General features: G+C 37.3%; 6 protein-coding genes across 9 annotated transcripts; 3 read left to right on the forward strand and 3 right to left on the reverse strand.

Moving 5' to 3' along the window:
* The first annotated feature begins 24,796 nt into the window (after positions 1–24,796).
* On the forward strand, positions 24,797–77,037 carry LOC125237950 (RNA-binding protein fusilli). Of its 3 annotated transcripts, none has more exons than XM_048145194.1 (14): positions 24,797–24,873; positions 33,438–33,589; positions 35,745–35,834; positions 36,512–36,566; positions 59,510–59,620; positions 61,753–61,885; positions 62,286–62,423; positions 63,211–63,426; positions 67,284–67,445; positions 67,998–68,078; positions 68,506–68,622; positions 68,928–69,012; positions 76,362–76,502; positions 76,797–77,037. In XM_048145194.1, exons 2-14 carry the CDS (start codon positions 33,523–33,525, stop codon positions 76,958–76,960), a joined length of 1,560 nt encoding a protein of 519 aa, XP_048001151.1. In that variant the 5' UTR covers positions 24,797–24,873; positions 33,438–33,522; the 3' UTR covers positions 76,961–77,037. The 3 variants fall into 3 exon arrangements, with proteins under 3 accessions (XP_048001151.1, XP_048001152.1, XP_048001150.1); XM_048145195.1 differs by having other exon boundaries at positions 76,362–76,489; XM_048145193.1 differs by lacking the exons at positions 76,362–76,502; positions 76,797–77,037 and adding an exon at positions 63,889–63,913 and having other exon boundaries at positions 63,211–63,401; positions 68,928–73,479.
* A 9,312-nt stretch (positions 77,038–86,349) lies between these two features.
* LOC125237690 (zinc finger protein ubi-d4) lies at positions 86,350–112,811 on the reverse strand. 2 transcript variants are annotated; one of them, XM_048144841.1, is made up of 12 exons: positions 112,749–112,811; positions 112,224–112,333; positions 112,026–112,119; positions 111,554–111,734; positions 110,943–111,146; positions 110,428–110,509; positions 99,776–99,946; positions 98,529–98,683; positions 97,811–97,916; positions 91,255–91,367; positions 90,164–90,296; positions 86,350–89,116 (listed from the first exon to the last, which is right to left on the reverse strand). In XM_048144841.1, exons 1-11 carry the CDS (start codon positions 112,802–112,804, stop codon positions 90,168–90,170), a joined length of 1,401 nt encoding a protein of 466 aa, XP_048000798.1. In that variant the 5' UTR covers positions 112,805–112,811; the 3' UTR covers positions 86,350–89,116; positions 90,164–90,167. The 2 variants fall into 2 exon arrangements, with proteins under 2 accessions (XP_048000798.1, XP_048000797.1); XM_048144840.1 differs by having other exon boundaries at positions 99,734–99,946.
* A 1,329-nt stretch (positions 112,812–114,140) lies between these two features.
* LOC125237864 (nuclear transcription factor Y subunit gamma-like) lies at positions 114,141–124,022 on the forward strand. The gene is made up of 8 exons (XM_048145093.1): positions 114,141–114,309; positions 114,747–114,882; positions 115,690–115,875; positions 117,762–117,890; positions 119,207–119,284; positions 120,466–120,561; positions 121,219–121,326; positions 123,882–124,022. The coding sequence occupies exons 1-8, from the start codon at positions 114,284–114,286 to the stop codon at positions 123,951–123,953; spliced, it is 831 nt and encodes a 276-aa protein (XP_048001050.1). The 5' UTR covers positions 114,141–114,283; the 3' UTR covers positions 123,954–124,022.
* Positions 124,023–124,132: 110 nt separating this feature from the next.
* Positions 124,133–129,419, reverse strand: LOC125237865. The gene is made up of 4 exons (XM_048145094.1): positions 128,880–129,419; positions 127,654–127,744; positions 126,180–126,221; positions 124,133–125,171 (listed from the first exon to the last, which is right to left on the reverse strand). The coding sequence occupies exons 1-4, from the start codon at positions 129,022–129,024 to the stop codon at positions 125,039–125,041; spliced, it is 411 nt and encodes a 136-aa protein (XP_048001051.1). The 5' UTR covers positions 129,025–129,419; the 3' UTR covers positions 124,133–125,038.
* A 15-nt stretch (positions 129,420–129,434) lies between these two features.
* On the reverse strand, positions 129,435–141,009 carry LOC125237863. The gene is made up of 5 exons (XM_048145092.1): positions 140,632–141,009; positions 139,789–139,891; positions 138,493–138,535; positions 135,533–135,609; positions 129,435–132,401 (listed from the first exon to the last, which is right to left on the reverse strand). Coding segments are annotated over exons 1-5 (3,192 nt in total). The 5' UTR covers positions 140,634–141,009.
* Positions 141,010–141,214: 205 nt separating this feature from the next.
* Positions 141,215–142,808, forward strand: LOC125237753 (ceramide glucosyltransferase). The gene has a single exon (XM_048144926.1). The coding sequence runs from the start codon at positions 141,530–141,532 to the stop codon at positions 142,721–142,723; it is 1,194 nt and encodes a 397-aa protein (XP_048000883.1). The 5' UTR covers positions 141,215–141,529; the 3' UTR covers positions 142,724–142,808.
* The last annotated feature ends 1,371 nt before the right edge of the window (positions 142,809–144,179 follow it).

The following is a 144,179-nucleotide window of genomic DNA, read 5'->3' on the forward strand; positions in this document are numbered from 1 at the left end:
GTAAAAGTGAAATGGGAATTTGTAAAATACAAAACGAACCACTAACGTGTCAGGTTATTTTATAATAATTTTTTTAAGTGCTCACTCAGTCCACACGTTTTGAGAAAGTTAAAAATGTAAATATCTTAAGATTTGTAACACCCCAGACACTCAAAAGTACTTCAACATTTAGTAAATTTTTTTACTAAATATCCACCATCTAATATTTTATATTCGTTGTCTGGTTTTAAAGATATTCAGACATAACTTTTCTCATACAAATGTATCATGTAGGGTGACCACACTATGTCGGCTATGTAGGAGACCACACTATGTAGGAGCCGACATAGTGTGGTCACCCTACATGATAAATTTGTACGAGAAAAGTTATGTCTGAATATCTTTAAAACCAGACAACGAATATAAAATATTAGATGGTGGATATTTATTAAAAATTTTTACTAAATGTTGAAGTACTTTCGAGTGTCTGTGGTGCTACAAATCTTAAGATATTTACATTTTTAACTTTCTCAAGACGTGTGGACTGAGTGAGCACTTACAAAAATTTATTATAAAAAAACCTGACACGTTAGTGGTTCGTTTTGTATTTTACAAATTCCCATTTCACTTTTACTAAACTATACACATATAATAGCGGTCTAAATCTTATGTTTTTCATCAAAATTCGGCTTTTCAAAAGTGTGAGGATTAAGTGAGCATATGAAACTATTTGTAAAAAATTAAATACGTCACTAGGTGATCTAAAATTTATAGAGGTAAGTTGGCATATTTTTTACTAAATGTTAGTATATAAATATTATATGTTAAATGAATACATTCACTGTTTTCGTTGGTAGTTTGTGAGAACTGAGTGAGCACATGTTAATGACTGTATCTTTTGATAATTTTGATTTATCTTTTTACAAATTCAGAGATTCGTTTTACAATTGTTTTAGAACTTTTACTAAATGATCAGCATATTTTTTCTTTATTTTCGAATGGTGCTCACTCAATCCACACGCACACAAGCTTTGCTTAGTTTGGGGCTAGGTTGATCTGTGTAAGGTGTCCCCCAATATATATATTTTTTTATTTATTTATACGTGAGAGCAAGAAGATAATATGCTTTTTCCTCTCTCTCACATATGAATGACAGTGCCATGCCTAGACACTTGCACAGGCGCCGCCTGGCGGGATAAAATGTCAGTGTGCCTCCTCACTCGATTCTCTTTGGTAGCGAAATTTCAATTTCCTAAGTAGAATTTTAACCATGAATCTTTTCAAATAAGCAAGGAAAATAATTCTATGGATGCCTTGTCACTATCTACAAGTATTTGTATAAAAAATATTCTTCTACCACTGCACAGAGGCTAGAGGTTGAATGTTACCACACCCGGTAGTGTCATAAAGCTTTGTTTTTACTGCGGCAACATTGTAATATTTAATTACATGGCAACCTTGACTCTTGCGCAGGCGCCTGCGTGAAAACTGACGCTTTTTACTCAGCGTTTTATGCGTTTCTAAGGAGATTGTATGGAGCCTTCCGCAATTTTCTAGCGAAGCGAAGCCGCGGGAAAACGCTAGTTTGATATATTTTACATGTACCTATACATACATACATACATACATACATACAATCACGCCTGTATCCCATGAAGGGGTAGGCAGAGCACATGAAACTACTCAAGTTTCAGTGCCACTCTTGGCAAATAAGGGTAAGTGTAGGTTTAAACGTGTATACCTAACCGAAAAACCCTCCACAACACCCCGTCGTTTTTGCGTCGGGGGTAAGGTAGTTACACTAGGTACACTAGGTACATTTTGAGTATTTGGATAAAAACCACGTCTTTGCCTTTGGCTAGACTGTGGCCAAGAGTAAGCCCATTTATAATAAAAAAAAGGTTTTCGGGTCCATTTATAAATCTTCTAAAACATATTTTTGGTTTTAATCATTATTAAACCAAGATCTACAGTTACTTATTATGTGAAGCTCCTGTATCCACTATTATTTTTTTATATTATTGATTAATCTACTAAAATCTATTCATGGTAATCAAAGAGAGATCTTCTTATAAATTATAATAATAAACCGGTTTGGGGGACAAGTTACTGTCAAGATATCGTGATTAAACTGATTTATTTTATATATTATAAATGTAAGTTTATGCAAAATTAAAATTGCTTCTCATACCTGTTTCGCTAGTTTTTTTTTTTAAACGTGATGTTTGTTTTGCTAATGATAGTTGCCATATAAAAAAAAATCTGAAAAAACCTCAGCTGTCATTCTAAAAACCTGACATTTTCAGAATCTGAAAAAATTTAATAGCGTTCTGGTTGTACTGATGGTGTTATTCGGCCAAAATACTGACATAGTGTTATCAGGGGTCTCTTATCGGCTTTATAAAATAAAATAGGAGAGAGATTTTAATCATAATATTAGTAAAATAAGTTCTCAAAAGAAATAAATGCCCTTTCACACCGTAGCAAACCGTACAAACATTACCAAATGCTACCGAAACCGTGTTAAGTATGGCATTTACATTCGCTCGGATTAGTGGTTGCCCAACTAACTCATATGCTCAACGTGACTGGCAACGTTACGGCTATCAATGCTATCATAATATGGAGTAAAAATACCAGATCACCACTTAATTGTAGAGTTTAATGTATGAAAACCTAAAATACAAAAGTACATACACTTATTACACATCCAAAGGTAAAACCAAAACACGATCGATGTGTGCGTGGACGCTCGTGTTTTACGCTCGCCCCACGCACACATCGAAAATGTTGCCAGAGTTAATTTATTTTCCTCAAAGTTGTGTTATTAATATAAGCAATAGTAAATCTCAAGACAAGCGGTACGCGCGATGCGACGCGCTTCTGAGAGACGCCACGCCATATTTGAAGCTTCTAATATCATGACTCAAAAAAAAAAGATGAACGTTGCCAACAGAGCTAGCAAATTTTCTTTCTTTAATATTGTAAAGAAAATCAGTATATAAGTATTTAAAAAATCAGTGGTGGGCAACCTTTTTTCATTCAGAGACAAAATATGAAGGAATTTTAGAGGCGGGCCAGATTTACCTCCTGCATTGCTGGCCATATCACACACTATTCTGAAGGACCGGTGGCGGGCCGAACATGGCCCGAGGAGCGTACTTTGACTACTTTGCCCCACACTGAATCGTAGGTTCAAATTTTACTTGTATGGATAGGAAAACTTAGTCAAAAATATGATTATATATTTTTTTATATTCTTTTTCTTAGAATTTACACATTGTCCTACACTCAGTTCAACCATACTTGTCCAATCATGTAAACAAACACTGCTGGAAAACATTATCTCACTTTTCTCTGGAATTGCACATTAACCATCACTAAAAATGATATCTTATACTTTTAAACAAGCAATTCTTGTATATTTATTTATTTATATATTTATTTATACTCACGATCTCGGAAAGCGCTCTAACGATTTCGCTGAAATTTGTTATGTGGGGGTTTTTGGGGGTGAAAAATCGGTCTAACTTATCCTTAGGTCCCGGAAAACGCGAATTTTCGAGTTTTCATGCGTTTTTCTTCGCGCGCCATCTCGTGTGCAGTAGTTGTACTGTTAAGACAGAATTCTTTCGGTCGATGTAAGTACTATTTATTGCAAACACTAGATGGCGACACAGGTCAAGGCTAAAACGAATAGAAAAATACACTATTTGAGTTTTTGTGGCGAAACGCGCGCCATCTCGTGCGGAGTAGTTGTGTTGTTAAGGCTGAGAATTCTTTCGCTCGATGTAGGTACTATTCATTTTTGAACTAGATGGCGACACATGTCAAGGATACGAAACAGAACCGAGCGAAGCTCGGTCGCCCAGATATTTATACACTTAAATAAACTCACAAAGTATTGAAATCAATCAAAAAACCACGGAAAAATATCATTTCTAAAAGGATTTTCATCAATAATTGTAATTACGAACGGATGACATCAAAAACTCCTGACATTACGAAGTCTAGATTGTCTATGACTCTTAATGTTGAGATGACACAAAAAAAGGGCGGGAATCCGAAACAGCAAGGCGGCTTTTTTGAAAATTTTTCATTAATTGGGTTTTAAGTCCTTTTTTACTAGCAAAACCTACATAATTTTGTCATCTTTTTCATTAAAACTAACTACAAATTGAAATTCTTGAAATAAACCTTTGATGAGCCCGGGAAACGGGGGTGCGGGCGGCGGCCCCTCCCCCATGGAAACAGACACCGCCAAAGTTTCTTCAAAAAGAAAGAAAAACAGAGAAACACCGGATTCTGATGATACGTGCACATCACGTAAACAAAAAATGACCCACATACGAAGCAGGCGTGGTCTTTTCAAAGATCACAATCCTATATACGAAGACCTGACCAAAAAGGAATATGCCATTCTATTACAGTCCGATGCCAATGAGGCCACGCATAAAATTCCCATGGACATCCTCAAAGTTAATAGGATACTAAAAGAAGTCACTGGAGTTCAGTATGTTAAAGCAGCGGGTAACTTTTATGTAAAAGTTTATTTTGGTTGTGCCAAAGATGCTAATGCATTTTTATTGAACAATGCTCTATTACAAGCCAACAACTGGAAGGCAACAATCCCCTACGATAGTATTGAATGCCAAGGAATAATTCGTGCTCCCGTTGATCTCAGTGAGGAGACATTACTTGACGAACTAAAAGCAGACTGCATGGTTCTCGGTGTGAAGCGATTTGCCAAAAAACAAGAAAATGGTCAATATAAACCGCTTCCGACTGTTCTGGTGACATTTATGGCTGCAACTAGACCCGACCACGTCATCTATGATCACATCTGGATGCCTGTACAGGAGTACATCAGGCCACTGCTGCAGTGCTTCAGATGCTACAAATTTAATCACGGTAGTGGAGCTTGCAAAAGTTCACAAGTTTGTTCCATTTGTTCGGCAGGACATTTTTACAAGGAATGTCCCACACCTTCTGACTTCAAGTGCTCAAACTGTAGTGGACCCCATTCGGCAGTTTCATATTCTTGTACGGTAAAGGCGGAAAAAATTGCTCAAATTAAGAACAAGATCAGTGGCAAATTCTCTTATGCTACGGCAGCTGCAGTAGCTGTTACACCTAAAAACAATACCAATAATACCTCAAATAGTAAGATGCAAAAACCACCTGCTAAGACTCCTCAAGGACGTGCTGTGATTGCTGATATCCTGAACTCTGATATTGTTCTTAATGCAATTACCAAAACAATTGTAGAGTTATTGAAGAAAAAAGAAATCAATAATACTTCCTCTGGTCCTATCCCTATAACCTCCCAAATGGTAAAAGAACAGCTTTTAACAAGTTTCACAACTTAAATTATGGATAGGTTAGGTTTTAAAGAATTAAAAATACTTCATTGGAACTCCAGAAGTCTATTTCCTAAATTAGGTCAGTTAATACATTTTTTACATAACTGTGATGAGAGTGTTGACATCATACTAATTAATGAAACTTGGCTGTCACCTAGCAAAGTTATAAAATTGCCTGGGTTTACTGTCATTAGAAGAGACTCTAACCATCCCCACAGTGGCATTGCAATTGCTATCCGTTCCAAACTCAGGTTTAGTGTTGTCAACACTTCATCACAGTACCATTTCCAAAATATTCTAGTTACTGTTGACATTAATAATTTTTTTCTAGATTTGTTGTGTGTATATGCACCTCCACCTCCAAATGGTAAGTTTAGTATAGATTTATTAAAAGATTCGTGTTCAAAATTTGTAAGCAATAACCGTCTCATAATAGGTGACTTCAACGCACATCACTCCTCCTGGAGTTCAAGAGTAAATGATGGAAGAGGTAAGGCTCTTCATGCTTTTATAGAAAATTCAGATTTTGTTTGTTTAAATGACGGCACGATCACGACTTTTGCTCCGTTTGGCCAACAAGGTAATGTTTTGGATTTAGTATTCGCATCCCGAGCTCTTAGCTCTAGTTGTTCGGTATCTGTTCTTGATGATCTTCTTAGTAGTAATCACTTCCCTCTGCTCATTGGTGTAGTTTTTGACTCGCCTACTCCAATATCTAAGAGTCCGGGTATTAATCTTCGTCAAGATAATTCACTAGCTAATGTAAATTTCAAAAAGATTGACTGGGCCAAGTTTAAAAAGTTATGTGATGTTGAATATGAAGCTTTTCAGTTTGTAGATAACCCTCTAGAAAATTATACGAAGTATTTGAGTATTTTACATGACATATTAATGACGTTTTCTAAAAAATGTTACCAGTTTAATAAAAATTTAAAAGCTACTCCTTGGTGGAATGAAGAATGTGAATGTGTAGTTTTACGAGCCAAAATAGCCTTACAATCATACAAAAAATATCCATCTGTAGAAAACTACATTTTATATAAAAAATTAGATGCCTTTAAGAAAAGAAAACTATTTGAAATTAAACGAGAGTGTTGGTCTAATCTTTGTTCTTCCTTTAATCGCATGACATCGAGTAAAATTATTTGGGATCACATACGCCGATTCAAGCATGCAAAACTTAATTTAGTTTCATCATCTTCAAATCTTTTTCAAAATCCAGATAATTCGACACTGTTTTTAGACAGGATTGCTTCAGACGATAATCATATATCAAATGGTGACCTTAATGAGTACTTTGAGAATTGTGGCCTCCCGGAGGCTCAATGGATGGTTAACAACTTTTCTTTTAATGAGTTTTTAGCTGCACTAGAAAATAAAAAAGATACTTCACCTGGGCCTGATTTCATTTCTTACAGTGTCATCAAAAACTTACCTAATCACGCCAAAGAAGTGTTATTGCAAATATTGAATGATTTATGGCAAAATAATTGTATTCCTCCAACTTGGAAAACACAACACGTTGTTCCAATTCTCAAACCTTATAAGGATCCTAATTGCGTTGAGTCATATAGACCTATTTCCTTAACATCCTGTTTCGCGAAAGTTTTTGAAACAATGTTAAAAAATAGACTAGAGTGGTTTACGGAAAACAGCAAACTTATTCCAAGTACTCAATACGGTTTTCGGAAAGGTAAAAGTACAATAGATAACTTAAGTTGTTTAATTGGCGATGTTAAGAATAACTTTCGATCTAATCAGTATACATTAGCTGTTTTTTTAGATATTAAAGGGGCATTTGACAACATTGATCACGCATATCTTATTAAAAGTTTATCTATATTGGGGTTTCCTGGGCATATTTTACGTTGGTTATTTAATTTTCTTAATAAAAGATCTCTTACTTTAAAAATTCGATCTACTTTAATAGGTTCTAAAGTTTCTACAAAGGGTACTCCTCAAGGCTCTGTATTATCTCCTCTTACATTTATACTAAGTTTGGTTTGTTTTATGAAAGAAATTCCGCATTCTGTTAAGCACTTATTTTATGCAGATGATTTGGTTTTATATGTAAACTGTAATGATATAAAAGTTGGTGAATCTATTATGAACGACTGTCTGCGTAGTATTCATAACATATTAACAAATTCACTAAAACTTGAAGTTAATGTTTCCAAAAGTTCTGTAATTCTCTTTTCTCAAAATGGCTTGCATTACCCTCAAGTTTTATATAATTCTAGCGTTATTCCTGCTCAGTCTTCTGTCAAATACGTTGGCCTATTTCTTGATTATGATCTTTCGTGGAAAACTCATATTGATACTATTTCTAAAAGAGCCGAACTAGGTTTAAATATATTGAAGTCGTTAACAGGAGTAAAATGGGGAGCAGACCCTAAGGTTCTTAAGACTATATATATCGCAGCTATTAGAAGTAATTTTGATTATGGTTGTATGTTTTTTGCTGATGCGAATATCCACCTTTTAAGGAAATTAGATATTATTCAAAATAGGGCGCTACGAATTATTACTGGAGCTATGATGTCATCTCCAATTAATTCTCTGGAGATAGAGGCTGGCATTGTGCCTCTATTTATACGTAGATCTTATATTACTGATAAATATGGCCTTAAGTTAGTTAGTCGTGATAATGAAGTAGCTTATAGATACTTGACATATGTCAACATACCAAATTATAATTTAGCACCGCTTACTAATTCTTCTTCCATAAGTGAAGTTATAACGTATTTAAATTTTGAATTCCAAGATATAGTGTATTGGTCGCATTTGCTTCCCTGTTTTGAACATGAATACTATGATAGCATGCGAGACGTGGTTGTTGAACTCATCAAATTTGAATCAAAATATGACTTCTTGGAGTTTCTTGATATGAAGACTGATTTTATTAAACTATATACAGATGGATCAAAGACTAAAGATAGGACCAGTTTTGCGTTTTATGATTCTTTTTTGAACTTAGGAAAAGTGTTTGAATGTAGTAGTTACTTTTCTGTATTTTCGGCTGAAGTATTAGGCATAATTTACGCTTTAGAGCATATTAACGATAATTATTTAAATAAAACCAAATTTTTAATTCTATCTGATTCCATGAGCGCTTTACAAGCTCTTAAAAATAAATGTCTAAGTGCAACTGTTAACTATTTAATTTATAAGTTAAGAAGCTGTTTAAGTTCTTTAATAGATAGAAATATAATTGTTGAATTTTGCTGGGTTCCTGGACATTCAGGAATTTTTGGTAACGAGCTTGTAGACACGCTAGCCAAATCTTCTGAAAATATTCAAGTTTGTAATTTAAAAGTACCTTATACCGATTTAGTTCCTTTTGTTAGAGAACTTATGATTAGACGTTGGAATAACTCGTGGTCTAAATCCAAAGAAGTTAAAGGCAAATGGCTAGCCGAAATAGTCCAGGCTCCCAGCACCAAGTCGTGGTTTGAATATCAAAGAAAATATATAGAAAGGAGATTTATTACAACTATATGTAGATTGCGAATTGGTCATGCTCGTTTTCCAGCACATCTTTTCCGATTAAAATTAAGTGATTCCGCTGCTTGTCCATATTGTAATTTTAATTTTTGTAATCTTGACCACATTTTCTTTAACTGTTCTTCATTTAATTTGCAGAGGTTGTTATTTGTTGCCATGTGCATGGATACGGGTTTTCAAGTTCTACCAAACTCTGTACAGGCTCTTTTAAAATATCCACAATTGTACCCTGTAATTTGTGAATTTGTTATGCACACTATTGGCGCTCTGTAAATAATTTTTAATTGATCAAAACTACTTCTTATTGATAAAACATTGTATTGTGTAGTTACTAAATAGTCATAAGTTTATCATTTAAATATGTGCAATTATTTACTTTTATGTTTAACATAGTAATTGTTATACCTGTACTTAATTGTTTCTTCTGTTTTATTAAATATTGTATGTTTGAGCTGATGGCCAAGTTGCCAATGCTCCCAATAAATTAAAAAAAAAAAAAATGTTGAGATGACAACTTATCGACGTTTGAGTTTGTATAGCTTGGAAAAAATGCGTTGATATTAATTACAATAATTTATCAGATTTATTAACCGACTTCTTTACGTTTTATTTCCTACCTCTTTACAATAAATATTTTACTATCAGTATATTTTTTGTTGTACTAATGTTTGTCTTTAATCAATTTGACGTTTCGTTTGTTTACTGATAGAAAGTAAAGATGAACCGCTCATTAAACCTAGTTGGACTGAAAATAAGTAGCTCATTAAAAGTTACCAAAGACATCCAACGAATGTAAACAAAACAAACACGTAAAAACTACAATTAAATGTACCATAAACAGTCAAAGTAAGCTTCTTTTTTGGGCCGGACTGATGAAAAGGTTGCAAGCCGACTTTCTTCTTAATATCGGTTGACTGTATTACCTCATTTCGTTGTAAAACTCGATGGCTAAACGAGAAACATGTCTCTTCTTCGATGGTTCCGTACACGGGCCATTTTTTTCAAAGTTGTCCACCCCACTTTTTTTTGGATTTGGAAATTTTTATGTGGATTCCACTCCGAATCGCGAGCTCTTTGCTTGTAGTTAATATTATGACGGATAAACACGGTAAGGACGACATGACAGAACAATAAGGGTAGCATTTTAGTTTCATTAAAATACGACTGCAGCAGGGTTAGCACATGTTTGCCGCGGGAGTATGTCGCCGCGAGATAGACTACCCGTCCTTATATCATTTATACAGCTAGATGAAGACGTGTGATCTATACATGTGCGTCAGAACCGATAGCATGTCCATCTATACCGTCAGGCCGTCCATCTCGCACTATTTGTAAGTGCGATAGGGCCTGACGATCTATCGTTTATCGATAAAGACATATGTCAGTCTCACACTGACATACTTGCCAAAGCGTGACAGATGTCTTATCCACTTAGATAAGTGATGAAACTTGGAAGCATGATACGCCGGCAGAACCCTAAACCTCGTTCATGAAGCCAGTTCGAAGCCCTTAATTATGGGATACGCCCGGCCGAATAACTGTAAAGCGAAAACGAAAAAAACACGGTTTCGGGTTCGCGATCTGATAACTGGCTTCACACGATCCGTGGACAGTCGCCACATCGTCGGACATATCGGGGCGTACGAGGTGCTCAAATATATCTGAACACGCCTCTGTTAGCCGCCTTTACACGGACGCTCTATCGCACGTGATACAGCAATCGCGTGTGAAAGAATGCGCGTTTAAAGATGGCGGGAGGGGAAGGGAAAGAACGCGCGATTGCGTCTGCCAGCACTTGTATCGTACTATTCATTATTAGATTCAATTGCTATAGCCTGAGAAAATAGCCCTTTAAGATACGAGCTGAGAGCTGATACGATCGTGAGGGTTGTTAATAATGTTAATAAATGTCAATTTTTAACACATGTCATTAAAAGGTTCCCATGAAACAACGCCGGGATTAAGTTAGCACAAATACGAGCTGATCGATTTTGTTAACGTTTTTTAACACATGAAAGGGATAGTGCAAAAATGTGTTTTAACGTTTATGGGGCTCCTACACATTTATAAGTTATAACAGTCAGTGTGGAAGCACCATAATATCAATAGATAAAGGTTTTAGGGTCTCATTCACATGGCATCCTCTCCGGTGTGTGTAACTGGAAAATAATATCGACAGTCGTTAAATCGAATATCGTCAGTGTTGTGTGTCGACAGAGTAACATCCCTAGTGCGCAAACAGTTCAAGTTGATAATCAAAACCAAGTGCGGGTAGTTCGAAAAACTCGCGCGGCTGTCAGAAGGTGTTGATGTCGTTTCAAGCCAGTCTTCTCCGAGACGACGGGGACAATGCCGTCCTTGAGTCGTTGGAGGTCAGTTTAATATGTAGTCATACGCGATTATTTTATTAGTAATTATTAGGATAGATTGTCGATCAAATCAACTTTTTATCCATATTTTGCCTGCTTCCTGATTCTATAAGCTTTGCTATTAGCATAGACTAAACTAAATAAAGGAAGACGTGTAACTCAGTACATCGTTTTATATGTTTGACTCGTAAAACAATAGATGGCATTACTATACTCTCGCGACAAATGGTATTGTTCAATTCACGAAATAATTTCATTTAAATGACCTAAGTCGTATTATTTCAAAATTTGGAACATGATCGTACAACATTATCACTATATAACACCGAAATTAACAAAAACAATTAAGTCATTTTTTACCAATCGGGTATTTGAATCAGATTCAATTCATGGGAAGTGTTTTGTACGTTTGATGACTAATAGCAAACATTATAATCCGGTAGATGGCGCGTATGCAAGATGCACAAAACTGCATACTAACCAAAATTGCCATATTGAAGATAACAGTTTTAGTATTTGTTTTGAGTTTTTAGTAATATATTATTCCAAGATAGTTCTAAATTACCTTGGACGTACATTCCAGAATAGGCAAAATATGCTACGTAAAATATTACAACACTAAGTGCGTTTTCACATTATTCGATCAGATATCGGATGTAGGAAGGATTTCAAAGGCGAAAATCGAAAAAAGGCGGCTTAAATATATGGGATATCGGTCCTACATCTGATATCGGATCGGATAATGTGAAAACGCACTAAGATGGAAGTATTATTTTCTGATTATTTAATTTTTATTGCATTACATTACAAACAAGCATACGGCCCGCCTGATGTAAAGCGGTCACCGTAACCTATGGACGCCTGCAACTCAAACAGTGTCAAAAGCGCGTTGCCACCCTATTAGAAACATGTACACTCCCTTTTGCTGTAAAAAGGAATGTACAAGTTCTAAGGAGGGTTCGGGTAGCCGACGACTCAAAGGACAATAGACGGAACAAGTTAGTTCCGTAAGTGCTCCCGTCATCAACACACCGCACCCTCGTTGAGCTCTGGCACCCTTACTCACCGGCAGGAACACAACACTATGAGTAGGGTCTAGTGCTATTATTTATTTGGGGTATTTTTTACATATCGAATATTAATGGGGAATAAAACAATATATTTGTGGGATATTGTTATGCCTCGAATGAAAACCCAGCAATAAACAATGAGTAACTTTTAATTAAGCAGCAAATAAGAAATTAACAGATTTTACTAAATTCTTTCACGTTCGAACGCTCATCGTTCAAAACTATTCTCCCATCGCCTTTCACACCTACTGTCATTCTACTATAATACAACGTTCTGTTTCACGCCATCACCTTACGTTCCGATCCCACATTCTCGGCTGTCCTGCTCTCATATCTGCCCTCAGATGGGCATTTCTCAGTGTTTAAATTTTTTTGTTTTCGATGGCAACAGTTTTACATGAATCCTGTAAGAGTCACATGAAATCCTGTCAATTTAAATAGAAGTCGCGGATTTGTACCAGAAACAAAGAAAACTCATGGTTCGGGTACTAATGCTGCCACCGAAATCAAAAAAGTTGAAACACTCTGAGAAATGCCCAGATATACTTCAACGTTCATTCATCTAACTACATCTCATTCATTCAACATTACATTTCAACATAAATTGAAAAACATCCGACAATATAAGCATTAGATATAAAAACAATAACTGTAACAACTTTTAGCATTTTACAACACAACAACATTTTAAATATTCACCAAACTTACTAAACTTAATAAAGTAACAAATCAAGTTAACTTTTAGGCACCAAGAATTTCTTACACGAGATAAAGTTTCATCTTCACAGTACTTCTGAAAGCTCTTTTCTTTAATGCTTTACCTCGGGCAAAGGTAATATGTATAGGGTCACCAAACGTCTGCCGCTGCAACTGCCACTTGCTAATCACCTCTGCTCTAGATGTCGACTTCATCGGGTAGGGCCACACACACTTGGTGAACGCATCAACAACTGTAATTGTGTGATCGTAGGGCTTCTTCGTCTCAGTGAATGCCCTTTTCCTCATTCTCATAGCAAAATGACCATTACTATGCACCTTATATGCAACTTCCTTCCCCATTACCTTAGGCACCACCGTTTGCTGTTGGTCTCCTTTGTTTGGCATGCCATTTTCCAAACACAAGTCATTATAGTCACCATCTTTCAAAACTTAATTATTAATTAAGTAATTTATCTATGCCTATATTTGACATCTTAGCTGTGTAATTTATAAAATGTAATAAATTGACTCAATCCTTGTGTATATTTGTAATGAATTATTGTGTAACAAATTATATTGACATTTTATTGTACATACTTTAAATAATTGTTAAATATTGCATGCCTTGCTTGGTAGAACATAAGAACTGCTTTTCAATGTTATCATCTTATGTAATCTCACTATGTTCTTGCAATAAACGATTGACTATTGGCTATAAAATCAGCTGTTTAGTCGCATTGAGCTCTTCATTTCGCCACAGGGATAATTATCATCTTTCAGAGTGATCTTGAGCTCGATCGGCGCTTCCTTAGTCTGCATACTCGACAACCAAATGCTCGACGTTTTCCTAACAGTACCATCGCGATCAGAAACAGTGAAGTTCTCACTCACGCAATCCACTTTAAATTCGTCGAAAGAGTTTTTGTTGATTAGGTTATATCCACTGCCAGAGTCTATTAACGCCTGCGTTTCTACGTCACATAAACTTTAAAGGTTTTTTTTAGTAGTTTTCGTCTTCATATCATCTACATTATCGTATTAAGTATTTTGTTGCAATGTTTACATCGTGCCGACAACTGTTTCCGCCATGTTGACAGCTGTCTCGTCATTGGCCAATATTCCAATCATGACCGCTTGTCGACGAATATCTGTCGCCGCGGACTGCTTTACCGATGGAGCCGCTTGCTAATTCGCCTTTTCTCCCGAGCCATAGGTGCAACACTGCTTTACCGACGGATCTGCGCAACCAGGCAGGCAATTATGGTCGCGCGATAAATGATAAAACATCTGGCCGTCCCTATCGCACTTACTAATAGTGCGATAGGGACGGCCTGATATTTTATCGTCTATCGCGCGACCATGCTACCCGTGCAGCATGGTCGCGCGATAGACGATAAAATATCAGGCCGTCCCTATCGCACTTACATATAGTGCGATTGGGACGGCCTGCTATTTTATCACTTATCGAGCGACCATAATTGCTTGCCAGGTCTTCGAAGGACACTCGCTGAGTCGCTGCTTAAGCTAAGTTCACATTTGTCTGTCGTGTCGTGTTGTGATGCTCTCTGTCGTGATGGCTACTGTTCACATTAATATGACGTGTTATGACGCATTCTGACGCAATTTTTTATCAGTTCGTTCTTAGCACTCGGATAGCTCACACGTTCACAATGTTTTTTCAAGAATCATCCGATTCAGATTCCGATTTTGAAGATGAATTGCAATTGTTGGCGCTGGCTACGCTTCTTACAAAAGAAAAATAGAGAAGGAGGTATTGGATTCATCCAGTAAATAGAAAAAGAGAGAGTAAAGGCGAGTTTCATAGTCTCGTTAAAGAGCTTGAGAGTGATCCTGAAAAATTTCATCAGTATTTTAGAACGTCGATAAATGGTTTCGTATTGCCGTACGTATTCAACGAGCAGTTCGCCATCCATACTTGCAGCTCTGACGCGTAACAACACAAGACTGGCGCGTTCACACTAGCCAAAGGAGCTGTGTCGTGTCGCTGCCCCGCCCCCCGTACCTCACCCGGTCTGACGCGGACCGGGATCGCTTGTGACGCGACACAACACAAGCCGTCACAACACAGTGCATCAGATAAATGTGAATGCAACGATATTAAATGGTTGAAACCGATACCGTTCTGATGCGTCACGACACAACACAACAGACAAATATAAACGCGGCTTTATATGGTCATAATAGACGGAGAGCTGGCAGAGTTTTGGAGTAGGTCCTTGAGGCAACCTGGAAAGGTGCTCAGAACATCAGGTCTGCAAGTCTGGCTTTATCGAGCTATAAATTTTTAAAGATTTAATTTTTTGAGGCCCAAAAAAGGTGTTTGAGGCAACCTGGAATTATTAAAAAGTGAAATTAGAGTTCCTCAGAATAGTCATACTTGTTATGGAGAATTTTTGGCCAAAAGCTGCACTTTTGGAAGGAAGCAAGCCGCTTTGCATGGTGATAGTAGACATCATAGTAAACGATTTTTTCCGAGGATATCGAAATTTCATCCCTTAGGAAGCCGAGCGTAGCGAGGTGTTTTATGAAAATGAAAAAAATTCTATCTTTTTATTGTATCGTCCGATTTTGACAAAACGTATCTCAAATGAAAGGTATTGATTTGTGTAATTTAAAAAAAATACAAGAAAAAAAAATTGAAAGAAAAGTAAGAAAAAAATAAAAACAGTAAATTTACGTCTCGCACTGAATAACTTCAAAGAATGACAGACAAAATGTACAATGTCGATATACGAGTTTTTTCTAATCGAAGATGGATAAATTTTTAGTTGAAAACTGAAGACCGCATCGAAATCAGATTAGCATTTTTTATGATACAAGTTGCCAAAGTTGGGAAAGATCGTTTTATATGGCCACTTTGAAATTCCTTTGCCAGAAAGTCAGAAATAATATGTTTTTCTGACACAGAAAAATACATAGTAACAGTACACATCAAAATAAAATTAAAAATTCCGAGGATATTATAATTTCATCCCTTAGAACGACGAGCGTAGCGAGGTCGGTTACGAAAACCGAAAAAAAAATCTAATTTTTTTGTACGTCGTCCGATTTTGACAAAACATGTTTCATTTGAAAGGTATTGCTTTATGTAACTTAAAAAAAATATTGAAAAAAATTGGAAAAAAAAATGTAAGATTTAAAAAAAAAACCTTAATTTTCGTATCACACTGAATAACCGCAAAAAACGGTAGACACGGTGTATAATTTCGATATATGATTTTTTTAAATTAAAGACAAATAAATGCATGATTATAAACTAAAAACCGAATCGAAATCGAATCAGTAGTTTTTAAGATGCAAGTTGTCAAAGTTGGCTTAGTTTGTTTATATGGTCGCTTATAAATTCCTTAGCCAGAAAGTCAGAAACATTATATTTTTCTTACAGTTAAAAGTGTGCATAGGTAATAGACATCATTATAAACATTTTTTACAAGGATATAAAAATTTCATTTCATTTTTTTCCCAATTTTTTTCAATATTTTTTTTTAAGTTAGGTACATAAAGCAATACCTTTCAAATGAAACATGTTTTGTCAAAATCGGACGACGTAAAAAAAAAGAGATTTTTTTCGACCTCGCTGCGCTCGTCGTTCTAAGGGATGAAATTATAATATCCTTGGAATTTTTAATTCTATTTTGATGTGTACTGTTACTATGTATTTTTCTGTGTCAGAAAAACATATTATTTCTGACTTTCTGGCATAGGAATTTCAAAGTGGCCATATAAAGCGATCTTTCCCAACTTTGGCAACTTGTATCTTAAAAAATGCTACTCCGATTTCAATGTGGTCTTCAGTTTTCAACTACAAATTTATCTGTCTTTGATTTAAAAAACTCGCATATCGACATTGTACATTTTGTCTGTCATTCTTTGAAGTTATTCAGTGCGAGACGTAAATTTACTTTTTTTAATTTTTTTCTTACTTTTCTTTCAAAAATTTTTTCTTTGTATTTTTTTTTAATTACACAAATTAATACCTTTCATTTGAGATACGTTTTGTCAAAATCGGACTACACAATAAAAAGATAGAATTTTTTAATTTTCATAAAACACTCGCTACGCTCGGCTTCCTAAGGGATGAAATTTCAATATCCTCGGAAAAAATCGTTTACTATGATGTCTACTATCACCATGCAAAGCGGCTTGCTTCCATCCAAAAGTGCAGCTTTTTTTTCATAACTTAGTATGACTAGAAGTCGCATGGTATTTATGCCAGATCATTTGGCCGGGTCCTTCACCGTGCCAGAACAGTGCAAAGTGGTAAAAAAAGAACCAAAAATGGTTCTAGAGGCAATCTGTCATTTTTACCAGTAAAAGATGAGGGTCTAAATAGCCATGGAAAAATAATGCCATGACATGAGGTGGGTTCCGTACCCTACCATTCGATCTTGAAAGTAATTTTTTTAGTTTTTCGTAAATAACTCGTAAACGGTGGCCCACAGCAAAAAATATATATGTTTAACAGAAAATATCTACATAAAATATCCTACAAGAAAGGTTATGTACGTTTTTTCGATATGATCAATATACATATAGAATAGAATAGAATAGAAATATTTTTTCCCCTCACTAGCTCGGAAACACGTGTTTTGTCCTTTAATACCAGCGGGTAAAAACGCATTTTATCCACTAGTGGGTAAAGTAATTTGACCTTGAATAAAGTCAAATAAACTGCTTTAAAATTGATAAAAGCAGGTGAATCTGGTAATAAGATGATTTACCACCTGTGGAACTACTGGAAGCAGTGATAAACGCATTTTTTTGCCTTGTAGTTTCCTCGCTATAGTGAGGGGAAAAGTTTTGTGTTACACTCGGGTGCAAATGTATTTTACTTCTCGTGTGTTAAAAAACTCGCAAGTTCAGGATTCTACTCTCGAACCACTCGCTTCGCTCGTGGTTCACCTATAGAATCCTTACACTCGCTCGTTTTTCAACTCCACACTCGGCGTTAAACTCGGTGTTGGTCATGATTAGAGAAGCATCTGAGCACCTTTCCAGGTTGCCTCATGGACCTACTCCAAAATCCTGCCAGCTCTTGGACCATAATCATTGCAAAAAAACACTTCAGTCCTTTAGTACATGATCCTCTTGACACGGCGGCAAGTGATTGGAGAGTCGAGTAGGTAGATAAGATAGGTACTTCCCTATGGGCCTATCGGTTTCATAAACACACATACAACAAGTAGGCGCGAAAAATTTATACTTACTTTTCTATGATTCAAATTCACATCATATTTTATTTTTCTAATATTCAACTAGGTAGATAAAAAAAGTGAAAAACAACAACATAATTATTTTTAAACAAATTTAAAAAAAAAACGGAGCTGGGTCTCGAACCTGAGATCTCAAAAATGCAAGTCAAATACTCTAACCCCTGAGCCAAAAAATATTGAATCATATTCAGTTATGGTTACTCGGCAATGTAATTAATTATTATCTCACTAGACGGCACTTTTAAACATTGAAAATAGCGCCATCTGTAAATAACTCGAAAACTAAGAGGTACCAGCGACGATAACTCGCGTTTAAGTAGGCCATGTAGCGATGTACTGAGTTACCAATCTTTCTTGATTTATCTATGCTATTAGCGACAATAACTACATATTTTACAATGAGAATCGATTATTTCTATTGTATTACAGTCGTAATTGTCGTTATTGTTGTTGTTGATTGTTCTTGGCTAATAAATAAACACTTGAAGTGTTAAGAGTTAAGCAAGACCAAGGATTATTTATATACTTAAGACTAGCTTTTGCTCGCGGCTTCGCTCGCGTTAGAAAGAGACAAAAAGTAGCCTATGTCACTCTCCATCCCTTCGACTATCTCCACTTAAAAAATCATGTCAATTCGTCACTCCGTTTTGCCGTGAAAGACGGACAAACAAACAGACACACACTTTCCCATTTATTAGTATGGATTTACAATCTTCATTCTGAGAATCGTACCTCCATTTTTTAGCGCCATCTATTAAATAACTATCATAACTACACTGATGATGCCTACAAATTTATTTATTTCAAAATGTGTATTGACGTGAGTTCATGATTTTAAAATAAAGAATTATGTCATTTGTTGTTACAAAACATAAAACACGCAATAGTTATATGTTATCCAAGGGAGCAAAGTTGTATTTTAACCGAGTGTGAAATTGCAACACGAACTAGCGAATGGATTCTAGGGTTGAACTACAAGCGAGCGAATGGATTATATTTTTGGCACTTTATCCGCACCTATATTTAATACTTTAAACCAACTTTAAAAAGTTGCGACCATGGACCTTTAATAGGGACTGAGCTCACACTTTTTTGCCATACTAAATTGAACCTTATCACCGGGCTAAAAGGCCTTCGTGTCAGACTAGCTAAAACGTGTCCACGTGAGAGGGTCAAAGTTGGGGCTGGTGTCCCTCTCGCACGTGTGACCAGTGTTAAAGAGATTGCTATACTTAGTAGCAGCACAGTATAATAAAGAGTACTATCGTACAGTATGGCCACTCCCGCTCCCCGCTGAAGGTGTCACCCACCCCCTCTCGGTTACCTCACAAGTCAAAAACGCGAACAGTCGTCCTGTCATATCTCACTCATACAAGCACGGTACGCGTTCACCTACACGAGCTTAGGATTTGTGCTAGGAACGCGCTTCTTTCATATATTTGATCGCCAGTGTCCGAGGTGTGGTAGCAGTATTTTTACTTGTATGATAACTAAGTTTATAAACTTCATAAATTATTTTTGTATTATATCGAGGAAAGTAGATTTTTTAGAGAGTAGATTTTTTAATGCACGCTGTGTTCACCTGTAATTGGTGGCGCAATCACAATTAAGCTGTAAAATTTTTGTTTCTTTATATTAAGTTATTGTTGCCACTGTTGGTGAACCCTAATAAAAAAAAAAAAAAAAAAGTATTAATACCTTGTAACGAATTGGTAAGTCATTATTATGAAGCTATAAAATCAAAGACTTGCGCAATAAAAAAAAATCTTCAATTGGGTATTAGGAGATTGGGTAGTAACTTTTAATGTTGACTGGTATGCCCAAATTATGACAGTGATGATGTCATAAAATGATTTTGACAGTGGTAATAAGTGCGAGAGGGACACCAGCCCCAACTTTACCCTCTCATGTGGACACACTTTTTGGTCAATCAACTCAATCAAGGTTATCTATATATCTATGGTTGCGACACGCCATTCCGACAATTTATCCATAAGAAAAACACCTCAAGCCTTCAATGAATTCCCAACCTTAGTCCCACAGTGACAAGGTTGTTTTCCCTCTTACCTCTTTGGCTGAAAAAGAACCTGTTCTTAATAACTGTACATGGTTATTTTTGACTGACTGTATTAAAACCTTGTTGTAAAGAGTTAAGGTCGATTATTAATTTATTAGGCAGTGTGGTACAGTCAAGGTAATAAATATATATGCGGACAAACTGCCAAAAACATGTATACATAACCTTAAGGGACCGGCCACATCTAAGCTACCATCCACATCCACACTCATAAGACGCACGTCTCGGGGGGCGCAACGGGCGTCTCCGCCACGCCGCCTGAATGTAATTCAAAAAACGTCTCCTCAGTACATTTTGTATAGGAAGGACGTAAGACGCGCCGCCAAGCGGCGCGGCGCGCGCCACGCCGCCGTACTGAGGAGACGTTTTTTGAATTACATTCAGGCGGCGTGCCGCGGACGTCCGTTCCGCACCTCAGGACATGCGTCTCTTAAGTGTGGCCGGTCCCTAACGTGTGTGCCATAAAGTCGTGTATAGGTATTTTTGAGAGTTTGTCCGCATCTATTATATTGAAGACCTTGACAGTTGACAGGTCCCGTAGCCGAATGGCATTTCTGCGACGCCAAACGCCGCAGAAATGTAGTCTGGCTCTGTCGCGCCAATGCGCAAGAGTGATAGAGATGAGAGAGATGGCTACGAAAGAGATATTATCGTGAGCGTTTCGTGAGCGGTTGTGCATTTGGCTACGTACCCAGGGGGCGTAGCCGAATGGCATTTCTGCGACGCCAAACGCCACAGAATTTAAATAGTCTGGCTCTCTCTGTCGCGCCAATAAACAAGAGCGATAGAGATAGATAGCTACGAAACAGATATTATCGTGAGCGTTTCGTGCGCGTTCGTGCATTCGGCTAACGTGCCCAGTTTACGCAAGGGTTCAGCGTCCGCCATGCCATTACTGTTTTTCAACTGTTAATGGATAAACGCGTGCACAGTGTTGCCATATGATCAAGATTTAGCGTGATTCTCCTAACTTTATACAAGTTTTCCTGATCCTGACTCCCTGACAAATACAGACTATAGGAAGCTTCAAATATTTTTACGCACGATACAGCGACATCTATCGAATAAATCGATAAATGTCAATGAAAAACTAGAAAATTCAAATTAGATGTGCGTGACTGCTGACAGTGTGAAAAACGATCAATTCCTTAATTAATATCACTATACAATAATATTAGCATATAAATTCCTATTAATTGCTTATTAAATGATTGTTTACGTTTCTTGGTGGTTATTTTTTGTATCAATAATTCTTACAGTCCACGCACAAGATATTAAGTACAGTTAAATTATTATATACGGTACTTTAACTCGATTTCTAACGTTTAACAAAACCTCTTCCAATATAACTAAGCGGATTTTGACGATTTAAAATGAAATTCATTGTATATAGAAAGAAAACAGCGCTCCCAAACACAAAGACAAAAAAATATATATATATTGTTCGTGACGTCCTCCGATTTATTTATTTAATCGTATGGCTATAAACTGGTCGCTTACTAACAATCTATTATCAACTTAAGGACTACAATTTTATATCATTTGCATCCATAGTAGTATATATTCACTTTCGAATTAGTAGCGACTCGGTTTCGTGCTGTGAGGTTGATCAATGACAACAGGTACAGCAGCCGAAAGGTTTAAGTACTCGTTTAGCGCCACCCAGGGGATACGTGCAGGGTAATAGTGGCAATTCCTGCGGACGCGAGTAACATCATCCCCCACAAAGACAAAAAAATATATATATTGTTCGTGACGTCCTCCGATAATAAATATGTATTTAACGACTTGACCAACAAATTGGCAGTGTAACCTCGAGCTTTACGAATTTGATTGAACTTTGAAGTAGCTGCCATATAAGGCAATAGGTAATGTACAGTAAGTACTAGGTATTGAACTTAAGTTGGGTTAGGACTTATAGGAGGTTTTACTGGAACAAGAAGCTACTTAAGTGTCAGCAACACTGTTAGCTGTACATGCATAACATCTAAAATAGCCGTCAATAGAAATTGTCAACAATGTAAACAAACTACTATATAAAATATCAATATTTTAGCACAATTTTATTATTTTAAAGGTTGAGGATCATAATGTGAGATGAATTGATTAAATAACACATGGATTTAGCCAGTATCTGATGAGTTAGAATAGAAATTAAATACATTTTGACTACAAGGTTTTTTTACATTGTTTACAAATTTTATTGACGGTGACTTTACCGATGGTTAGTTAAGGCACACCTCGGACACAGGCGATCAAATAATATGAAAGAAGCGCGTTCCTACCACACAGTATAAGCTCGTGTAAGTGAACACGTGCTACGCTTGTATGAGTGAAATATGACAGGTCGACTGTTTGCGTTTTTGACAGGCGGTAACTGTGAGGTAACCGAGAGGGGGTGGGCGGCACTTTCAGCGGGGAGCGTGAGTGGCCATACTGTACGATAGTACGATTTATTATACTGTATTTAAGGTGCGTAGTTGTGTACAGTCATTATACTGGTATTTATGATTTAACTATAGTTTTTGCCATGGTAACAGGATGGCGCCATTGAGCATTGAACATTACGTAAGACTGCCTTGGCGTACGGTAAAAATAGTTTTTAGGCGCGATTGTATGAAGTCTTCTTTTAGTAAATTAAAATATTATTGTTATCAACAAACCGGAATCGTGGTTCGAATCTAACCTCCTATTCTTAACACGAGAAGATGGTTGTATTTGTTTGGCAGTTTTGGCACATATAGGTACTATCAGCTGTAAAAGTGCGTGGAGAAATTATGAATGAATTTATTGATAAATTCGCCATGCACTTTTGCAGCTGATAGTACATTAGGTACTTACATATAGTACAAGTACTTAGTAGACGTAGTAGTAGTAAACAAATTAGATAAAGCACGGAGAATACAATAAATAAATAAATAAATAAATATTATAGGACATTCTTACACAGATTGACTGAGGCCCACGGTAAGCTCAAGAAGGCTTGTGTTGTGGGTACTCGGCAACGATATATATAATATATAAATACTTATATACATAGAAAACATCCATGACTCAGGAACAAATATCAGTGCTCATCTCATCACACAAATAAATGCCCTTACCGGGATATATGTGTGTACAACGGCGAACTTATCTCTTTAAGGGATCTCTTCCAGCTAACCTTTGAGCAACTGAGAGAGACAAATACTAGGCACCCAAACCTTGCATTAAACTGTTGGCAAGTTACCTTTGATTTTCCGTTTAACCCCATTCATTTATTTCTAAGTTTCACTAAAATAATTTTTCGACTGATCAACTTATATGCTTTAATAGTACATTACATCAGAGGCCGGGAAAATGAGGATTTCCGGCCAAGTGGGTATATACGAGGCCGGATAGGGATACAGGCCGGGAATCCGTTTTCACGCCGAGGCATGTATAGTGCTTTTCTCAAACATTATAAAAAAAAATGCTCTAAAGGACAATATTTTATAAAAAAAAGTTTAGTTTGCAGGCCTAGGCCTAAAAAATAATATGAAATCCCTTTACAGTCCTCTCGAGTTGTTGCGCCCAAAAAGCGATACTTCCCAGCCCATTTTAAGGAACGTAAAGACAATATTTCATTGCATGTTTGAGAAAAAAAACTTATTACATTGTACCTAATTTGTTTTGTTACGAATAACAACTATTTATCATGGAATTTATGGAAATAACATGTTAATAATTAGAATTTGTAATTAATTTATACCATAACTTACATGATTTGTATAATCTCATTATAAATGCGTGCGAGTGGACGGTTAGCAATGATAATTAAAGTAACTTAAAAAGTGTACAACTTTGCCCAGCAAATAAAAACTTTACCAGAGAAAAACATTTTCCATTTCAAATAATGCTTTTTAACATTATACTTGGTTTTGTGTATAATTTATATAAGTATATGGTTTAGTTTAAATATTTTTCTCAAACATGCAATGAAATATTGTCTTTACGTTCCTTAAAATGGGCTGGGAAGTATCGCTTTTTGGGCGCAACAACTCGAGAGAACTGTAAAGGGATTTCATATTATTTTTCAGGCCTAGGCCGGCAAAGTAACTTTTTTTTTATAAAATATTGTCCTTTAGAGCATTTTTTATTTATTTCATTGTATGTTTGAGAAAAGCACTATACATGCCTCGGCGTGAAAACGGATTCCCGGCCTCGTATCCCTATCCGTATATACCCACTTGGCCGGAAATCCTCATTTTCCCGGCCTCTGATGTAATGTACTATTACAGACGTTAGGATTAACCTAACATATTACTTAATACCTACCTTTTTCTTTTATTTGAGAGCGTCAGGTATAAATTGTATAAAACCTGGCATTAAGTCTGCGATTTGTGCTTTTTTATATATTGTTCAATAAGTTTAAATAAATAAATAAATAAAATATTTGTGTAGGTACTTATACGTTATTGTATAACTTTGCCCATCATTATTTATGTATTACAACTTTGCCCGCATTCTGTTTCAGTTCGACGAGTTCGCGCGCTCGCTGCAAGTGGACCCGCACTCCCCCCTCTTCAGGCTAGTCACAGATGGACAACCCCCACTTAGGTCTGTATCACTATTTTATTACCTATCATCATCATTTTCTTCACCATCATCTCAGCGCTAAAGGCGTGGCTTGCCCGGACGACGGGCACACGGTGTTTTCAGTCAAAGGAAATAGTAAATCCGATGTACTTATTAGGATATGTTTAAGAAACTTTTATGGCAAATAAGTCCGTGTAGAAATAGTTATTTATGTGACTGGTTGATGAATGATTACATTGATTACATCAAACCTATTTAAAAATCCCGCCATAAATATGTGGCGTTCCATGTTTAAAGGGTCCACATGCTTTATGTGCTGCAAGTGCATGGAAAATCACATGAAAAGTTGTCATAACTTAATAATAGATGGGGCTGCATTCGAAAATTGTTGCGTCTAGTGCCTAGTTCGTGTGTTAGGTATGCTTGAATCCAGGATATCTAGACTGCTGAATGAAAACGATAGCGGACTGTAAACACTATTTTAATTACTGGTTCTTCAATACAAAAATATTATAATAATTAACAATTATTTTTGACGCGGCGCGACATGGGTAGCGCGTTAAGCGAGCGGATTTTTGTTCTGCCGTCCCCCGCGGGCCGTCGTTCCCGTCGCCGGTAACCGGTCCGGTGACGCGACGGTGGACGTCATCGCTGTTGCTGGGGAGTTAATTCGAGGTGTCGGCGGATCTGTCGCCAACATGTACTCCCGGCGTTGAAGAGCTTGGGTCTTCAAGGTCTTGGATGGGCAGAGGGCAAATCGTGTTGAAGGCTCGACGAATTACTCCCTTCTTCGTCTTTATGTCGGCTACTCGTGCGATGCCATCTCTGCCAGGCAGCACTTGGATGATGCGGCCAAGGAGCCACATAAGAGGCGGTAAGGTTTTGTCCTTGATGACGACCATGGTTCCGACGTGAAGTGTGCCCTTTGAGCTCTGCCATTTGGTTCTCTGTTGCAGGTAACCGGTCCGGCTCGAAGGACCATATGTTGCGTCTAGTGCCTAGTTCGTGTGTTAGGTATGCTTGAATCCAGGATATCTAGACTGCTGAATGAAAACGATAGCGGACTGTAAACACTATTTTAATTACTGGTTCTTCAATACAAAAATATTATAATAATTAACAATTATTTTTGACGCGGCGCGACATGGGTAGCGCGTTAAGCGAGCGGATTTTTGTTCTGCCGTCCCCCGCGGGCCGGCCGTTCGTTCCCGTCGCCGGTAACCGGTCCGGTGACGCGACGGACCGACGGTGGACGTCATCGCTGTTGCTGGGGAGTTAATTCGAGGTGTCGGCGGATCTGTCGCCAACAAAAATCTTGACGGTTAACTCTATACCATACTATTCAATATATTGTATGGACGGGCACGCGACGGCGATGCGATGCGATGCGACGCGGTGCGACGAAATCAAACCTTCGATCTCTATGGAAGTGTCTTAGGTGGGCGACGGCGATGAACTATGGATGATAGGCGATGCGATGCAACAACGCAAGCCACGGCGTAAGACGTCCACTGCTGAATATCCTCGCCTCCCCATTGGACCTCCATACGTACCGTTTGGAACCTAAATAACTATATAGAATGTTATTGTTTTCATGATTCAAGATGCACGCGATTTAACTTAATTTATGATGAACTTTTACTGTTGCAACAACGACGGAATCGCATGTAAAAGAAATCTGTAGAGTTCAAGTTAGTAAGGAACTTCACGATGATCGACTACCGACATATGTGACGTTATAATTCTAAGCCTTTTAGGCAATAATAGTACATTACGATACAAGTTCGGAGTTCACTTTGGTCGTGTTTAATCGCCACTCGTTTCGAACTTCCTCTTTTCTGCTTTGCTTTTTATCAGATTTTTTGTTGGAATTTTATATGAAAAGGATTTTACCATACTTAAAGCAAAAGGATTTCTGTTAAGAGGGCTTTCATGTGAAAAATAGTGAAATCGCAACCGAGCGCTTAATCATACCGTGTGTGTGTATCATATTAAAGAGCTTTCCGAGTAGTTTATTATAGGACTTTTTCTACTTGGTCTAACAAAATATGAGAAAATGTCCAGATGGCAATAATTGGGACGGGGACGTATATAATAGAACTTTATAATCACTAAGGCATAAGAGCTATTTTAGTAAACGTTGCAGATTAATTTTGTACGAAAATAACTCCGATGTGATGTAGATTTTCAAAGAAATTGTCACATAATTTTAGGTAATTTCTGAAAAAAATTGAATTAGTCTTAGCCTTGTTTACTCTTTTTAAAAACCTTATAATAAAAATGTAGTCTGAGAAGTTTGTAGTACAGGATATACGTATTATAAATTTACCAGTTTCAGTATTCCAAATTGTCCAAATTTTACAAATAAGATCGACTAATCCAGCACTATACGCGGGTTTTCCTAAACGTGCATCAGAGAAAAATTCATAATTAATTTAATGAGTTAGTTTTCTAAAATCCAGTCTGATAAGTATCAAGATAATAAGATGCTCTAATTGAAACTTGAATTAAATATATCTATTAGATAACGGAAAGTGTAGTATTTCACCGACTAAAACTATCAATTTTGCATTATTTTGACGTTTTTCTCGAAAGCACCCTTAAGGAAGAAACCACATGTAGACAAAAACCCTTTTACTGCTGTTAAGTGTAGATTATGCTCTCATTTTAATACGCATTGCATTCATTTCCGCCTGATCCTTATCTTTTTGGTATGTAAATAAACATTCAAACACAATAGAATATCAATATTAACCACAATTCCACTATTAAGTCTATTTTAAACCTATTGTCATTAATGATATTGTCATCCGAACGTCATTAATATTGAATGATGGTATTGTATGGTATCATATCGAAATTATCTATCGCTAGATTATAGGTACAGATTGACTGGATGCAAAACATCCGGTTTCAGATTTATGTTTATTCTCATACACACATACATTTTAGGTCAATTTTCATTACAATATTTAGGTTAACTTAGGTTTAGAAATACCATAAAACATTGATTTGTTATTAAACACCATTTGTCACAAAAAAGGACCAAAAACTACAATTTTAATATTGGAAGGTATTACATCTTCTTTTTTGTCTGCGACGTGGGTAATGTCATATTCTTTTTCACCACACTAACAGGTAAAGGCTCTCTTGATACATCAAAAACAAATGACAAGGTTACATTTTATCCACAAGAGTGCAAAGTAATCTCATACTAATTTTAACTTGAAGCCCAAAGCTCGCTGTAGAATTGACGGTTAACTAATGATTTTGAATCATAAAAAGCAAGAATAATTTATATAAGATTTACAACATTGATACTAAGAATCGTACCTCGATTTTTTTACGCCACCTATTAAATACTATCATAACTACACTGACGATGCCTACAAATTATTATTTTTTCAAAATGTGTATTGACTTGATATCATGATATTAAAATAAAGAAGCATGTCATTTGTTCTTATAAAAAATAAAAACACGCAATAATATTTGGAGAAAATATGATTTTGGCTACTTCCAGGCTGCGAAACAGCGCCATCTAGTTTTAAGTCTAAAAGGCCCATACATTTCAGGGGTACGCTTTTTTGTATGACTTTATCTGTCCCGTATCCCGTTATATATCGTCCTTCATAAAAGTTAAAATGTTGTTTCACTCGGTGGCAAGATTTGTGTGTCCCATTCGCTGGCACTACGTCGACAGCCGAACTACTGCCGCAGAAATTACATTCCCGTATATGTATTTTCAGTGACAGTACGTCGACAGGGGAGCACTGTCAGCGAAAGGGTTAAGTGCCGTCAAATGTTGCAACTTTGCCTACCCTGTCTAACCTTGCCTGGGTCTAAAATGGTAGTTCTAATAAAAATAGGTGTTTAAATCAGGGATGTAACGGATGTGGTTTTAACGGAACCGGAAGCGGAAGTTTTGAATTTAGTTTAACGGAAGCAGAAGCGGAACCGGAACCAGAAGCGGAAGTTATAGATGTTAAAAACGAAATGAAAAAATAACACATAGGTATAACATAAACCAAAACTAATTAAATTACCTAGAACTTTTAGGTGTTTACTGTTCAGCCTGTAATCAGCAGTTTGTAATCAGCCTTTAGGCCCACTTAAGGCTCAGCCACGACATTGGACCAAGCGCGGCAGCGGTGAGCGGCGGCCATACATTGGAGCGAGACACAGCGATGGGACTTTTCATTCGCACGTATAGCTGCCGCTCACCGCTGTCGCGCTTAGACCAATGTCGTGGCTGGGCCGTTAGGTTTTAAAAACGAAAAGAAAAGTAACCTGATATTTTATCTTAAGTATATCATTCATTACAATCCAAAAATTTAAAAAATAAAACTTAATAAATCTAAAAAAAAGTTCAAATGATTAAAAAAGACTCTGGAATCGAACTCGAGATCTCCTGTTTCAAAGTCAATGCATTTGACCGAGACGCCATTTCGATTTACACTAGCAGTGTCGAAATACACGATATGTATCTTTATTGACAAAATACGTCATTATTTCTGAGTCTGCTTGAGTTAAGTAAACCAATATCTTTAAATCCGCAACGCAGGCTTCGTCAACTGAATACAAAATCCGTTATTAGCTACAAGCTTCGTCAAAAAGTAAGACAATGGAAAATCCGCAACATGCATCGTCAATAAACTAAACCTAAAAGTACATATTAAAAAAAAAAAAAACACACACACACACACCTACAACTCAAAAACACCCTGCAAGTCGCCACCAAAATTTAAATCACCTTGAACTTTAAGATTGTTTGTTGTTTAGGTAATCACTAAAAATCACATAAGAATCCTTTTAAACCTTTATTATGCCGTAAAAGGTTTTAGAAACGAAAAGAAAACTTACTCGTAGGTAGTATAATACAATCCAAAACTAACCAGTAAAAATTATATGTGTAATTGTTAGCACACAATTAAATTTTTAAATTAAATGGAGTGATTGTAAAAGAAGTAAACTGTATTTAATAAACAAATCTAAGGGGAGCTTCTAAGGGGATCGTAGATAAGCCCTGCACCACTGAATAGTTGTTCACTCGCTACTAACTAGGTGGACAGGACAAATATTGGCGCGCAATGGAATGAAGCGATTAATGTTTAGTATCGCAGCACGTGGCAAGCGGAGAGATGAGCGAATGATAGGTATAGACCTGTTGGTCTTTGATGTACGCCGCTCATGTCCCACCGTCGCGCTAGGTTCCGACATCCGTTATAACTTCCGTTTGAAAAATAACAGAACCGGAACAGAAGCGGATGTGTAAAACAAAACGGAAGTTCCGCAGTAACGGAAGCAGAAGCAGAACTCCGTTACATCCCTGAATGCAATGCAATGTTAGGCAGGGTAGGCAAAGTTGCAGCATTTGACGTGCCTCACAACGCTCAAGTTTCCACAATATTGGCACGTGCGGTTGAGCAACAACTTTGCCCCTTGTCAAACAAATAAGTAACTATTAACCCATATATATACATACTAGTATTGAATGAAAAATGCGAGACTTTTTAATAATAACAGTTTGCGTTACGAAACTTCCAAACGGGACGGCACTCCAGAGTTCAATGGAATCGCACTGAAACTAATGTCATTCAAGCATTAAAATGGAAGCGAGCTTCCCTTCCTGTCACAGGTCACGGGTAAACCAGCCATTTAAATAATTAAACCAATTAAATTTACAGTAACAACAAAGTCACTCTTATTAACAAAAGTCAGTAGAACCATCAATTAAATGTACATTTGGTGCGTTTTCACATTATCCGATCCGATATCGGATGTCGGACCGATATCCCATACATTTACGCCGCCAACTTTGTTTTTTAACCCGCGACGCATAAACGGAGGGGTGTTATAAGTTTGACGTGTCTGTCTGTCCGTCTGTCTGTCTGTATGTCTGTCTGTCTGTTTGTCTGTCTGTCTGTGTGTGTGTGTCTGTCTGTGGCATCGTAGCTCCCGAACGGATGAACCGATTTAGATTTAGTTTTTTTTGTCTGAAAGCTGAGTTAGTCGGGAGTGTTCTTAGCCATGTTTCATGAAAATCGGTCTACTATGTCGCAGTCGGGGGTTTTTTCAAAATTTTAATTTTGTGGTTAGGTTATTTCCTTTGAAATCCTTCCGACTTCTGATATCGGATCGGATAATGTGAAAACGCACTTACAGCAAAGGCAGTCGTATATCCGATCCGATATCGGATGTCGGTCCGATATCCCATACATTACAGGCGCCATCTTGGATTTTCTCCATTGAAATCTTTCCGACATCCGATATCGGATCGGATGAGGTGAAAACGGACTGACATAACCAACGGTCTATGACACTGATGATCCCACCAAATGCGAGTAACCGATGAGCTATCGGCGGTCTAAAGCCTCCGCCACACATAACGCGTTTTGATAGCATTACACTGAGAGAAAATACAACCAGTTTTCATGTTCGTTCAACAAGTTTTTTGGTTAAAATAGCGCCTACGTGCTCTTTGGTTCAAACAACAAGCTACTTGTCATTTGAATCTGCAATATATTTGAATCAACAAGTCGATTTTATAAAAACAACTTGACACATATTGTTTTAAACATACGTTTGGCTGATTCAAACGGATAAACCGCAACAAGTCGAACTTATTAAATTCACAATGCAAATTTCTCTCAGTGTAGCGTTAGCGAGGCGCAATGATAGCGGCGCGCCGGACGAACGCTGGCGTTCCGCTCGCAATCCGCGCGCATTCTGCTCGCAATCCGCGCTCGTAAGTTCCCACCGGTGTCAGTTGGGCCACAGTATAATAAAGAGTACTATCGTATGGTTGGGCGCAACGCCAGCGTTCGTCCGGCGCTCCACCTACGCTCTCAAAACGCGCATTTGTGGCAGAGTCAATGACGTAGTAAAGGCCCACTCTTTACTTTTTATCATGCCCTTTTATCATGATATCATGAGACTAGGCTTGTGCCGTTTCGTTCGTTGATCGGAGCGCTCCGATCTCGTTCAATCGCTCCCACGAACTAGTTCGCTCTTTTAGGTCTTTTGCTCATTTAGTTCAACCAGACCAGCGACCACTGCGGTCGGAAAGATCAGAACGAATGGGACCGAATAGTGTCTAAAGGATATGAATAGTCCACAGATAGCATAGAGGAATAAGTAAGGGAAGAGTTGTAACTCCATACATCAGTAAATGCGAGTTATTTGTAGTGACATCTATCGTTATTCACTCGTCAATCACGCGCCAACTAGCGTAAATTATCAGTACTGCTACTCGACACTAGGTGCCGACACTATTGCGTCTGCCAAAAATGTAATATTAAAACAGTTTACACCTTATATTTTCAGCTGAAGTAATTGAAAGCAAAGTAGTGATTAATACTATTGTAATATTAGCTAAAAATTGTTGAGTAATAGACTTTTTGTTCGTAGTGACGTCTATTGACAAGTAGCAGTACTGATAATTTACGCTAGTTGGCGCGTGATTGACGAGTGAATGACGATAGATGTCACTACAAATAACTCGCATTTACTGATGTATGGAGTTACAACTCTTCCCTTACTTATTCCTCTATGACAGATAGTAACATTCCGGGCCGAAAGGTTGTAAGTAACCGAAGTTTAATATGAAAATTTGACTTTTTTTGTTGCTCTGCTAAGTAGCTCTCGCTCTCGGTCGGCGTAGTCACACATTCGTTCTCGATCCAAACCGCTCGCGCTCGCCGATCCTATACTGAACTAAATGAGCAAAGACCGATTCTCTGAGCACGGAAAGATTCAGTTCATTTCGGTCATTGATGGGATTTTATTCCTAACAGTTCATAGTTCGTGAACGACACAAGCCTACATGAGACGCACATCACGCACACAGAGGGCGGCAGCTTCTCAGGGTGCAAGAACAATAGAATTGACAGTATTTAAACTAAAATAAACTTGGCTATTGAGTGAAATTAAATACCTACTAGGCGATGGAATAAAAGGCGGATATTGCCTGACTAGTAAAACGGTCCATAATTATATTCCTATCATGGAATAGTCATAGTCATTCATGAACAATATAGCATTGTGTATGAACATATAAAATAGTACATGAAAAGAAAGAGGAACAAAAAACTATTCCGAATCTAGGTATAACCTTGCTTATAAGTTAATAAACCAACTAATAGCATAGAAAAAAAAGTTAGGGAAGAGTTGTAACTCCATACATCAGTGAATGCGGGTTATTTGTATAGGCATAGTTAAGTGACATCTAGCGACAGTCACGCGACAATCACGCGTGAAATAGCGTGAATTATCAGTACCACTACTCGATACTAGGTGGCAACTGTGTCTCGTCTGCCAAAAATTGAATATTAGAACAACCTATATTAAGAGCAGAAGGAATTGAAAACAGAATACTGATTAATACTATTGTAATATTATCTAAAAATTGGTGAGCATTAAGACTTTACGTCCGTCGCGACATCTATTGAGAGGTAGCACTACTGATAATTTTCGTTAGTTGAGTGATTGTCGCTAGATGTCACTTAACTATGCCTATACAAATGTATGGAGTTACGACTCTTCCCTCATTCCTCTATGCTAAAAGCATACATCTCCCATTCCAGGCAATGTCTCCATCCCGAAGCGTGCAGCAAGGAGCTGACGCTGCCCGCGTACTACGCGCGCTTCCACGACTTGCGCAAGGAGTTCATGCGAGCGTACGCGCTGCGCGCCGTCCCGCCGCCCGAGCCCGCGGCGCTGCACGACATGCTTACTTGTATCCTTTCACAATCTTTTTTTTTTTTTTAGAAAGCAAACAGCCTTTTACAAGTAGGGCTGCCATCTCGAATTTCGCCAAACCCGGACAAAGATACAAAAAAACCCGGACATTTGGCGTAAATAGCATTTTTTCCCCGGACGAGTCAGAACTTTAATTTTCATCCATTTATTTATTTAATTTCACACAATGTGTAATTTGCAATAAACAATTATAAAAACAAAACAAATTTTCTTACAAAAAAAATAAATTTGTCTCTTTTTAGGTTACTAAGTTACTAGGTTAAATGGGGTATCGTTAGAAAGGGCTCAAATTGCACATATCAAAACTATTTCTTATAATTTTTTTGTTAAAAAAAAAGAATTTTGAAGGAAAATGTTAAAAAAAATACCGTTCTTCCCCCGCCTTCCATCTTTTCCATCTCCAAAGTTTACCAACGAAAATTTGTTAAATTTTTTTACGAAACATTGGCTTTATGCTAGACTTTTTTTTAACCATTGAAAGTTTGTACGAATACGGAACCCTCGGTGGGCGAGTCCGAGTCGCACTTGGCCGGTTTTTTATTATGTAAACAGATATTAGTTAATCACTCAACTTTAATTCTCTGATAATACATAAATTCAATGAGGTGCTTTCTTACGGGAAAAGTGTCCGGGTTTTCCCCGGACACTTCTTGACTCCCCGCCCGGACGGCCTCCAAACTAGGACAAATCCGGGGAAACCCGGACGGATGGCAGCCCTATTTACAAGTAAAGTTTACAAAAAGATATATAAATCTAGGCCTAGAGTTTCCTACATTACTGGATGATTAAATTTAAGTAAAAATAGTAAACAAAATTACACACGCAGTAGTTGAGTCGCACGCAAGGATGCATCTTATAAAATCTACTTACTTAATGAAAAAATAATACAGTTAACACAGTTAACAAGAAAACAGTGATTGCCGAATCTTGTTCTTGAAACTGGACAAATTATGAGCAAAAATATCAATATTATTAATAGAATTGTTATAATTAAATTAAAAGTTACTAGTGCGCCTAAAGAAAGAGTTTTTAGCATAATGTGTGCTACAGGAGGAAATAGCGAAAGTAGGTTTAGAACGTAAGTGGAACCGAGATATTTTCTAATAAAAAGGGGTGAGTCAATGTGATTATTAATAATTTATTATCTTGACACAAACAAACGCGTTCCTACGCAGTCTAAGCTTGTGTAGGTGTGAACGCGTACCATGCTCGTGTCACAGTATAATAAAGAGTACTATCGTACAGTATGGCCACTCCCGCTCCCCGATGAAAGTGCTGCCCACCCCCTCTCGGTTACCTCACAGTTACCGCCTGTCAAAAACGCGAACAGTCGACCTGTCATATCTCACTCATACAAGCATGGTACGCGTTCACCTACACGAGCTTAGAATGTGTGCTAGGAACGCGCCTCTTTCATATATTTGATCGCCAGTGTCCGAGATGTGCTCGTGTGAGTGAAATAAGGCAACAATCCCCCTGTTAACTAACTAACGTATGGCTCTGTGATCCAAAGAGGATCTTGGCCTCCAAAACGAGAGCACGCTACTCCGATCCTGCGCAGCTTCCTGCAAATTATCTGTTTGTGGCTGACACAGATCCGCCACCACGCTGTCTCCCCGGCGGTATCTGGGCCGACCCGCCGGGCGCCCCCAGTTGGTCTTCCCAGATACGCCCTCTTAGCAGCCCGATCCTCTCCCATTCGTAGTAATACCCTCAGTAATTTTATACATATAGGAGTTTCCTAAGAAGACGCTGGTCTGAAAAACGCTGGGCTAGGGCTGTTTGAAAGTCCGAAATCCGAAATGGACGAAATGTAATTAAGACGGAGGCAAGCACGAATTCAAATTTAAGATTTTTAGGTGTTTATTACCATCGCGCTGTCGGGGGCGGTGCCCGCAGAAAGCCACTTTATTTGTGCGCGTGCGCACGCACACAGACGCTATACTCGTGTCTACACAGCACTCTGCCATACGAAGCGTACTTTACACCCTACTTTTTATGATTCTTGATTCTCATATCGTCTGTCTAATTCTATCATCCTGTATTCATATATCCCGTTCACCTATACAATACATCAATTGAAATACTATTACTTGTTTACTATAACAAGTTTTCCTTACATTTTGCATCAGATTTAGGTATACCCCCGTACACGGGAGACAATTTCTACGCGGCCGAGGTCAAAGACATGGCCAGTGTTATTAGGAGAATAATATTAGACGGTAAGCAATCATACAATTTAGTTCATCTATTATTTCTTTATACACTTTATTGCACACAAAAAAGTAAGTTTGGCCCAAAGGTTAGCTGGTATAGAATGCCTTCTGGCATTTAGTTTGCCTTTTGTACAATTTTCAATTGCAGTAAAGCTTTAAATAAATTAATTAATTAAGTACAACTGGCGGACTTAATGCCTTTATGCATACATACATACATACAATCACGCCTATATCCCATGAAAGGGTAGGCAGAGCACATGAAACTACTAAAGTATCAGTGCCACTCTTGGCAAATAAGCCAATAGGCTTTATGCATTCTCTTAATTCTCTACCAGTCAACTATTTTAATCTTGTAAAACCAAAGTCAATGTTATCTATCGACTTTGCATGTGGAGTTTTCTTTTCTTTTAATAGGTGTTTGTCGATATTTTATTTGTACATGTCCATATTTATGAAATTCAAATAAACTTTACCTACTTAAAATTAATAGACATACATAAATTATTTGTGATAGTTTTCTTAAATATTAACGCGAAACCAGTACACGCTGTCCCCATTATATATGACATCTGCACATTAGATTACATATTGCCATATGAAAGCGGTTTGTAGCGACATTCTTTCAGGGTCAAATAAAAAGTTGTCATTCTTTACTAAAATAAGTTTTGTTTCAATTCCAGGTTTCCGGTTAGAGCTGCCAGAGACGGTCGACTTAGTATTAGAAACTGGAATATGGTAAGTTACTTTAAAAGCTCGTCTTTCTTGTCCTGTTCAATTAATAAACTTCACGCAATTATAAAATAAATAAACAAAAATGTACCTATAACAATTTAACACAATAGTGTAAACATTAGGAATAGGGAACGTTCTCAGGGGCTTGAAATTTTCAGCGCCTACTCCTTTTCTCAGAGCAATAATTTTCTCATATGATATGCACTTATTTTAAGAGGATACAGTAGCGAAAATGCTAAAATGCAAAGGAGCCCCCCTTTCAACTTGGGAAGTTTAGTTAAATATACAAGTGTTATTAACTAGATTTATCGAAAAAAAATTCCATTAAAAACAACTCAGTCAAAAGATATTTAAAAAAAAATCTTTAAAATCGATGTTCCGCTCTCGACTCTTTCCCCCTTCAAAACTTAATCAATCGGAACGAAATTTGAGAATTTGAATAACAATGAAACAATCTATGTCGGACCGTTTAGCTTTTTTGGTTAATTGTTACCAATCTTGAGTATCACACCTTTTTTTGCGCCACAATGAAAAAGGCCGGTTTTGGAAATGTTTGGCTCTAGAGTCTTTAAAAAGAATATCAAAAAAATCAAAACGGTCCGACACAGATAAAAATAATAACAATCTGTGTTGAAAAAATCATTGCTCTATCTTCAAAAACCAGGGGGGAAATAGTCGAGATAGTGCAGGGGGAATAGTGGAGAATTGACCCCTACCGTATCGTCTTAATAGCATAAGACATGTAAGCGTTAAGAATTCATTTTTAATGTCACGATTACATTAAATTTCTTCCCTTATCATGTCTAATCAATTAATAACAATAATTGATGAAATTGCCGACATATAATAATATGCCATACGTTAATCCATAAGATTTTTCAATAAATAATATAAATATGTTTATTTATAGCACATAAAGAAATGATTCATGTTTTTCATGGATTTATGACAAGCTAAATGATTCACGTCGTTTTAACGAGTTATTGTTAAAATGTGTTGAATCTGAAATTTAAACGAAATGTAAACTGATATAAAAAGCAGCCACGGCCTCTAATACTCATATCAAGGCCCAGGGTTGGAACCGAACCTGCTGGCGTAGCCGAATGGCAATCGTCGACGCCAGACGCCGACAGAAATGCAGTCTAACTCTGTCGCACCAATACGCATAAGCGATAGAGATAGATAGCTATGAAACAGATCATATCGTGAGCGAAACAGATCAGCTGGTGTAGTTATGATAGTATATATGTAAAGGTGGCGCTAAAAAAATGAGGTTACGATTCTTAATCGTATGGAGACTGTAAATCCTATGTATATGATCCTTGCAATAAATTAAATAAATTTTACGAAAACTTAGAAGAAACCAAGGTAACTTTGAATATTTTCCCATTTTATATTCCCGTTCAAAAAGAATGAGAAGTTTCCAGTTTTATTTTGTCCTAATTAACTAGGTTCTACTGTCTACTGTTGTACTAAATCAAAATCAAAGCACTCGTATTGTGTCATATTTGTCACGACTAACGTTTTTATCACTCCCACCCTTTTCATGTTTACGAGTAACAATATGACTGTCTCATAATACAGGAGCATTCTTATCGCTGTAAAAACTCAAGAAATTGATTACTGTTTTCAAACCAGCGTAAGATTGACTTAAACCATTAAGATTTGAGTGTGATTGGGGGTCAGTCTTGTGCGGTTGGTTGTTAGGAGACGTTAAAACATAGACTACCTCCGGCAGACTTCGCATTAGAGAATATAAGGCTACGACGTATTGACGCGACGCGACCGCGCCGCGATCTCTTGTTTAGATTGCACACGTGTGCGCGCAGTTTTGTCGTGCTCAGCTAGCTGCGTTTGGACCAGAACTCTAAGCGCTATAACCTTTTGAACGCTTATCGCCAAAAGCATCATTGTCAAATTATGTCCCTGGTCCAAGCGAGCTTCACACTTGAGAGTCGTGCACGTCGGCAAACATTGTGACTGTAGTGATAGTGTGTTACGTTTTCATGTAACGCTTACGGCATATTTGAGGAAATTGGCGCTACCGAATTGGTGGTGATATCTTGAGACGTATACGTATACGTGTAATCTAAATCTAAAAAGAAAGAGTAACACGACTGGCTAGGGTCGCCATGAAGTGTGGGGTGCTTCGGGTGTAATGATAACTCAAAAGTCAAGTCAATACTCTATATTTATTCAATAAAAATCGTGCTTATATACTATCCTGGTCACGGTCAATAGTCATTCCCATCTGTTTTAACATTACATTTTATTGTATGTTTTATGACCAATAATCATTACTTTAATTATACCATAAACTTTATGATTACTTATAATTACATCGTAAAACTCTATGATCCATAACACACAGCTGCATGAGCATAGGGTTGTCACTCTGTATGAGATGAGTTATATATCATCAGGGTTTTCACACTACACTACAACGGACAACGGATAGAAAAACCACATGATAATATATACAAATACACAAGCATCCTTCCATATCCTTATCCTCCTGAATACGCACGGCCGTTTCGTCCGTGTTGTGCTCAGCTGGCTGAGTTCGGAGAAGGCAGCACGACTCTATTCTGTAGTGGCACACCTCGAACACTGGCGATCAAATATATGAAAGAGGCGCGTTCCTACGCACACAGTCTAAGCTCGTGTAGGTGAACGCGTACTATGATTGTATGAGTAAAATATGACAGGTCGACTGTTCGCGTTTTTGACAGGCGGTAACTGTGAGGTAACCGAGAGGGGGTGGGCGGCACTTTCAGCGGGGAGCGGGAGTGGCTATACTGTACGATAGTACTCTTTATAATACTGTGGTAGTGGTTACTGGTTCTTTCTACCGTGAATGAAAATGAAATATTTATTTTTCAAGTAGGCATATTACAATGCGCATATGAACGTCAAATAAAGCTACGCCGGCTCTAACCCTACGCCTCAGCCTCGAGAAGATTTCAGTCCCCCCTCAGTTGGCTCAATATGCTCTGCTCTTCCCTACGACTCCATCAGTTCGCGCGCAAGTCAAACTGTGTGGTGATAACGTGTTACTTGTTAGTGTAGGTTTTAGCATTACTCAGGAAAAAAAATCAAAAATCAAAAACATTTATTCAGTAAGTAGGCCACAGCGGCACTTTTACAGAAAGTAAAGTAAGGAGGTCCCGGACACGCACAGGTGTCGGTTTGGTGCTGAGTTGCCTCGGAGACGAATCAACGGTAGGAGCTATGACTCAAGTGCTCTATCTACCGTGTTTGTGCTTAATGCTCTTCTCACACCCCCACCACTCCACTCCGTTCTCAACCGTCAACTGTCACGCACGTCAGTGTTGTAATAACGTGTTAGTGTAACTTGCATAGCTTTCTCACATAACTCTCGCTTTATATCCGTTTCCTCGGTTGTTGAATCGATGCTCAATTGTTTTATTGAGAGATCAACTTTAAGCGCTCAAGTCGAGTGACTCGAGTCTCGAATGCGCTATCTACCGTGTTTGCGCTTTGTTCTGCACCCCCACCATTCCACTCCGTCTTCGGCCGTCAACTCGCGCGCAGCGCGCACGTCAAACAGTGTGGTAATAACGTGTCAGTGTAACTTTACTCAGCTTTCGGGAACAGTAGATAGATAAATCTTGACTTATTCGCGCTCGCTCGGCTGCCCCCTCGGTGCCGGATAGTATCAGATACTTAGCGATACGTTCGGGGAAACCAGACTCTAGAGTGTCTTAAGTGCGCTATCTACTGTGTGTGCGCATTGCTTCGCACCCCCACCACACCACTCCGTCCTCAGTCGTCAACTCGTGCGCACGCCAGTGTAGTGATAACGTGTTAGTGTAACTTTACTCTTTCGGGAACGATAAGGAGGTGAGTGCCGATAGCTTCTTGATTACGCTCAGATGGAATAATCCTCATGTCATTTGCGTTTAAAAGCGAGTGCAAATATTTTTAAAAAGTGATTGCATGGTGTTTTATAAAACGCCGACCGTGGCGTTAGATTTCTTGAGAAACAATAAGGTACCGGCGCCTATGATTGATCGCATCGTTGTTTTTATTTTTCTTTTTACCAACGAACGTGAAGACATAATTTAAACTCATTCACACTTTGAATGTGGGAAATGTTAAGAGCCGGGCCATCTTATACTAACCCGTAGCCGTAGTATTACGAAAAAACTGCATGAAAAAAATTTAATCGTAATCCTAAGTGTCCAAAGCACGTTGAAATAGTAGAAACCCCACCGAAAGTACTTGTAACCTAACTCTAAACCTAGTTTTTCGTGATATATTTGGCAGTGCCACACTAAATTTCATATTCTCATTCCCATTTTCTGTCATTTCAAAGTTCTCTGGATTAATTGTCAGCACCTTGGGTAGCCGAATGGCATTTGCAATTTATCTCTATCGCCCTTGCGTATAGGCGCGACAGAGCCAGACTGCATTTCTGCGGCGTTTGGGGTCGCAATGCCATTCGGCTACGCGGCCTGGACGGCGACCAATGAACCGTTGGTCTAACAGCATTAAAATTTTGACAAACTGGCCTTTCATTAGGACCGACGTTTCATTTTGACGACCGGTCTGGCGCAGTCGGTAGTGACCCTGCCTGCTGCGCCGCGGTCCCGGGTTCAAATCCCGGTAAGGTCATTTATTTGTGTGATGAGCACAGATATTTGTTCCTGAGTCATGGATGTTTTCTATGTATATAAGTATTTATATATTATATATATCGTTGTCTGAGTACCCACAACACAAGCCTTCTTGAGCTTACCGTGGGCCTCAGTCAATATGTGTAAGAATGTCCTATAATATTTATTTATTTATTTATTAGGCCTGCGATACACATGCTTGCAGCTTGCACAACTGGCATGCCAGCCGCGTACAAAATTACTAGCAAATGGAGTGGCATGCAAGTTGTGCAAGCTACAGGCATGTGTATCGCAGGCTTTAGAATTAGCAGTTTGTTTGGAAAGTACTGTAAGGAATTTCAAGTCCAGCAAAATTAGATCTGCCTAAGTGTTCGTACGTCATCATTTCATTATAAGTGCGTTTTCACATTATCCGATCCGATATCGGATGTAGGACCGATATCCCATCTCATACATTTAAACCGCCATCTTAGATTTTTGCCTTTGAAATCCTTCCGATATCGGATCGGATAATGTACACTAAGAATATCGTCATTTTGTTTATATCATAAATGTCGTTTCAAATATTCAAATACGCCGTAATCTATTCGACTTGGTATGCTCGCGACATACTACAATAACAGCTACAAATTTTAGACATAGCGTAAAAAGGTATGCTACTACGCAATAAACATCGTGCCATTTATGAAGACGCGTAATTTGGCTTATGTATTTTTTTTTGAGATAGACATTTTCTTTCCATACAAGTTAATATTATATGTATAGCTAATTATAGAAGTGGTCCTTTCTCAGGACAGTCTGACAAGAACAACAATGAAATACAAATTAATTAACGTTAAGAAACAAGGAATTAAAACTACTTTTAAAAATGAACTAAATTTAAACCTTAAACCCAATAAAATAAGTAACTAAAAAGATATCTATCTACCAATGCATGGTCCCCCAAGTCTCCCCTGTGGAAGAGTCTTTAAAGGGCCAGACTCCAGAGTCTGTCAAATATCATCTATTCCTAAAGACCTACCGAAGACTATCAATGTTAAGGTAGGGTAGGGTACTTTTTCATTGGGGGCCAAATTTTGAAGGAATTTTAGAGGACAGATTTACACCAAAAATGCAGTTTTATTACAGTGTTGGCCACTCATACAACCATGTCAAAATGACAAGCAGTAAGATATTTCTTATAATCTGATTTATAACGTCACTATGACAGTTCTACAGTGGCCTAGGGTTCCAATATTTCAATTGGTTGACTGCACATACAGAATAGGCTAGTTTCCCATACTTAAAATAAAATATTTTATGCAGTGCACGAAATAAAGCACCACATAATTAGAAGAAAAATATGGACAGTAGTTATATTTAAACAAAATTTATATTTAATAAGTCAAAGAGAAAGATATAAAGTAAATGAATTGACCGTGACGTCACTCCTCAGTATTTCATAGGAATTCCATATTAGAAAACCGTTTTGACAGTTCTTAAAAAGAAGCTGGTTTGACTAGTAGGAAACTAGCCTATTAAACCTACGCAGTTCTTCCGTATTCGTCAGTTCGTACGTAACGACCTAGTATTTTTATATAATACCTAACTGGCTTGAGCCTGCAACTGATGTCAACGATAAAGTGACCTAAGGTCAAAGATCGCTGCGTAGTCTTTGCTTCATATCGGTGGATCGTTCAATATCAATATTTTTATTTTACAATAACAGTAATATATTATGAATACAGTAATTTGCTAATTAAGCTAATCTTTCAATTTTAGTGTATACATAGAAAAATTGAATAGAATAACACGATTATGGGACTTTTTTTTTTCAAAGTTGTCCACCCTTCTTTTATTTTGGATTTGGAAATTTTTAGGTTTTTTCCCATTCCATTTCCATTTTATCATACATTTTGTATGGCGGTAACGGAATGGAAGGTTTGAAAAATGTATGGAAATCTTGGGACAATTTTTTTTTTGCTATCAGGATCGAAAGACCTCGCGATTCTGAGTGAATTGCATAAAAAATGTTACAAAAAAAGTGGGGAGGACAACTTTGAAAAAAATGGCCCTTGTAAACGTGTGCTGGCTTATCTAAAAAAATTTGAAGGAGACGTCTTAATGTTCAAAACTTAATTCTTATTAATTAGTAAATGTGTTAAAGTCTAGTGGAAGGGTCCTATTTTGTCGCTTAAGATGTAGGCAAGATTTGTATGTGCCTTTATATATGAATATCGTGTTAATATATCCTTATGACTTAATCCTAAACATTCTCAATTAAAAGGTGCCTGCACTTTGTCACTTACCATACGAATTTGTTACCGTCCGATATGTACTTATGGTTAAAGAAGCTATGGTTATCTGACTAATTTGCCTTGTTGCTTTGTATATATTTTGTGTTCCTTGTCAACTCTTTAGTGTATCTTTCACATTCCTTTTTGTGTGATATAGTTAGGTTTATCCTATTACTGTATGTGTATTTATTTATTTATTAATTATTTATATATTATTTGCCCATTGTCTTTATGGTACCATGTTGTACAAATTGCGGAATTTGTTACCCTCTTCAAGTTTTCTCTCTCATTTACTCAAAGGTTAACTGGAAGAGATCCCTCAAAGGGATAAGTTCGCCTTTGTACTTCACATCTCAATGTATGCTTTTTTTTATGTGTTTTTGTACAATAAAGAGTTACTACTACTGTACTTATATTAACCACAATTTCGTAACATTTTTGCCTGGGAATGGCACATATTCATATGCTATTTATTAACAAATTATCTCAAACTTCACGAAGTATTATTTGTTACTATTTATAAATCTTTCTCAAACACACACCAAAACGTTATCATATCATAACCTTAATGTTATTGTTAACGACACGCGATGTATTTCGAATTAGCCCTTATCGGCCGCGTTCCTCGGTTTACGGCTAACTCGACAAGCAAACACTAGTGGCTACCATGAGGTTTTAAAATACAACTTTGCACCCTTGTATAACAATTAGAACGAATAACTATTATTGTATGGTAGCTCTATTCTGAAACTCATGAAGTCATTATAGACACACAACTAACGTAAACACTCGAAGGTGACGGAAGATTCTTAGTAAAATGATCAATGATTCTTGGTATTTATGTGAATCTTAACGTCGTCGCAAACTAGCGGAGTTGGCGAATAATTGTTATTAATATCTATTTCTTTCTTAGGTATAATTAATTTCATATATATGACTAGAGAACAACCTTGTAAAGACAAGGCAAACCCAGAAGTACTGAACAATATATTTTTTAGATCTTCAATATCGTTCCAGATAGACAGAGGCAAGATCTTTGAAATTTTACACACATTTTGATTAAGAATGATTTTTTTGGCTTATAGGTATTAAAACGCTTTAAATTAAATAGTTGATCGCCATTAGGTAGACATACTTCCATAAAGTTGTTTTCACTTTTCAGTTTTAGTCGTTTTTAGAATGATTTAGAATCCAGATCCAAATCCTCTAGAACAGTGGTGGGAAAAGTACTGCCCGCGAACCAAGTCCGGCTCGCGAAATTATTGTATCCGGTATCCGGCCCGTCACCGCTCCTTCAAAATATTGTGTCATGTGGCCAGCACTGTAGTAATAAAACCGTGTGTAAATGTCGGGCCACGCTCAGTGTAGGGTTCCGTTAGTTTTCCGTATTTTTTTCAAAAAACTGTTCAACCTATCAAGTTCAAAATAATTTTCCTAAAAAGTTTTTATAAAGATCTACTTTTGTAATTTTTTTCATATTTTTTAAACTTACGGTTCAAATGTTAGAGGGGGGGGACACATTTTTTTTTACTTTAGGAGCGATTATTTCCGAAAATATGAGCACGTGTAGGGTAAATACAACTTTTTTTTCCACTTTTTATTTTTGCACTTTGTCGGCGTGATTGATATACATATTGGTACCAAATTTCAGCTTCCTAGTGCTAACGATTACTGAGATTATTTGCGGACGGACGGACGGACAGACAGACATGGCGAAACTATAGGGGGGTTCCTAGTTGACTACGGAACCCTAAAAATTTATTTTTTGTGTAAGTCCTTCATGTTTTGGCCCCAATGAAAAAGGATTGCCCTCCACTGCTCTAGAAGTGCTGAAACTGAAGCTATCTAATTTGTTTCGAAACCGTTAAACTTTGGCACTACATCGCTATAATGATTTAGCCAGAACGTAATCCGACGCACAGCGGCGCGCGAGCACGTTTTGCGCACTAAGCCCGTAACCAAACACGTTCGGAAACTCACACTTTTCGCATCCTAACTCTAAACCGTTTGCGTGCTAAACTAAACCTTGTTTTGTTTGATTTAGATGTTTATTTGTTTGTAATCTTTTTGGATTTATAACGTTTTAGATTTGGTTAAATATAGTGCTGATTTTAAGAAGTAGAAATAAGTTTTTTCTTATAGGTTATTTTGTTGCGAAAGTTATCCTTATTTAGATTGAAGTTTGGTATTTATTTGAGTGTGACTTTTGTGGATTTATTACGTTTTAGTTTAGACAAAATTTAGTGCTGATTTTGAGAAACAGAAATAAGTTTTACCTTAAATTATACGTTATGTTCGCAAGCATTAGGTAGATATGTAAGTATGGTTATTGTGCCTACTATGGTATGGTTAGATTATGTTAAATGCTGATTCGAGAAACGTTCAGTATTAAAGCATTGTGTTGCCAGTTAGCTAATTTCAATGTCGTAATTATAAGTAAAATATTATTTTGATTGATTAATTTTTAGCTGACTTTGTCTGTGATTAACATAACCTGAAACCATTCAGTAAACATGACCTAACAAATTTGTTTTTAGTTTATTTTAATAAAATATATAGGTATAAAAGTTAAATTAACCATAAGCAAAGGCTATAGAATTATACCATCGTCCTTGCTTTAACAGTAGTAACAGTTACTAAGTAACATAACCTAAGCACAAAATTTAAATTTTGAAAAACCGATTTTCTTGAAACATGGCTAAGAACACTCCCTCAGAACTAGGCTTTCAAACAAAAAAAAAATTAAGTCTAAATCGGTTCATCCGTTCAGGAGCTACGTTGCCGCAGACAGACACACACACAGACGGACTGACAGACACATCAAACTTATTAACGGGTTAAAAAACTAAGAAGTTATTTGAAATTAATTTGTATGAATTAAACTTTGTCTAACATTCTTTAAATACAAATGTGAAATATATCTGCAGTGTATTTAATATCTATTAGTTAGTAATAATGAGGTTGAAAATCGTTCACACATTAGTATGATATGACAGTTTTTTTGTCCGAAAACTGATGTCTCTCACATGGTGCTAATGACGTGCCCTTTTGTTTTTGTTTCTTCACATCTGAAGTGTTTTGTTTTGTCCCTTTTTTGTGTCACTTGTCTACGATTTGAACTATTAGGTAAGTGTCGCAAGTCGTAACTTACTTAGCAATCTTTCATCTCATTCTCCCAAGAAGGATCACGTGTTCAGATTTTCTTTGTTTATAATATTGTCTTCGGTTACCGCGATAGTTACTCATGAAATAAAACTATGGAAACGGATTATATCGCGTGTAATGAATTTACAACAGGTAATCCGTTTCCATAGTTTTCTTTCTTTGTTTATTTATTGACAATGACAACTACATTGACCATATTCGGAAGAATTTTAAGGTTTTGAAACAAATTATTTGATTATTATTTGACTATCATGCTTATCTACAATATGAGAATAGTTTCCAATAGGTATAAGTAATAGCAAAGACCTATATAACTTCGTAAAGACCGATAAAGTCTAAGAAAAAAACGTACCTCAAAACCATACAGAAAAAGGTACGGTGAGCTAAGGTAAAATACCCCATAATGGACGGTGATGCCATTATGGACAAAAAAACACAAATCCTTAAAAATAAGTATCTAAAATACGTTTCTAAAAACTGACGGCTATGTACCATAAACTAGAGTTGTAGAGCTGTTTAATTTTGAAGTTTCAATTAATTCGGTTATTTCTGAAGGATTTGGAGACAAGATAAAATTCACCAGTTTACTGAAAAAAATATCAAGACGAATTCTTAGTAATGTTGCTAAGAGAGATGAGTTCATGTATAAAATAATAAAAAAATAACGCACGGTGTAATCTTGAATGCGTTTTACTTACTGCATTAAGCATGAGATAAGGTATAAAACATACTAGTTTGTTGCTCCAAAGATATAAAGAAATGATGTTATTTTGCAAGTGTCCATTACTGGACCCGAAAAACTGCCTACCTCCTATGATGGACAAGGAACAATTTACAAAACCAAAATTTACAAGAAACAATCCTATGTTAAAATAACCCAAACGAATTGTATTTATGGTGTATAAAATTGACTCATTGCGTATCAGTTGGCTTTAAAAGTAAAATTTTAAACTTATTTCACTGTCCATAATGGGGGATCCATTACTGGAGAACTGCCGTCCATAATTGGAGAAAAAACACCTAGTTTTAATTTGTTAACTATGAAGAAACCAATAGGAATATCTATTCTGCAATACGCTTGAAATGTAGAAGAAGGACAGGACGTTCAAGATATAACACGCTTGGCGGTAGAATTTTTACATTTATCAGTGAAATATCAAAAACTGGCGAATTTTTTCCTTAAACTGTCCATGATTGGGTTCGTCACCTTAGATGGCGATACACCTTTGGGGTACGCTCGGCTAGATGGCGCTAATATTAATACTTGACATTTTAAAACATATCAAGCTAAGAATATGGGCCAAATTGTCAAAACTGAGGTTCAAAAGTTTTAAGCCGGTGTCGAGTGATGGCAGTCTATGCACTGTGATTACACATTTTACTTTGACAGTCATTCTCTATAATACTCGATCCTCTTTGGTAATAGTAATCAAAATTAAATTCGGCTTATCACTGTTTTGATTGTTTTGAACCCATAGATACTCAAAACTCGCTTTTAGTTCCTTTAACTCTTTGAGGTAACAGGCTCATTCTCCTACAAATTTTTATTAAGAGTAAAGTTTGTTCAGTGGGTCGAAAACAACCCAATGGGAATATACACCCTGTTTTTATTGAAATCCGTTAACTTTAAGGCAATAAGGGAAGATTCTTTAGTTCAAATACAATCAATTTCTCTAAGAAACTAGCCCCTTAAGTGCGTTTTCACATTAAAAGTTAGTGCGTTTTCACATTATCCGATCCGATATCGGATGTCGGACCGATATCCCATATATTTAGCCGCCATTCTTGTTTTTTTCCTTTGAAATCCTTCCGACATCCGATATCGGATCGGATAATGTGAAGGCGGTCGCATTTTAATGTATGGGATAGTATAATTTTCTTATATTTAATCTATGATTATGAGCATTTGCTGTAAAAATTTAAAGTGTCGGTATATCCACGGTGTATGACAATTGTAACATTAGACAACCATATCGAGTGGGGCAAGATTACCAGCTCGTTACTGATAAGGACTCGTAACGATTATCCGTTATCAGTGTGCGTTCTTAAGATTCAGAATGTTTTATTTTTTATGATATATAAATATTGATAATACATACAATTTAAATAAATTTAATAGGAAAATTCTTACATACTCCGATGTAAGAAGTTTTGGAGAAATGTTAAGTAAATACTATGACTATCAATAATAAGTTAACTTATAAAGCCGTGTACAGACAGGTGTGTAAAATCCACAATCCTACGGACTAAATTGACAAATGACTGACAGGTAAAGTGTTACCAGGAACAGCAAAATAAAAATAGTGAAGGGTATAATGTCGATAACAATATATCGACAAGTTGCAAAGTACACATAACAGACTAGTTTCAATCAAGAATAAGCATTAAGCATATTAGTTTCAAATAAGAGGGACACATTTTGGTTTGTTCGATTTTCGAGGTAGTGGATGGATAACATGCGTTTTTACCCACTAGTTTTAATGCAAAAAAGATTTCCGAGCCTGTAGGTAAAAAATAAAATACCCTGTCCGACGATAACTTTACTAGTCTTTATTATAAAAATTATTAATTCCCAGCCGGTGTATTATGCTTCTAATTTTATCACATATATGATATGATGTGGATAAAGTATCCGTCACGCTTTGGCAAGTATATCATAAATATCTATATAATTTTCATATAATATTATTACTGGTTTGAAATTAAAATTTTATCTCTAATTAGAGGTCTACAGAGCTTTTGATCTGTCGAAATCACTGAAAAAGTTATTATATTGATTTGCCGATCAAATTGCCAATTTGATTCCGGTCTGGGTGCACCTTAAAACTACTATGTAATAATAATTTTAATATCGATGAGAACGACACTGGCCAAACTGTGGCAACATTTGTTCACACTTGTCAATTTGGTCCGTAGGTTTGTGGATTTTACTTTACGAACATTTCATGTAACGCTCATCTCATGCCAGAGTACATAGTAGTGCAGAGTCAATGTGGCCCGACTCTAATGACCTATTCCATGTCATTACTTATTTCCTCGGTCGGCATACAATTTCTCAATGAGATCAATATGTTTACTAGACAAGGAGGGCGCGTGAAGGGCGAATGTTACTGAGTTTGTAATCTTTTCACCCTTGGGTTAAAACTGTAAATAGTAACAGTAAGATGCAGTTAAAGTGCATAGATACGATACAATCGTGGATATATCCATTTTATTGCTCTACATTCTCTACAATGACAGCGACATTTATTTAGTTACATAATCTTAACAAATATATAATTATAGTTACAAAAATATACCAAATACACACTTACAAACTAACACAAAACTACACAAAGCAACCAAAAAAAAAGAAAACAAAAACCCTACAGTCTACTCATATAGGCCTAATAACTTTGCGCGAGGCATTGTTCCCAGGACACTGGCCGCATTGCCTCTCTGCAGGGCTAAACTTATCTACTATATGTACTTACATGCTTTAAACACGCTGTAATGTTTACTTTTTATACTGCTAATATAATAAGTTTGTTATAGCGAAACAAATGTTAGGTACTTGCAGTATTTTTTTACGCAAAGAGAGTCGTTATCTGTCACTCAGTTTTGATACACGGTGTATATCTGGAAAATATAAGTAGTTTTTTTTTTTTTAATAAATAATAATTACAAGCCAAGCAAGGCCAGAGGTCGCAGGTTCAAGTCCTGCCGGAGGTGTGAATTTTTCCATTTTTCCTTTAATTTAAAAATATGTTATATCGCTCGCAGACGTTCCTGCATGATAAAAAACAAATAATTAATTCTTGGAATCACCCTACTTGAAACTGCATTATTCTAAATGCCATCCCCTTACTGCATTTGCGAATACAGAGTGGGGCCTGTAACAAAGGCGAAGAATTGAACTGTAGGCTATTCTCCTTATACTGATCAACATTTGTTCAGTGACTTTTAAAAATTATGAAGTCTTAAAATTTTTAATTTTTCATACAAAATAAATATTAGCTTCAATGTACGCCATTATTGTTGTCATTGACGTTGTCTGTCACACTTTAGACTTAACAGAATTCGCAATACATTACCTCTTAGAAAAAACTTTCAAGGGTGATAAAAATCAAAATACAAGTTATTTTTAAAAGTCGCCGAACAAATGTTGATCAGTATAAGGAGAATAGCCTAGAGTTCAATTCTTCGCCTTTGTTACAGGCCCCACTCTGTATAAGGAGTCTGACGTTTTCAGTGGCTGTATTCATAATTCCATCCTTCACTTCATTGGCTCATTGATCGCCACTCTACCCTATCCTGAGCCACTTCAAGCCAGTGGGTATACCGAGAGCGGACAGGTCTCTTAGGGCCACTTGCACCAACGAAAATGGAGCCCACACCCACCACCAAAACCCACCATTTTATATGGAATTTGACAGATGACAGCCCACTAACCCTGAGTTAAGTGGTTGGTGCAAGAGGGCCTTAGGGCTTTTTCGCACCAGCGATATCTGGGACGCCCCCAATAATAATTCTATAATAATAATGGCCGTCCAGAGTGGGGTGCCAGAGCTATATGCTCGCAGGGTGGAAGTGAAATATGCATAAGACGCGAGTTGGCACAGTGGCTGTTTCGTACGGACTGGGTAGATAGCGGCGCACACCTCTCCACACCCTGAGCCGCTCACGCTATGTTGTCCCCTTGTCGCTCCGTGCGAGCGGCCGTTTTCGGGGACCCATATAGTGAGTTGGCGAGTCACCGCCTGCCTATTTTTTCGTGTTTTTAAAACATATGATCAAGGCAGGTGCCATAGACCTTTCCATAGACCGGTCACCAGCACACTAACATTTCAACCCAATAGCCCAGTATAATTTGTTTCTTTACATTGCAATAGTTTTACACTAACCGGGGCTTGTCCTTGGGTGCATTCTATAGTGCGGACAGGGACAATCGCCGGCTAGTGTCACATTACTTTAAATTAAACTGTCTTAAAGGGCCTCTGCGCTGTTGGCTTCGGCCCCACGCACGCCTCCCAAAAGTCCGGGAAATAATAATTATTATTATTATGAGCCTATTGTGTCCCACTGCTGAGCAAAGGCCTCCCCCTTCTTCCTCCATTCTTCTCGATCTTGAGCTACAGCTGGCAAGTCTGTCAAAAAGGAGTCTAAGTTATCCCGCCATCGCCGGTGAGATCTGCCGGATCCTCTGTTCGACTCATGGGGCTCCCACTCCGTGGCTATCTTGGCCCACAAGTCATTCGGCATACGGTAGACATGTCCAGCCCAGTCCCACTTTAACTTGGCCGCTTTTCGAGCTACATCAATTATCCGAGTTTTTGAGCGCAGCGTGGTGTTTCGGATTCGATCCCTTAGTTTCACACCTAATATGCTTCGCTCCATAGCTCTCTGGCAAACCCCGAGTTTGGACTTCTGAGCTTCTGACAAAGACCAAGTCTGTGCGCCGTAAGTGAGGACTGGAAGTAGGCACATGTCCATGAGCCTACGTTTAAGTGACAGAGGTAGGTCTCCCTTCATGAGACATAATTACCTACTTAATATTATAAATGGGAAAGTGTGTGTGTGTTTTGACCGTCTTTCACGGCAGAACGGAGCAACGAATTGACGTGATTTTTTAACTGGAGATAGTTGAAGAAATGGAGAGTTACATAGGCTATTTTTGTCTCTTCCCCCACTTCCCTAACCATTCCGGAAATCCCCCGCGGGCACTTCCATACTAAAATAAATGGGAAAGTGTGTGTGTCTGTTTGTTTGTTCTTTCAAAAACGGAGCGATTGACGTGATTTTTTAAGCGGAGATAGTTAAAGGAATGAAGAGTTACATAGGCTACTTTTTGTCTCTTTCTAACGCGAGCAAACCCGCGGGCAAAAGCTAGTAATATATAAACTTAATAATGATACTACTAAGTATCAAAATTTATTTTGATACTTAGTATTTCTCACAGATCATACTACTTTATTTTGCCTGTAGCATTTATCTACGAGTATTGTTCTCAATGGGAACAGCCCAAAGGACAAGTATTGAATCGCCAACGCGAACAATCCTGCGAGTTGCCGGTGCCATCATAACAACGGTGAACAATACTGCGCTGCGATAACATTATGGGTTTGACGTGACGTGAGGTTTGGTAACTAAGCGACAGCTGAGCTGACATGCGTTTTTGAAGTTGCATTGCTGCTTTAGGTGATAGTGATAGTCGAACTCATTTCATTCGATTAAAATTTTGAAAAAAATCCCCGACCGCGACATAATAGACCGATTTTCATGAAACATGGCTAAGAACACTCCCGATTAACTCAGCTTTCAGACAAAAAAAAAACTAAATCTAAATCGGTTTATCCGTTCGAGAGCTACTATGCCACAGACAGACACACAACACACACAGACAGACAGACAGATAGACAGACGTCAAACTTATAACACCCCGTCGTTTTTGCGTCGGGGGTTAAAAACGATTGGTTTCATTTTCAATTGAATGTATTTTAAATACGCTGTTTCCAAAATGATCTGGTTCTATTGAGAATTATAAACAAAAAGCCTTACCGATACGTTTCTGTTCGTATTCGAATGATTTTTACACTGTAACCGGCCTCTACCACGAGGTTTTAGCGTAAACTTAAGTTTCAGTACCTATGTAACATTATGATTGTAGTGAGTAACCGTTTGGTACTGGTCAATTGTCACTTGTTTCATACAATGAATGCCAATTTTCGTGATTTTTACGCTATCAAGTAACGTAGGCTAAAAAGTCGGTAACTCGCGGTCGCGGCTCTTTACTTTAATTGTCGACCGGTCTGGCTCAGTCGGTAGTGACCCTGCCTGCTATAAGCCGCGGTCCTGGGTTCGAATCCCGGTAAGGGCATTTATTTGTGTGATGAACACAGATATTTGTTCCTGAGTCATGGATGTGTTCTATGTATATACGTATCAGTGGCGGCGCGTCCATAAAAGCTGATTCCCACCGGCTTGCCTGTTTTTGGACATTTGAGCAGAGTTGTAAAGGAAATATGTAAGCCAAATTAGCCCCGGCTTGCCTATGAATATGTTTGACGCGCCGCCACTGATACGTATGTATTTATCTATTTAAGTATGTATATCGTCGCTTAGCACCCATAGTACAAGCTTTGCTTAGTTTGGGGCTAAGTTGGTCTGTGTAAGGTGTCCCCAATGTTTATTTATTTATTACGCCGATTATATACGGCTTATATTAGGACTTTAGTCTTGAGAACCGGGCGAATGCGCTTTGCGATACCGAAAATTTAAAGTATTTATCTATAGTAGGCAAAATATAATATGAAAGTCAACAAACGAGCAAACAAACAAAACACTACGCCCTAAACTAATATACAATATCTTTACATCTTTCATAAAAAAATCCGATAAGACAGCGAAGGCAGAATACTCGACGCTTTTGGATTTTTTGTTACTATCTTCTACAGCAAATATTGTTATAGGGTGATGTTTTTTATATGTAACCTACCTTACACCGTGTTTTTTTTAGTTTTCCGTTAAATTCGACACGCATTTAGGTTATCATCAGGAACCAGCCTGTATATCGCTTATTGTCAAATTCGAAATATATATATTTTTTTTCATTTCCATACATAATAAATGGATTAATTAGTGTGAGAGGACCTTAATCATACATTAAATTCATTGTCAAGTGTTTGACGGCACATGTCAAAACAAAATAACATTAGGAAGTGGTAAGGGATGCCACACACGTGTTCAGTAGGTAATTGAATTATTATTTTTAATAATTCGATTACCGTAATACCGTTATACCGCCTTCACATTATCCGATCCGATATCGGATGTCGGAAGGATTTCAAAGGTAAAAATCAAAGATGACGGCTTAAATGTATGGGATATCGGATCGAATAATGTTAAAACGCACTAAGAACGTGCAAGAAGTAGATGGCGCCACTAAAATGCCTTGTTGCTATCGTTTCAGCAATTCCCGTCAACTTTGTACAAAAATTAAGGGAAAAGTTAAATTTGTTTTTATTAATTCCTATTTTGTTACCAAGATTTTGTTGATGAATTGAGATTTTATTAAGTTTTATTTCGTCATTAAGGTTCTCTAGTATCTATATTTTCTTAATTATAACAATTATCCTGTATATATCTTACGAAAGTCGAATTATATTACTAAATGTTGGTAACAAAATAGGATCAATTAAAATTTGCTGACGTGGCATTGTACAAAGTTGACGGGAATTGCTGCTTTATACTTGTAGATGGCGTTAAGTGTCACTTTCGACATAGATCTATGGCTCGGTACTACACCCGATATCAGATCGGATAATGTGAAAACGCACTAACTTGAATATAATATGTAATTCCCCACTTTTCCCAAGATGCATGATACCTATTTGTTTGTAAAACTCGTCGATTGCTATGACAATGATGTAAGAATGCACGTAATGCCTCTGTTAAGTTATTTTGTCATTGTCGTAATCTAGCCGCTGGCTATTCCATTGTGTTCGCTTCACGGCCGAGACACTAGTAGTAATTGTAGTAGTAAACAATACTGAACGTAAATAAATCATGTAAATATAGACAAGTCTGGAAAAAACCAAATTATTTTAAGCAATTGTTAGCCCAATTACTTTATGTGAGCATGATCAATTGATCAGGTATCGCTTCTTAAAGCCTAGAGTCTAGATGGATGACAGTAGGGCAGGCCACAGTGTTTTCAGTCAAAGGAAATAGTAAATCCGATGTACTTAGGACATGTTTAGGAAACTCAATGATAGAGGGCGTGAAAAACAATTATATGCCGTAGTGCAAGTTGTTCGCTAGATGTCACTGTTACCCCCGCAAACTAGCGAACGATATTCTATGGTTAATAACACAGATGTCATATATACCATAGATCAAGCAAACGTATCTACTTAGCGTGTCAAATGAACTCAGTGAAATCCACTGAGTTGTCCGTCTTTAATCGCAGCTTGCAGCTTTCGGGCGTCAATTTTTGTAAGTTGAAGTCAATCAAAACATAAAAAATGCCTCGTTACGTGATATTCAATTGCAACAACACAAAAATTATGAACAATCAAGAGCCTGAGACATATTTAAAATTAGAGGCAAGAAACAACTTCAGTACAAAATTTGACACGCTCGGCCCCTATACAAATAGATGAACTTGTTTCTTCTATATAAATAAAGTTCTGTGGTTAATAATTACATGTAATATAATTGTAAATTTAATCATTGTCATATTTTTAGGTAAATAAGTCCGTGTAGAAATAGTTATTTATGTGACTAGTTGATGAATGATAATTACATCAAACTTAATTAAAGATCTCGCCATAAATGTGTCGTTCCAAGTTTAAAGGGTCCACATCCTTTATGTGATATAAGGAACCTTTAGGCATGGAAAGTCACATGAAAAGTTGTCGTAACTTAATAACAGATGGCGCTGCATTCGTAAATCTTGACTGATAACTCTCTATACCATACTATTCAATATACTCTATGGGGCAGGCGATGAAACCAACAATTTGAACACTTCACACGCCTTGCGGAAGACGTCGAGTTCGTTAGAATCGAGTTCCAAATACTTAATACTAAGACTTAGGTATTACGGCTAAGTTATCGCTGGTGGCTATCGGTCCGAGGTCGCTTTTTACGATGCATTCTTAGCTCAGCCTGTTTCATTGTTCTGTTTGCCTGTTCATTTCGCAACGGTCTAGACTGACGATGGTAGGTTTAAGGGTACGGTGAGCCAAGAAAGTGGTTTACCACTTTTCGACTCTATTTTAAACTCATAAGGTCGAAAAGTGGTAAACCATTGTTTTGGCTGACTGTACCTAGCCAACATCATAATCGCTTACGCGTCTTAAGCGTACTGTAGGTCTCCCTATCGTCCTTCTGTATTGGCACGACAGAGCCACACTGCGTTTTGATTGTCACTTCGACTAGGCCGGCAGGGATACACTAGCTAGTAGAAAAATATCTGTCTTGGCGCGACATCTCTCGACATGTAGGTATATCATGTTCCATCTCATATGTTTTGTACTTTCAACCTTTCTAATGTTTATCGTATGAGTATACGTTTTGTTATGGCTTGAATCCCGCATTTTGCAAATTTTAAACTATAAAATCCATTTAATAGTTATTTGTTATACAAGGGTGCAAAGTTGTATTTTAACGCCGAGTGTGGAATTGAAAAACGAGCAAGTGAAAGGATTCTATCGAGAATAGAATCCTGAACTTGCGAGTTTTTTAACACACGAGAAGTAAAATACATTTGCACCCGAGTGTAACACAAAACTTTTTCCCCTCACTAGCTCGGAAACACGTGTTTTGTCCTTTAATACCAGCGGGTAAAAACGCATTTTATCCACTAGTGGGTAAAGTAATTTGACCTTGAATAAAGTCAAATTAACTGCTTTGAAATTGATAAGAGTAGGTGAAGGTAGTAATAAAGATGATTTACCACCTGTGGAACTACTGGAAGCAGTGATAAACGCATTTTTTGCGTTGTAGTTTCCTCGCTATAGTGAGAGGAAAAGTTTTGTGTTACACTCGGGTGCAAATGTATTTTACTTCTCGTGTGTTAAAAAACTCGCAAGTTCAGGATTCTATTCTCGAACCACTCGCTTCGCTCGTGGTTCAACTATAGAATCCTTCCACTTGCTCGTTTTTCAATTCCACACTCGGCGTTAAAATACAACTTTGCCCCCTTGTATAACAAATAACTATTCCCCTCACTATAGCGAGGAAACTACAACGCAAAAAATTCGTTTATTACTGCTTCCAGTAGTTCCACAGTAAATCATCTTTATTACTAGATTCACCTACTTTTATATCAATTTTAAAGCAGTTAATTTGACTTTATTCAAGGTCAAATTACTTTACCCACTAGTGGATAAAATGCGTTTTTACCCGCTGGTATTAAAGGACAAAACATGTGCTTCCGAGCTAGTGAGGGGAAAAAAATTGACTAATAAACAAAACTGAATAACTAGTGGTAATCTAAATGGGCCCTTAAAAGGCATTGTGTCAAAGATCCAAGCGACGTTTCCTCGTTGTATCTCTACAGCGCAATGCTGATACGTTATGTGAAGAAGTCGCCAGCTCTTCAGTCATTAGTTACATCAAACAAACACTTCGCGATTTCTGTAAAAATAATATGTTGAATGTTCTACGTAGCATCAAAATTTCGATAGCATGAAATGCTGCATGTATACTCATTGATAAGAAAATCGGTGCCAAGTAGGTAATTTCGAAGTGTGTTGATTTTTAAATTCAATCTATCAGTAATCGGTCGTTGTCAACTTTATCGATAACAGTAATGATGACATAAATGTTGAGATAAAAAATGATGAAACGTAAAGTAGGTAACTATGTTCCGTTTTTTAAGGAAAACGATAAGCTGTCAATAAGAAATTAACAAGTAATAGAATTCTTCCAATATTTTGAGTATGGTAAAATTGCTATCAAAATCATTCCTAACTTTAATCATTTAATCCCTGGAACGCCGTTGTCAAAACTTGCTACTATCACTACCAATGTCACTTGTTCTATTATATACACCGTGTTTTTTTTGTTTTCCGTTAAATTCGACACGTAGCTAGGTTCATTATTAGGAACCACCCTGTATATCACTTTAGTTAAATTCGCAAAAAAAAAATATTCTTCATTTTCATACATAATAAATGAATTTATTAGTGTGAGAGACCCTTAAGAATAACATTCAAGTTAGTGTCAAGTGATTGACGGCACATGTCAAAGCAAATAACATTAGGAATTGTTAAAGGCTGTCACACACGTGTTCAGTAATTATCTTTATTGTTTTAATAACTCGATAACCGTAAGAGTTAAGACGCTAGTTTCTCAGAGAAATTAATTGTATTTGATCTAAAGAATCTTCCCTTAAAGTTAACGGAATTCAATAAAAACAGGTTGTATTCTGTACTACTATTATTAATAACCTATAATTTATGACCTTCAATTTGTTAATTAGTTTAATTACAGTCCAAATTCTCTTTGACGGACTAGACGTTGAAGGGATTAACTGGACCATCCACTTCGTCCACTTTCTCTCAGTTCGCCGGTCCATATCGGCCTGTCCCTTAAAAGCAAAAAGTGAGAGCATCCAAGAACTGACAGAATCTCACCTTTAATAATTATTAACAAAATTTAAATTCTGAAAAAAAAAACCGACGTCGTGGACAGGTTCCATCAAACATAGCTAAGAACACTCCCACCTAATTCAGCTTTCAAACAAACAAATAAAATCTAAATCGGATCATCCGTTTGGGAGCTACGACGCCAGAGACAGACACATACACAGACAGACACGTTACACTTATAACACCCCGTCGTTTTTGCGTCGGGGGTTAAAAAACGGTAAAAATCTAACTAAGACGGAACTAATTATTAATTAATGTATTGAGTAGGGATGTTACGAATATTTGCATTCGCATTCGCATATGCGAATGATTCGCATTCTTTTAAACATTTGCATTGACATTCGCATTCGCTTCAAACGATGCGAATGTTTTGCGAATGCGAATGTGTGCAAGTCGCAGCTTGTTCCTCGCCCGCGCCGGCCGCTCCAATTGCTACTTGTCGACTGTCGACTCGCGCATGCGCAGATAGGTCAAATTCGTACGGCGTGAAGTTCGTACTCGGCATTTTGACCAATAGTAAGCATTTTAAATTTTTTACCTAGCGGGTTGTTGGTGATTGCTTGGTTTTTATTTTGGTTTTTTATGAAATTCAGCGATATTCGCATTCGCATTCGCACATTCGCATTCTGAATATTCGCATTCGCATTCGCGAATGTGACACATGCGACATTCGTGACATCCCTAGTATTGAGCCAGTTTTTAACAACATGCTCGTATCGTTGTTTCAGTTCAAAAGACGATGAGATCGACGGAAACTGCATAGTGCGCGCGCGGGGTCTGCCCTGGCAGTCTTCAGACCAGGACATCGCCAAGTTCTTTCGGGGACTCAATGTTGCCAAGTAAGTGCATAATCGAATACATGTATTATTATGTATGCTGTAATATAGTCATCATCATCCTCTTTGCGTTATCCAAGCATTTGCAACGGCTCATGGGAGCCTGAGGTCCGCTTTGACAACTAATCCCAAGATTTAGCGTAGGCACTAGTTTTTACGAAAGCGACTGCCATCTGACTTTCCAACCCGAGGGGTAAACTAGACCTTATTGGAATTAGTCCGGTTTCCTCACGATGTTTTCCTTCCTTCACCGAAAAGCGACTGGAAAATATCAAATGACATTTCGCACATAAATTCTGAAAAACTCATTGGTGCGAGCCGGGGTTCAATCCCGTGACCTCCGGAACGAAAGTCGCACGTCGGCCATTTTTTTCAAAGTTGTCCACCCCACTTAAAAAATGTTACAAAAATGTAACATGGGTATTTTTTACGCGATTAATACTCAAAATCGCGAGAACTTTCGATCCTGATAGGAGAAAAAAAAATATCCCAAGATTTCCATACATTTTTTCGAACCTTCCTTTCCGTTACCGCCATACAAAATGTATGAAAAAATGGTAACGAAATGGGAAAAAAACCTTGGGACACTTTTTTTCTCCTATTAGAATTGAAAGAGCTCGCGATTCTGAGTGGAAACCACATAAAAATTTCCAAAAAAAAAAAGGTTGGACAATTTTGAAAAAAAAAATGGCCCACGTACTTACCGCTAGGCTACCAGCGCTTTTAAGTATTCCGCAGGTCGGAAAGTTTTATAGTATACCCTCTCACTCTGCCCTCATCTCCGCGATTTCCGCGAAAGGTATTTTTAAAGTTCAAAAAGATAATAGTACTGCCTGTAGCAATAATATTATTGCCTGATGCTTATGGTTCTTGCCTATAGTCATTCTAAGGATGGTTAAATTGCGAAAGCACGATTCTACGTAAAACATTTCGCAAAATCGTACCAATGAATAAATTGGATAGCAGGTTTTAAGTTGGTTGGGTATGACTTGAAAAAGGATGCGCGTCTACCCCCATAAAACATTGTTTATAGGAGTAACTAGTTAATCGTTATTTTCCTTCCGAATATTATTTAATTTAGTAGTATTTAGTATTGTTCATGATATAAAGTTTCAATTAAATATTTGTTTGTTTTCTAAAAGCATACATATCCCGCTAACGGATTACGTAAGTATTCACAGTTGTATTAACGAAGTCCTCACTTAAAACATCCATACTAATATTATAAATGGGAAAATGTGTGTGTTTCTTTGTTTGTCCGTCTTTCACGGCAAAACGGAGCGACGAATTGACGTGATTTTTTAAGTGGAGATAGTTGAAGGGATGGAGAGTGACATAGGCTTTTTGCCCCTTTCTAACCCCCCACTTCCCTAAAATAGGGGGTGGAACTTTGTATGGAGCATTCCGCTATTATTGAATTTAACAGCAGCGAAGCCGCGGGCTAAAGCTAGTTATTGTATAAAGAAGAGAGGGGAGGGAAAATAGAACTTTTAAATTTCTTGTGTGCTTAAAAATTGTACTAATCACTCGACGAAATCAAATAAAAGCCAAGGTGTGACATTTCATCGGTAAATTAAACAAAAAACTCGTCTATAATATTTTAAGATTGAATATTCTACAAACTCGCGAGCGGGAGCGACACTGCCGCCATTTTGGTGACGCAATCATAGACTATAAAAAGTTAACCGCGCAGATGTGCCATTTACACTGTTCCTACTAGTGTGTTTCACCTATATTAGAGTTGCGAAATATAAATATTTCTATTTGGAAAATTGTTAAGTAACTACTTACTATTTCATTAATTATGTTACTAAAATATAAAAAAAGTTTATTTGTTTAATATATATAGTTAATAGTTTTTGAGTAAAATTGTATTTTTAGCACGCTCACTTTTTGCAGTTTTCTTCGGCCTGGTCATGAAAAAAGGGAACAATTGATACGCTTTGTCCAAAAAAATCGTGCTGAGGAAACTTGGTTACCAACTGACCACTATATGCCACTGCAAGCAACTTAGAGGTGCTCCAGCTCATAGCTACGGAAAGCAAGTGATTGGCTAGTCACTCTGCTTTCATGTTTTGAAAGTTAAAATATCGTAGCAGTGAATGTAGCTCAACTTCGATTTTTTTGGTTTGCAGGGGTGGAGTAGCGCTCTGCCTGTCCCCTCAGGGCCGCCGAAACGGCGAGGCGCTGGTTCGCTTCGTGTCACAGGAGCACCGAGACATGGCGCTCAAGAGGCATAAACACCACATAGGCCCGCGGTACATCGAGGTAAGCCTTAAAATATTATGCCAGCCTTGCGCTACGCTCTTTTAGTTTAAGTAGATAATGGTATTATATAACAGCGTGTAAAGGAAAAGCCGATGCTCGGACAAACGCCCACCATTTATAAAATGTAAAACCCTGTACAATAGTGTATTTCCGACAATATGGATTTTCTAGCAAAGACAATCCTTGATATGCGTGCCAATGTAAGCCAATAATTTGGTGTTTTGAGCAAATAACGTGAATTAGGATTTTTTGTGACAAATTACCTTTCCGATGCTTACAGGTTCTTAATTCCCTCAATGCGAACTTTCTAGGTAGTTAAGTATGTATTTCATTTGTTATTAAGCATTGCTTATTGTTATGGCTCTCAAAACTTATCTCTAAATTGAATGTTTATTGTCAGGTGTACCGAGCGAGCGGCGAAGATTTCCTCTCAGTAGCGGGCGGCGCGACATGTGAAGCTGCCGCGTTCCTCTCCCGCGGCGCGCAAGTCATTGTGCGCATGCGCGGACTACCCTACGATGCTACCCCTGCACAAGTGGTGAGTACCTATACTCCTGGTCACTTCTTGTCTCCTGGTACTTTTTTACTAAAGATAACTCTCTAGGATATAATGAGATGTCCTGTCACGGTCGCCATGTAAGGAAGACGTAAAATAGTAAAGGCGCGTTTTCACTATAAATATTTGTTTCGAAGCACAATTTATAGACAATGTTTATCAAAAAATGTATAGTACTCATTACGAATCTGAAAGTTTATACTCATATCATAGTAAATACGCACTCTACTTCATATACCCGCGTCACTCGCGTGGTGTCGATTGAATCTTTTGCTTTCTCGGATATAATATCAACAATAGCACGATCGTTTCTTTCACGATAAAACATGTTCTAGCACAGAATATATAAAAGTACAAGTACAGAAGGCTCACTCTCAACAACCAGTCAACGGACTGCATGCGACATTGAGTTCTATAGCGCAGCGTGAAGGTTGTCAAACTTTATGGGCCGCGAACTCGTGGCCACCGAAATGTACGGAGTGAGCCGCCCCTGGTTCTAGTTGGTTTCCACCGCGAGAAAAGTTACTTTGTTTTATGACTTTCATTCCATTGCTGGCGAAGTGCTAATATGCAGTTTAAGGTCCACCAGGACTATCTGCGGTGAAATATTTAATAAATATTATATTATAATGGTGAAAGCTAAGCGGAGTCCTTAATGATATATCTCGCGATAGAAACCCAACTTTCTATTTGAAAAATCTGCGCGTAATCGTTACTGACAAGATCTTTATAATACCTTCCTTGTAAAACAACTATTTTCTCCTTACAGCTCGACTTCTTCTCAACCGGTGACGATCCGGTTCAGGTCCTCGACGGCGCCGAAGGAGTCCTATTCGTCCGCCGAGCCGACGGCCGAGCCACAGGCGACGCCTTCGTACTGTTCTCTAAGGAGGAAGACTCGCCTAAAGCCCTGTCAAGGCATAGGAAGCTGATCGGGCAGAGATATATCGAGCTGTTTAGGTCAACTACTGCAGAAGTGCAACAGGTATTTATATACAACCTAATTTAAAGCTCAAAATTAGACAATCAAAAAGGCAGAATACCCGAGAATACCGAGATAAATTGTGACTGTCTTGGTAATGTTGGCATACACTATTATAGTCAAATGTAACACTAGTGATGCCTTCGTACTGTTCTCTAAGGAGGAAGACCCGCCTAAAGCCCTGTCAAGGCATAGGAAGCTGATTGGGCAGAGATATATCGAGCTGTTTAGGTCAACTACTGCAGAAGTGCAACAGGTATTTATATACAACCTAATTTAAAGCTCAAAATTAGACAATCAAAAAGGCAGAATACCCGAGAATACCGAGATACATTGTGACTGTCTTGGTAATCTTGGTATACACTATTATAGTCAAATGTATCACTGCTCTCAAAAGAGGTAAATTCATAAAGCCCTGTCAAGACATAGGAAGCTGATCGGGCAGAAATATATCGAACTCTTTATGTCTACTACTGCGGAGGTCCAACAGGTAACCTACAGTTTTTGTACCATTCTGGCACCACATTTTTTAAAGACTTACTTAAAACGGTTTTGGTATCCGTTGTTATGGTCGAAGGCACCATCGGTGATCGGTATTTCTAAAGAGGAAGATTCGCCTAAACCCCGTCAGGGCATCAGAAGATGAATGGGCAGAGTATTATCTATCTGTATAATTATTAATTATGTTTAGTTAGATCAATAACGACTACTCAAGTCCAACAGGCAACTGTTTTAATGTTGCTCTATTTAAAAATCACACAGGTAAAAGCTCTGCTAGCCAGATAAATTATAACTGTCTACTGCTATAGTTAATTAGTTAGGGCTAGCGTTGTCTTCGTACTGTTTTCTAATAAGGAACATTCTCCTAAAGTCCTGTCATGACATGGAGACAGATATTAAGCTGTTCAGATACTACTGCTGAAAAAAAGAAATACACCTTATTTAGATCGTCTTCGTTCACTTTTTGAGGAAAGCAAGATTCTCTCAAAGCGGCGTCAAAGCATCGAAAACTACTGCTGATAAAGTCCATTAGGTAGGTAATATTTCGATCTTCCTATTAGCTGCCCTAGCCTCATTACGTCTAAGACTGATAATTGACTTTACTTTTCTCAAGATACTATGCAATCGTATTCGGAGGTCGAAACTATAACACTTTAATTATTTCTTATCGGGCGACACTTTAACCAAAGAGGATCGAGTATTATAGAGAGTTACTGTCGAAGTAAAATGTGTAATCACAGTCCATACTGCAATCTCTTGACACAGGCTTAAAACTTTTGAACCTCAGTTTTGACAATTTGGCCCATATTGTTAGCTTGATATGTGTTAAAATGTCTAACATTAATATTAGCGCCATTTAGCCGAGCGTACCCCAAAGGTGTAACGCCAGCCATCTAGGCCACCGTACCTTTTTCTGTGTGATACTGAGGTACGTTATTTTCTTAGAATCTGTGTATACGGAGTTAAATATGTCTTTGCTTTAACTGACAATTTGTGTGAGCATACTGCACACTAAATTAACATGGGACGTAGTTTTTTGGAGATTGAAAAATGATTTCATTTCAATGATCATGCGGCCATAAGACCTTATTAGGATCTGTGAGAGAATAATTACAACGTATTTGGGCTTTCAAGAATTGTTTCAATCAGTATTTAGTTGTCAATGGAACGAAAATTAGACGATATAACTTGTTTAAAAAAGATTTTTTTGATAAAAACTTAGATACCTACTAACTTGCCGCCGGCAAGGAATTCCACTTCTTGGCAGTGCGCATAAGAAAAGAAGAAGCAAAGCGCTTCGTGCGGATTCGTGGAATATCTACCCAGTAAGGATGGAGACCGGCCGTGCGTCTAAGAGTCCGATGGTAGAATGGGGACGGTGGAATAAGCTCGTGTAGCTCTTGAGTAACTATCAAAAACAATAATACAGTCAAACACTTTCCTCCGATCAAACCCCAAGGTGTAGAAACTAAATCGGTCTTATCGGCAAGCAATTCTTCGATAAGGTATCGATGGAAATGCTGCAATGCAACACGCTCGTGAACATAATGTTATCGACTAGCGTGCAGTCGCGTAAATACATACTTATGTACTTCCTATGTAAGATCTTTAAAACCCTACATAAAAGAAGAGGTCAAATTAGAGAATTATATACTGAGCGCGTTTAAGGCTTTGGGCATGAGCACAGAATATATAATTTCACGTTTATTCAAAAACTATTAAAAACTATGTAGGTCGTAGAAAAAGTATTGTATGCAACGAAGGTTCACTTCTTTTACCCACGATGTCTCCTCCTTTAAACGCCTGTTGCAAAAATACTATGCCGCGTAGGTACATTCTAAATTATTACCTACATTAACAAACGGACCGCACGCGAGCAGCTGACATTGAATTCTATGGCGCCGCGCGAAGGTCGTCACCACTGAATGGGCCGCGAACTCGCGGCCGCTGGCAAGCGCGGATCCAGCTTCGTGCCCAGGGGGGGGTCACGTGGTAAAGGCCCGGGGCCCCAGGGGGGGGTCACGTGGTCTATTTGTATGGCCAACTTAGGCTCCAGGGGGGGTCATGACCCCCATGACCCCCCCCCCCCCTGGATCCGCGCATGGCCGCTGGCATGTACCTACTTGTAGCGCGGGTAGAATCGCGGAGTGAGCCGCCCCTGCTTACAGTTTTATCCCAACTGGAAACATTCTAAAGCGTATCTGTAAAGTTCTCCATTGAGCGTTATGTGTTTTTTTTTGATAACTCTGAACTGTACTGAATGATTTTTTTGTTCTTAGCCAGCTATGTAGGGAAAGGCGGTAAGTATTTATCAGGGTTCGAGGATATATATCAATGGATATATATCAAGATATATATCCGATATATATCTAGGGGGGTTCGACGATATATATCAATGGATATAAATATCCGATATTTATCATTTGTTTATAAATATTGCAATACAAAAACGGCCTTAAAAAATGTAACATTGTCAAAAATATAGTTTTTTTTGTGTTTGTTACTGTTTTTCTACTAAATGTTATGTTTCTTAGTAGAATTTTCCTTATCTAAAGTTGTATTCATAAATAATGCAACAAAATAATAATATGCCTTCCATACAAAATGGATATATATCGAAGTTGATATATATCCGATATATATCATAAATATCCGATATTTTGATATTTATTATAAATATCGGATATTTTCGAACCCTGGTATTTCTTGTCTTTAGGTCTGACACTATAAGGACTATAAATAACAGGTACTTAACAGCACCAGTGAATAAGTGTCATTTAGACTGCATGTTCTGTTTATTTATTGGAAAATTATGTTTAGCTAATGCCTAATTTAATCATTGAATCATTGTGCGTACGGTCAACCAATTTGAATCCTAGGCCACTCTAGAACCCTGTCTCATTTAAACCATGTTCTATTTGCCATAAGAAGTCACATTGACGTTTACTGTGCAAAGGTTCTACAGTGGCCTAGGATTCAAATTGGTTGACTGTACGTCTACATGTGTAATCATAGAAGTTCATTCATACGAATATTATAAATGTGAAAGTGTGTGTCTGTTTGTTTGTCCGTCTTTCACGGCAAAATGGAGCGACGAATTGACGTGATCTTTTAAGTGGAGATAGTTGAATGTATGGAGAGGGACATTGGCTACTTTTCGTCTCTTTCTAACCCCCCTTCCCTAAAATAGGGGGTGGAAGTTTGTATGGAGCTTTCGCTATTTTCGAATTTAACGCGATGGAAGCCGCGGGCAAAAGTTAGTAACAGATATATTGTTTTATCCAGTACCACCATTAATACTTATATTAAAAACTAACTTCAGTAGTTTATATATTTACTAATAATATAATTTCCTCCAGGTCCTGAACCGCTCGCTGGAACCGCGCACGCAAGCCAGCACGCCGGCCGCGCCGGCGCCAGCTGAGGGCCTGCTGCCCGTGGCGCTAGTCCCGCAACACGTCATCACTTCCGGCACCGCTAAAGACTGCGTCAGACTCCGAGGCCTGCCTTATGAAGCTCAGGTATATCGATTCGAAACATATTATGACACTGGCTACCATTATATGACGTCATTAAACAACATGTTACACCAGCCACTGAAAACCTCAGACACCCCAACAGATTTTTATTATTTAGAGTTAAGTCTAGAAAATTATTCTTAAATCGGTAAATTATTTCCAAAGATATTGCTGTTTCTTTTATTTTCGAAATTCTAGTTGATTAGTAACTCTACATTCATTGATTACGTATGTGTGACGGAGGTGTTAGTGTATCATCATGGTCCACACAAATAAACTGGCAATTCATAATCCTTATTGCAAAGATATTATAGGAACTTTATGCCACCACCGCACGCTACCGCAATGTTCCGCTCCGGTCCTTTGATTTTTTTTTAGTATGAAGTAGACGTTCGTGGCAAAATATGTTTTTGGCCTCCAAATGACGCCTTTAATCTATGAAAACTTTAGTATTAACACTTTCAATCACTAAAACAGACATACAACCTGCCCTGCCTCATGAAATTATCTAAGTACTTATTTATTTTACTAACAGTAGGTACGTGTTGTTTGCAGGTTGAAAACATCTTGACTTTCTTGGACGAGTTCGCGAAGAATATCGTCGTCCAGGGCGTCCATATGGTTTATAATGCACAGGTTAGTTTATTTCTAAAGATCGATCAATATTATTCCTGAAGAATAAATTTACTTCGTATCATTAAGCAATTATCATTATATCGATTTTTTTATTGGCTATAAAAATTGGCTAAGCTAAGACCCTCGGTAACCAGAAAACACTTCTGTTGCGTGTACTTAGACGACGACTTTGGCTCCACTGCTATTGACGCAAATAAGTGCCCTTATCGGGATCCGAACACAGGATCATCAACTTCACATGCAGGGTCAATACCCGCTAGGCCAGGCTGGTTATTAAAAAATGTCATCATATAACTTTCTTTATAAGACTTCTATTTAGCTTACTTGGTTAACCCCATTATATGTTATACCTAAAATGCAAATTAAATTTAAGTCATGTATAAGAAAAAAAGTCTATCTTGTTTTTAATGCCTAAAACTTTACCCAGGGTCACCCGAGTGGCGAAGCGTTCATCCAGATGGACAGCGAAACCAGCGCGTTCCTATGCGCGCAACAGAAACACCACCGGTACATGACCTTCGGCAAGAAGCAACGGTACATCGAGGTACGTCATACCGTTATTACGGTACCGTTATTGCTATACCGTTATTAACGACGTTTTAGGATAACGAGTTATTATTATGTAGTAATAAGAGATAGAAATAAAATACTGATCTGTTCGTTTCATTTTTTTATTAATTAATTAATAACTAATGCGTACTTTCATTTTCAACAGTTTATAAAAGTTTAATGGGTAAATTGCATGAATATTTGAGACCTCGGAACTAGCGGTTAATTTACAGAAATTACTTCCATTTACATGTTTATGCAAGGTTCTGACAGCTTTTCTGATGTTGCACTCGTTCCCAGGTGTTCCAGTGCTCCGGCGATGACATGAACCTGGTGCTGACCGGCGGCGTGACGCCGGCCACGTCGCCCAAGGTGCTCTCGCCCGGTACGTTGCTCTCCCCCCCGCCCCCCGCGCCGCGCCTGCTGGCGCAGCACATCGCGCACCAGAGCCTGCTCGCGCGCCAGCACGAGAACCTGCTCCTCGCCTCCATGCGTCCGCCCATGGTGTCCGTGCTCCCCACCTACCAGATCCGCTCGCCCTCCCCCGCGCCGCAGTACCAGCTCCAACAGTTCCTACCCCAACCGGTCGTCCCTATCGCGAATAAGAGATCTTACGAGCGCGCTTTCACGCAAACTACGGAAGCTCCTCCGGCGAAGCGGCAGTACTTACCCCCTCAACTCGCTCCCTCTATATCCCTCCCTATGGGTCTGTCCTACGGTACGTCCCCTCCTATATTCTCGTACGCGAACACTAGTCCGATGTTGCCTTACGCGAACGCGTTGCAGGCGGGTTTACCGACGGCCATGCCGGCCGGGTACGGCACGGCGTTGTCGGCCGCGTTACCCCCGACTATGACTACGCCGTTCCCGGCCACGTTTTCGATGCTGCAGTCCATGTATCCGTACTATCCTGGCGTTTAGAGTTTAGGAGTTCGCGTTTCTTTATTACATATCGAGAATCTTAACGTCATACGGTAGACGATTCAAATACGAATCATAAAAATACATAGCGTTCGCTTTAGAATACGTGTAGATACCATATAAAGACAAATACTTTAAAAAATTACTATTCCATATCGAAAGTTAACTTTTGATAATATTATAGGTACGTTCTTTTTCTTTATGACCTAAGGCAATTTCTCTGAGAGATAAATGCGTTTACTTAAAAAGTTTAAATCTTTAATTTATGTAATTGTGCCTTGGATAATTTCCGGATTATAAGTAAAATTTAAGTACATTGATTAAAATTTGACTTCCATATGATGATAGAAAGATTAATATTTGTATTAGAGTACTAGGATACTAATATCGTAATCGACAATTCGTTGTAACAGGGTAAACCAAGCTCAAAGTTTAACAGTGTTGTGTCCGTGTTATTGATATTGTAGCTTAGCTTAATGAATTTATTAAAATAAGCAGATATAGATTTAGGCTAAAGACACCAGTTTGACGCGTTTAGGAGTGTACATTCCAAAATAAATACATTGGCTTTTTGGCTCTATTGTAACTCATAAAACCGAGAAAAATCTAAGTTTAATGTAGAGGTAAGTCCTCCATACTGTGAACTTACGCAAACTACCTTTAGTCATGTTAACATTTAACAGTTATTTTTAACGGCAGTTATTTTAGCAGCTTGATATTTTCGTTACGTTAAGTACTTACTTTTGGTACTACAATCAAGTTTTTGTTGAATTTATACTGACTTTAATGTTGTTGAATCGTCGTGTTTTAATCAATTAAATGTAAGAATAAGTAAGACATGTCTCATCATTTCGTCAGATATGATTCGTGTAATTATTATTTCAGCAGTTCTATCGCCAGAGTATGAACTCAATCGATAAATATCTGGCCACTAAAATGTGTAGGTACTTGCTTAAAAATGCTCAAATAATAATTAGCTAAATTTTGTTTGCCGAGATGACGAAGCATGAAATAAATCAGAGGTTTTTTATATTATGACAAGTTAGAGTAAGAGTGATTAGTTAAAATGTGATTACTTTTAACTTTAGACATTCCATGATTTAAAGACAAAGTTTTTTTGCCAATATTTTTAGAGACTGATCAAAAGTCTGAAAAAATATGCTGATTTCTTTTATGTACTTATACTAGTACTTTTGCGTTTTTATGAGTACAATGCACTTTTGTAGTTAGTATACACTTATTATGTTAGATGTTGTGTTTTTTGCGTTTTTAGCACAAGGAATCAATTTAAGTAAAATTAAGTGCCTACTATACTGCGACATATCGCATTTGTAAATCGTATTTTGTTTATACTTATACATTCTATACGAGTTAGAATTTTTGCTAAGATGTTTTTGCACAAGTGTAGCTATTATTTATAACAATACGTCCTATTTTTGCTTAGCGCATTTAATCGAGCAGCAATTTTATATTAGGTATATCGTGTCGTTTAGTAATAGGTGAAGCATCTCTATTCCTGTCTCACTTTTCCTTTGATTTCTTTCCTTTTCCTGGACGCAAACACTTTAACAATTTTTTTGCATAGGTACCAAGCTTAATGTCATCATCATTTACCTCACACCACTTAGTTTAAATGGTATTATAATATCAATAGATATTTGGTACGAAGTTCCAATACTGCAAGCATAACTTAACAAAATTGCATTAAGTTTTTTACTTCAAAAAATTACCTATTTGTGTATTAAATATAAAGCGCGCGTCTCTATCATATAAAGGTAACAAGATACGAATGCTTTTTATTTTACAACAAACATGAACTTATAAAGAATCTCGCAGTTTTGGAATTTAGCACTAAATTGGGTGACCTGTATAATGAACTAGTATTTCTTAAAATAACGTCATGTTGCCTATGGTGTTGCCATATCTCAATCACTATAGGTCCTGGGCTTTCACATGGTGGAAAGGCTAATATATTTGTTCTGTCATTTCTAAAATGTATTTACTGATAAATTGCCCGAGTTCACGTTTTTCATCGATCATATGGTTTCCCTTTCACTTTTACATGTGTAGAAGTGATGTGTGTAGAAGGAGAGGATGCTTTATGGTGATGAAGATGTGTTTAGGGAAGTTCATTGTAAGTTTGGCTTTAACACGTTCGCTACGACAATTACCTAACATCGTAATCCGTACACCGAATAAAACCAATATCAGAGTGAAGGTGTTAAAGAAAATTACAATGACCAATATATTATACGTACTTACTAAGTATACCATGCAATTGTTTACATGGCGATGAAGTGTGTAACTTAATTGGTGTATCCGAGGGGTCGTGTTTTGGAAAATGGGCATGTTTTGTGGTAAATCGGTAAGTTGCACTCATTACTATATATATTTATGAAGGACATTCTGATCGTGTAGAGTTCTATTCGAGATTTTGGTAATCACTAGTTTTTAGAACTGTCGTTTTATACGAGACCCATAAAATAACGTTTTTCTCTGTGATTTGGAAACGTTTTTAAGAGTGTAAAGGTAGTTAACTATCGATTCGTCCTCCGTTTGTTATTTGTACCTGAACTGATTAATATTAATAACAGGTAACAGAACCCTAAAAATAAACGGTTAAAATTACAGAGAAACGTTATTGTAAAAGTACATTTAAGACCTTAACGGCAGATTCGTTACTCGATTAGTGGTTCATAATTTCTGAATAGACCTAAGGTTAGCATGGATTGCTTAATTCTTATTTTAAGGACGGGGTTGCATGGCTCGACGTGACTTTCGCTTTGTAGAGTGAACGTTTTCCACAGCACAGCCGCCGGATACAACGACGTATTCTATGAATTGTACAAGGTTCTATACTTGGCATTATGGTCTCTAAATCGTGCCTGGTAAGTTGTATTCTGAGGTCACGCTTCTCTATGATTAGAATAAGTATTTTACTGATAAAACTAACGTTTTTGTTGCTAATATAATTAATTTTGTACTTAAATATCCGTTCTACATAACACATTTAATATACTTGGTATGTTACTATTGTAACTATCTTGCTCTTGTAGAAAAACGTTATATAAACGAGTTATTAATTTACCAAGATAACGGTTATCGAGACCATAATGCCGATTCCTGACTAGGTAATTGGGTGTCCTCCAGTCATTTAGCGCTATATCCACAGCTTATTCTTCTGCTATTCTGAGCCTTTTTATGCTTTCACTTGGATTTATATATTTCAACGATCTTTTTAGTGCTATAAGAAACAATGCGTTTTTACATTTGCGTTAATGAACTTATTGATGATTTTTTATAAAACCATTGATATTTTTTATGCATTATCAGACATAGGTATATAATATTTAGTTATGCAAATGAATTTTACGATTTACTCTAAATTTATCTGGAAAGTAGTTGGTATTTTTATACAGTTATACTATTTTTATTTCACCCGAAATTTGGAATCAACGTTATTAAATAACATCAAAAACAGTTCTTTTAACTTACATTGTTGTAGAATTAACGCAGGTGAGCTTGATAATATAAAACAATCTAGTACAAAAAGTTGTTGAAATATAGTTTTTTTTTCAAATAGTGACTGGGGGAAGTGGTGTGAGGGATAGGTAGAATTCTCGTTAGCATAACGATTAAATCAACGGTTAATTTAAACGGAAACATTACTAATGATTAAAAAATATAAGCTTAATTTCGGTTATCGGATGCTATTTCTTGTTATATTTGAAACTCGCCCAGTTTACATTTGGAATTACTATAACGGAAATTTAGCTTTTATTTTTACTTTCTTAAACATCAATAAGTAGAACTAAGGCGTTCCGTGTAATTTTAATCACCTTGTTAGTACTGCATTGATCTTTAATATAATTATTATAGTTGGCTAATTATAGTTTATTGCGTATTTTAAATAAAGCGATAATCTTCGTGATATTGCAAGTTTCTCTGGTTGATTGGTTGTGCTATTTTTGTTTCTTCATAGGCTTGTGTCCATAGAATTGGTACTGTGAAGGGTCTAACACACTTAGCTTGTCCTTGCCCTACAAATTGACGTCAATATGTCTTACTAACATAGTTATACATATACATATATATCACTGCTATATAATCACTTTATTTACAAACCATATTATATTAAAATAATACATATTTTTTTCAGGTATGTAGATATAAGTACAGATTTAAGTACCTACTTAAATAATACCATTACAACTCAAATATGTTTAGGGTGCACATTACTACACTCATGTACAATCGTTCACGGAACAAAAATGTCTTAACCACTGCACATATTTCATCCGTTTGCAGGTTAATAAATATCACAAAGTATTCCCTTCACAGGTGACCGAGCCATTACTCGAATAGCACAATCATCCCGTCCTCCCCTAACATATAGCTTTAATTAACTATATTTATGGTCAATAACTAGACGGTTAACAGAAGCTCTCTGATTGGTCAACCAATTGATTTCAATTAACCAATCACAGAGCTACCGCAGTCTAGTAACCCGTAGATTATGCCTATATACCTAAATCTATGTAACATTATTACGGCTCCTTGATTTGCTCTGGACTTCAAGAATCATGCAGACTGACATGCATATATTTGTGTTAAAAGACTTCTAGTTAGAACATTGGCTAAAAAGTCTCCAGGGGAAGGTTTTTCACAAAAAAGCACAGGTTTCATAAAGGATAATACGTATACATTAAGGCCAGCTTAGATTACGACATCACTGTTCATGTTTTATGTGGTGGGTATAGCTGCTGACATTTGAATTACCTACTATTGTTCTGTATCTTATTTGCCATGCATGCAATAGTCATTGTCATTAAAGATTTGCAACATTCATCATTATGAAAAATGAATAATTCCAACGTCAGTAATTGCTCTACAGATACTAAACTAGGAAGTATTTTGAAATCTTTAAGAAATGAAAATTATAAAGTAGAGCCAAACCAACACTCTAATATTATATTTGATTATAACAAAACAAGAGTTAACTAGACTGACATAATTCGTGTCGCAGTCTATGCTTGCCTTTACATGACCTGCTTTCAAATGCATGTACAGGTGACAGAAATGGAAAACTTGTATAACAGGGATCTCCGCTTAGTGTGTTGTAGAAGAAATGTTTTTGTGCTTAATATAGTGGAATTAAGAGGGTCCCTTTATGGCCAGGTGTAGCGTACAGCTGGAGAAGTAAGTATATACGTTGAGGGTTCACAACAAAGTTTCTTTCTGTTATTATTGCACTACAACCTCAGCTTAATGATTTTGCTTTTCAAGTTGCTAACGATGCTTTTACTAAGTTTACGCGACAACGACAATGTGAAATTCACACTGCAATATTTTTTTACACTATTAAAAAAGCTGCGTTTTAACTAATTTACCCACGGTTATGTATTAAAAAATATTTTATTGTTTTTTTTTGTTACCCACACCTACATTCTGCTATTACTAGATGTGCTGTACTTTTCTATTTTTAACAAAAAATCCACATGTATATCGCGTTTTTTTACTTTACATTCTAGTTTCCTATACAAAATATTTATGGGGTATCCTGAACTTTATGGACAGTAAAATCCAGAATTTAATAGATTTTTGTTGCTTAGCTTGAATTAATCTGAGGTCGTAGTAGGGTACTAGGCAAGCATAAGTCTGGTAAAGTCCGCAGCTTGGTGTCGGCGGCGCCGTGTGTAACAGATTGGTGTAAGTTGCGCACTGCTTTGGTGGACTGTTAACGTACTGAGACTCTGATGGTGAGTGTTCATCTTGTTTTTAATACATACATTGTGTATGTCTCTTTGTATCGTTACTTACGCAATGACGTTCATTGTTTAATTGAGAGTTTTTTACCGGTTATTTACCGTTATCTAATTAACGGTACTGATTTTTCAAAATAATATGTCGCATTGACAATTTTACGTGTCAAATGTTTTTTTTTAAGTATCAAAAACTCTCAGTTATACATGGTAACCTTCACAATAAGAAAAAATATCTACATACATATCTATTTATATGGGCTCTATAAGCACCTAAGGAAATACATTGGTGGGTCCTATTGGGAAATAGCATTTGGCATACTATATAATTATATACTAAAATATTAACATGAAATCCGAAAATTGATATAAGTACGTCATACATTCCAAATAGATACCTAGTAGTTATTGCGTGACTAACAAAAGTGCATGATTCTGATTTGTGTACCGTTTATTTACTTCAATGGTTACTTTAATATATTTATATGATACGTCTCCATTGGTAATCGCGGACTTAAACATAACTGGAAGAAACCATTGAAAATGATATGCTATCATTTTTGCGAATTTGTAAATCATAGTCAATATACATATATAAATTCATCGAAAATCTGTAATATACTAATAGTGTAAGTTATTAGAACGTACTATCGTTTTCATACCTCCCAAAAATATGATATGTACACACTCATTCGTATCGAGGAAGATATTTAGATCTGATATATTCTACTGAAATATTTAGTAGTTACTTTGATATGTATCTGTTTACGGCGAAACGTAGCTAAGTTCATAGCATTAATTTTGGCAATTGGCAGTTTTATAAAGTTTAACACTACTTGCTATGCATTAAAGATGCGTCTTCCAAATCGGAGTATATATAGCTTTCTTAGTACTAATTAGTTTGTTTTAATTAGTTTTCGGAACGGAGTATTTTAAAACAAACAACAATTACCTAAGTACCTAAAGTCTAGGGATTAAGTCCTATAAACTTAGCTATGACTTGTTTGACAGGACATACCTGTAAACATGCTGAATAACTGTTTATGCACAGGGCCTCTCACATATTACTACCCGACGATGGGCCCGACGCTGCCTCCGCCGTTGGTCTACTGGGGGTACCCCACACCGCCTGTGTCGCCTGCACACTACTACCACCCGCCTCACCATCCGCAGACTATGGTAACGAACACTTGTACGAGTTTTTATTTATCGTAATATATATATACATTACATATATACATATTTTATACATGCAACACAAAACGCCGATTCAGTGGGCGTGCAGGTTAAGCATATATAAACGAAACAACGTTCAGCTGCAGATTTTATATTCTAAAATCATGTTCGTAGTATAAAAGCTAGTTACGGCAAAACGGCAATGTAGAGTAACCCAGTCCCTTATAAAAACAGCAACACTTTTAGCTTTTACTAAATCTATTCCAAAACAAGACTAAAGTAAAAGTAATAAGTACTATGTTTTTTACAGATGCCGGACGTGGTGTCTGTTGGAGGCGGGTCGCCCCTCCCCATCCCCCCTCCCGCGGCGTGTCCGGAATGGCCCATATACATGGTCAATTAGTCAAGCTTCTAGTTGGCTCTAAATTAATTAGACCGATAGATCACAGCAATCACAACCCAACTAAAAATTAATGAACATTATTTTTAAATATTACGAGACTCTATTTAATGATGTTTATTAATTGTTTATATTTTTATCAACGTTACAAGCACACGTGTCATTTGAATTGACCGCGATGCTTAGTTTTAAAGTTTTCCAAAATTGTATTTCAAAATATTTATGCAACAGAAAGTAAAACATCACTTGCCATCAATGTTTAACAAAATAATAATTTAATGGCTCAAAATATTGTAGTGATATTTTAAGATAAATAATTATGTCGTTATGATATTATTTTTATTACAAATATATTAATTATATATAAATAAGTTACACGTTACGTTTTATACATTTTCTGAATTTTCATTGTTACTGCCGGAAAAATATATCTTTTTGTTAATTTATATTTAAATACGATTACGAATTTGGTGGCACGTTAGTGTACCAGGACTTATGATTTATTTTACAGATTTTACGATTTACATAAGTATAAAAAGTAAATTACGAACGCTGATTTAAACTTTCACGATTATTACACATAATTATTTTTAAAATCGGGACTTGAGTCTTCTCCAAGACCACGGGGACAACGCCGTTCCTGAAACGTTGGAGGTCAGTTTAATATGTAGTCATACGCGATTCAGTCCCGATTTTAAAAATAATTATGTGTAAATTACGAAATTCTATTACAATTTTATTTTATGTACCTATATCGTATTTATATTTCTTCTTTGTAAATCTATTCAACTCTTCATGTAGTTCCTCTCAAAGAATTTCCCAAACATACGTTATTTTGTATTCTGTGCTCTCACAATATAATAACTTAATCTAAAAACAACGAAACGCAGTGATATATAAACGGTGCTGTTTGTTAATTATTTTTGTAGAAAATAAACCAAATAAATATGTTATCAAAATAATATCTATTATAAACTAGACTTGTAGTTTAAGACAACGCTCAATTAGAAATAACTTAATAAAATGAGAATTTAGTTACTACAGAAATAGGCCATACAGTTAAGAATTTTCTCCTACTTGAGCATTTTTTCGCAATTGTTATATACCTAAATTAAAAGATTAAAGTTACTTGTAATACTTGGTTAAGTCCACATTAAGCTTTTGAATCTTCAAAACATAAGACTTTAACTAGGTGTTATTTTAACTGAACACTGCTCATTAGAGTTAGGTTTGCAATATATTTAAGTGGCGTTCACATCTTGAGCCTGCCAAGCCAGATTTGACTATGTTAATACACGGTAACATACAGGTCTCGTCTTGCCAAAATATTGAAACTTTGTTATATTTGGCTTGTGTACCTAGTTTAGAAGTTAGATAGTTAATTATAAATTATAATCTTCTATCAAGTTGACTGTTAAAAATTTACTATTCTTTTAAAGAAAACGATTTATCTTATTATTTAAGACGCCCTTACGCTAATACAGGAAAAGTCATCGACATCTAAAAGATTTTCATAAAACAATCCTACATCATATTAGTTAATAATTAAACCTTAGTAATTTACTAGGCATAATACCTAATTTAGATTTTAAATATAAACAACAAAATCTTCAATTGTCTTCCAATTTTGTGTAAAATAGTATTGTATTGATTTAAGTATGTCACAAATTATTGTGATAGTTATAATAATTAAAGTTTAGATAAATCGTTATAATAATATGGCGTTAAATTAACGTTATGTGAGAAGCTTAAAAAAAACGTTAAAATAACGGTTATTGATACGTCTTAAGTAAGTTGATAAAAAATGATATTAATATAAAAACTGAAAAGCGAATATCTTTTAAAATTTATTATCATTCTATGTATTATAATATTTATGATATAGTAGTTGTTATATTATAACTTTGTTCAAAAACTTAACAAACTTCAAGTTGATATTGCTGTTAAGTGAAAAGTTGACAAAATGATTGAAAAAGCAATATTGGAGATAAGTTTCATATCAGTAGGGCCCGTAACTTTCATGCCGATGACATCAATTTGACGTCACGCTGCATATAAGATGATTGAAATAATTTTATTGTAATAATTAATCATTATTCATCAATCAATTTAATCATGTACAAATGACTTCAAAAGTGAGCTACTCATACGTGAAATAATTAATACCTACTTGATACGTGAAACGAAAAGGAAACAATTTTGTTTTGTTTTTATAATTTATTGAAATATGGTAACAAAACTATAATAAGAGGTATGTATAAAAATAAACAAATAATTTAATTTACTATTCACGTATCAAGTAGGTATTAATTATTTTACGTATGAATAGATTAGTATTGAAGTCATGATTAAAATGATTGATGAATAATGATTAATTATTAAATAAAACTCTTGAATCATCCTATATGCAGCGTGACGTCAAAGAGCGTAGCCGTGTTTGCATAGAAAATCGGCCCTTTCGCCAAATGTTCACTGTAATTTTTTTTTAAAGAGCTCTCGTGACAAATATTATTTACTGTGAGGTTTCTATCTTTTTTATTTTCTGAGATATGATTTTTTTATTAATTTACATAATATCCATTTTTTTCAACATTGGCTAATGCGATTCACTTGAACTTTTGGGACAATAATATACATGTAATGACTCACATGTTCTAGCAATAATATTTAATAGTGCCGAAAAAATCTTGGCTTAAAGTAGGAAACAAATCTTCAGTATTTTTTTCTCGCTTTTTAGAAAAGCGACACCTATAGTTCTTTGTCAAGTAATTGCTTATATAAAGGCCCGCAATATATATTTTTTTCAAAATAATCCAGGAGGTACTTCATACTAGAAAATGGAATAATAAAGGATACTACCCATACCGCAAACGAGCTACACAGTAAATAGGTGAATTTTAGTCGTAATATCTTTATGAATGCAATCTTCCAGTACCAATATTGTTAATAATAAAGAGGTTTGCGACTAAAATTCACCTATTTACTGTGTAGCTCGTTTGCGGTATGGGTAGTATCCTTTATTATTCCATTTTCTAGTATGAAGTACCTCCTGGATTATTTTGAAAAAAATATATATTGCGGGCCTTTATATAAGCAATTACTTGACAAAGAACTATAGGTGTCGCTTTTCTAAAAAGCGAGAAAAAAATACTGAAGATTTGTTTCCTACTTTAAGCCAAGATTTTTTTCGGCACTATTAAATATTATTGCTAGAACATGTGAGTCATTACATGTATATTATTGTCCCAAAAGTTCAAGTGAATCGCATTAGCCAATGTTGAAAAAAATGGATATTATGTAAATTAATAAAAAAATCATATCTCAGAAAATAAAAAAGATAGAAACCTCAAACTTACAGTAAATAATATTTGTCATGAGAGCTCTTTAAAAAAAAATTACAGTGAACATTTGGCGAAAGGGCCGATTTTCTATGCAAACACGGCTACGCTCTTTATGTCATCGGCATGAAAGTTACGGGCCCTGTAATCATATGTAAAAAATTAGTTCGAAAGAATGTATTTTTAAGTATTGGTCAGTAGTTTTTTTTTTTGTTTTAAGTTTTTAAACCATGACGTTGAAGCTATCATGACCACATAATTTTTAATTAGTTATTTTTAAAATCTGTTATATTTTTCTTATTATAATAACATTCGTTTTCATGTGTTTATTTTGTTGTTCTAATATAAATGGAAAATAAGATTACTTATATGATAGAACCATTGGCCTATCCGTGCAATAAAAATAATGCTTCGTGAAAACTATTAAAGACTTGCGTCCGGTTAAAATCGAACTTCCTCTTTTCCTCACTTGTATCGTACTATAGATATTGGAAGTCTCGTTAGGACTTACAAGATAATTCAAATATAGACCTCCAAATTAATTTAAATGCGCCATTTTAATTAGTACACGGGCATTTACAGAATTTGGGACCCCCCAATTAGCGTAAGTTGTTAACAAAAATTAACTCACTGTCAGTTTTGTGACGATAATCAAGCATGCAGTTTCTATAAAAAATATGGTTTTGTGTAATTACATAAACTTTGAGCGATAATCTACAGTCAGAATGTGAAAAAAGTACATTTTTAGACAGATTGTATGCTTAATTGTCGTCACAAAACTGACAGCGAGTTAATTTTTGTTAACAACTTACGCTAATTGGGGTGTCCCAAATTCTGAAAATGCCCACACACAGCAGTCGCTACACATATTTTTTTCATGTAAAGCTCGATAAAAGTCGTTATTATGAATTGGTAGAAAAAAAAGTGTAGGCCAGCCGGGAAAAAATGAGTAGAGAATAATAGGGGCGCCACCGTCTATGTAAAACGTTTTGCATATGATAACTATTGAGTCACTTTTGTATGAAAAAAAAGTAAGTGTTGCTATGATAAAAAAATATTTTTTGCCAAGCTGTACATCTAAAAAAATGGCCAGTTATACATATTGTTTTACATACACCAATATCATTTTATATAAATTATATTGCAGTTTATCTGTGTTACCTATTATTTTACTGAGATCTGACAGATTTTAATACAAATTTATTATCAGAGCTAAATTATAATGTTTTTAGTCTATTATAATAATTATAATTTTGTTACTTTTTTTATAGAAAGCGCCACCTCATAAAATTATTTTCCTTGGAAGTGGCACTTTGAAATCGTTACCTACTTTCTGTTGATTTTTATATGAATCTGTTGATTTCGTAGTGATAGTTTTAGTATTTTAGATAGTTTTAGTCAATGTAGAACGTGCAATGTTAGAAATTAGACATGTCTCGATGTTTAATGCCAAAAGTTGTTTGGTTTCATATCATACAAAGTAGTGAATTGTTCCGATAAATAAATATAGATCCATCATAAAATGCATTTCTTATTATTATCCTGCAACCTTTACTTTAATCAGAAGTTCTTGAAAAGTTTGTACAAAAATTAAGGAATAAGTTAAATTTGTTTTTATTATTCCTTTTTTGTTACCAAGATTTATTTCATGAATTGAGATTTTAGTAAGTTTTATTTTGTCATTAAGGTTCTCTAGTATTTATATTTTCTTAATTATAACAATTATCCTGTATATATTTTACGAAAGTCGACTTATATTACTAAATGTTGGTAACAAAATAGGATCAATTAAAGTTTGCTGACGTGGCTATGTACAAAGTTTTCGGGAACTGCTCTAATTTTTTTTCAAACATGAAACTTCGATGAAATTATGACATTTACAATCCGGGCTAACAGTTGCCACGTACCTTGCTAGCCAACTTTTAAAGAATTTAAATACCCTCGCTTCCAACTCCCTAGAAGTGATAGGTCCCTTACTCTTGGACAAAATGGACAAGAAACTCGAATTGTTAATATTTGTCATAAAGTAGGTTTGTCTTAAATAAAATAACGTCATACATAATTTTCATTTTATTCGTTACGTCACCACACTTAGTATGACACATAATGTAGATCTTAAAATTAAGTAAATCTAACAAGTTCGATAGAACAACTGGAAAACGCTATGACAATTTGATGATGCTGCTGCTATACTCATCAAAACCTAGTAAATTGTGACATAGGATGGGTGGTGCCAGTATTGGACAGGTACCAATAATAGGCACAATCTAAATTATAAGATCGTAAGGTTATAAATTGTTTGTAGTATAATAAAGGCATAATTTTTTTCTTTTAAAATAAACACATTACTAGATTACTACCGTCTTGTTTAGTATCTTTTAACCTTTAAATGCATATTGATGTATACAGTATGTAAACTAACGAAAACCATTTACTGTAACCCGTAAATGTCCAGGTGATACTGAGAAACTTTTACTATGGGATCAACCCCGAAATCACGAAAATATCTTCTGACAGTTTTATAGGTAGTTTTATTTTATAGTAAGTATTTCCTATGGGAGAGTAAATTTTTATTTCGCGTTTTGGGTGTTGGTCCCATAGTAAAAGTTTCTCAGTATCACCTGGACATTTACGGGTTACAGTAAATGGTTTTCGTTAGTTTATATACTGTATATGCTTCATGCATTTTTGACTCTATTGACAGCATGTGAAAATTCAAATTTGAATAAATCTTTGTCGAGGTCATGCTTTTAAGGGTCAGCATGATCATAATTGAATCAATGTAGTTTAATACACACGTAATAAATGTGGACCAAAGTCACAATTATACTAGGTTGTTCAAGATGAGTTCTTGAAATACTTGTGTTTCATCTGCACACACAGTTAAAAGAAAGCGATTGCTTGAGATGAGGAAATATTTGCCACAAATACTTTCTCATTATAATTCGGTCTATCCACAACAATAAATTTGGCTTCGGCGAAAGTAATCTGCATTTTTTCTGGTTGATAGATTCAATTCGTAACAACCCATACAGGTGAACTGAACTGTAGATTTATTTAACACAATTTGTTACATTTAAACCATATACACTTTTTATTCATAAGCACCGATGAAACACACGTATTTAAAATGACCAATTTACATATTCGATGATTACGACATGATACTAAGTACACTACTTACTTACAAAAATATTTCGCTCGCGTTGGTATCAACACTAGCTAAATTTATCCCCCTAAGTCCCAAACACTAACGCAAAAATCAAGTGATTTTTAGAAAAAGCATTTTTTGTCTTTATTCTTTTTCAAATTTGGAGACTTAGGTGGTTATAACACCGATATAAGAATAGAAGACATAAGCTGGCAGGAATATAAGAGCATGATTGTACGAATGTTTAAAAACATAATAGTGGCAATAGACATAAACGAACGATACGATGTATGGGTGTTCAACCTGTTTTTTTTTACCGTTGTCCACTACTGGGTCAGTGTCCACCACTGGGTCACTAAACATTCGTATAACCAAGCCAAGATTGTTCGGCACAAAAGTACAAAGCAAAATTCGGATTGATAGACACTACGCTAGACTTAAAAAATATAAAAAGCATTAAAAAAATGGTGTAAACCCACATTTATACCGTCACAACCCCCGTCTGATCACAGTCCTTACCACAGTGTTACGTATTATCTATTTTAGGCCTAGTTCATGCTTTTCTGTATTTTATCGACCATTCAAGTACAGGCTACACTTTTCTTTCCTTCTAGTCAAATGAGCTTCTTTTTAAGAAAGTACTGTCAAAACTAATTTGAATGATTTGCTATAAACAAAGATAGTTTTTAGCGCTATTGTAATGCTATATCTGGGAAACAGGTTGTATTGTCTGTGCGGAAATCATTTATTTTTAGCCCGGTGCACTAAACGAAATTGCCGCTATCAAAAATAAATGAGTGCACACCAAGTATATTATGTATTCATTTACAATTACAACATCTACTTTCTGTATTTAATAACTAAACCTTTAACGCCTACTTATTATAATACTGATGTTGTTTATTAATATAGGCTACTTGCCTCCTAGTCATATCAGCTTCTTTTTAAGAACTGTCAAAACGAATTTTAACGACTTGCTAATATGTAATTAAACCGAGTTGAGTGACGTCACGGTCAACTCAGTTACTTTATATATTTCTACCTGACTTATTAAATAGAAATAGGATTTAAAAATAACTTCTGTCCATGTTTTTCTTATAATTATCTGGTGCTTTATTTCGTGCATGGTATAATGCTATTTGTTATACAAGGGGGCAAAGTTGTATTTTAACGCCGAGTGTGGCATTGAAAAACGAGCAAGTGAAAGGATTCTATAGTTGAACCACGAGCGAAGCGAGTGGTTCGAGAATAGAATCCTGAACTTGCGAGTTTTTTAACACACGAGAAGTAAAATACATTTGCACCCGAGTGTAACACAAAACTTTTCCCCTCACTACAGCGAGGAAACTACAACGCAAAAAATGCGTTTATCACTGCTTCCAGTAGTTCCACAGGTGGTAAATCATCTTTATTACTAGATTCACCTACTTTTATCAATTTTAAAGCAGTTAATTTGACTTTATTCAAGGTCAAATTACTTTACCCACTAGTGGATAAAATGCGTTTTTACCCGCTGGTATTAAAAGACAAAACACGTGTTTCCGAGCTAGTGAGGGGAAAAATATTTTATTTTAAGTACAGTCAAGTTCCCTATTGTAGCAAAATTTACATTTTAAACAACAATAAACTGATTGTTCACTGTATTTTTTTTTATCTTCGGCTAAAAATTCCATCACCCCTTTCCTCTCGTGGGTGTCTAGAAGTCGACTCTGGGATTTGGGTTCAATTGTGATGCGGAACCTGTCACTGCGAATTGTAATATCGGTTTATTTCCACCAGTTAATTCCTATGAGCGGGACTGAAACTTGAGCAGTTTCATGTGTTATGCCTACTCCGTTTGGACGTGAATTTATGTATGTAGGGTATGTATATTTCTAAACAAATTAGGTGTAGATCGATAAAAGAACAGAAAAGACATTGAAAATTCCATATAAGTCCCATTCAAGTAAATAAAAAAAAATACGGTACATTTTTGGCGATTAGAGTATCGTTATTTGATACTCCATTTCTTGAGCTATAGACAAAATATCATAGGACTTTCATTAAGTGTCAAATATATTACTGAAAAATGTTTAATTTCTGTCGTGCGTATTTGTTACTAAAATAGGACTTATACCAAACACAATAAAGGCCATAATCCTATCGACTTCTGGCAGTTTTCCCATACTATCACAATCTCAATGGCTTACAGAGAGCGGAAGGCAAGCAGGAAACTGGTGTGTCGTTCCCAAATAAAAGGTACCACATTGGCACACCTCGGATAATGGCGATCAAATATATGAAAGAGGCGCGTTCTTACGCGCACAGTCTAAGCTCGTGTATGTGAACGCGTACCATGCTTGTATGAGTGAGATATGATAGGTCGACTGGTCGCGTTTTTGTCAGGCGGTAACTGTGAGGTAACCGAGAGCGGCACTTTCAGCGGGGAGCAGGAGTGGAGTACAGTATAGCGATAGAGAGAGCTAAGGAACGCTAACCAAGCGTAACTTTTGTTTGAGAACGTCACACTTTAGGAAAATCTTAGTATATATTTAATTTCTGTTACTTTCAAGTAGATTATATTATGGATTAGTTTAAGTAGCGTTAAAAAATGGGAAAACAACCTTCAAATTGTTAGTCTAAACATTAAACGTGTGAATATGTATTATACAAATCTTCGCTTTTGATAATTTATGATATTGACGCATGAAAATGGCAGAAAATCTACATTTTACACGCTCATAAATATTTACACATATATTACATTTATTTGTGTGATGAGCACAGATATTTGTTCCTGAGTCATGGATGTTTTCTATGTATATAAGTATTTGTATATTATATATATCGTTGTCCGAGTACAGTCAATCAATTGGAACCCTAGGCCACTGTAGAACTATGTCATAGTGACGTTATAAGTCAGATTGTAAGAAATCTCTTACCGTTTGTCATTTTGACATGGTTGTACAGTGGCCTAGGATTCTAATTGGTTGACTGTACCTGCAACACAAGCCTTCTGAGCTTACCGTGGGAATCAGTCAATCTGTGTAAGAATGTTCTATAATATTTATTATTTATTTATTTAAGAAATAAATAAATAAAAATATATAGCGGACAATGTGTAGATATTTTTGAGCTCCACGCTCGTGTAGATAAATCTGCTGACAGATGATACATCTATGAAGTGGAATGCATGTGATTTACAATGAATTTCATTATGACTATATTTATTAAACATTCAGTATGGTAAGGTTCGATTTTTCTAACAATAAAATTATCTGTCCTCGTTTTTATATTATAATATAGTAAGAATACCTGCTTACGATAACGCAACACATCAAAATTAATATTGATGCAAAAGAGACAAAAATAAACAAAAATCTTTTGCGTCCATAAAATTATTAATTTTAAAAATGGTCTTTATAGGTATATCAGATAATATTAAGTGTTGAAAAATCAGACTTAGAGCAAATAAATAAAGTTGTAAGTACTGAACCGGCGTATTATGTTAACTGATATGTTCAAATTAATATACTCAAATACTCATAAAACAGGGGCACCCAACCACAGGGCAGATTATTATTTTTGATATTCTTGTATTTAAAAAAAATAAGCCTTTAGGGCTTACTCTTGGCCACAGACTAGTCAAAGGCAAAGACGTGGCCTACGATGGAGTGAGCTCGCCCAGATGCCTGATTTTAAGGGATTTTTTCTAGAAAAATGTATGTCTGTTCTGTTCTACAGATCAAAATCGAAGTTTGAACACTTAATATAAAACTGAATCGAAAACCCCTTTTTACATCCCGAAGTCAGTTAAATAAGTTTGGGAACCCCTGTCTTAGAGTAAAAATGCATTAAATACTAGAGTAATAAAACAGAGTAGTCTCTATTGTTATATGCCACTTTCCATCATAAAAAGGTCCCTAAGCTAGTGCAAGGTAGGTATCCATCTAAAATTACAAGAATAATAAAATTCTGATAGTGATAATAAGGTTCTTATTGCAAATTAAGGATTATTCTATAATGGAAAGCCACATACAGTACGATTAACATCAGTTAACGATTCGGGTTTTTAACCCCCGAGGCCCCCGACGCACAAACGACGGGGAGTTATAAGTTTGACGTGTCTGTCTGTCTGTTTGTGTATGCGTCTGTCTGTGGCATCGTAGCTCCCGAACGGATGAACCGATTTAGATTTAGTTTTTTTTTGTCTGAAAGCTGAGTTAGTCGGGAGCGTTCTTAGCCATGTTTCATGAAAATCGGTCTACTATGTCGCGGTCGGGGGTTTTTTCAAAATGTTAATATATCTATCTTGCTCACACTCATGCGATCCCGATAAGAGCTGAAGCCGAAGGGTAAAAGTCGCATCGTTAACTGATTTTAATCGCACTGTATGTGTTTGAAAGAGAATTTATCGCTGATGTATATAGAATAGACAACGCCTTACAGCATTTTTTATGTGTATAGTTGTTCAAGTGTCGTTTATTCATTTTAGATCAGTTTACATTTTTGTGCTTTGAATACTTGTGAAAGATAAGAAGTGTATTTTTCCAAAATTATCTTTTGCTGTGATATTTTTGGTGTGTGATATTTTTACGATTTAAGACGACGTTATTGGCAGAAAACGATATGATACTTACAATACTCATGTTTCCTATGAATGAAAAAGATTAAAAAAAGTGTGTCACATGTCACATGTTTAGATGTAGGATTTTTGCCTTTTAGAAAAATACACTTCTAGTGCGAGTTTTCGCCGGTTCTAAATAGCTAAAGCAAGCACCGGTGGAGGTAGAAACTTCGAGACTGAGTACATAAGATTTATTACACATTTTCATAGATTAACAACTATAATAGACGGATTTTTTATCAAGACTTTCTCTGTACTAACTAAATTCTACATATACAAAACGATTTTTTACTTGACAATCTGTAATGGTCAAAAATGAAAGAGTGCTTATGCTCAATGCACTAAAACTGAAAATGTAAAGATTTGTCTTGAAAAGAGCATTGCCTGCTGTATGAAAACTGGACACCGTTTTTAGTACAAAATGTACTTAGTTGACATCTCCATCTCGTTCATTTTCGTGGCGTCTATTATAGTAATATATCTATGACATGGCGAGTGTGAGCGTACATTTTTATATTTAACATATATTTTAAGTCTACAATCCGCACTTAGTGCCATTTTACTAAAGCTAACGTATTTAGCCATTTTTAGCTCTACTGTGATCCATGACCTCTTCAAGTCTTCTTTAAAGTTTATACAAAAACTGTTTCATAATTTCAGAGGAAACGATAAAACAAAAATTATGACTGTACTCGAATTACTCAAAATCACTTAAATTATAATTTGACATTAAGTCCGCCGATGGCCGAGCCTTAGAGCGTTTTCACATTACCCAATCCGATATCGGATCGGATAATGTGAAAATGCTCTTAAGTCGCTAACGTCCTTGCCACTAGGTAGCGAAAAGGATAGATTTTCGAAAATTAAATGAAAACGTGCTCAAACCTCATGTATTGTATCCACATACAAACAAAATAAAGCTTTGCCATTTATGGCTACATTATTAATGTAACTATTACAAGCATTTTCTTTAAAGACATGATTGAAAAGCTTAAAAATGTCAGCATTCAGAACTTACTGTTTTTTTTTTTAATTTATGTCAGCCCACACTCGCCCATAACCTATGGCAACGTATAACTTAGTATAATTATACAGCGACTGCTGTACCTTGGCGATTCTTCAACATACTTTCAACCTAAAAAAAAAAAAAAACAATTATTATATCATACCTACACATTTTATTATTTCAAAGAGAATTCAGGCAGATTTTAAAATCACCAAACAGTAGACAGTAGAAAGGTAAAGGCAAGGTCGCCATATGAGGTTCACATGGTATGAAACCCTTTGGATCCACAAAACTAGGGAGCCCTCAGGCAGATTCTAAAGCAGCAGACTCTAATCGTTGTTCAGGGTGCTTCAGTAGGTTAAGTACCTATCAGTGGCGTAGCGTCGATACAACTCGATTCCCTACGGGTTCCCTAAAATTCTGCAGTATCTGTAGAAGTCCTTACAAAACAGATCCCAAAATCCCCTCCGGCATTACCACAAAAATTTCACGCGTCGCCACTGGTACCTATTTAGTTATTCACATACAGTTCCCCTTGATACAGAGCTCAACTAAGAGCTACAGGCGCGTTCTAAAGCGCCAGACGGTACAAGTCATTGTCAGGGTCGCCATGTAAGTTACTTTGGTATAATTACTTGTACCAAGAGAGGCTTATCTGTACAGTCAACCAATTGGAACCCTAGGCCACTCTACAACCATGTCAAAATGACAAGCAGTAAGAGATTTCTTACAATCTGATTTATAACGTCACTATGACATAGTTCTACAGTGGCCTAGGGTTCCAATTGGTTGACTGTACATGTGGTTGGCTAGGTCGCCATGTAAGTTACCTGTTCACTTGGTATGGAACTTCTTGATGCAAAGCGCACAACTAGGACCCATCTGGCGGGTTCTCGAGAGGCTTCAGTCTGTACATATGTCTGGCTAGGTCGCCATGTAAGTTACCTGTTCACTTGGTATGGAACTTCTTGATGCAAAGCGCACAACTAGGACCCATCTGGCGGGTTGTCGAGAGGCTTCAGTCTGTACGTATGTCTGGCTAGGTCGCCATGTAAGTTACCTGTTCACTTGGTATGGAACTCCTTGATGCAAAGCGCGCAGGGCCAGGACCCTTCCGGCGGGTTCTCGAGAGGCTCAGTCTGTACATATGTCTGGCTAGGTCGCCATGTAAGTTACCTGTTCACTTGGTATGGAACTCCTTGATGCAAAGCGCGCATGACCAGGACCCTTCTGGCGGGTTCTCGAGAGGCGGGACGAGGCAGTACATGTGGTAGCCGCGGTCGCAGTCGTCGCAGAACAACAGCTGGTCCTGTAAACGAACATTACATGGTTTATCATTAAAAGCTTAAATAGTTGGTCCATGTGTTAATTCTTACTATTTATAGTATTTTATGCAACTGGCGTTTAAGTGAGATCAAAAAAGACGAGTGGCGTGAGTAACACTTTGAGGCGAAGCCGAAAATTGTTCAAGATGCCACGAGTATTTTTTGACTCAGTTAAACACCGTTGCATACAATACTTTTTCTACGACCATGAACTTACTTTTTGATAGTTTTTTAGAATAAGTTTCGTGAACGCCCCGCTCCCCCGCTATGTCCCTTAAACGCTTCCTAGCAATGCTTTAAGCTAGAGCTATATCGTATGCGTGGGTGCGCGGGGCGCCGGGCCCCGGCTGGCATCTTTTATGTAAGGTTGTAAAGATCTATGCACACTTTAAATGACGAATAACACTACGGGAGTAGAAAAAATTTATAACATTACTGAGGAGGTACATTGAAAGGTTAGAACATGTCCTCACTACAACTGCTGTAGTACAACATGTGTTACCAGGCTAGAACATATATAAGTGATTAGACAGTGACATGGCGTGATAAAATGTCAGTTTTCTTCCTCATTTGTTAAATCAGGCATGTTCAAACTTTTTATGGGAAACCACGATTCTCTCGCAAACTTATGGACACACGAGTGATTTGGTCCACAGCTTTAATTAAGCGTAAAGTTTCGTATTTAGAACATTGTTGATATTTTTAATAGCTCGAAACTTGCACGAAGCGCTTTGCTTCTTTTCTTATACGCACTGCCAAGGAGTAATTATCCTTGCCGACGTCTATATTTCCCAGCTCAATTAAGTAATAACCCAGCAACCTTCAAATCAAGAGTGTCCTCTGGGCGAGAGAGCTCCATCGCAGGCCACGTCTTCTCCTAGGCTAGTCTGTGGTCATGAGTAAGCCCATTTATAATTTTAAAAAAGCGGGAAAAGCACTCACGTCGTTGTCGCTGGTGCCACAAACGGAGCAGCACTTGCACTCGATGCACTGCCAGCGGTACTTGCGCACCGACACTATCATGTTCACGGTGAACTGCAGACACGTCGGGTGACCTGCAGAGTACACTGCTCAGAAACTTGTCTAGGATAAGGCGATGTGTGTATTGTCAGGGCCGAGAATGCCATTAAAATATGTGAAAAAACTATCTGCACAGATGTAGTGCAAAAAGGGATTCCTTCGTATTTTTCCGGAAACGTTCGTATTTGTCACACTAGTTCAGTCAATGTCAGTACATCTTGTACTGACTGAAATAGCATGGCTCGTTCGTGAGCAATGTCTGATAGAGTCCATGATGCTGAGCAAGATCCACTAGGTTTCCCAAAATGTCCTAGGTTGTTTGTATGAAACCTTCCTTTTTTGTTACCAGATTTCTATACATTTTCGGTAACAAAAAAGGAAAGTTTCATACAAACAACCTAGGACATTTTAAACTAGTGGATCTTGCTCAGCATCATGGACTCTATCAGCCTACCAATTTTTATCAAAATCAGAGACGTGATCCAAATGTACAAACTATTCGGGAATTGCTGATGTACGTTTCCGTAACAATACGAAGGCAAATAAATCTTTTCGCACTACATCTGTAAATGGTTTTTCATTCATAACAGGGCGCACACAGTGGGAGCAACGTCGCTACGCAATTTCCTCGAGCGGCAAACTGTCAATGAAGTCTACATTGAAGATAATGCCCGCTGTGGGGACCCGGCTATAGACTTACATAATCGATTATGATTACTTTATATAATATAGAATTTTAGTGTAGATAAGTGTAATTCACTAATTGTAAGGCACATGATATCTTACCTTGTCTCATATCTCGGTCAATCTTCGACGTTGGAACAAATTGAACGGTTAATATTAAAGGTAATCAGGGTTTTATATAATGTGCCGAACAATAGTGAAACACTTTAAAACGACACTAGAATATAACAAACGATTATCGCTAACATAAAGTATCAGTCAATGGTGTATGGAAGTGCATCTATTCACTATTCTTCAGCACAACATAAAAAAAGCCAATTTCATTTGAAATTCATACAATTTAATGTTATAAAAATCCGCTGGTATACAAAAACGCCGACATTCATACTTCTTAAGGCTCGTTTAGACGGCGCGCGAGCTCGCATGCGATTTTAAACACATCCAGTCGGCTAATCAAATTGTAATGAAACTAGCATGCGAGATTTCGTATCGTCTAAATCAGCCCTTAAGCTAAAATAACTATTTTGGTGTAACAAAGAAGCATAACAGTATGCACTTCCGTACTAGCATTTAAAGATACTTTGGAATATAATCTAGCCAATGAGAAATAAAATTTCAAGATCGAATAAAAACAAACATAACTATATAACTTGGCACGTATGATGCGTTAACAATCTATCGTATAAAACGCATATCAGTCCAAAATTGGGGCGTTCAGTGTCGTTTAGTCGCGTTATAAAAAATAAAATGTTGCTATTTAAGTACTAAAAAAAAAGGTGCGATTCTTCCTAAAACCAAAAGTTAAAGAAATAAAATGTTAAAAGTTAAAGAAAGAAATAGTATTAATTCAAATAAAGGTAACACGACTTAACGAAAGTCAACTCTCTCCTCAGCTACCATTAGATTCCCTTTACTTGTTTTATTTATTTTTCATCTTTGGAAATACTCTTAAAAAAGAAAATTGGAGCAACATTTTGTAAGGGCCACAATGGTAGCGTTTTATAAATTTTATTTGACCAGACTGCACAAAACTACAATAAATGTATGGTATAGGAACCATGTCACTAGCAACGTTGCCTAAAGTTAACTGAATTCAAAATGAAGATCATACTATGATAATTATATTTTTTTAATCAACCATACTAAGTAAATTAAAAGAAAATCTATTGAGATGTTCCTAGGCAATGTTACCAGCTGAAAAATAACAAGTACCGCGATACAGTAAAAAATGTTTTCAGCCATAACTAAACTACTATGAATTTATATCATTCAACAGCATGCCTTTATTGCCAAGAATACAATTTAGTTTCAATACGGAATTATAGTTACTGCATCTCAAGTATTTTAAGTCACTTTTTGCACTCGATATATGGTATGAAACAGTTTTCCTAGGTGTCTTTATAAAAACTGTGTCTGTGTTTTCTGTTTTTACTCTGTCAACATTATAAAAGTAGAGTTGAAATTATGTTTTTTTTATTTATAATTTCAACTGTCAATTCTCTGACTATATGTCAAAACTCTAGTCAGAGGTTTCATTCTGTCGCTTACCATACGCCCGAGGTTGGTTTGTCCGAACAAGCTGTTATGGTGAGCGGACCTTTTAATATTTTAACAATAAATGAAAATAATTTTGAAACGCAGTAACTTATACATCACGTAGTCAAGGCACTGATGGCAAAATGTCAAATATTGCACGGCACAAACACATACAATACCAAGTAAGCTAACATACATGTATACCTCCAATTTACTATATAATATAAAGCTACATGATATATGTTCGCAAATAAAACTCATAACATTCAAATACCTTAATTGTCAAATCTTAAAATATCTAAAATTTATATTTAAACAAAACAAATTACGCTACAGGAATGATATAATATATTTTTTAATTTATAACATCAAGTTAGTCTTTCGTTGAAAATAAACACTTAATAGGATTTAAGTAAAATTTCGTAACAGAATCTTTGGGTTATAATTTTATAATGTGTATAATTATAGTATAGATGGACTATTCTAAAAATGGTAAGTGTCAGATATTTCTATAACAAGGCACTCAATAAGCTCATATTGTAAGTAGTGTTGGTACTCGAGTTATTTAAGTCTTTTGCTTTAAGACTTGACGTGTTTCAGACTCGTATAAATAAATAGAAACTAGAGTTAAATAAAATACTCGAGCCATTTACTACTAGAGTACGAGATCGACCCACATCATTTTTAAAGACTAGATGAGCCTTTTTCAGAGAACATTCGTCAAAATAAATTAAAAATATATCACATCACATTCATTTACAATCCCCTTTTTTACTGCTACATACTAGTATTTAGATAAAATCTACAATATTTTTGTCGGAGACATCATTCGGAAGCTTGTCATTAAAAAAAGACAACAACAGACTAGAGTAGAGACCAAGTGTCGAGTCTTTCAAATCATCATCCTCCTTGCGTTATCCCGGCATTTTGCCACGGCTCCTGGGAGCCTGGGGTCCGCTAAGACAACTAATCCCAAGATTTGGCGTAGGCATTAGTTTTACGAAAGCCACTGCCATTTGACCTTCCAACCCGAAGGGCAACTAGGCTTTATTGGAATTAGTCCGGTTTCCTCACGATGTTTTCCTTCACCGAAAAGCTACTGGCATATATAAAATGACATTTCGCATAAGTTCTGAAAAACTCATTGGTGCGAGCCGGTGTTCGAACCCGCGACCTCCGGATCGAAAGTCGCAAGCTGTTATCGCTAGGCCACCAGCGAGTCTGTCAGAGTCGAGCCTTTCAAATGTAGACTGAAAATACTCTCATAGTGTACCAACACTAACTGTAATAAGTAGACATCCGATAATTTTGGTAATATTGCGAATAACTTATAATAATATAAAGAAGACTACACTCGGTAGATTAAATATTACTTTCACATTTATCTGTTGCAAAAAGTGCAAAGCTGTCAGTATATAAGTACCCCCTTATTCATAAACGTACTAAGTTATCAAGTCGATAAAGTTCGTTTGTCCTTTTCTATCACACCGATACGTCGAAAAGGGACAAACGAACTTAATCGGCTTGATAACTTTAGAGCACGTTTATGAATAAGGGGGTTAATATATAGATAAAATAAATATTGTTTTATATGTTCAACATAATTATATTTGTTTTTTATAATATTGATACAATCTTACTTTTCTTTTTCAATTAAGCTCAATAATCTTACATACAAATGTATGTAAAAATAAAGGCAAGTAAGTACCTATCTATAGGTAGCCGACCCTTTCAAATTTTTCAACTGATATTATTTTATTTCAACATAAGGTTTTTAATTTGCTTGTTATCGGGATGGACTAATTCACAAACTTGAAAAATGACTAAATCATTAATATTTCATATTTGTATAACTATAAAAACTTGTTTTGTCTAGATAAAACAGAATTCGTGTCGATTCTTTAATATATTCAGTATAAACTATTAACAGTTTAACAAATTAAAATAATCATCAATCATGCAGAATAAAATAAATAATATACCATTTATTAACTATATAAATAACACTGTAAACTTATTTACTTTTGCTCATTTTTTAAACGACCTAGATTAAAATATGGATTACGATATGTCAAATGATTTTCAATCTATAGAAATCCTACAACAGTTATAAAGATGTCTATGATGATGATTATGATAACTTTGTGTACGATAAAAACAAAAAAAAACAAGACTGTTTCTGAAGTCATAAGACTTTTTTAGTAAGGGCTATAACAAAAGTCCTATGCTTTATTTTTACACAATGATAAACTATACAAAGTAGTTCCTATTAAAAAAAACGATTTTGAGCCAACATCAAATCGATGGGACTCTTGTTTGCACTCGACAAGGGCACAAATGGTGTTCCTAGTTTTGCCATTACAGGGCATGATACACCATGTATGCGTCCGCTACAACCCTCGTGCAAATGGTCTGGCTGAGCGGCTCAATCGAACACTATTCGAGATACCAAACTTATCTAATATTGCTAAACGACATTATATTCAGTGATTCGACACAACTTATATGCTTTATCTAAACTTCAAAAGGAGACGCGTGCACTCTTTTTGGCGCAGTGACTAGATAAGCTAGGTAATGAAAAATTTGGCTTTCGGGCAGTAAAAGCGAAGCTACTAACTACTAAAATGTAAATAAGATCTATGTTTGGCCGTCGAAAAACCAAGGCACATGCTCGACGGTTCTTAAAATACAACAGATAACATGTTAAAATATTTGGCATCCTTCTTCACAATAGAAATTTTAAAATGGCAACATTAACATCACATTTGCTTTAATGTATACCATAGACGAAAATTTTAAAAAAAACTTAAATATATGAACGCAGTTAAATCTATTGAGAGTATGATTTCTGGAATGTTTAATGGATAGATTAAATAGGTGAAGCTCTGAAAATAATATATCCCCTCTTTGGTTAGCAAGGTCGCAGGAGCAAAAAAATTATGTAACAGAGTGAAAGTGTCTTATTCTTACATGTTTTCACTAATCACAAGCTTAATCAGTTGTTATAATATGAGACGAAAATAGTACCAGGATTTTTATGTCCATCCTACTTTATATGAAAGTAAAGGAATTGAGGAATGAAAAACGTATTAAGGGTGGATCTTTCCGCATTAAGTGTATGTACAATTTTAGGTTCCACGCCCTAAACAGTTCTGTAAAAATTTACTACAACCAGACGAAACGCATAAGGTACAGCGGGACAAATCTCGACTGGGGGCGACTGGGGGTCCATTTTTTCCTTTATTACACTATGATGTTGAGTTCTACATGTATCCACTGAATACGCCTACCATATATAACCGGTGGACACTATTTAATAATGAAAACAAAACATTGAAAAAAAAATGGACCATTTACATTTGCCCCCCAGTCGAGATTTGCCCCGCTGTACCTTACACGCTGAATTATGAGAGCGCAGAGTTGATTGGCAGTCACTCTGTTACTTCTATTAGCTCCTGCGCCAAAGAGTACCAAATTCTTGTGATGAACTTTGTGACACACAAGATAATACTCGATTCGTGAAAGTAAGTATATCGCCCAATTCAGATAGTCCGATCAATATGATCTAGAAGCTAGGGCTATAAATAAGCGAGAATCTGAAGATCCTAAACACAGACATCTGAACTAATTGTGCAAGAATCGAAGGAAATAACACACTATTGTAGTACCGACATGGCGATTTATACTCTAATTTTCACCGGAAGACTGAAAAATTCTCACGGAAAATACCTTTATGTTAGAATAATGTTTCGTATCGTTAATATCTATGAAATGGTTCCAGATAAGTAATAGATCTACCTGTTTTGGAAATTTTATTCATTTTCAGTTTACCAAGTGCCGTTTTCAAAAGTAATATGCACAGATTACTACAAAATATATCCCAAAATCACATAAAGTGTTGCGTAAAATCTAAAAAATTCATCCAATTGTAGATTGTTCATTACGGTCCAGCCGTTGTCTAAAAGTTAGTAGACATACACTAATTGAGAACCTCCTTAAATTTTCCACATCGGTAATACAGTGTCGTCATTTCCTTCACTCGCACATCCTAAAGTCTACCGCCACTCTCTCGGCGAGGACGGCGGCGACAGATAATACGCATCGTTCTCCAACAGTCTGGTCTGCGTGGCGAACCGATCGAACGCGTCGGCAGGGTAGCTCATGGAGTTAATGATCTCGACGACGCCATTGAGCCGGATGGCGAGGTGTTTGTGCGCGGGGCAGGCGCGCTCGTGCGCGCACGGCCTCTTACCCTTACCTGAGCGTCCGCAGTCGGAGCACGAGACGAGCTCCTCGGGGGTGCCGGTCTTTTTGTTCTCGCGGTCGTCGCCGAGGCAGAAGTCACAGTAGGGGGAGGGAGAGGCCTGTGGAAGGTCAATTGTTAATTTCGAACTGAAGTAAGGCATACGAAAGGGTGATCACTGGTCACCAAACTTATTAAAATTATTCGTAAGAGTAATTTTCTTTAGGATGATGACATTGATGACTGCCGCTATCTTAAGTATATCGTCGACACATCGTTTTTACGAAGTTTTAAATTAAAAAAACGCGGGCCTTCGGTTGAACATTGATCGTTTGGTTACGATCGTCGACGGTACGGCCGACCGTCGGTCGATTCATGTGGTTCGGTCTTCTTCTCGTTTCGATGGTTTTAGACTGTGTGGGCCCAAAAAGTAGTGCCATTTATCTCTCTGAGAGCAGGCTGGACAAAATAGCATGTGCTCCATCGTTCGGACTGTACGGTCGATCGCCATTTCCAATTCTGTAAAGTAGTGTACCTTGACGGTGCTGTCCTGCAGTAGTTTCAGCTCAGGCACGGAAGACCCTGGTGGTACGGAGTCGTGTGCGGAGTCGGAGGAGCTGGTGTCGGCGAAGGCGGGGTGACGGTCGAGCATTGACAGTTTGGTTAGGATCGACTTACGTCCAACCGTCGGCACGTGGTAGTCGAGGACTTTCCGATTCTTTTATAGTGTTACCTTGACGGCGCTGTCCTGCAGTAGCTTGAGCTCAGGCACGGAAGACCCTGGTGGTACTAAGGGGGCGTGTGCGGAGTCGGAGGAGCTGGTGTCGGCGGAGGCGGGGCGCGGCGGCGGCGTGGGGCGCCGCAGGGGCGTGGCCGCCGCTGGCTTTTCTGGGGGAGGAAGCTTTTGTTCAGTAATTGCTCAATAATCAAGCTGGTGGAATCCTAGTTAAAGTTAACTAGAATTCATAGTTTAAACCGAGAATATTATGAATATTTTAGGCGTAGGAATTACTAAAGGATTAAGATTGTTTTAGTAATACGTAAAAATATAGTCTTAAAGCATTGAACAATAAATTCTAATACACAGACGTGTATGTTGTACGAAAGCCGGGAATGCTTCTACACTACAAATAATAAAGATGGCAATCACAAAGTTTTTCTTCTTTGAAAAGCAGGTTGATATCAACAATACAACTATTCGTATTCTGTGGCTGTGTGGGCTACAGATCGCCCGTGGAATCTGTCATATGCTAGAGACTCTCGACAAGCTACAAATGCATGGCCGCGCTGTTAAGTGCTAACTGGTCATCACTCCGGGATTATTCAAGAATGTCATTTGTTTTAGTACTCTGTGTAGTCCCAGGTCAGTTATGGGAGTCCCTCACCTGTCGCAGGCTAGAAGGACTCAATCTACAGGCTACAGTGCGTAACTGTCTCGGTACTCTGTGGCCGTGTGTGCTACAGGTCAACTACGGGAGTCACTGGAGTCTGTCACAGGCTCTCTACTGGTTAGAGACGGTGTGCTACATACAGGTCAGCTACGGGAGTCACTGGAGCCTGTCACAGGCTCTCTACAGGCTAGAGACGCGCGCCGCGCTGCTAGGCACTAACTACTAACCTGCAGCGGGCCCTCCGGGATTATTCAAGAATGTCACGTAACTGTCTCGGTACTCTGTGGGCGTGTGTGCTACAGGTCCGCTACGGGAGTCACTGGAGCCTGTCACAGGCTCTCTACAGGCTACAGACGCGCGCCGCGCCGCTAGGCACTAACTACTAACCTGCAGCGGGCCCTCCGGGATTATTCAAGAATGTCACGTAACTGTCTCGGTACTCTGTGGGCGTGTGTGCTACAGGTCCGCTACGGGAGTCACTGGAGCCTGTCACAGGCTCTCTACAGGCTACAGACGCGCGCCGCGCTGCTAGGCACTAACTACTAACCTGCAGCGGGCCCTCCGGGATTATTCAAGAATGTCACGTAACTGTCTTGGTACTCTGTGGCGGGGGGCTGCGGCGCGGGCGGCGTGTGGGCGCCGGGACGGCTGTGCGAGTCGCGGGAGTCGCCGTCGCTGGTGGCGGCGGGCGCGGGCTCCTTGTGTGTGTGCGTGAAGTGGTACGTGAGGCCTGGCCGCGTTTTGTATTTTGCGCCGCACACTGTTGAAGGAAGGTTGTTGATTGTTAGTATTAGAGATTCTTTTAATGTAAAATAAGTAATATAATAAAATATGCGAAGATTCGAAGACAGATGTACCGAAAGTGAAGTCTAAGTAATCTGTACTTATACAAAGACCGGAGTTATTTCTAATAGAATTATATTCTATGAAGAAATGTTGGAGTTGTCTTCATAAACGTCTATCCAATCGAACGCGCCATTGATTGAATTGTTTTGCTACGTTATTATTTATCCCATTATTTCTAGAATTCCATTTATTAAAAAGATTATATTGAGCAAAGATTTTACATTTTATGAATAAAGACTTTTAGACTATCTCATTTACGGACGCAAGTTTTTTCACGAGAGTTCCATGAAATGAGGACTTGTGTAATATTTATTATGTCATAGTTGATAACTTTTGTTAAGCCACCGAAACTTCATTCTTGATACATCTGATATTTACGTGACAAAAACTGTTTCACATAAAATTAAAATAACAAACAACTTACCGTAGTAGTGCCTCCATCTGCCTTTTTCACTCATCAAGTCATCATTAATCAAATAACCATTAAATCGGTCATCACACAGATGCTCCGGTATGTGAGAGAGATGCTGTATATCGCTATCTCGCTCGCACACATAGGTGTTCGGGCGCATGTGATGACCTTGAGGGGTTGGGGCCTACGTCATCAGAACAGATCAAGGCACTACGACGGCGGCGGTTCATCATCATCATATCCAAGCATTATCCGTCATCAATCAATACCTATACTACAAAAGTTGATGTTATATAAGAACGCAATTTTTGTTGACAACCCTTCACATGGTATATTCAGTAAAATGCACATATTTTATGCCAATCTAAATTTTGAAACCACTAATGATTTTTGTAACATAAAACCTATAGGTAAATTAGTTTTTTAATGTTTTAACACAAAAGTCGAAAAAGATTTACATTTGCCTACTTGGGTCAAACCAAGCTCTGTGAACTGTCACTGTGTTGAGGTGTCACTATAAACTTTATATATTACAATAAACGAATGTTTATAGTGCCACTTTCACAACCGCAGAGTCGGCTTGACTATGGTTTGACAAGTATGGTTGACTTTTTCAACATCCCTAGGGTGGAAATACACCCAAGAGAAAAATTTAAATTCATAACAATCATAATCTTTGTTTTTTTTGCGTTCTTATATAACATCAAAGAATAGCCGGCTCGCCGTGATAGTCTATGGTCAGTTCTAGAGGACGCAGGCCGCTGGGAGGGTTCGATTGATGACTTCAAATCACTGGATCTGCCATAAGGCGGCAATTCTGTACACAGTTTCACAAAAAATACGGTTTCGTAACAGACGTGCACGTTGCGGAAAATTCACAAAAAATTGACACAATCTGGGAAATACAAAAGTTTCATTTTGATGCAAGCTTTTATAGCTAACTGTACCTTTTTTTACAGTCAACTAATAAAAATCGAGACGATTTTATTCTAACAAACCAAAATAAGGTTGCGTTTTTATCACAGAGTTCTTATGGGCACCTTCTATGTGTCCATAATCCGATCATGAGAAGTTCAATCAAGTAGGTAAAAAGTGGATCTAGTTTAGCTGAGAAGGTTTTACACACACACAAAAACATGGAAGTAAAAATAAAAAATTGTAATACAGAGAATTTTCCAGATTTGTAAGATTTTGGAAAACTTCCGCATCTCGCACGTCTCGAAACTACAATTAAACAAAAGATCCAAACTTGGAGTCCAATCAAAATTAGCGAAATAACAGGTACATTGGATACTTTTATTTCTTATTCAACATAAATATTCTTGTATAAATTCATAACAATCTTTGGGTGCTAATAATAGTTTGGATCTAAAAAGTTCCCTAATAATTTACGGATTTTTTTTATAAATAGTTTAAATAAGTTGCCAACCAAACACATCCAAAAATACAGTGGCGAAAGTTTTGCTTCAAATATTACTTCAAAAACTAGTAAGAAATGTATCGAACTTTTTACGCAGGATTTTTTCCCATATATTCAAGTTTATTGTAATTTTAATACATTTCTAACACGACTTTGTTTCTGATATGAAAGTCTACTGCGAACATAGAAAAATTGAAACTTCTTTCTGTCTATACATATTCGAGCCATAGTGAGAAACACATACTAATATATCAGTTGTTCGCAATAGGAACATCAATACATTGTCCAATTTTATATTAAACTCATTATTAATGGCGTATAAAGTTATAAACACTCGACATGAATGTACATAATGCGCGCCCAATCGGCAAATTATATGATGACGAATCCAAAGATTCGAGCGTTGAATATTCCGTATTTTTTCATTGGTACATTAGTTTTCGAAGTACGAAACTAAGCAAAACATTAGGCACTGAAAAATGTACAATTCCTAGTATAAATTACGAGCGGATGAAATAAATAATCTATCACAGACGACAATCCAAACAGATGGGTGCGACGAGTTAGGTACTAACTTGTGATTACAATTGTGATTCTCATAAGATCCCGTTTAGAATAATGATATGGCGGGCTGCGAAAGGCCTAGGATTTTACAAAATACAGATTTATATTTAGGTATTTACGATTTTTTACCGTTATAATTTTCGAAAACCGAAAGAAGTATTAGGCACTGGTCCCATCTAAAGCGAAACGAACAAAATATAGTCGCTCTCGTGTAAATAAAAAGGGAGCAAGCGATCATCGCTCGGCGCCGAACTATAACTCGCTCGCGCTATCATCCCGTCTCTTTTATTTACACGGGAGCGACTATCTTTCGTTCGTTCCCATCGCTAGTAGCTCATCGCTTACTCGCTTTTGATGGGACCAGTACCTAAAATGGTTAAAATAATGTTTTACTCTTTAGTAGTTGTCACGAAGATCATAAGCCAATCGCAGTCGCTCTTTACAATCTATATTTAAAAACATAAAACTATTCTAACCTACACAATATGCCAACAGTACAATACAATACGCCTTCAACCGATTCGTACAAAATATATTTACGTGGCAGTGTTTACAATTACTTTTAATTGGTGTTACAAATTCCTGTCACAATAACATTTATATATGTGTTATACAAATTTTGCACTTTCAGTTTTTTTTTTTAATTGACGCTAAGAGCCGTTACACACTAGGGAATGCTAGTGTGTAACAGCCCTTATGAAGTTTAGCTACGTTAAAATACTACAATAAATACTTTGCCTAAGCCGAATTTCATAAATGCACAATACATTTGAAATTTGATTAAATAGACGTGCGATCCGTATTAGACCATACATTTTAACAGGTGATCTAAATTTTCCATAAAATTACTAATCAATTTAATAGCTGCTAATAAAATATGCCGAGTATCTTATTAATAAAACGAAATTTAATTACTACATACAACATAGAGTTACAAAGAAAAGCCATATAATTTTACGTTGTTAGTATGATTTTTCTTTGGACGTATTTTTACTAAAACCTTTTTAATTTACTCTCTGTTTAAGGTGAGAATAAGGCATCAATTAATTAATTCTAGGTATAAACCAATAAGCGTTTTATAGAATTGCAAATACATATATTTCTAATAACGTTTTTAGAGTCACGATATTTTTTCGGAAAAATTGTCTCATTTTCAACCTTTGTACTGAAAATTTAGAACATATTCTTGGATGTAGAGCATTCTGCTCCTTCCAAATTTTTCTATAAAAAATTTAATGTTTTATTCGACTTTATAGCACTTTGAACGGAACAAATGCCTGTTCACACCGGTTGCGTGTGAGGTGAAACGCGAGTCTACGTTGTAAAATATAGATTCATATGAGAGACGGCACATCCATTGCGTGAACCGTGCATGCACGTCTAGTTTACGCACAGGTAGCGTCTGTGTTCTATGTTATAATTTGTTTCGCGCGACTTTAAAAACGTCCTAATTTAAAATTTCATCCACATTTTAAAGTTACACAAAAGTGAAATTTAAAATCTACACACATTATTGGAAGTCAATACAATAAATATTCATATAAACAGAGATTCGCTTAAACTATACTATTATACACGTCCATACACAACGCTAAAAGGCATGTGACTCAACCTGGTATGTACAGACCCTTTGTGACGTTTTCGAGCAAAAGGACCATAGGAAGTTTTACTTGAAAACTTCACTTGATAATATTCTTGTGCGTCAAATCATTAAGGACCAACCACACTAAACGTCAACGCAGCGTAACCGCAATAACGCCAAGACGATTATTGAAATTGGACTTTATATTTGACACGCGAAAATATCAATTACCTATAGATTCGTGCAGAGTGACAGTAATAGAGTATTTCCCATCGTTACAGACGAAGTCACTCTATACGAATTATCTAAACGCATTTCCAATATAAGGGCGATTTTTAGAGAGATTTCATACTCATTTTTTTTTAAATACCTTGGTTTATATGAAAAGGGCGTATCGTATGTGAAACAAATGCACTTAGCGCCATCTATTGATCGGTATGGAATAGTCACCGGCAATAACATCGCACTAAAAGGAGACTGAAAAATATCTGACACAATCATATTTGAGCATGTCAGATATTTATGCAGCCTTCTTCTTGAGCGATGCTATTGAACGGTAACCAACGTAGACGCTACCTCCCTTACTCATAAACGTTCACTAAAGTTATCAAGCCGATAAAGTTCGTTTGTCCCTTTCTAACACACCCATACGTCGGAAAGGGACAAATGAACTTATAACGGCTTGATAACTTTAACTTTAGTGAACGTTTATGAATAAGGGGATAAATGCTATCAGCTGCAAAGTGTATGGAGAAATTATGAATCAATTCATTGATAAATTCGCCATGCACTTTTGCAGCTGATAGTACAAAATCTAAGCTATCTAAGCTAGCTATATGGACAGGAAATATACAAACTACCACTGTGGACCACATATTTTCAAAAATTTTCACGTTTGTAGTGGTATGCCCACACTGTCTCTTGCGAGAGCGAACGAGAGCGAGTTAGCTTGATGTTTTTAATAAAAAAAAAATTAAAACACTGTCTAGAAATCGCCCCAGGAAACTATTGCACGCCCGAGTCCTTTAATTAAACTTTAAACTACAGTACTCATTGGCCCTGCGCTACTAGCCTAAGCTATTACCCTTACTTTACTTGATATATTCCGTAAAGGCATTTATCTAATATAGAATTACCCCATTCGACCACAACCCTCCCAAAAGTTAAAGATGAAACCAAATGAAATAATGCTCTGGCGGCACCGCTCACGAAACGCTCACGAAACGAAGCGCTAGTAGATATCTATCTCTACCGCGCTTGCGTATTGGCGCGACAGAGCCAGCGGCGTATAATGATATTTTTTTTAGTTATTTTTAGCGTATTTAAGTGTGAAGTTATAAAAACCATATGAAAAACTTTCATGACTCCGTCCTCCGTTTTGTATTCCTTTATTATTTATGTTTTTTTTTATAGTTTTGCTTTAGACAATCAATGTTAGCTTATGAGAAGATTGTGGCTATAAATTTGGCTTACAGGGAGGACTTACTTCGAATTGAAAAACTATTGGTGAAACAGAAAATGTTTCATTGAGAAATCCCTTTCAATACTTTAGTGTATTAAGGATCTTGGATTTCATACTCCCGAAACTGCCTTCCCTTATCATCCCTGTAAGCTAAGCGGATGTGAATCAATTATTTAAGAAAATTACCTTTTGTAAATTAAAAATTCACTATTTGTAATAAATTTTAGCTTTTTAATCGATCTCGCGGTCTTTTAATCGATATTCTAAGTCTAAAAGGCCCTCGTGCTCCGACGACTCTTCAGTATTGGAAAGACACATGTGTTTAATGCAATGATGCAATGTCACAGTTTCATTTTCTTTCAACCCCTTACTTGCCAAGAGTGGCACTGAAGCTTTAGTAGTTTCATGTGCTCTGCCTACCCCTTTATGGGATACAGGCGTGATTGTATGTATGTTGTATGTATGTACATGTGTTTAAAATGAACCTAATGGTCCATTTACACTGCACGCAACCTAGCACGCGATTTTAGTTTTAGTTAATGCAAAAGACCAATCAAACGTCGTATTGTAATGGAAAGTGTTTTTGTTGCATATTAAAGCTTCCATGCGATGACAGAGATATATTTCATTGACCAGTGTTTTTGAATGTTTACTTGTTTAACGAAAAACGATATGTCAATATGTTCTAAAAGATCTTCAAATCAAATATATCACTTGGAATTCGGCTTAAAAGAAGAAAATAACAGATTCACATCCGGACTTTTTTATTTAATCTACGGAAGCTCAGGTCCTTTCAAACTTCATGTATTGCGATTAGTAACTATTGAGCAATGATAGTTTTTAGCTGAGGAACCGTTTGTGGAACTCGCCTATAACCGTTTCTATTATTTAGTCTAACATATTTTCCTACAGTCTACGTCAAGGACCTTACATTTGAAAGTCTCTTTCCGCCCAGCCACGTTTTATCGCCTGTAGTGAAGGCGAGTAATATTTCTAAAATATAATTAATGCAAATTATTCATGCCGAAAAAATTGCTAAGGCGGAATATGCATTTTTTAGTATCAAATTCTAATGTAAGGTCCTTGCTAACTATGTAACAGTATTGCCTGCTATTTTTCATGAGTTAGGCACGCCTGTTTATGTTAGAACATATATTTCTATGTATAATTTTGTGACAAACTTAACTGTTACATTTTAGAAGATATTTTCTACGGCCGCCATCGTATCTGAGCGACGAAGGTAGCTACAAATATCTGAACAAAATCTCGAGACATTGATGGATTTTCAGATATTTTAGCACACCTTAATAGTGGAAAATTATCAGTTAGTATGAGTTTATTCGTACAAATCATTAAATACGAGTCATTTTGGTCAAATAGTATGATAGAGAACACATTAAGGCATTATTCCTCATTTTATACTTGTAAAGCACAAAGGAACACAATTTAGAAGCCTTTCTTCATACCATAGATTATTACCATTGACAATATTAATAACACAAACTAAGCTCATGTGTTCTAGTCTATTGTAAGTTGTGAATTTGTGCCTCACTGAGTTAATATTTGAGATTATCTTCTTTATTTATAGTTAACAATTTTTTTTTAATGATTTCTACTAAATTTGCTAATTTCCTTCTAACTAAAATAATATATTTATTTAAGAAATCAGGATTTTTTTTTCGATATTTTTTAGTGATGAATGCTCATGCTAAAATATTTTACTAAGGTGGTTAATTCTTCACTGATAATTGTTTTAAACTATGATAGCTACAAATCTATTTAGAAGACGTTCGGATACCCCAATACATAAAAATATTAACAAACACTAAATCATGCTGGTAGAGCTTGGATTGGACCATAGTCCATAAGCCAATAGTTTATTGATTGATATTTGATAACTATTCGTGCCTATTTTTTTTAGGGTTTTTTTTGGCCAATTTTTTTTTAATTTGCCACTGTTCTACTGATAAAATAGCTGTGCCAAGTTTTTAGTTTATCAACAATACAAGATGTTTTTTTTTAATAGGTTGTTTGTCTTCTCAAAGTTATACTAAAGTTTCATGTTGGTAAATTGAAAAATTATTTTTGCAAGGTAGTATCCGACCGTCCCCTTTGGCAGCAAACTGGCTTGGAACTGGTAAAAGGAATGAACTAGTACTGGATATAAATGCTTAGGATTGCTTTTCTATTACACATAAACCTTTTATTCATAGCTGACGGTCTTAAAACTAAATAGGTGAATTGTATATGTAATAATGGTGATATTTCTCCTTTTTTCAATAAAATAACTGACCCTCTTATAATGTACAGAGACCGTCAACTGTTACTTCCTTATAATTCCATAGAACTCATCTAAGCTTCTATTGAAATAAGGTGCCTTGTGATTGCTCCTAACACTGCTGTTATATTTGCAAAAACACGGCTACATTACTATCATTTTCTATAGATTTAACCATATTTGGACCATATGAGGTTTTAGCCAAATATTCAGAATGAGGAGGCACACTGACATTTTATCCCGCCAGGCGGCGCCTGTGCAAGTGTCTAGGCATGTCACTGTCATTCATATGTGAGAGAAAGAAAAACCATATCATCTTCTCGCTCTCGCATATGGACTAATAGGGTGGCCGGTGGCGCCATCTGTCATAACCTTTGAGTGTACCTCCTCATTCAAATAAAATGGAAAATACAGTAATTGTGGTACCAACAGTAGTTTTCAAGCTTTTCGGTGTCAACCCTGAAAACCTAATGATGACTTCTGTCATTAGTTTTTCGGGCTCACTAGACCCTAAAACCTACAGGGTCAATCCGTGGCAAGAGTAACATGAGTCACGATTTAATGACATGTTCCATTTATTCACGACGCAAGTTCAAGTGATAATCTATCTCTAAATAAGTGTTACTTTCCCGATATATGCATAGATCCTTTCATTTGCAGCTGTAGTTCGAATAAACACTCAATTAGACTTGTGCCTGCTCGTTCACTGAAAAGATCGCTCCCAACTAGTACGATCTCCGAAGTGTACTAGTTCGTTCTTTTAGGACATTTAGTACAGTAGTATTTTAGTACAGTTTATGTTCCGTCTGTATTCCATGGCGCACTTCATTCTGAAATATTCTCAGCCTTTTATTGATATTAATTAATAATTTAAGTTTGCATTGCCAATTTTTGTTTGTCCTTGTATCGTGCTTTTTGTTATGTCATTTTAGTTCCCGTAATGGCGGATGGCGCTACATGCACAGCTATGACGACTCGTCATAGCTGATTAAAATATGACAGCCGCATAATATTGTGTAATAATGTAATGTCTGCTTTGCTTTTGCATCTTTCTTTTTTGCTATTTTTTATTTTTATTAGTCAAAATTGTTACATTGTTTTCACCGAATGTTCTAAGTCGCCAGCAACATGCTTGAGACCATTTCGGTCTTTTGTCTGTTAGATCTTGTTTGTGTGTCGTTAATTTTTGGATCTTACGAATAAAAAAATATTCTTTCTATTCTATTCTAGCACCGAGAGAGCGAGAGACAAATCGTCATTGTCACTTGATCAGCTCGCGCTCTCGGTCCAAGTCAGTCGGTTCTAGTCCGGTTGCGGTCAGATCACACGGATCGCTTTGCTGTCATTGTCACTTCTCAGCTCTCCGCTCCCATTCTGTTGCGCGTGTGTGAGTGTACTAAAGTAAAATTCATAATCCTACGGACTAAATTGACAAATGACTGACAGGTAAAATGATACCAGGAACAGCAAAATTAAAATAGGGAAGGGTATATGTCGATAACAATATATCGACAAGTTGTAAAGTACATACAACAGACAAGTTTAAATCAAGAATAAGTATATGAGTTTCAAATAAGAGGTACACATATTTAAAAAAAACCACGCCACGATCTCGCCACGGTGACGTCGCCCGCGCCGCCGACCCCCCCTGCGCCTGTCCTCAGCAGCCGCGCGCACCGAGCAAGCGCCCGCAGTATGCGTCGCGCTCTCGACATGTAAAGGCGGGGTGTCGCTACTCTTGAGAAAGGTTCTCGAAATTGAACCGAAACATGTCGAACGCTATATCGACTTAATACGTGAGTAACCCGCTTAAAATATTTTTAAATATGTATGAGTCTCACGGGAGTTTTATAGTTAAGAGGTACACATTTTGGTTTGTTCTATGTATCTTCGAGGTAGTGGATGGATACGAGTACCATGCATTTTTACCCACTAGTTTTAAAACATAAAAAGGTTTCCGAGCCTGTAGGTAAAAAATAAAATACCATGTCCGACGATAATAAATTATCTGTCACGCTATGGCAAGTAATCATAAATATCTATATAATTTTCGAATAATATTATTGCTGCTTCGAAATAAAAAAATATCTCTAATTAGCGGTCTACAGACCTTTTGATCTGTCGAAATCACACAAAAAGTTGGTATATAAATTAGCCGATCAAATTGCCAATTTCATTGTCCCGTCTGGGTGCACCTTAAATCTACAATGTAATAATAATTTTAATATCGATAAGAACGACACTGGCCAAACTGTGGCAACATTCGTTCACACTTACTTGTCAATTTGGTCCGTAGGATTATGGATTTTACTTTAAATGTACTAGAGAGGAGAATCATTTGGGAGTAGTTCGGTCTAGTACAGTACAGTGCAGGGAATCGTGTCTTTTGTACTATTAGTACATGTACTACACAAGCCTACACTCAATGAAGTCGTGACTCACGCTACTTTTACATGGATTCACCCTACATAATGACTTCCACTTTAATAACTCCAAATTTAGGAAAGTCCTATGGAACTGTAAGTTGTCTACTAAGTTTTCAAGATTGATCCCGAAAACCTACATAACGACTTCCACCTGTAATATTAATGGGAGTTCTATGGAACTAGTCGTCAACTATTTATCGTAGGACCTGAGCAGTGAAGGTGAGACTAGTGTCTCCTCCTGGTGGACTTACGTTCGCATCCGAAAGGCTTGTCGCCTTCGCCGGGGACTTCGTAGGGGAGGGTGGCTTGCCCAGTCCGCTTGCGGCCGCGGCCCTGAGGAAAATGAGAAGTTCATTCATTCATCTGATTCACTACTAAAAGACAAAAGCTCTTGAAATCGCAAAACCCTTTGAATGCCGTAGAGTTTTGCAATATGAGAGAACTTTAACGAAATGGATTTGTCAGGTCTCTTCTTCTTTGTCAAAACCTCATGACTGAGGGTCGTGACCACCATAAGTAGCTGTATGGTGCAGTGCCCTCCACTCAAGCCGATCTTTTGCCATTCTAAGAGATTCCTGAAGCCCAACGCGTGTGATCTTCATGATTGTGGTGGATATGTCAGGTACGCAATCCTGTGTGCTGTTTATTAGAACAGAGGTTTTGTCGCTTAGGTTTTACCACAACAACAACCTTGTCAGAATGTATGCATGTTAATGTTGAGGAAACTTCGATTATATAGCAGGTTAACAATTAAACGGTAACTCACTGCTCTGCCTCTCTTAGCCGGAGTGTCATCCGGTTGCGACTTCCTAGTCCTTCCACCTCTAGAACCCGGTCCGGTGGGCGTAGCGCCTCCTCGCCGCTTGCGTCGATTAGCGTATGTGTCGTCGAAGTAGTCCTCATCTGATTCTGCATCTTGGTCTTCTCCGGTTTCCATCTCATCCATGGCTAGCTCGTCATAGAACCATTCCTGTGAAAGGTTTTTGTATTACAAACATGTGTGCAATTTTATAGAACCTATGCTAAATTGCTAATGTTAAAATAAAATCAGAAAACAAGACCAATCTAAAATGCAGTTGTTTCATACTATGATAGATGCAATCAAACACAGAATTTAGGGAAAATGACAATGTGCTTACAGCTTCCATTGACCCTTTTTATGCCACATGTCATGTTTGATAATTGAAAAAGTTACCTTGATTAAACAAAAAATCCTAGACACAAATCTGTCTTGGTATACGAGAGGTTGATTGCATTATTCAGTTTCAGTACATGAGTGGCTCATTAAATTTGAGACATAATGGGCTAATTGTCAAACTATATTTTTAAAGTATGTGCTGTAAAATAGTAAAAATCAGTTAAATAACTTCAAAGTACCTTAGGGTCATCCTTAGCAGCAGTCTGTGATCCGTCTCGACTGTCTTCACCGACCAGTGCCTCGCCAGGTATGCCGGAGCTGTTTTCACCCTCCCCAGAGTTGTCGGCCAGGTCTGCAGCCCCACTCCAGCCCCATCGGGAGGAGGCCATCGTGAGGTACTGCCGACGGGCTTTGCGCCATCTAAAAATAATATACATTTAGAGTACTAGGTGAATTTTAGATGTGGAAGTTAGCCTCATGTGATTGATTTTAGGTATTTGAATTTTTTTTGTATGTGTCTGTACAAGTCAGCATTTGGCATATTCAGGCATTCTAATATAATTTTCCAGAAAACTGGCTTTTCATGAGGTCAATTAATTGGTTTTCTTTAATAAGGACCTAATGCGCCATGCTGGGCGGCCGCGGCGACCTAGTTTTGTAACTGTATTTTTTTAATAGGTAAGTTCCAACATAATGTGCTGTAGCAATTACCTTTGTGCAGGATATGTATAAACTTGTCCCTCTTTCTGACCCGGCATACGCTGCTTTCTGCTCATAAACAAATTGCAGTGTGTCTGAGCGACGCCTAAAAAACATAACAAAGATTATATCAATCGCCCTCTCTTTTCCTCAACAAATAATCACGTAAACACAGACAGAGAGAGACTACAATCAATATTTTTAACATACCTGTTTGGGTGTCTATAAACGGCATACGCATCCTTCTTTCGGCACATAGTCGGGTATTAAATGTTGACGAGTTTTCTATAATTTCTTTATAACTAGGATCACTGAGAAAACTGAAACAGGTAAAGCGAAAATACGTAAACAAGCAACGTCGAACCAATTTCATCAAACAGGAATAATAACCAAGATATTATTCAAAAAATCTCTTAACACATATCTAATAAGCAAAACCTTTTATACATTGCAAGAGTTTTTTGATGACAGAATGTTTAATTAATACCTATTATAACAAAATTAAGTAGCTAAAAGTATTATTAATAACTTAAAACCTAATTTGTAATTTATTTATATACCTACTATTAAGTAGTTGTAAGATTGCTGCGCGATTCTCCCACATGTTATATGTTTGTAATATGTTTGCAATAAATGCTTTGTTTGTTTGTTTGTTTGTTTTATTACATAGAATCTTATTTGTAAGGAACATCTGACCGATTCTAATGTTTAATTCAGAAGAATTATAGCAATTACCTCTCAATTTTTGCTAAATTTGCTGGATTCACGATCTGAATCTCGGCGGCCGCCATTTTAGCAGACGCTTGACGTAATGACGTTTCTAGTCAAGTAGTGACGTAGCCATGATTCTAGGCTTGTGTCGTTCACGAACTATGAACTGTTAGGAATAAAATCCCATCAATGACCGAAATGAACTGAATCTTTCCAGGCTCCAAGATTCGGTCTTTGCTCATTTAGTTCAGTATAGGATCGGCGAGCGCGAGCGGTTTGGATCGAGAACGAATGTGTGACTGCGCCGACTGAGAGCGAGAGCTACTTAGCAGAGCAACAAAAAAAACGTCAAATTTTTGATATTAAAGTTCGGTTACTTACAACCTTTGGGCCCGGAATGTTACTCTCTGTGGACTATTAGTATCATTTTGACACTATTTGGTTCTGATGTTGCGCTGGTCTTAAAAAAAAGACCCAATATTCACTGGGCTATCAACGAACGAAACGGCACAAGCCTACTTTTTTCCGGTTAATGTTGCCTTTTAAAAACCAACCTGGGCTAGACCTAGGCTGTAATTTAAGACAAAAAATTTAGTACAATTCCTTTAAATGGTTAATGTATCGTTTTGAACAAGTCTTCATCTTGTAATAAATAGATAAAGTTTCAGACAATTTTTAAAATACCGGAAGTTGCAAAATACCAAAAGAGAATGCGATAATCTAGCAACACCATCATACGTCAAGCTTGTGACTGGTCATCGGTGGACGAATCGTGGAGGTGGCGCATTTTCAGTAATTGGTGATTGGAGATCTCCAAATATTATGGCCCCTGTACACACATGGCCAACAGCTCCACCAACCCTTTGTGAAAGCCCTTGGCCAAGATTAGAGCCGCTGTTTACACATTGGCGAACCAATCACTTGGCATTGGCTCTTCATGAAAGATGGACGTGGAATGGAAAAATCTAGGAAATTCTAGATCATAGACATTGACAGAAAAATTTGATTAAAAAATAATAACCCCGTAGTAAAATTAAATTATTTGAAATATTAACAATTTTTTTAATATTATGATAAGAACATTTATCTTTTTTAGGAAATACATTAAACATTTGCAAGGTTATTTTATTTCCTAAAATCTACACTATTATTGACATAGATAAACTTATTATTTTCGTAAATATTTCACTACCGTCCTCTCTGACGGCTGACGACCAACTGAATGAAGCGCCAATGTGTAAACGCAGTTGGCCATTGGCGCCAAGATCCTTTGATGTGTGGACAAAAAACCGACACGAATCGGTTGGCCGGCAAGCGCTAGCGCCAACTGCCAACTTACGGCCAAGTAGCCCTCTACACACATGGCCAAGGGGGTTGGTGGAGCTGTTGGCCATGTGTGTACAGCGGCCTTTAGTCTGATTATTGGTTACTGTGTCCCATTAACTTTGGACCGCGGCTAATATTTTTATAAAACAGTTTTTGGTAAATTAATTTCATTGTTGAATAATTGCTGAAATTAATTTTGTCGAGGTCGTCCATTATCCGTGTTGTAATTCAAGATGTCGGTGTGCTTCTTCGTGCCTGCGTAAGTTCCTGAATAGTTTTCCGATTACTTTATCTAATCACATACTTGCTGTTGTCGTAATTATTTTTGTATAATTTCTATTATTTTGCTATTAAACTCACCAAGTAACTGTGTGTTGTCAATTTATATAGTAAAGGAATACAATGTGACAATGTTCACAGTAAAGCCGGCTTGGTTAATTACGTTGTATTTTTATTCAAAAGATAAACCCGAACTGGTAAAACTTTAGTTGTTCCTTTCGTCACTTTAAAATGTTTAAATATAAAATGCTATTTACTGTTTGTCCATTATTATTTGTAAACAGTATATCGAAGAAAATATTTTATTGTGCAAAGTGATAGTGAAGGTCTCTGTTTTAACTTTGTTCAAATTCTTTCTATGCTCTTCGCAAACCCTACAGCTCACAACACCACTAGTATATTTATAAACTTTTACAGTGACCAAGCCGGGACCTCCACAGCAGAGGAGTCTCTTGAGCAGGAGGGGCCGGCAGAGGACTCTGCGGACACCCAGCATCAGAACCTGCAGCAGTTCTGGGCCAAAGTCACCGATGACATCAGAAAGGTTACTGCGGTAAGTCTAGACCTTATTACAATGATGGAAATAAGATCTGCAAATAATCTCATATTTTTAGTCTTTAATAAAACCTCAGGAAGCTTTTTACAGCAGCCTAAACATACACAAGATAAAATTATAAATTAAAATTATAGATCAAGGAGTTAAAAAAAGAAAATAGGTGTGGACTTGGCAGACACGATTGTAATTTGTCTATAGACATTTATCAGTAAAAGGGAACTTGACTGTAGTTAATATAAAAAAATTAATAAGTCAGATAGAAATATATAAAGTAACTGAGTTGACCGTGACGTCACTCAATTCGATTTCATATAAATTCCATATTAGCAAGTCGTTCAAATTCGTTTTGACAGTTTTTAAAAAGAAGCTGATTTGATTTGACTAGGAAGCAAGTAGCTTAATATAAGGCTGGAAGAAGCATGTCAGTGTGAATTGTGGAAATCAATGGGGAAAGCCTGCCTAGTGATCAGAACTTATATGATTCTTGAATATTAGGCTAGTTTCCTACTAGCACAGTATAATAAAGAGTACTATCATTCTACTAGTCAAATCAGCTTCTTTTTACGAACTGTCAAAACGATTTGCTAATATGGAATTATTATGAAATACTGAGATGTCACTGTTAATTCATTTACTTTATATCTTTCTCTTTGACTTATTAAATAGAAATTATGTTTTAACATAACTACTGTCCACATTTTTCTTTTAATTATGTGATGCTTTATTTCGTGCAATGCAATATTTTATTTTAAATATAGGAAACTAGCCTATTGTTGTTAAAGTTTTTTTTTTCGTTGTTTTTAGGAAGACTTCAAAACCCAAGCACTCCCGCTGGCCCGTATAAAGAAGATTATGAAGCTGGATGAAGAAGTGAAGATGATTTCAGCCGAAGCTCCAGTTCTCTTCGCAAAGGCTGCTGAGATTTTCATCCATGAACTCACCATGAGAGCTTGGAACCATACTGAAGATAATAAGCGGAGGACTTTGCAGGTAAACTTCACCAAGTACTTTTACCTTAGACTAGTGATGAGCAAAGTCCGTAAATGACCAGCCCGCGGAGGGATGGGATCCGGCCCTTCAAAATAGTGTGTGATATAGCCAGATTGGCCAGCACTGTAGTAAAAATGCATTTATGGTGTGAATCTGGCCTGCCTCTAAAATTCCTTCACATATTTTGAAATGAAAATAAATGCAGTAGTCTTTCAGTAACTTACTTAAATAGCGGCGACACACACTCAGGCGACGCATGTCTTAAGACGCGGAACGGACGTCAGCGCCACGCCGCCCGAGTGTCAATCCAGCTTTGTGCCCAGGGGGGGGGTCACGTGGTAAAGGCCCGGGTCCCGGGGGGGGGGGGGGGGTGTCACGTGATCTATTTGTATGGCCAACTTAGGCTCCAGGGGGAAGGGGGGTCATGACCCCTATGACCCCCCCCTGGATCCGCGCATGCCGAGTGTAATTTAAAAAAAACGTCTCCTCAGTACATTTTTTATAGGAAGGACGTAAGACGCAGTGTTGCCAGATTATAATTCTGTAAATCTGTAGGCTGCGGCCAAAATATCCGTAGAATTCCGTAGATTGCAATTTAAAAAATCCGTAGTTCTACAGACTTTTCTTTTAAGTTTTTATGGCCGATTCCGTCTCTAGAAAAAGCGGAAAATTAAAAAAAAAATTGGATAATTAAAAGACACGAAGAATTAAAATTTCGCGCCTTTTTACTGTGACACACCTCTGTTTGACAGACTACTATATTGAAGCATAAATAATGAGTAATGAAAAGTAGAAGTGTATGTAGCACTTCTACTTTTTCGCCATATTATTACAGTGCGTACCTACCAAAGGTATTGGTACGCTTCAATTCCGTTCCCTTTTACTACATTAGTGTAGCCTTAGAAAGTTAGATCTTGTACAGCGTGATAACGTGTACAACGAAAAACGAAACGAAACGAAACGCAAAAGTATAAATAGTCGCTATAGTCCGAATTGAGTCCGAAGCACATCCGAAGCGTGACAGACGGGAATCACGTTTCGTTATTAGCAATAACTCACAATATCTTTATTTCTTACATGTATAATTTAGTAAAAAAATGTTTTTATTGGAATTCCGTAGAAATTTCAAAAAAATCCGTAGGTCTGTGTTGAAGCCCCGAAATCCGTAGATCTACAGACTTTTCCGTAGATCTGGCTACGCTGGTAAGACGCGCCCCAGGCGACTCGTCGCTTGAGGCGCGCGCCGCGTCGCCTGGGGGTGCGTCTTACGTCCTTCCTATACAAAATGTACTGAGGAGACATTTCCGTTTCGCGATTTAAGACATGCGTCGCCTGTGTGTGGAAGTCAAAAGTAGCCTTGTATAAAATTGTAGTATACCTACTGATTTTTCCGTGTGTGATAAGTTTGTGTGCGTTAAAATGAGAATGTGTTGACAAACAGACATTTTTTGTATATGTTCACTCTTCTCCCCGCAAAAATCGAGAGATAATTTTGTACGCCAATACGACTGCAATGTCACAGTTTCGTTTTCTTCCAACCCCTTATTTGCCAAGAGTGGCACTGAAGCTTTAGTAGTTTCATGTGTTCTGCCTACCCCTTTATGGGATACAGGCGTGATTGTATGTATGTATGTAAATACGACATACCCTTACTTTCTCCCTTATTCATTAAAAATTGTTTGTTTCTTTTTCACAAATACATAAGTCAACATGACAGAAAGGGACAAAAAACTTTTTAAATAATCAGTTCAGTAACTATTTATAAATAAGGGGGTTATTCTCTTTCTTAGATTTTCAGAAGAAACGGACCTTATTGCACTAAGAAAAAGCATATAGACTAATATCTGTGATGGAACTCCTCTATAACAAATTATTTATATTTGCAGCGTAACGACATAGCAATGGCGATATCCAAATCCGACCAATTCGACTTCCTGATTGACATCGTGCCCCGCCATGAGGTGAAACCGGCCAAGCCGCGAGAGGATCCTCCGAGGCACACTGCTACTGAACATGTGAGTATTCATCCAGTTACTAGCTTCAGGTCTTGCCAAGACGAGTCGATCACAGAGAAACGAATCGATTTCTGCCTCTATTTTCACCTATAATATAAGTTTGCAATGCCCTATCCGGGTGCCATGTGTTCTATAAATTTCATTGTATCAACTATACATTTACCATGGTTCGCAATGAAGTATTATATTCTATCGCACTACTATGGGAGAGTTTTAAAGATAATCTTTAAGTTTCTTTTTAGGGTTCCGTAGCCAAAATGGCAAAAACGGAACCCTTATAGTTTCGTCATGTCCGTCTGTCCGTCTGTCCGTCTGTCCGTCTGTCCGTCTGTCACAGCCGATTTACTCGGAAACTATAAGTACTACAGTGATGAAATTTGATGGGAATATGTGTTGTATGAACCGCTACAAAATTATGACACTAAATAGTAAAAAAAAAGAATTGGGGTGGGGCCCCCATACATGTAACTGAGGGATGAAAATTTTTTTTTCGATGTACATACCCGTGTGGGGTATCAATGGAAAGGTCTTTTAAAATGATATAAAGTTTTCTAAAAACATTTTTCTTAAAGTGAACGGTTTTTGAGATATCAGCTCTCAAAGTCGTAAAAAGTATGTCCCCCCCCCCTCTATTTTTATAACTACGGGGTATAAAATTCTAAAAAAAATAGAGGTGATGCATGCTAATTAACTCTTTCAACGATTTTTGGTTTGATCAAAGTATCTCTTATAGTTTTTGAGATAGGTTGATTTAACTGTAATTTTGGTTAAATATTTGCTGCTACGGAACCCTTTGTGCGCGAGCCCGACTCGCACTTGGCCGGTTTTTTAATTGCAAACAATGGTCACCTGGGCAAGAGTTTTAAGACATCTAAGGGCCAGTTGCAGTGTTTTCCGACACAGCCCCCACAGCGCCCAGCTCGGAAGGGGCCACTCACACCCCAGAAGGGGTGTCGAATGAAGACGCACCACCACCAGGGCCAGTTGCATCAACCAAATTTGACAGACACATCATTGTCACGCAACAGACGTCTATGGAACTTCCCATACAATAAAATTTAACGGTGACAGACGGTTTGATGCAACCGGCCCTAAGCCTGACCAATTTGATAACGTATCCGGAAATGTTATATTGAAGTGTAGCGTTATCTTATCACATTCTTTTATGCTATCGACCACCACTAAAGACTAAGGACAATCCTGGTCACGGCACCAAAATGTAACACCCCTTGTCAATATTAGTTCGAAAGTGGGAACAATATGAGAACCAATATATTATACATGTGTACTTATAATAACGCATTATTCTCTTTCAGGTGGTACAGCAACAGCAAACATTGCCTACTTCAAACCAACAACAATTCGTCATACAGCCGTGCGCTCAAGTCGTGCAGGTATTTCTATTTACACCTTTATTCTTCTAAGTAAAGCCTGGCTAGAAATATATGATTACTAGCTTTTGCCCGCGGCTTCGCTTGCGTTAGAAAAAGACAAAAAGTAGCCTATGTAACTTTCCATTCCTTCAAATATCTCCACTTGAAAAATCACGTCAATTCGTCGCTCCGTTTTGCCGCGAAAGACGGGCAAACAAACAGACACACACGTTTTCCCATTTATAATATTAGTATGGAGTGTCAAAAGGGTGCTGTTATTCTGATGTCTGCGGTAACAGTTCAGTATAGTATGAAAAAATAGTTCTAATGAAATTCCGCAACATGGCGCGTAGTCATCCATACTAATATTATAAATGGGAAAGTGTGTGTGTCTGTTTGTTTGTCCGTCCTTCACGGCAAAACGGAGCGACGAATTGTCGTGATTTTTTAAGTGGCGATAGTTGAAGAAATGGAAAGTGACATAGGCTACTTTTATCTCTTTCTAACGCGAGCGAAGCCGCGGGCAAACGAGTATCATATATTTCTGGTCAGGCTTTACTTATTTACTATTACATTCGATGAAATTCCAATAATTTTCATGTGGAATAGTATGATGTACTTGTGACCTTTTTCACCGAGTCAATTTGAGTTATACCCTTTTTCACTAGACTCACAGAAGTAATAATCGAACAAAGAAAAACGACGACCGGTCTGGCTGTCTGTAGTGACTCTGCCTGCTGAGCCGCGGTCCTGGGTTCGAATCCCGGTAAGGGCACAGATATTTGTTCCTGAGTCATGGTTTTCTATGTATATAAGTATTTGTATATTATACTAGCTTTCGCCCGCGGCTTCGCTCCCATTAAGTTCAAAATTGCGCAATGCTCCATACAAACGTCCATCCCCCATTTTAGGGAAGTGGGGGGTTAGAAAGAGACAAAAAGTAGTATATGTCACTCTCCATCCCTTCAACTATCTCCACTTAAAAAATCACGTCAATTCGTCGCTCCGTTTTGCCGTGAAAGATGGACAAACAGACAGACACACACACTTTCCCATTTATAATATTAGTAAGGATATATCGTTGTCCGAGTACCCACAATACAAGCCTTGTTGAGCTTACCGTGGGGCTCAGTCAATCTGTGTAAGAATGTCATAGGTATATTTATTTATTTATTAACAAATGTCTTGTTCCGTTGTTGCAGCAACAGTCCCACAGCGCAGCCCCGAGCGTGGTGCCGCAACCAGTGACCCTCGTGCAGCAGGTCGTCACTCCGCAGGGCGAAGTGCAGCAACTACCGGTATGTGTCCCACCTTCCACTACTAACTATACACTGAAAAGGCACACAACCAAATATTTATTCTTCATTTTGGAGAACTAAATATTTCGTTGTGAACAGTTGGGAGCTTTGGTAGTATAATAAAGAGTACTATCGTATAGTATGGCTACTCCTTGCTTCCCGCTGAAAGTGTCGCCGACCCGCTCTCGGTTAGGTACCTCACGACGGTCGCGAAGTCTTATCTCACTCATACAATCATGGTACGCGTTCACCTACACGAACTTAGACGGTGTGCGTAGGAATACGCCTCTTTCATATACCTATGTGATCGCCATTTTGTCCGAAGTGTGGTTGGAAAGTTTTACGGTACAAATTTTTAACACATTCACTACCATACCAGACAAAAAATGGCCCACTACGTCAGAAACCGGTCGTAATTTATAACCGTCCGCTTTATGGCTAGAACTCGCCCAGCGGGTTCTACGGCATATGAGGAAAGTTTACGAGTGCCCACCAGGCGGATTCATGGTTGCGAAAGTTTAATGGCAAATTTTTCTATTTTATTTATATGAGCCTAACGTCCCACTGCTGGGCAAAGGCCTCCGTCGTTCCTTTCCACGTAACCCGGCCTTGATTTTTTTCTATACTTCTTACATATATATTTTTCTGTCGTTACAGCTACAACTAACGCAAGCCCAGTTGAACATGATCCGGCTACAAGTGCAGAATAATCCCACGCAACCCATCATCATACAGGCACAACCACACAACTCGCAAATTATTCAGGTGAGCCTTATTTATTATTAACACATTCACTACACGACAATAAATCGCGTACTACGTCAGAAATCAGACGTAATCTATAACCCCGCTCGTATGCGACAATCCGCCCAGCGGTTTGCCTGTAAGCGTCAGGACCCCTGGACCAATACAATATTTTGGTACCTAACTGCAAATAATTGGTACCTCCACTGATACCGAAAAATCCCTTTCAGGATATAAATATTATTATATGTTAGATTCACTGTTTTGTGAGCACATGAGTCTATCTTTTCATAAACTCAGATTAGTTTTACAATTGTTTTAGAACTTTTACTAAGTGATCAGCATTATTATTTTATTTTTCGGAGGGTGCTCTGTCAAGCCACACGCACACAAAAGCCGTGGATATCTGGATAAGCCAAAGGCCGATAGTCTACTATCATGTTTACTATCAAATTATCATAGAAATATGATCATAGGTCTGTATGCCTCTCTTTTTTTCCAACGTGAAGAAAAGGGACGCCATGTTGCCTATGATTAGAGATGGGTAACTACCCAGGTAAATACCCGACGGTGGGTATTTACCGGGTAAATACCCGATATTTACCTACCCTCTTCCAAATTTGACGTTTTTAAATGGTGTTTGGGCTAAAATAGATTAATTTAAGTCAGTCTTTGTAATTGTACACATAATGTTTATTCAAATTGGGAACGAATAGGTTGCTATGAGATAAAATGTGATTTTAGTGTATCACTCCAACTATAAAAATCGTGTAATATCATTCTCTGACATACGGAAATAATTTCAAATGCTTTTAGTATAAATTATAAGTTTGATAAATTAAAACTGTAAATAAAAATATGTGAATAAAAATATTAAAAAAAAATCTTTTTCAAGCTCATAACTCATACATAGTATGTTTTATGACAAAAATGCATATAAACACTTTTGTAGGAAATTGTGTCTACTTTAGTTCGTACATACAATACTTTTCGATATTAATGATAGTTTCCATGAAATATGAAAAAAATACATTTTACCCCCCCTAACCCCACCATAACCCCCTCCAACCAGTACTAGGAAGTTTATTTTTATGGTATAAATACGACTAATTAATACAATCTAAAAAGCACACATAAAACATATTTTTTTAATTATTTTTAAAAATATACATTAAAACTTCTGTAAACTTAATTGTCTATTTGACTGAACAGTTTTGTTTTAAATTGTGTATAAAGATTACAACCACTAACTTAGTATTTATCTCCATTTTAACACAAATCAGCATGTCCAACATGAAATGAATCTACCCGTCAATTTGGGTAGATACGGGTAAATACCGGGTAGATAGGTATTTACCGGGTAAATACCTGGGTGGGTAGATTGGGTATTTACCCACGACCCATCTCTACCTATGATCATATATCTACGATAAACATATGATAGGGGACTATCGGCCCGGCCTGTACCCAAACTGAGTATGTCGAGGTTGGACCCCCTAATTTGCAACAATGTATGTACTATGATTTACTACCTATTTGCTACCTGCACATATATTTTTTTCGGATTTTTTAGGCCAAGATTAACGATTTTATAAGCAAAATAGTTTTTTTTGTAGAAATGTGTTGCATAAAGTGGGTAGTCATTCATACTTCAAGATGGACCCCCTAATTTGCAACATTCTAGGTCCTATGATTTACTACCCATTTACCTACTTACATAATATATGTATGTTTTCAGATTTTTTTAAATATGAAAAATTGAATAAAATGAAATAAATATAGACTCCAAGGCCCCATTTGCCTACCTACATAATATTATGTATGTTTTCAGATTTTATTTATAAAAAAATAAAATGAAAATATATAGATATTATATGTAGGTAGCAAAGGTAGTAAATCATAGGACATAGAATGTTGCAAATTAGGGGCCCAACTTGAAGTATGAACGACTGCCCACTTTATGAAACATATTTCTACAAAAAAACTATTTTGCTTATAAAATCGTTATTCTTAGCCTAAAAAATCCGAAAAAAATATATGTGCAGGTAGCAAATAGGTAGTAAATCATAGTACATACATTGTTGCAAATTAGGGGGTCCAACCTCGACATACTCAGTTTGGGCAGTCATCCTGACGTCAGAATGACTGCCCACTTTATGGAAGAAATCTCTAAAAATAATACTTTGCTCATAAAATCGTTATTTTTTACCTAAAAAATCTGAAAAAAATATATGTGTAGGTAGCAAATAGGTAGTAAATCATAGTATATACATTGTTGCAAATTAGGGGGTCCAACCCCGACATACTCAGTTTGGGCAGTCATCCTGACGTCAGAATGACTGCCCACATTATTTTTGGAAAATCTTTTTTCTAACTTAGGTAGCAAATATGTCAATATAGGTAGTAAATAGTAGCAAATAGGTAGTAAATGCTGATGGTACTCCAACATCGATCTGCCACTTTGGTCAGTCATTCTGATGCACACGGCCCGGCCTAAGTGGAACGTCACGGACGCGAACTGGGTATGTCAAGTATCGCGTTGGCTTTCATTAATTAAATCATATGTTATTTTCCAGGTGTCATCGCAAGCGCAACATCAGCCCCAACAGCAAGTGTTCCTGCAAGTGGCTAGCCAAGAGGACTCCTAGTAATTTGACAACGTCCTCAAAATGTTTCCGGTCTACTGAACTCCTACTTGTCAAGACTGCATCGGCCGATGAAAGTGAAAATGTACAGTTATTATGTGATTTTGTAAATAATTTATTTTTAAATATATTATTAAGTTTAAAATTAAAGGAGTTTATCTTTTGTCAACCTTGGACTCCGACAGCGTGGGGTACCTTTACATAACAGGCGTCCATAGGCTCTGTGACTGCTTACCACCAGGCGGACCGTAGGTGTTATGAGTTTAATTTTTTTTATTTGTCTGTTCAACAAGGAAATAAATTGACGCTGAGCAATTTTACTTAAATATCAACCCAGCCAGAAATAGGCACAGAATGTCACTGGTGAAATACATATAGTCCACTGAAGGGTGCAAGGTGCGTTGCCGATCTTTAAGTTGGGCGACTATTTTGAAAGTTAAACCTGTTATTGCTCTAGGTCATTTAAAAATAAACAGAATATATTGTCAACACTATGTATTTATTTTTTGATATTAATGCTCAAATGATTGAACTATATTTTATATATTTGTAGATACATACATCAGTACCGCTTATAACTAACAATAAACTATCAACTTTGATATACATAGTACATCTTGGAGAACATAAATAATCAATTTTATAAATGAAAATAAACATAACGAATTTCATTAAAGGAAAAATAATTAACAATGAAACAATATTTGTGTCAACAGTATCACTTATAACTATTATAACATTTTTAAGTATTAACTTTGATATATGTATTACGTTTTCGAGAATAAACAATCAATTTTATAATTATAAAAACAAAAACGAATTAATTTAAAGGCAAAATAAACAACCATAAAATAATATTTCAACAGAACTGACAGCAATTTAACTTTAAAATAAAAAACGTTTTTGAAGAAAAAAAACTTTGAAACCGAAATCACTAGCTGGGTACCATTTTTTGACACACCCCTTGGTTTGAAAGGGATGACCTAACTCTGTTTGCTGAAATTGCCTTGCTCCGTGTAAACATGCTTTAATCGCGAGGACAGGCTTATTAGTCTATGCCGTCTATGGTGTACAATAAAAGAAATAGTTCATTTTAAAATCCGTTGGATGTCTTCCTTCAGAAGTTGTAGCATGCGTTTCTTGTGTTCAGCGTCTGCGCGAATGAGAGCGCAAACTCTGTCCATTTTGCTCTTCTCAAGTGCATCGATCCTCTGTTTAAGGCTGAAAATTGCAATAGTCAATATAAATTTTTAACAGAAAAGTCTGCAAACGATCATATTCGAAAACATAATTTTATATCATAATCTTTTATATGGAAGTCCACTCAGCAATGAGGAGGCACACTGACATTTTATCCCGCCAGGCGGCGCCTATGCAAGTGTAGAAGGCATGTCACCACAGATGTCATATATACCATAGATCAAGCAAACGTATCTACTTAGCGTGTCAAATGAACTCAGTGAAATCCACTGAGTTGTCCGTCTTTACTAAGCTTGCAGCTTTCGGGCGTCAATTTTTGTAAGTTGAAGTCAACCAAAACATAAAAAATGCCTCGTTATGATATTCAATTGCAACAACACAAAAATTATGAACAATCAAGAGCCTGAGACATATTTAAAATTACAGGCAAGAATCAACTTCAGTACAAAATTTGACACGCTCGGCCCCTATACAAATAGATGAAATTGTTTCTTCTATATAAATAAAGTTCTGTGCATGTCACTAATGTCACTATCATTCATATGTGAGAGAGAGAAAGAAATGTCTTCTCGCTCTCACTCATGAAATTCTTTAAGTATCTGTGCAATGGGCTAATAAGGTGGCGCCATCTGTAATAACCTTTGAGTGTGCCTCCTCATTCTGATTGTTCAAAATTATACTTAGTAACTGAGTAACTGACATAGAGGATGGAGTACGTAGAGTTACTGTCAAAATTAGGCGACATACGTAGGTATAGTACGTTATTTACATAATTAAATGTATGTCTAAATATATGTAGTTTTATACCTACCTACCTCTTTGGTAACCGGTGAATTACCAATATGACTTGGAACTCCGGTAGCCGTAAGGAGTGTAACGCCCTTTAAAATACGGTAGATGTCGTTCATAGAACCATAATTATCCGTTATGATACGAGTAGTGATGATAATTTCAAATGCGCATGTTATGACACTTATGACCCAAGGAAAATAAATTTGATAAGGTAAAAACACGATTAGATTAAAATACCTGTCAAGTTCTTCTATGTCCTTTAAGAAGGCTGCTTGCAACCTGAAAAATTACGTCATCGAAATAAGGCTAAAGAAGTGTCGGGTCAACTAACGCTCATAATATGGTTTGAAATTACAAAATGTGGAAATTAATGTCTAAACAAACTAGCAGTTCGCCCCGAACAGAGGACTCGCATTCATCGAAAACTTATACCCTCGTATCGTATATAGGTACTCAATTTTAAATATGAAGGAAGGCCCAATAGCACTTGACTTGAGACGGTCGTTAACAATAGGATTTGTGAAGAAAACAAAAGATACCTGGTGCCGTAGTCGAATGGCATTTCTGCGGCGCGAAACGAAAACGAAACGCCGCGAAAGGTAGTCTGTCACGCCAATACGCAAGAGCGATAGAGATAGATTTTTTTGAACCGCCGCCCAAATCTCAAGGAAGGTTGTTCTCAAGTAGTGTATTTTTTTAACGTTTGTTTGTCGATAATTATCTCCGTCGTTATTGGACGGATTTAGAATTTCTTTTATGAATGTATATACAATAATATACATATAGATGGGTCCCACTTTCTACTAAGTTCTGATAATGAGATCCTGGAGAAATCAAAGGAACTCCTCATATCTATCCTCTCATTTATAGTAATTTTTGTGTTTTTATAAAAGCAGCATGCACTTACGTCCAGAAGTGACATTTGGTTTGGTGCAGTGGAACTGCTGATGATGACCAGAACGTAACTCGTCAAAACTGAACGGCACGCATAAGTCATTATAAAATGACTTTGGTATTTTTATAAGAACAGCTTGCATTTACGTTCAGAACAGTGACATTTGGTGCAGTGGAACTGCTGATGATGATCAGAATGGAACTCCTCAAATCTGACCGGCACACTTATAGTGCCTTTGGTATTTTTATAAGAACAACATGCGTTTATGTTCAGAACAGTGACAAATTTTGATAAGCTCGATTTCTTATAATTGGATCTCGGATTCATGAGGAATTAAGGAAACTCCTCAAACCTTAACAGTATACGTATAATTATTTATGTGTGCCAAAAACGGTGTTATTGATTATGGCGCAAAAAGTCAACCATTAGCCAAAACACTAAACGGTCCGACACAGATTATTTCATTGTTATTCAGATTCTCAAATTTCGTTACGATTGACTAAATTTTGAAGGAGGAAACAATCGAGAGCAGAACCTCGATTTTAAAGATTTTTTCGCAACATCTTTTAACTGAGTTGTTCTGAATGGACAATTTTGTTACGATAAATCTAGTTAATAACACTAGTATATTTAACTAAAATTCCCAAATTGAAAGTGGAGTTCCTTTCCAATTTAGCACTTTCGCTCCCGTAGCGTCTTAAGTTCCATGTACTATAGGGCCTTCATATTTGCAATGGAGTATAAATAACTTCCCATGCTCGTTCGATCATAGTAGCTAGTAGAAAGGTAAATAGATAAAGAAATGAAATCGCTTACGCTTCTCCAGTAGCTTCATTAATTTCGACTAGTCGAGTATTTAATGTCTCCATCACCTCTTGGTACAGCATTTCTTTCACTGTCGCTATGTCTGAAATGCAAGTAGAAATTCAGCCATGTACAGTCAACCAATTGAAACCATAGGCCACTGTAGAACTATGTCACAGTGACGTTATAAATCAGATTGTAAGAAATCTCTTACTGCTGGTCATTTTGACATGGTTGTAGAGGGTTCCAATTGATTGACAGTACACATACACCTAAATGAAATAAAAATACAATGGAATGAGTGAACTGATTTTGATAAAAGGTGTCTGAACCACCCAAAAAGCGCTGGTGGCCTAGCGGTAAGAGCGTGCGACATTCAATCCGGAGGTCGCGGTTTCGATCCCCGGCTCGTACCAATGAGTTTTTCGGGACTTATGTGCGAAATGTCATTTAATATTTGCCAGTCGCTTTTCGGTGAAGGGAAACATCGTGAGGAAACCGGACTAATCCCAATAAGGCCTAGTTACCCTTCGGGATGGAAGGCCAGGTGGCAGTCGCTTTCGTAAAACTAGGGCCTACGCCAAATCTTGGGATTAGTTATCAAAGCGGTCCGCAGGCTCCCATGAGCCGTGGCAAATGCTGGGATAACGCAAGGAACCACCCCTACAAAAACCACAGAATATATTGAGAATTTCGGTCTTTAGCCCTTCGAGTCCGAGCGACATCATAATTATGACGTCAGTGTTACAAAATATAATATTTCTGAGGTTCAAATGCTTGCCCGTGTGGTGACGGGTTAAGAATTTCACCACCCCCTTTCTTCCCGTGGGTGTCGTAGAAGGCGACTGTGGGATATGGGTTAAATTGTGGCGTAGGCGAGAGGCTGGCAACCTGTCACTGCAATGTCACAGTTTCGTTTTCTGTCAACCCCTTATTTGCCAAGAGTGGCACTGATACTTTAGTAGTTTCATGTGCTCTGCCTACCCCTTCATGGGATACAGGCGTGATTGTATGTTGTATGTATGTAAATGCTTGGGACTCGAAGGGTTAGTTTCGTTCAGTTCCATTTAGATTCTCGGTAAAGAAGGTAAGTTTTCACCAGAGGTTTAAGCGAAACAAATTGGATGAAACCGAGATTTCTGAGCCAGTGTACCAAACGAACAAGGAATGATAACTTAGGGATGCATTATATTGGTATTTTTATTTTATTTGTTATAACTGTTACTGTTATTACTGACCTGTCTTGGATGACTCTGCAGCATTCTTTTTCAACCAGCTTCTCACGCTAGCTACACTCTTACTCATGTCCGACGCTACAGTAGACGCAACAGTCTTCTCCTTATTAGATAATTTAGAAACGTTTGTCGCCTCTGTTGATTTCATCAAAGTTTCTTGACTGCTTATACCGTGGTCCACGTCTTCCTTTGCTGAAGACTTTTCTGTTCTTAATTTTTCTATGTCTGAACGAGTTTGAATTGTTTTGGAGGTATTCCTCCGTGTTTTTTTCACTACAGTCTCTTGACTGCTTGTACCTTGGTCCACAACTTCCTTTGCCAAAGACTCTAGGCTTTCTGTTCTTGTTTTTTGTATGTTCGAACGAGATTTTATTGTTTTAACGGTAGATTGACTTCTGCTTCTGAGGAATATTCTCTTGGAACTTCTAGTATTAGTTCCTTGTGTAAGATCTACGATATCAAAATTTAATTTTACTGGTGAAATCGTTTTTTGAACGATATCGCAAGATATACAAGGTTTTAATTCACTTTTACGTCTCGTAAGGGTTCTTCTAGAAATTACTTCAGGTTCTTTTTAATAACATTTTTGATTTCCGGAATAGGCTGCCATTTTGGGATTTTTTCGCGTTTCTTTTCTATAACATCTTTAGTTTCTGGCAAAGGAAGCCATTTGTTAATTTCGTCAGAACTAACCCTTTTTAAAACGACTACAGGTGTCACAGTGGAGCTTGATTTCATTGAACGAGTTGGAGTTAAGAATTTTTGTACTTTATCAGAAGACATTCTAGTCAATGCAACCCTTGAAGCACTGTATTGTGATTTTGGTGTAACGGGATTCACCCGAGATTCAATATCTTCAGAAGAGATTCTCTTTAATACAACACTTGGGTTACTTGTAACAGATTCTATATAAGATGAAGCAACACTTTTTTTCCTTTTTAACTGAGGTGTTTTATTCACAATTGATCGCGTACTATCTTTTGTGGACATTCTAGTAATAGGTATAACAGGGGATGTACTTTTTACAGCCTTAGTATTTAATACTTGATTTCTCATATTAACCAAGAACTCCGTAATGGATCTGCTCCTGTCTTCAACATCTACATCTCTGTGTTGGAAACTTTCGTTTAGTGCGTCCAAATTTGGTGGTGATTCATTTAGGTCATTATGGCCGGTAATAGGGGAACGACCACCTGTGTCTATTGATTTCTCCTCCTTCCCTCCATCTGATATGTCAACAGGTTGTATATTTTCAGCTACTGAATTATCATTAGAGTTGTTTATTGACAAGGGTGCATCAACATTTATTCCATCATTATCATTTTCGTTTAGCAACATGTTTTGAGTGTCTCGAGTGGTACTTAAATCTTCCACATCTGTGTAAATCTTTTTTAGTTTCTGAAGCAAATTAGCGTCTAAGGAAGATGTCAAATCGTCTTTGCGTGGTTCTGATTCTACAACCAGTCCGGGAAGAGGACTAACTGTTGTACTTTCCCTTTCAGTTGGCACATTTCTGGGAGTATCCTTTATTCTCTTTGTTGGCTTTGAAAGTTTATCACATCTCTTTTTAAAACGATTCTCAGTCTTAACCTTGATTATTTCCTGTTTGTTAGGTGGTTGAGGTTTACTTCCCGACACGTTTACGAGCTCTTCGTGTACATCTTCAGGTATTGTCTCTAAAAGTGGTACATTTACTGCAGGTTGAGGTTCTTCGGGTACATTCGAATGGCCTTTTTCTTGGACGAAGGAAGTTTCTAACACTTCCGGAGGCTCAGCTCTCATTCTTTCATCAGTCAAGTCAGTACTCTGTATTCTTTTAACTTTCCGGCTTCTAGGTTTCGTTTGTTTAACCGCAACGGGTTTTGCGGTCTTCTGACACTCGTCTTCCGATGAATAATAGGAAGCGTAATTTACGGGTTTTACTGATCTCCTACGTTTAGTTGTGGATTCTAGACTGGACGAACTTATACGTTTTTGGACTTGGATCCTTTTCTTTTTAAAAACTTCATCTTCGCTTTCACTTGACAAATTATAAAGGGACATATCTTTATCGCTTTTCTTATCGACGAGCGTTACTTTCTCGTTATTGACAACGTTATCTTTGATCTTATCGAATATATCGTTTAACTTTTTGGTGTTAGGCGAAATTACAGGTTGTGTACTAGTTTTCTTTCTAGGAAGTCTAATGCGAGATTTGCGGGCATTCTCCAATTCTTTATAGCAAGCCGCTATCGGGGATTCAGTTGAACTCGATGGTCTACGATCTTTTCTGGATCTAGGGATTTCGTTGTTTTCATTATCATCGTCCTTCGGTGAATAAAGTTTGCGCTTTTTTCGTATTAATTGTTCTGTAGCATCGACATCGCCAACTAATGGCGATTTCGTACTTTCCTTTGGGTCTTCATCTTCGACATTATCTGAAGGTTTGACACATTTAGCCTTTTTTTGCCGTACAGTATTCTTTTTTGGAGCTCGTTTTTTAGGTTTAAATTTCAGTGTAACTTTTTGAACATCTTCATTATCGATGTCGTTTGTTTTGTCTTTAAGTGATTTTAATGAGTCTTTATTCATTTTTAGGAAGCTAGTCGTCCTATTTGGTATATCTCTATTCTCTATATCAAGTTGATGCTGCTGTTCTGTCAGTAAATCAACGCATTTATCAAGGTCACTACAAACCTTATCTAATACATCATTAACGCAATCAACAATATCTGCTTCAAAAGCGAAATCGATTTCATCATGTTTCTCTATTATTTCTATGCCATCAACTATATTGTAATCATCTTCTCTGACGTCATCGCGAGAAAGGGTTTCACTAATTTTCTTAATTGTATCAGGACTTATAAATTCTACACAATGTATGCTACTTCGTTGGCAAAAGTATGCGTCAACTGCTTGCTCATTTAACGTTTCATTATCATCAATTTTAATTTTGTTTACTTGGCCTCTTTTAGTTCGACTTCTTTTTCTCCAATCGTCATAACAAGGGGTATCGTTGACGACGTCAGAGTCATCGGTTGTATATCTGACCTCTTCGGGGTTTTTAGATTGGCGTCTTAAACCTAACTTTTTGCGAGGCGCAGTGTCTACAAATGGTGTATTTTCGACGATATCGCTATCTTGTGTAACTTTACCTGATATTATACCACTATCTTTGTCTTGTCCGTGATTAAGTGCCTCTTCTACTAACAAATTAACCAAATCAACTCGGGGTTGTAGTTCTTTGAATGCCTCTATGAAAGTTGGTTGGTCCGGACTGTTAGTTTCATCTAAAGTCGCTGACAGGACGCTAGGTGAATCTTCGGCAATAGGCGAAAGCTGTCTAATGTTTTTACTGAAATTATGAGTCTCGCTGTCGCTATTATATTGCCTTAAACGTGTCGCCCCGCAACGTGGTTTAGGTTGGCTGTTGCTTAAACGTTCCTGATGTTCCTCTTTAAGCCCAGGTAGATCCGGACTGGCAGCGATTCTTGTATAGTTTTTATTGAAAACAAAAGGAGGCAAATCTTTTAATTTCTCGCGAAGCTGAAATAGAAAATCAGCACAAATCTATCAGCAATCAGCACCATTTTTTTTTAAGTTAGCTAAAACATGATAAAATACTCGTTGGAATGAATATGGGTAGTGTCTAAGATCGCTTTGACATAATTTTTAAGAAAAAAGACACGCCGCTTTTGGGGTTCTGGTGAAAGTGGTGAAACGTACTTGTGAATGTTGGATTAATGTAGAAATATGTATTTTTTAAACTGCTTTTTATGTAAGTAGTGGATTATTTGATGGAAATATAAATGAATATACGATTATGTACGAATAAAGTTAAAGTTTGAAGAGTTCCCTCAATTCCTCATGAATCCGATATCTGATTATAAGAAATGGAGCTTGCCAAAATTTGACTTGAAAACTCAATATATGCTTAATAAACAACAAAGAGAACAAATCTCCTCCAACATGAGCTACGGATTGCTGAGGAGTTCCGTTCTGATCATCATCAAAAGTTCCACTTCAAATTGCGTGCTTTGCGTGTGCTTCCAAAGATAAGGTAATAACTAAGATCAGGGTCGATTTTCATGAAACATGGCTACGAACACTCCCGAATTTTTGTTCGTAGGTGTTTATTTTTTTTATACTACGTCGGTGGCAAAGAAGCATACGGCCCGCCTGATGTAAAGCGGTCACCGTAACCTATGGACGCCTGCAACTCAAACAGTGTCACATGAGCGTTGCCACCCCGTTAGAAACTTGTACATTCCCTTTTGCTGTGTTAAGGTTTGTTTATGTTGTAGGTTGGAAAAACAGGATTATGCAATAACTGGACCCGAAAACAAAGGTCCCTACAAGCCCTACAACCCCATCTACAGGACATGATAATATTTATTAGCCCATAGGAATGCGGATTTCCCCAGAGTCCCCAGCCTAGTTTAATCATCTAGTTTTATCCACTCTAACTTTATAGGTATTTCAAATAAAGTACTTATGCCGGTCTTGCCCAGTTGCCCACACTGATCTTACTTTATTTTTGCCGACCTTAGATAGTCTCTTTGCGTGTGCTCCTAAAGATAATTAAGTACTAGTAGTACTACTTGTTTTTCAACAGCCTTAGATATTATTAGAAAGGGACAACAACATAACATGATTAGGCCCTGAAATGCTGTCAAAATTCGCTTTTGTAGGAATTGACCTTTCTGTAGGTAGGTATGTTAGTGCTATTATTTATTTTGTGCTCGTTGTAAAAGTTGTAAAGAACAACCAAAATGGTAGACCGCCTTCTACATAGAAATTAGGGTTTGCTCCCGGGAAATACCGGTACCGAAAGTACCGGGAATTCCCGGGATTTTTGGCCAAGCAAAGAACCGGGAAATCAACTTGAAAAATCCCGGTACTTTCGGTACTTTCGGGAAATATTTTTAGTGACATTTTTTGCTACAAAATTTATTTATTTCTGTTTATATTATTTAAACAGTTAAAAAATAGTTGTAGGTACAGTAACACGCGCTTAATCACTATTTAATAGCGTGTGCATGGCAGTGGCAGCCTGGTAGCCGTAGCCACCGCGATACCCTAGCTAGCCCCACTAGCCAGTTCAGTAGTCGAGTTTTGTATTTTTGGTGAAGGTTTGTTATATAAAGTTGTGTATTTATGTTTTTTCTCTCAATCTCATTTGACTCATTTCTCTGCATGTTATAAGACTCAAAAACTACTAAACGGATATTTATGCGTTTTTCACGTATGTATGAATAGAGTGATTCATGAGGAATGTTTAAGGTTTTTCTTATTATAAATTAATTATTAAAACATGACATATGTGCTAAAAGTCGGTGAAAATCACGCTGCTAAGAGCTTCAATCGAAAACCCTGCCCGTACGTACCGATCGACTTATAACAAAATAATGTATGGTGGAACTGTCGCTCTGATAGGTACATAAATGTAGGTCTAGAAAAAAATTCGGCAATGGCTTATGTCTAACTTTTAATGATAACTGCTATAAACATGCTTAACTTTTAAAAAGATGTTTACATATATTGTGATATTACGGTATTCCATAGAAATTTTCTCGAGAACGATCCCTCTGACTAGCAAAAAAATAGTGCACCATCTCAAATGTTTTGTTTCCTGGAGTTTATATTCTTTGATTCAAATAACATGTTTGGGGAATTTTGTGAGGTTTTACTGCCGGTCGATAATAAATTATTATATTTCTTTAATAGTATTTGTCTTATTATTTCTTTTACTAAGCGATTAAACATCTCCCAGTAATGGCAGATCGCTTAATCGGAGCAATGTATTGCAACGGTAACCATTGGTGCCTATGGTAGCCAGATAGTAGTAGTAGTAGGTTGCAGAATTCTTCACGATTTTTTGTTGTTGTTGCACGGTATAATCTCACTATGAAAATGACTATGAAATAAAAAAAGGCAGATAAAACAATACGCTGAGCGAAGCCGGTGCGGTTCGGTTATGGGAATATATCAATAAAAGATGAAAAATGCCAAAAAATATGTTGATATATTTGAAAAAGCGAAAAAATTAGACCAGTCCCGAAAGTACCGAAAATCCCGGGAAATCCCGGTTCCATATTGCTTCGGTACCGAAAATCCCGGTTCTTTAAAACAGTACCGGTACTGCAATCCCTAATAGAAATGCAGAGAGAGATCCATAGACAAAACATTATCCCACGGACAACCCGAAATAGAATTCTTTGGCGCAAATGTACGGGAATAGACCCAGATAGACTGGGATGAGGGTAGGACAAAGAAGAAGAGTAAAAGTTGTAAAGTACCTTATGACCTACACATAAGTATAAAACACAGAATTCATGTATATTTCATTCATAGTTCATACACATTTTTTTTAACCCCCAAGCCCCCGACGCAAAAAAACGACGGGGTGTTATAAGTTTGACGTGTCTGTCTATCTGTGTGTGTGTGTCTGTCTGTGGCATCGTAGCTCCCGAAGGGATGAATTTAGATTTAGTTTTTTTTGTCTGAAAGGTGAGTGTTCTTAGCCATGTTTCATGAAAATCGGTCTACTATGTCGCGGTCGGGGGATTTTTCAAAATTTAAATACCTTTATGATAATTACATAATTGAAGTTTAGTACAAAAAATTTAAACTATATCATGTACCTATGTGTTAATGATAGTTTATGATAGTCTTACTTGGGCAAGCGACGTAGTGGAAACACTGGAAGGTGACCCACAACTCAGCCGCTGGTCGAAAAATCGTGTGGCGAAGCCTGTAATACACAAAATATAGGCATTTTATTTAAATTGTTACGTTACGCCATTTTCAACCAAAAGTGTACGCAATGCCGATTGTCAATAAGGGACTATTTCCTTAATATATTCAATGTGAAACTGTTCTTATCGTCAACCGTTGGTTGAAACGTCACATATCGTCACTAACTTTGAAAATACCTCTTATCTTATTTGGTAAATGAAAAGACAAATTTAGTAACTATGTATGAGATCTATATAGAGTTACTGCGTTTTAACTTTGAGTAGGAGTATGAGATACGAGATTTTCTCAAAGTACTGACGATATGTGAAGAGCCTATAATTTAAGAGTACAGCAGAGTTCATAAATATGTGTACATTTCTTTACTTTAACTTAACGCATTGCAATGACTGATTCGCATTATCTCTTGACCTCGCCCAGCTGTTCCGTGAACCAACTTGTATTCCGGATGTTGCTAGTCACACACCCAATTGCTTGGACCTTCTGCTGACAACCGATCCAGACAGGTACAACGTGTCAGTGTCGTCCCCTTTTGGGACTTCTGATCACTGTCTGGTGAAATCTATATCGACCCACTCCCCTCCTGACCACAGCCCGAGAGGCTCGCGTCGAGTGTGGCGATACAGGTCAGCAGACTGGGATGAGATGCGGCATTTGTTTGCATCTTATCCTTGGCAGCAAACCTGTTTCACCAGTGATGATCCGTCGAGCTGCGCGGAAGCTGTTACCGGCGTGGTCCGCCAGGGCATGGAATACTTTGTGCCCTTCTCTGACGTCCCAACTGGTGCAGCAGCTCGCCCATGGTTCAATGCAGAGTGTGCTCAGGCTGAGGCACTCAAGCACTCTGCCTATCTATCATGGGCTGATGCTCGTAGTCGCAAAGCTCCGGATGTACGCGATAAGAAGCAGTGTTTCAATAAAGCTGCCAAGTCCTGCAAAAGGTTATTCAGAAAGCCCGATTCCTCCACGTTAGCCGCATTGGGACCAAACTATCCTCGTACCCGTCAGGGAGTAAGGCGTTCTGGTCGCTTGCGAAATCGGTGGAGTCGAATTTCTGTCGTCCTTCGCTAACTCCCTTGCTCAAGCCGGATGGGTCACTGGTCCACACTGCGATATTCGAGAATTCAGCAAACCTGTTTGTCTCCAAGAACATATTCGCGGAGAATTACTATATTCGTTCGGCATGTGAAATTTGATTGTATTCAGACGCTGGCTACCGCACAAACACAGGTATTCCGCCCTTTTAATATTAAAACTTAAAACTAAAGCGTCGTATTGCGGGGCTTCAATGCCCGAAGTTAAAATACACCAAAAAGAGGTGTTGAAAGTGATGCGCTGCCTAGACTTCAAAAAAGCTAGTGGCCCAGACGGTATTCCAGCTATCGTGCTCAAAACATGTGCCCCAGAGTTGTCTCCTATTTTGACGCGCCTGTTTAGGCTTTCTCTCAATACGGGTTTTGTTCCCGAGACGTGTGCGCAAGTTCGCTTGTATATGGAATACTGCTGCCACTTGTGGGACGGCTCTGCCAAATACCAGTTGGCAGCCTTGGACTCAATAGAACGTCGAGCTCGAAGACTCATTGGCGACGTTCCGGCAGGCAAGGCAGGATTACAAAGCCTCGAGCATCGCCGTCGAGTTGCGTCCTTGTCCGTCTTCTACCGGATACATTCTGGAGAGTGTGCACAGGAACTGCATGACCTGGTTCCTCCTTCCCCGTTCCATCACCGGACAACCAGGCGCGGGGAGCGGTTTCACCCTTACGTTGTCGACCTACCTTTCATTCGCACGAAGAGGTTTGCCTCTTCTTTCCTAATGCGAACTGCTAAGGAATGGAACATGCTCCCCTCGTCTGTATTCCCGGGCGAATACAATCTGGGTGAATTCAAGTCAAGAGTGAATAGGCTATTACTGAACCAGTGAGCTACAACCTCGGCCTTGTCGTCACTTTCCATCAGGTGCGACTAAGGTCAATCACTGGCCAGTTTATAATAAAAAAATAAAAATAAAAAAAAGACTCAAATCATCATCTAGACCACCATGTCATCAAAAATAAGCAAAATAAAGAGCCCTATGGTACTTACGTAATACTTAAAAGGCCCCTAAGCTGAATGTACACATATTTATGAACTCGACCGTACATGATCGCCGATGCTCTTGGCCAAGGCGAAATATTTAAGTGCGATATTGAGATATAGGTATCTACGCAACAATTTAAGTTCTCGCGCTTTTTGTACACATATTAAGAAAATAAAGGTCACTCACAGGTCAAACGCAACGCTTCGGTCAGGTTGCCCTGGCCGTGATCCCGGAAGACTGACGTCCCAGAAAAGTGTCAACGGAGATGTAAACAACACAAAACTACCCGATATTAGTTTACATAAATGTTCGGGATAGACAAATAAATAAATTGCATCTACCCTCTTCTAGTTCATGTTTATTTCCCACCGCAACCACGGCCGCAACTCGGTAAAATAATGTTAATTAATCGTGTAAATCGCGTTCAGCCTGTGAGGGACGTTAAAGCCTCCGCCACACATAAAGCGTTTTGATAGCGCAGCGGAATCGCATTTCGCTCGCAATCCGCGCTCGTTAGTTCCCGCTGGCGTCCGTTGGGCTTGCGCCCAGCGCCCGTCCGGCGCACCGCTATTGTTGCGCTCCGCTAACGCTCCGCCCACGTTCTCAAAGCGCGCAAGTGTGGCCGAGCTTTAAATACAGGTAACTACGTTCCACTACTGACGTTAAATACATATTGCGCTTTTGGCTCTAGTTGAGACATATTTGCTATCGATCGACAAGAAATGCCTACGAAGGATCAACCAAAGTAACATACAATGGGTCAACTGACGACCATACTTTACTATATTACTAAATAACTATTACCTGCTCTAAATCTTCGCGCCCTAGGAATGCTCTGTTCCGGTTCCTGAATAAAATTAAATGGAAAATATATCATAAAACGCGGCTAACGTCTTTACCACTAGACCACACGCCCGCCCGCCGCTGGGCGGGCGTGTGGTCTAGTGGTAAAGACGTTAGCCGCGTAAGCTGAAGACCCGGGTTCGATTCCCGGCTCGGCCACCAGTGGGCCTTGCCGTTTTTTCTTTCGTGTATGATATCTATTTCAATTTATAATTTATATATAGTAGTGTGACTACTTGGAAAAAGAACAAATCAAAAAATATTCAATAAAATAATTTGATTTGTTCCCTAGTTGTGTGGAAAATATATCATTTTGATATTGCGTGTATTTTGTTGTAATATTCTAACTACCCAAGCCTACTACTCGCAGATGTCCAAGATACAGACAGCCTAGTTTGGAGTCTGATAGATATACATACCGGGTGTCCCTAAAATCAACGCTAAAACGAAAAGGGGTGATAGTAATAGTACATCTCATTAGCTATCACATTAAGTGAATTTGACCTTAATGAAAATGTAATTTTGAGATATTGGCACTTTGTAGGGTTCCGTACCTCAAAAAGGAAAAACGGAACCCTTATAGGATCACTTGTGTGTCTATCTGTCCGTTGTCACAGCCAATTTTCTCCGAAACTACCGAACCAATTAACTTCAAATTTGACACACATATGTAAACCTGTGACCCAAAGACGGACATGTAATTTAAATTAAGAAAATTCAATTATAGGGGCCCCTTCTGGGGGGTAAAAGTGAAAATTAAAAATCAAAGTTTCTAGAACTATATTGTGTTACATATTACATATCAAATGAAAGAGCTTTTTATAAATATTTCAAAAATATTTTTTTAAATAATTTTTTGTGAAGTTATTTTCAAGTAATTTAAGAAGAAACTTATTAGAAATGTACAGTAAAGCGTAAGTCGGACTTAAAAGAAAAAACTCAAATTACGAATTTCACTCACTGCCGCTTGACTTAAGTTCCTATTCCTACTAAAAAGGAGGCGCTTAAGCCCTTCTTATAGTGTACGGAACCCTTGCAACGCGACTACAACTCGCACTTGGCCGGTTTTTTACTGATCATTTTTTTAAACATAAAACAGCCAATGTCTCAAAAACTAACATTATAATAATTATAATATCATATTTATATATTAGCCGTGTACACACTGGCTGCATGTGTGGCCAGTGTGGATCCGGCTATTGATATATATATATATATTGCTATTGCAGTCCTGCGAGATACAAATGAAAGACATACACTTAATGCATCAGGGGCGATGGACAAGCGGCGAGATCTGGCTTGGCGATTGTCCTGTGAGCCGAATTCAGGTTGCCGAGACTCGTTTGTGTTAGCTCGAATCCTATGGAACAGACAAATAAAATTAAATTAATAAATATTATATGGCCCTATTAACAGAGTCTAATGGTAAGCTCAAGATGGATAGTGTTGTGGATACTCAGACAACGAGTAATATACAAATACTTATATATACAAAATATCTGCGCTCATTACAGAAATGCTTAATGATAGGCCAAACCAGTCGTCAAAATAAATATAATATCGTAATTTAATTAAAAGTAAATAAAGAATAATAAATAAATAAATAAATATTATAGGACATTCTTACACAGATTGACTGAGCCCCATGGTAAGCTCAAGAAGGCTTGTATTGTGGGTACTCAGACAACGATATAATACATAATATACAAATACTTATATACATAGAAAACGTCCATGACTCAGGAACAAATATCTGTGCTCATCACACAAAGTAGGGTGCAAGTTTATTTCTAGCGTTAGTTTTCGTCCATATGTCAGACGTCTCACCGACAAGCAAAGCTGGCGGGAAGGAGGCACTCACAAATTGTCTTCTATAGGTACAAACTATGACTCCTACTAGTAGGCTACTTCATAAAGTTAAAGGAAGCTTAAAAGCTTCAATTGCTCCGTAAGTATCTAAGATATGTTCTCTTTGAAAACTGTTGATTCATGATTGAGATAAAGTAGCTTAGATACACAAAATAAAGGCGAAAAGTCTGAACGGAATGTCGAACTTGTTAAGACTTGAAAACAGTTTGACGCAAAGTCAGCGTTACTTACATGCCAAAATAGTAATTTATGAAATGTCACGCACAAACACAATAGGAAAGCTTAGTTTATTACATTTAAATAAACTTGTATTTGAGTTACCTCAACACCGTCACAGACAGAATTTAATAGTACAAACAAACACTTTAAATAAATTCCCGCGAAGGGTGAAGGGGAAGAAAAAACAAAACAAATGACGCTCTCAGCCTCTCAATATTGCCATACTGAAAAATCCAAAGAGACAAAAGAGGACTTAACAGACGTTGTTTAGAATCGGTTGTAGGAAGCGGCTACACTATACTGGCGTGAATGAACTTCCATAGTATATTTTTAAACCTACTCTATTTTGCAATCACCTTAACATCTGTGGAACGGATGGTAAATTATGCATTGCCATTATTTTCCATAGCCCGGACGTGTGCTAGCTCTATAATGTATTTTACCCTTTATCACATGCCAATTGTTACAAAGTCTGTACAAGCCTTTCACAAAACGCTGTTCGCTGTTATTCTCTATCTCTTTCTGGCGTTGCATATTTCCTATGCTCACTAGCGCCAATGAAGAAAATATCAATGTATTTCAAAATGTGTCTGCGTGTTGGCTGCAGTGTACAGGCGAAGCTGCGTGAAGTGGAGGGGTTACGATGATAGCGATAACGACGGGAGTTGTACGATATGTAAAAGAAGTTTACCTTTAGTGATTCGGTAAAATCGAAGCCGAGCGGCCGACTGGCTAGAATGACACGGTAGCTAGTTTAGTTTATTACAATGGTGTACATACTTACGAGTTTCGAATGTCTTCTGCAATTTTACAACCAGTCAAGTCAATTGTGACCGCGTCATAGAAGACTATCGGGGACACTCGATATTATGCGGCCCGACCAAGAGAACATTACAAAAAGATCACAATTATGATGCCTATGGTGTACACAGTGTATGGTTTCGCCATATTTTTTATGCTAGCATTTCTGTTTATATGGACAATTCACATAGTGGCGTTATCGTATTCGAAATGGAAGCTACATCGGACGGTGGACCGGTCGCCGCCAGAGCAGCCTTACCCCGGCGTGTCGATCCTGAAGCCGTTGACCGGCGTGGATCCGAACCTGTTCTCGAACCTCGAGACGTTTTTCACGCTAGACTACCCGCTCTACGAGCTTCTGTTCTGTGTCGAGGACGAGCACGACCCCGCTGTGATGCTCGTACATTCCTTAATGCAAAAGTATCCTGACATAGACGCGCGGCTGTTCACGGGCGGCGTGCGAGTCGGGGTGAACCCTAAAATTAACAATATGCAGCCGGCGTTTCTGGCCGGGAAGTATCCTCTAGTCCTCGTGAGCGACGCCGGTATTCGGATGCGAGACGACACGCTGCTCGACATGGTGCAGCACATGAAGGACGATACCGGCATAGTGCACCAGATGCCGTTCGCGTGCGACGCTGAAGGATTCGCCGCGGTGTATGAAAAAGTGTTTTTCGGGACCGCGCAAGCCCGTATGTACTTGGCAGCGGATTTTCTAAGAATAAACTGCCATGTGGGGATGTCGTCGCTCGTGCGGAAGTGCGCGCTGGAAGAGTGCGGCGGGCTAGCGACGTTCGGTGAATACTTGGCGGAGGACTTCTTCATAGCGAAGGAGGTGACGTCTCGCGGGTGGAAGATGCGGGTGTGCTCGCTGCCGGCGCTGCAGAACTCGGGCACGCGGTCGGTGGGGCAGCTGCAGGCGCGGCTGACGCGCTGGGCGCGCCTGCGGATCGCCATGGTGCCGACGACGACGCTCATGGAGCCGCTGAGCGAGTGCCTGCCGCTGGGCGCGGGCGCCGCGTGGGCCGCGGGCCAGCTCTTCGGCGCGGAGCCTCTCCCCTTCTTCCTCGTCCACATCCTCCTGTGGTTCCTCTCAGACTGGCTCATGTTACGTTCAGTGCAGAATGGCTCGCCGCCGTTCACTAAAGTGCAATTCCTAGTTGGTTGGATATGGAGTGAGTGCTGTGCGCCATTCATTCTTTTTGCTGCATTCTTGAACCCGGAGATCTCGTGGCGGACACGGAGCTACCGGCTGGACTGGGGCGGAAAGGCCCACGAACTCAAACCTAAGCTCAAATTCTGAGCATCCTCTGTTAAAGCTTTAATTTGGGTGCAGTGTTAACTGCGAGTGCTGCAAGCTTGAGTGAGTTGTATTATTATAATAAGTTTTTATTCCTATATAACGCTTTTGATTTAGAACTTGTACAATTAATATGTTAAAGTATTTAATTTTATGATAACTATTACCGTGCCCCCTTCAATAAGTTAGTGAATCACTCTTTATCTATAATAGAGGCGGTACCACAGAACGATGACTCATATCATTTATATTTCAACTCTACTGCCCTTCAGACTATCAAAACCTTTTTACTAATTTACTGAAATTACAGCCATGACAATGACACAATATTTTTGGACATTTTCAAATGCTAGTCAGTATACATTACATGGTAAACTGATATGTGTATTTGCCATGTGTTTGTTTGTAAATAATGCTCAAATACTTAATGCCATACAACAGTGATTCAAACATTTGATAAAATAAATACCAAATTTATATGACAGTGGTCCTTGCATAATAAATCACTTGATACAGCAGATTGCATTACAGTTTGAGCGACAAAATTTTATATACTTATGCGGTGCCTGGAGGGCATGACATTAACTTTCCATAATAGGTAAGTCCATGAATCAATATCACTTATGTTGATGGCTGGTCAGGCTTAGTCATCTTGCTTAGCAAGCAAATTATCTTGAGTTTGAATCCTGCAGGCTCTGAGTTGGATAATCTTTATTGCATCAGTGCATCCCTATCGCACTTAAATAGTGTGAAAAGGATGAACTGACATTATTGTTTATCACCATGTTTGCCTGCCTGTAAAGGGAATTTATTTGAGTCATAACAGTGACATTTGTTTCTGAGTCAGGTGGATTTTGTATGACATAATATACTATACATTGTGGTCTGATACTCAAGCCTTCTGGAGCTTACTAGGGTCCATCAATATGAAATAAATATGACTAACCCCTTATTCATAAACATTCAATTCGCTAAAGTTATCAAGCTGATAAAAAGTTCGTTTGGTCTCTTTCTGACGTATTGGTCTGATGGAAAGGGACAGGGGAACTTTATCGGCTTGATAATTTTAATGAATGTTTATTAATAAGGTGAATAACAGGGTAAAGCCTCCGCCACACATAAAGTGTTTTGATAGCGTAGCGTTAGCGGAGCGCAATGATAGCGGTGCCCCGGACGAACGCTGGCGTTCCGCTCGCAATCCGCGCGCATTCCGCTCGCAATCCGCGCTCATTCCGCTCGCAATCCGCGCTCGTTAGTTCCCGCCGATGTCCGCTGGGCGCAACGCCAACGTTCGCCCGGCGCACCGCTATCAATGCGCTCCGCTGACGCTCCGCTAACGCTCCGCCTACGCTCTCAAAACGCGCATGTGTGGCAGAGCTTTAAAAGTATAGTCATACAAAGAAGATATTGAATGGTGAGAATGGCATCTGTTATGTATTGTGTGGTTTTTAAATATGAC

Source organism: Leguminivora glycinivorella, chromosome 22 (genome assembly GCF_023078275.1).
Source record: "Leguminivora glycinivorella isolate SPB_JAAS2020 chromosome 22, LegGlyc_1.1, whole genome shotgun sequence".
NCBI classification, from domain to species: domain Eukaryota; kingdom Metazoa; phylum Arthropoda; class Insecta; order Lepidoptera; family Tortricidae; genus Leguminivora; species Leguminivora glycinivorella.

What these genes read in the sequence shown, in the direction of transcription:
- LOC125237690 (XM_048144840.1), bottom strand. Translation starts at nt 112,804, where the DNA reads ATGGCGGCCGCCGAGATTCAGATCGTGAATCCAGCAAATTTAGCAAAA. An exon ending in AATTTAGCAAAAATTGAGAG is followed by an intron (nt 112,334 to 112,748) that starts GTAATTGCTATA and finishes TACCTGTTTCAG; the next exon opens with TTTTCTCAGTGATCCTAGTT. An exon ending in TCCCGGAGGGCCCGCTGCAG is followed by an intron (nt 98,684 to 99,733) that starts GTTAGTAGTTAG and finishes TTCCTCCCCCAG; the next exon opens with AAAAGCCAGCGGCGGCCACG.
- LOC125237865 (XM_048145094.1), bottom strand. Translation starts at nt 129,024, where the DNA reads ATGAAATCAACAGAGGCGACAAACGTTTCTAAATTATCTAATAAGGAG. An exon ending in TGCAGAGTCATCCAAGACAG is followed by an intron (nt 127,745 to 128,879) that starts GTCAGTAATAAC and finishes CTTGCATTTCAG; the next exon opens with ACATAGCGACAGTGAAAGAA. An exon ending in GACATAGAAGAACTTGACAG is followed by an intron (nt 125,172 to 126,179) that starts GTATTTTAATCT and finishes TGCAATTTTCAG; the next exon opens with CCTTAAACAGAGGATCGATG.
- LOC125237950 (XM_048145193.1), top strand. Translation starts at nt 33,523, where the DNA reads ATGCGAGCGTACGCGCTGCGCGCCGTCCCGCCGCCCGAGCCCGCGGCG. An exon ending in CGGGGACTCAATGTTGCCAA is followed by an intron (nt 59,621 to 61,752) that starts GTAAGTGCATAA and finishes TTTGGTTTGCAG; the next exon opens with GGGTGGAGTAGCGCTCTGCC. An exon ending in AGAAGCAACGGTACATCGAG is followed by an intron (nt 68,623 to 68,927) that starts GTACGTCATACC and finishes ACTCGTTCCCAG; the next exon opens with GTGTTCCAGTGCTCCGGCGA.
- LOC125237863 (XM_048145092.1), bottom strand. An exon ending in GGCGCGAAGATTTAGAGCAG is followed by an intron (nt 135,610 to 138,492) that starts GTAATAGTTATT and finishes TGTGTATTACAG; the next exon opens with GCTTCGCCACACGATTTTTC. An exon ending in CCACTACGTCGCTTGCCCAA is followed by an intron (nt 132,402 to 135,532) that starts GTAAGACTATCA and finishes TTTCTATTTCAG; the next exon opens with CTTCGCGAGAAATTAAAAGA.
- LOC125237753 (XM_048144926.1), top strand. Translation starts at nt 141,530, where the DNA reads ATGATGCCTATGGTGTACACAGTGTATGGTTTCGCCATATTTTTTATG.
- LOC125237864 (XM_048145093.1), top strand. Translation starts at nt 114,284, where the DNA reads ATGTCGGTGTGCTTCTTCGTGCCTGC. An exon ending in ACATCAGAAAGGTTACTGCG is followed by an intron (nt 114,883 to 115,689) that starts GTAAGTCTAGAC and finishes CGTTGTTTTTAG; the next exon opens with GAAGACTTCAAAACCCAAGC. An exon ending in ACAACTCGCAAATTATTCAG is followed by an intron (nt 121,327 to 123,881) that starts GTGAGCCTTATT and finishes GTTATTTTCCAG; the next exon opens with GTGTCATCGCAAGCGCAACA.